This window comes from Pipistrellus kuhlii, unplaced genomic scaffold (genome assembly GCF_014108245.1).
Source record: "Pipistrellus kuhlii isolate mPipKuh1 unplaced genomic scaffold, mPipKuh1.p scaffold_m20_p_10, whole genome shotgun sequence".
NCBI lineage: Eukaryota > Metazoa > Chordata > Mammalia > Chiroptera > Vespertilionidae > Pipistrellus > Pipistrellus kuhlii.
Window position 1 is genome coordinate 35,918,273 of NW_023425405.1, and position 144,179 is coordinate 36,062,451.

General features: G+C 37.9%; 1 protein-coding gene, 2 long non-coding RNA genes and 1 pseudogene across 6 annotated transcripts; 2 read left to right on the forward strand and 2 right to left on the reverse strand.

The window, feature by feature from the left end:
• Positions 1 to 16,094: 16,094 nt before the first annotated feature.
• LOC118714269 lies at positions 16,095 to 73,789 on the reverse strand. Its single transcript, XR_004986525.1, has 3 exons — positions 73,653 to 73,789; positions 70,719 to 70,808; positions 16,095 to 16,183 (listed from the first exon to the last, which is right to left on the reverse strand). It is a non-coding gene; the product is annotated as an uncharacterized LOC118714269 (long non-coding RNA).
• LOC118714265 lies at positions 27,129 to 28,360 on the reverse strand (annotated as a pseudogene).
• Positions 57,720 to 58,750, forward strand: LOC118714270. Its single transcript, XR_004986526.1, has 2 exons — positions 57,720 to 57,871; positions 58,558 to 58,750. It is a non-coding gene; the product is annotated as an uncharacterized LOC118714270 (long non-coding RNA).
• Positions 73,790 to 73,815: 26 nt separating the features above from the next.
• Positions 73,816 to 88,786, forward strand: SEM1 (SEM1 26S proteasome subunit). Of its 4 annotated transcripts, none has more exons than XR_006740970.1 (4): positions 73,817 to 74,009; positions 84,183 to 84,276; positions 86,671 to 86,767; positions 88,588 to 88,786. XR_006740970.1 is itself a non-coding variant. In XM_045578416.1 (4 exons), the coding sequence occupies exons 1-3, from the start codon at positions 73,934 to 73,936 to the stop codon at positions 86,705 to 86,707; spliced, it is 207 nt and encodes a 68-aa protein (XP_045434372.1). In that variant the 5' UTR covers positions 73,817 to 73,933; the 3' UTR covers positions 86,708 to 86,741; positions 88,588 to 88,786. The 4 variants fall into 4 exon arrangements, 3 of the variants coding, with proteins under 3 accessions (XP_045434371.1, XP_045434372.1, XP_036285249.1); XM_045578416.1 differs by having other exon boundaries at positions 86,671 to 86,741; XM_045578415.1 differs by lacking the exons at positions 86,671 to 86,767; positions 88,588 to 88,786 and adding an exon at positions 85,287 to 85,667 and having other exon boundaries at positions 73,816 to 74,009.
• Positions 88,787 to 144,179: the final 55,393 nt, after the last annotated feature.

Below are 144,179 nucleotides of genomic sequence, written 5' to 3' on the forward strand. Positions count from 1 at the left end.
TACCTTTGTTTGCATGGGTAACAGAAGGGTGAAGAGTTTCAACAGAGCAGGAGAAGGAGCTGTCAGTTTATTTCTAGAACACAAGAGGGTGAGAGAGAGGGAGAGAGAGAAACATTGATGTGAGAGAGACACATCGATCAGTTGTCTACCCCATGCTTCCATACAGGGGATTGAACCTGAAACCTGGGCATATGCCCTGACCAGGAATCAAAACCACCACCTTTTGGTGTATGGGACAATACTCCGGCCAGGGCACTTAGGTTTCTTATTAATTAATTAAGAGCTTTTCACATGTTAACATGCTTTGTAAATGAGGATATGATTTGCTACAGTTCCCAAACTCATTTGACCACAGAACGCTTCATGGGTAGTACACAGAATAACATCTTGTGCTTTTTTTCTGAACATGGTTTGAGAAATGTTTTCCTAGTGGGATCTCTGGATATGTCTCTCTGTCCCCTGGGCCAAATTGTCTGGAAGCATGATCATCCCTCTGGATCCTGGGAATGGCCCATGTAGGACAGTTTATTCTGAGCAAGCACTAAGAGGGAAAATACATGTTTTCCCTCTGCTTCAAGTAAGAAAATGGAGTCAGCAGTGAGGCAAAGGCTTAAGTCTTTTTGTCTCATCTAGGATGTTTAGGTATAGGCCTCAGGTGTGGGAAACCCTGAGGAATTACTCTAATGAAAATACTATAAGAAATAAATTACCAGGAAGAAGGAAAACTGAAGACATTATGTGGTGGGCTGGGCATAGTCAAAGCATGCTGTCCCCTTTCATGAAATTAAATATTGCTGTTTATATGATGGAAAATCTGTGTTGATTCATTCTAATTAAGGCTCCAGCAAGTTCATCAGAAAAACTTTATAGAGACCTTGGGGAAAACTCAACAGGGGGAATTTCCTGTTGGGGGCTGGAAGTGGGGATAGAGTATTTTCCCTTTATTGAGGTTTGCTTTGTTAATTGGTGTTTGAAGAAACCCCATTTATTTCATAGTTGAAGCTAAGCAGAATTAATGTTAATTAAAAAATCATGTTAGTGTTCCCAGAGCACATTCAAGCTGTTATTTGGGAAAAGCTTTGTCCAAAATACTCTCCTCATACCTTTGTTTGCATGGGGAACAGAAGGGTGAGCAGTTTCAACAGGGCAGGAGAAGGAGCTGCCAGTTTATTAATAGAACACAGCAGGGTGTGTTTCAAATGACACACAAAATAAAGAACACGCTAAAAAGTACCAAAAATGATGTTTTTTTTTTCTTTCTTTTTTTTTTTTTCTCTCCACTAGGGATAGAGTCTACTTTGAGACTTGTAAAACAGAATGGTGTAGTAGAGTTTGTGTTGCAATTGGTGGCAATGGGTGGGGAAAGGTGTACTGGTATTCTTGATGTGTGATGTACAGCCTTATTTGTTAGTTGAAACAGACTGTATTTTCTTTTGCTTGCATAAATCTGTACAGGGGTCTTTCCACTGAATATTCTTTAAAGGACTATATTGCTTCACCCACAGAGGACTTCAATAAATAGGTACATTGCCATCAAATCTCTGAGGTCTGTAAACTTCCTTTGGGTATAATTAAGTTGGATGGCTCACTAGATCTAAACAATTACCTCAGATAGTACAAGGGGGGAAAGTGAAATACTGTATATATTTTTCGCAAATTCTGGAACCCTCTGATTATTTTTTTAAGGTATGAGTTACATACTACAGAATAAGAATGTAAAAAATTGAGTTACATTTGGGTACAAGTAAACTATCACTAACAGAAATTCTGAAACATGAAATGACTTTCAAATTCAATGAAAATAATTATCAGGCTGTTTATTTATGTATTTCTCATTTCTTTCTTAAAACAAATGAAGTGATTTATAACAAAGATCACATATAAGTTTGATAAAATAAACCCAAGAATTAGAAATGAGATCCACGAAAAGGGGCACAAGCTAAATATGCTAACCTCACAGGCTCATAGAGCTCTTTTGACTGAGAATCAGTCAGCTTCTGAGTTTCCTAAAAGGCAGAATTCAAAGGGAAGCATCAAGAATTATTATCATTAGGTCGAAACCGGTTTGGCTCAGTGGGTAGGGGTGTCGAACTCAATCAGAGAAGGAGCCAAAATCTAAAATCCAGCCTAAATCGCGGGCCGAATGGTTTACTGAATAGTCATAAACTGTCATTGTGATGGAAACACAGCGGAGTGCAGTGATGACAGCGCAGTGCGGGCCACATTGCAAGGCCTGGCGGGACGGATTTGTCCCGCGGGCCTTGTGTTTGACACATGTGGGATAGAGCATCAGCCTGCAGACTGAAAGGTCCCGGGTTCGATTCTGGTCAAGGGCATGTACCTTGGTTGTGGCACATCCCCAGTAGGGGGTGTGCAAGAGGCAGCTGATCAATGATTCTCTCTCATCGATGTTTCTAACTCTCTATCCCTCTCTCTTCCTCTGTGTAAAAAAATCATTAAAATAAAAAACAAAAACAAAAAAACAGAAAAATATTTAAAGAATTATTATCATTAGAAATGAAGAAGCATATAAACAAATTCCTTTTTGAAGGCAAAGGTTTCTGGCACTAAATTTTAAAGGAATTACTCTTCATGTGCTTTTCTTTCAGCACATAATTTCTTTTTTCAAAATTATTTTTTAGGCAGACAAATGAATCACGAGTATATTTAAATAATACAGAAGCATGCATATTAAAAAGTTCAAGTTTTCCTTTACTCTTTCAAACTCACTTTCCCACTTGAAGGAGACTTCTACTAAAAGTCTGGTGTGTACCATTCCTGACCTTTGTGTAAGACTTTGTTTCTCCCTCCCCTCCTCTATGTATAATGTATAAGAGGAGATCATATATATATATTTATATATTTATATTGATATATACACACATATATAATTCTTTGCTTTTTTATCTTTATATCAGGAAGATCATTCATATCAATATATCGGTAAATAGTTCTCTTTTGTTTTGTAAAAATACTGTATAGATGTTCTAAAATTTTATCAAAACCTTCTCCTATGTTTGAGTTGCTTCCAGTTTTTTAATATTACAAATAACAGTATGATAAATACCATATGCACATGTTTAAATATTTTTGTGCAGTGGATATGACCTATACTTAGAAGTAAAAAAATTAGGGGCACATGTGTAACAAAATCCGTAATTCTGAACCTTTGGTGTGGGTGGTGTTATTGTAGGTATTGGTTCTCTTTGGGGAACCTTCTTACATATTGTTGAAGATAACTCTATCATATGAACATTTTTCCTATCATATGATATGACAACATTCTATGTAGATCATCTGATAACACACTAGGATCTCACATATCAAAAAGTCAAGTGGCATTCAAGGACCAGCTGTTTATGAGGATTTTTATTTCTAATGTTTTGCAACTTGTTCATTTATTTCTTTCCCCCCACTTTTATTAAGATACTAGAGGCCTAGTACATGAAAATTCATGCACTGGAGGGTGGGTCCCTCAGCCTGGCCTGCTCCCTCTCACAGTCTGGGAGCCTTCAGGGGCAGGAGGTGACCCAGCGATCAGGGGAAGGCAACACCCCCATCATACCTTTGCTGCTGCCACTGCCAGCAGTGCAAGCCTCAACCGGTTCTGGTTACCTGGGCCTTGGGTGGTCCTGGGGGGCTGGACAGCTGCCATCGGAGGCTTGCCTGCACCCTGGGCCAGCCCCATGTGGCTGTGGGACTGAGGGAACTGGGGGACTCTGGAGGCAGGCACGTGGAGCAGCCAGACCCACCTGTGTGCCTGCCGCCCTGGCGGGGCTGAGGGGACTGGGTGATGCCATTTTGTGGCTGTGGGCACCACCTTCTTTGAGGGCATGACAGTCAATCAGCATATTCTCTCTTTATTAGATAGGACTAGAGGCCTGGTGCACGAAATTGCAGCCACTTGCAGTCTGGGAGCCCTCAGAGAATGTCCTACTGTTGCGGAGGCAGGAGAGGCTCCCGCCACCACTGCTGCATTTGCCAGCCTTGACCCCGGCTTCTGGCTAAGTGGTGCTCCCCCTGTGGTAGTGCACTGACCACTAGCAGGGCAGCTCCTGCATTGAGTGTCTGTTCCCTGGTGGTCAGTGTGTATCATAGTGACCAGTCATTCAGCTGTTGGGTCAATTTGCATATTAGCCTTATATTATATAGAATAATTGATATATAGCATTGTGTATGTTTAAGGTACCCAAAGCAATGATTTAATACACATATTTGTTGTGAAGTAGTTATGACAATAAGGTTGGTTAATACATCCATTATCTCACATGTTATGTCTGTGTGTGTGTGGGTATGTATGTTAAGAACACTTAAAAATTACTACAGCAACTTTCAAGTATACAATACAGTATTGTTAACTACAGTCACCATGGTGTACATTAGCTCCCCAGAACTTATTCATCCAATTGAAAGTTTGTATCTTTTGATCAATATCTTCCTATTTCTCTCACTCCCTCCTCAACTAACCCCAGAAACTGGCCCTTCTTGCTCAGTCCCAGTCGGCTGGATCCCAGCAGCAAGCTAACCTACCAGTCAGAGCGTCTCCCCCTGGGTGGTCAGTGCATGTCATAGTGACTGGTTGACTGTCTGCCCCCTGGTGATCAGTGCATGTCAACACAAGCAGTTGAGCAGCTTTAGAATATCATTAACATATTACACTTTGATTGGTTGAACAGACTAGCAGACGACCGGACACTTAGCATATTAGGCTTTTATTATATAGTATGTTAGATGACTCCCAGACTGATAATATTGTAGATATTTTCTAAGTTGTTTATATAGTACCTAAAAACAGCAAAACATGCAACAAGGGTTAACCAGAAGAAGAAAAAATTTAGATTCAAAGCATCTGCTGAAGTTCTCTGAGGCAGATTTACAGTGCTGGCTCATTTCTTATTCTCTCTTCCATCCTTGGCTTCTGATTCTTCTTATGTAAGACTACTGAATCTCAACCCCATCACAATCTAATTAATTGTCTACACCAAATTACCTCTGGGGGGAACACAAACTAGTTTGAATCCATAGAGTGAAAGTGAAGCCAACTTTGGACTAGGTATAATCGTTATGAGTAGAAAGCCGTTAGGAATGATACAGTAGACTGGCCTCCCTCCAACAGTTTTTATAAAAGGTCCCTTTCATATCACCTTGATATACTCATAGGACTTGGCCCAGTACATCATTCATGTCTGAATGGTTTGGACCAGCCTCCAGCAGTACAACTTACAAGGTAGACTAGGGAAGTGTCCTCTTGGTCAGACAAAAGTCCAGTTTCTGAGATACAACCTCAGCCTGCTAGGTATCCAGTTTAATCGCATAAAATCCTTATCCTCCTCAGTTAAAAGGTCTAACGTGCTCCAGCAAGTTCTGGATTTCATTGACTAATGTGAATAATTCCTATCTCACTTCTTCATGATTACATTCCTCAGGATAAGAATTATGCTTTTTCTGGGCAGTCCATGCCTGGTTGCATCTGAAGACCTAAAGAATCTGTGCCTCAAACTCATTTATTTTCTATGACCATCTGCAATACTTCTTGGTAAAAGTCTATAGTTCTAACTTTGTACCATGAGGAGTATATATAACTCACTTTCAATCTTCTTATGAATTATTTTTCTATCACTTTATTCTTAAAAAAATGTGACCTTATTTGAAAATAAGGTTATTGCAAATGTAATCAAGTTAAGATTTAGGGAGGGCCCTAAACTTACCTCTAGGCCATCTGGAATACTAACATTCCTTCTCCAGAAAATCTTCCTGACACCTATTCCCACTTGCTTTTCTGTTGTATCACCTCTATGCTTTATTCTTGTTTTCACTTCCGACCTCAGCATACTACAGATACCTGTCTTAATGTCTGCCCCATTTAGCCACTGCTTTTTTCACTTTGTTACCATTTCCCCGAAAATAAGACAGTGTCTTATATTAATTTTTTCTCCCAAAGTTGTGCTAGGTTTTATTTTCGGAGGATGTCTTATTTTCGGGAAAACACAGTACTTCCCATTCCTCCTTCATATCCCAATTAGCCTCTGGCTTAACCTCTGCTTTTCCCACAATCAATCAAAGCAGAAAGTCCCAAAGATCAAAATTAAACCAGGTCCCCTTCCTATTTGGTGACCCTTTATGCTATCAGCTTATTTTCCAGCATAGACATAGAAAAGAACCTCAAAGATATGTCCCCATTTCATAGTTTGTATTATCCATTGCCTTGAACCTAGACAGGCTCTCTCTGAGCCAAACACACTTATCTTTGACCTGAGGCACTATACTCTGATTGCTGCTTGGAATATGATTAGAGAAGTTGGGACTAACTACATGAAAGGCAGTCTTCTATTTTCATGTTTGTTCTTTTGCATTACAAATCCTAAGGGATGGTCTGTTCATGCCTCACTGGGCCCATAATTGAAATACCACTGGGAGATTTCCCCATATTTACTGACAGTTAGATTAACTGCTGTCTATTTATGGCTCTGAAATGACTTGTTCTTTCTGTGAACTTGAACAAATAAGTGTTATAACTCTTTTCCTTTCCTTATAAAATGATATGCTTATTGCCTATGGATGCTGTTAGGCTTAACAAGGTTGTTACCATTATATATTAATCTAAATTCTAACGCATTTCATGCTATTTTTATTAGGTGTGCCGCAATACACTTCAACTCAGAAGGCATTTATTTATTTATTTATTTATTTATTTATTTATTGGACACCTGCTATTTATTAGCATAGTGCTAATGCTATTAGTAATCTATAACTCCTTAATCAAATAGTAAATGTCCAATATATATTAGATTGATTAAAGTATAAGATAGGGCTCCTGTTTTTTAAGGAATCTAGAGTTTCTGTGGTCAGGAATACGTTGCTTAATTTGGGCAAAAAGCAATTTACATAAAAATGTTTTCAGGCAAGTATAGGGATTAGTGAGGATAGGAGCAAAGGGAAGGACAAGGAACTAATATTTATTAAGTACTTAATATATACTGAACACTTTTCTAACATTATTTTTTTGTTTTATTATGGTAAGTATTTAACATAAGCACTAGCCTCTTAAATTTTTAAGTAATTTTTAAGTTTGCAGTACTGTTGACTAGAGATACAATGTTGTAAAGCAGATCTCTAGAAGATAATTTTTCTTAATTGAAATTTTAGGCCTAGGAAACCCAAGCCTCCCTCCTGCTCTCTGTGGCTGCAGCCTTCTTGGTTGGGTTTATTTGCATATTCACTCCTGATTGGCTGGTGGGTGTGACTTGTGGAGGTAGCAAAGGTATGGTCAATTTGCATATTACTCTTTTATTTAGATAGGATATACTAGAGATATGGTGCATGAAATTCATGCATGGGTAGGGTACCCAGGCCTATATATATACCCACTTAGTTGCCTAACAGCTAGTAAATCCTTTTAACGTCTCTGTTAAGATGTATCCTGGTTTCAAAAATGTTAAAATTTAGAGAAAGGAGTATGCCTACAAATGGAGGAAATATAGTACTTTGAGTACAATTGAGGACTACTGCAGAAGTGTTTGTAACAGGCAATTTTGGAAAAACAGAACAAAACTCAAATACATCCTCTGTCTCATCCCACCCATCATTTAAGCAGGTAGATTGCTCCACAGCGACCAGGTCCAGTGTATCTGGGATCCCCAAATCAGTCCTAGCTCCCTGGAAAGGAAGCTGACCCAACTTTTTGAAGTTTTTGGGGAAGGGTATGTGGTTAATGGGCACCTCTTTTTTTCAGCTGTGACTAGTGCAGAGCAAGGGGCTACATACTAGCGATTGGAGCATATGGGAAATATCCTGCTTCTGAATATGTTAAAAAGTCCATGTCTTGTTACCAAAGTGGAGAAATTTATGATACGTTTAATGACAGAGAAGCTTCTTTTAGAAGATGCCCCTTCTCACTGCTCCCAGACATGCCTCCCTCGGACTGATGACAGGCAGGGTGGCCTCCTACTCACCGGATCCGCCTCGGATGCCGGTAGGACCAGAGTTGGGGGCATGAGAGTGCTCGCTCTTTAGACTTCCAGCTCCAGAGGGTGTCTGTTTGGAGGAGAACTGGTAACAGATTTTGTTCTTTCTCAGACTTCTACAGACAAACCTTATTCCCAAGCAAAACAACCATTCTTCAAAAGATGTCCAACATTCACTTCGGCCTCCGGACTGGAAGTGGATCTTCTCCAAATTCCCAAGGAGGAGCGGCCTAGGGCGGGTCTGCAGCTTCTGATCAATTAACGTGGCCTTTCCCCACCACACCTTCTTGAGCCGGGATCTGGACACTGCAGAGGAAGAGGTTCCCTGAACCTGCTTCCCACACACCTAGGCGAGGATACATCTCCTAGGAGGTGGCTTCAGTTCTGGGGCTGCGGTGGCCAGGTTCTCTGGCACCCTGCCTCCTGGATTGCAGTCCGACGTCTCCCAGCACCCCAGCCTTGGACGTACCCCCACAGTTGCCCACGCCACTGCTAGCCTCAGCGCAAGTCCCAGCAGCCTGGGTACAGCTCATCCAAGCTGGCTGCCTGGAAGCCTACTGCTGCTGGTAGCTCTCCATTGCTCGCTCGCTGCTGTGCCCTGTGCGCTGTGGTGGGGGTGTGCTCCCATTGCCCAGAGGCCCTCTCTCACTCCCTCCGTGGCTGGTTGCAGGGCTATGGGCACCACCATCTTTGTGGAGGAATGACAGTTAATTTGTATATTACCCTTTTATTAGATTAGATGGTCTTTTGTATGCTAAGATATCTTCCTTCTTTTCCTAGTTTGTTGAGAGATTTTAATTATGAAAGAATGTTGAATTTTGTAAAATGCTTTTTCTGTATCTATTGAAATGGTAATGTGATTTTTATGTTTTATTCTGTTAGTGTAGTGCATCATGTAAATTGATTTTCATTTGTTGAACTATCTTTGTATTCCAGGAATAAATCCCACTTGGTCATAGTGTATAATCCTTTCACTGTTGGGTCTTTTTTGTTAGTATATTACTTTGTTGAGAATTTTTTGCATCTGTATTCATCAGGGATATTGGTCTGTAGTTTTCTTATAGTGTCTCTGGCTTTGTTATCAGGATAATGTTGGTCTCACAAAATGAGTTTAGAAGTATTCCCTTCTCTTCAATGTTTTGGAAGAATATGAAAATGCCAGGCATTAATTTTTTAAGTGTGTGGTAGAATTCACCAGTAAAGCCATCTGGTCCTCAGCTTTTCTTTGTTGTTGTTCAAAAGCTTTTGATTATGGATTCAGTCACTATACTAGTTATAGGTCTGTTCATACTTACTATTCCTTCATGATTTAGTCTTGGTAAGTTCTATGCTGCTATGAATTATCCATTTCTTCTAGGTTGCCCAGTTTGTTGGTGAATAATTGTTCATAGCAGTTTTTATTATCCTTTTTTATTTTTATGGCATCAGTTAAAATGTATTCTCTTCCATTTCTGATTTTACTGAGTCTTCTATCTTTTTTCTTAGTCTAGGCAAGGGTTTGTTATTTCCTTCCTTCTGCTAACTTTGGGCTTAGTTTTTTCTTTTCTAGCTTTATTTATAGTGTTTATTTGAGATATTTTTCTTGTAAAAAACTTTGTTGTAAAAAACTTTTCCTTAGTACTGCTTTTACAGCATCTCATAAATGTTGTTTTTATTTGTCTTATGTATTTTCTAATTCTCTTTGTGATTTCTTCTTTGATCCAACAGTTGTTGAAAAGTGTGTTGTTTAATTTCCACATATTGTGAATTTCCAGTTTTCATTTCTGCTATTGATTTACAGTTTCATTCCTCCATAGTAAAAATAATGTGGAAAAGATACTTGGTATAATTTCAATCCCCTTAAATTTGTTAAGACATTTTGTGACCAACATGTGATCTATCCTAGATAAAATTCTGAGTGCACTTCACTCATGCAACCAGTCACCTATAGAGTCTCTCTGTGTCATCCCCTAACAATTCTCTCTTATGTCTTCACTGCTATTGCCTCAGTCTAGGTTCTCACTACCCATCACTTGAATAATAAGAGCTTCCTAATGGGAATCTCTGGTTCAAGTTCCTTCCTGTTCTATTTCACCACCCCCCAATTCCACCTCCCAACATTGCTATCCTGGCTTTGATTATAGAACCTTGTCTAAGTTTATTTCAATCAGTTGTACCATTTTAAAAACTCATTTCTACCCTGAGAGTTCTAGGCTATAATAAAGCCAATTTTTCTTGTAATTCATTAAAGGTACCAAACTTTTTTGCACCTTAATCTTTATACAAACCTATCAGCTTCAAATAAATATCCTTTTTTATTTTTCTCCTAAATAAATGTCTACATACTTTTAGAGAATGAACTCAAATTCAGTCGCCTAGTAAGATCTTCCTTAACTCCTTGAGATAAAATTATTTACACCTTCTTCTGTGTTCACCTTCCTACCTCATATTATTACTTTTAATGCACTGTGAAATTTTTGTTGTTCATACTAATAATACTCTTTTAATTTGAGGGCTTCTTTTAAAAATGTTTTAACTGATTTATTTTGAGAGAGAGAAAGAGAGAAAGAAAGAGAAACATTGATTGGTTGCCTCCTACATGCCCCCTACTGGGGATCAAGCCCAGGACCTCTTGGTGCATAGGACGATGTTCTACTAACAGAGCCACACTGGCCATGCTTGAGTGCTTCTTAACAGCAAGGCCATTTCTTAGCATCTGTTTTATTCTAAAATATTTTAAATATTCACAAAAGCATAGTTAATAATATAATAAACACTTATCGATTCACCTTTTGGCTTTGTCATGTTTGCTTCAGATCTTTTTTAATAATTAGGATATTACAGATATATTGAAGACCTCTGTGTACCTTCTCTCATCCCATTCCCTGTCTTGATATAAGTATCCACCACTATGAATGTGCTATCTCTCACGCCCATACGTTTTTATGTTTGCTACATATGTATGTATTCATAAACAATAAATTTGCAAGCTTTTAAAAAAAAAGCTTTTTTTAAAAAAAAGCTAGCATCCTATGTGTATCCTTCCACAATTGAATTTTTCTTTATACTCATTATTGTGTTTGGAAGATTTAGCCATATAGGTAGATGTGGTATTCCTTCATTAATTTTAACTAGTACATAGTACTGTTTTATGAGCATAGCCTGACTTATCTGTTTTTCATTGATGGTTAGGCCTTTGTAATTTTTAATATCTGTCTCCTTGAGGACATACAATGGTTTCTCTATAAGTGTTGGGTCACAGAATATAAACATCTTTCACCTCAGGACATATGGCTACATTACTGGTCACAGTAATTACACTTATTTAGGCTCCTCAGTGTAGAGAATTCCTCTTGCTCCATTTTTCCCCATTGCCTAACAAGAGTCTGGCACACAGGAGAGGCACTTCATCTGCTAATAGTCACTGAACAAAAAGTAAATGATGCTTGAATTTATAGAAAGTGAGCTAGAAGCAACAGAAATACAAGTATAATACTTGTAAGTGAACCACCAGGAATAGAAGGTCTAGATGTGTGCTATTTAAATGTAAATTAATTATAATAAAATAAAATTAAAATTCAGTTCCTCGGTTATACTAGCCACATTGAAATGCATGATTGCCACATGTGGCTGTTGGCTATTGGCTACCACACCTGGCAGCATATATAGAGAAACTTTCCACCAGGACAGAAAGTACTATTGGACAGTGCTAATAGAACATTGGGTCTTTTCCCTTTCCTCTCTTTCCCTATCTCCCACTCTCCACCTTCCTCAAGCACCTATGACTTGCACAGTACTTTCTCACCAAGCATGCCTTCTTGGGTTGCAATCCTGTAAGTCATAATTTGTCATCTGTTTTTTTTTCATTTTGAAAAATTATGATAAATATACAGAAATCAAATTTACCACTTAAACTATTTTCAAGTGTTCAGTTCAATAGTATTAAGTATTGTACATTCACACTGTTGTACAACTATTACCACCGTCGATCTCCAGAACTTTTTCATCTTCCTCACTGAAAGTCTATAATCATTAAACAATAATGACCCATGTCTCCTTTCCCCCAGCCCCTGACAACTACCATTCTACTTTCCATCTCTATGAATTTGACTACTCTAGATACCTCATATAAGTGGAATCACACAATATTTTTTCTTTTGTATCTGACTTATCCCAGTTAGCAAAATTTCTTTAAGGTTCATCCATGTTATATGATATGTCAGAATTTCATTCATTTTAAAGGTAGAATAATATTCTATTTATGTATATACAACTTAACATAATCAAAGCCATGATTTGTGACTTGTGGTACCAACATTATATGGATCCTGCTGGGTAACTAGTATGCACCATTAGATCTGCAGTCCTGGCCCCTTTCTCAACTTGAAAAGCATACTTGACAACACTGTCACGACTCTGGAAAAACCAACCTTCACTCCCCCTATTAGTTAGCAGTGTGTTTTTCTTTTTCATGTTTTGGGTAGCCATTTCATTTCTAAGACAAGGGAGAGAAAAGAATTCTGAGACTCAGTTTGCAGTTGGGGGAAATGCTATACAAACAGAGTAAGGGTGGGAAAGAACTTTTCTGGAAAACAATGATTCTATTTGGCTTTTTCAAAAGTACATATTACCATAATAAGAATGACTCAGCTGCTAACAAAAATACAGTCACAGAGAAGAACCTGATTGAAGCATAATTGATTATATTGGACAATTACAAATGCCCTTATTAAATAATTGCATTTAAACCACATGATAGTTTTATAACTGATTTATAAAAACAAAATTGTGAAAGTTTAAGTGACATAATTGTTCTCAGTATCACTACAATTTTCAAATGAAGCAATTTAGCCTTAGGAGCAATTTCACTTTTCATTGTGATGTTATTTTGGTGTCAGGCTGCAAGCTTTTGTTCTGCTTGAATTCTAGGAATGAGGATTAACCCTTCCCTCTCCTCGGCTGAGGCAAGATTGTATTTTTCTAATGTATTAGTCCTTCACATTTTGCTATAGACCCAGTAGATTAAAAGAATGATTTGCAGGCCTCCAACCATTTATGTGATTTTCATTTAATGAGAATGTGGTTTCTTCTATATGGATGTAGGAAATAGAATTCTTTCTTAGATTAGGGGTATCTGTGAACTCAGAACAAAAATGGCAAAAACAAAGTATCTTCTATTTTAAGGTATCAAATAATAATAAGACTACAAAGTTTTCTCTAAAAATTACATCCCCACTGGAAATAGTAGGGGAAATGGTCCAGTATCTCTGGTACATTTCCTAGAATGTTAATCAAAAGTCTATATTTTCAGATGCATGAATAAAGGGCCTTAGAACATTCAACAGATAAAAGTCAATACCATTAACATTCCTTTATTTAATTTCTGTGAATTAAATGGCTTTATATAGTTACTGTCTCCATATCACACACAACTCCCAAGGCATGTTCTACACAGGTAATAAGAGCTAAACCTGCTGTATTTCATTTCAGTCTTGTTGATAGCATTTATCAGCAAAATCTGGCTAAAAACAGAATATGCAACTTAAGCCTGATCATAACTGGGCTGTAGAGGAGGAGAGTGGGGGATTATCCAGAGACTGGAGCACAAATATAAGATTGTATTGTCATTGTGTGCTATAGGCCTTTGGCAAACAGTAGTGTAAGCCCCAGCTGACAGGCCTTTTCACAACTGACAGGGGAAAATATGAAATTTAAATTCTTCATGACAGATAAATCTGCTGAATGAAAGGAAGACCAATAGGATAACAGTGGAACAAAAAACATATTGCTTTTGGGTAACTCCCTTAAATCTACCTCTTTTGTAAACATACAAAATAGGCATTCAATGAATATTTTCTAAACTCCTACCTATCAGCTTTGCTAAGCAAGCCGCTAAGTTGGAATGATAAAATAAGCATCTTTTCTTCAGCAGATGAATACAAAGTCTTATAAAACAGGGGTGGCAGATTAAATTTAATATGTGGGCATGAAAGACATTTCCTGAATGACTATCAATTGGAGTGGGTTTCTTGAACCAAAGTTGACATGTTACTATTGTAGAAGGCTTATTAATTGAGATATTAAATTTACCTAATCTACCATGATTGGGATCTTTGTCAAATTAAAAAAAAATATGACTATAAGTAATTGCTCTTTTCTGTCAGTGGGTTGGTCCCAAGTCCATGAAATGTAACCAGAGACCATAGCTTAGGATTAATATCATTGGTCTTTCTATTGGTGATACATACCTTCTACCCTTGTCAAGGGCCCTGGGGCCTCCAGGAGTCTAGTGTTCTTTGCCTTTCCCATGCTCATTTAGTATTGGCATTTTTCCTTAGTATTGGCAAATTCATTCTGGTTGGCTATACTAGTTCTATCCAAGTCCTGTGGCAGCCTCAAATCATGAGATACCATATGAAACTAAGGAAGGTTTCTTGAATAGCTTTTCTAAAATTCTTGCAGCTATTTGGCTATTTATTATATAACCTCACTGCTCTTTTGTATCTCCTGGAGGAAGCCTTCTGAGCAGCACTACTTCTAGGGGGAGGAGAGGGATTAATACAGGCTCCTTTATTAATGAATGGCTGGTCTGCTTTGGCAAATCCCAGGGAAAGTTGATAAATAATGTCTGGTTAAGATAGCCCAAAGCAAGTTTCAGGACCTAAGAGCAGATCCGCCTTGAACTGTCAGTTTCCTTGGTTGCCATGTAATTCATAGCTAATCTCTAGCACAAAAATCAAGGTGAGAATGAGAGACAGTGAGGGGGTGGAGTGGGGGGAAGAACAAGAAGGAAGAGATGGAGGAGGATGAGGTGGTGGTGGAGGAGAAGAAAGAGGAAAAAGAGGAGAAGGAGGAAGAGGAGGAGGAGGAGGAGGAAGAGGAGGAAAGGACAGGGGTAAGGGAGGGAGGGAAAATGGGAAGGAGGAACACAGAAAGAATGAAAGGACGAAAGGAAAAATGAAACAGATAAGGCTGCTGAGGGTCCTTTTTCTCTGAGACTTCAAGCTCTAACCAGTGTGGGTTCTTCCTCCAGCCAGACATTCTCAGAATGACTGGCAGCAGGACTAGGGCACACAGTCTCAGGCCATGGGAGTCTCAGCAGTCACAGAAAGAAGACAATGAGACCCAGAGTTAGAGACTATGAAAAGGAGGGAAAGGAGGAGGTGGGGTGTGTGTGTGTGTGTGTGTGTGTGTGTGTGTGTGTGTGTTTAGGGGGGGTGGAGGGTAAAGGGGAGGAGGAGGGGAGCCAGCCTGGAGTCTGAGAGAAGAATCCAGGCGCCACAATGTGTGTAACAGCTGCCTCAGGTATGCTAGCCAGTCTCAGCTCGTTCCCAGCTCTTTCTGGCAAGCCCGAGGCTCAGGCATGCACACACACACACACACACATACACACACACACACACTCACCGCACACCACACACACAAACACAGAACTGTGTCAGTTGTAAGAAAGTTTTTGGCCTGTCTGCAACAGTGCCTTTCAGATTCTCACAGAAAGACCTAGGCTTGCTGGGCACTGCTTTGCATAATTGTGGTAAAATTGTAAGACCTTGGTAAATAACAAAATCTACTCAAATACAAAGAGATTTAACTTACTCTAAAGATTATTATGTTTTGTCTGCTGGATTAAAATTGCTTCCAAAGTTATTAGAGAAACTCAACATTAGCACTTACCTTTCTCTAAAGAAATAAACCACACACACACACACAAAGGTCCAGCATTATACGGTAATTATCCAAAATGCTACCCCTTGGAATAATAAGGATGCTGTGTGTTTACACTGCATCTTTCTTTTCCAAAGAATTCAAAGAGCTTCACCACCCATATCCCATTATTCCTATCAGCAATCTTCAATGAGCTATGCGGGTGGCAAGGATAATTATCTACATTGCATGGGAGTAACTGAGGCACAGAGGGACTTTCAGGATCACACAGTAAAGATATAGCAATTTTGGAGTTAGCATATAAAATATTAATTATCAAGGATTTTGCTATTTAAATATATGCTCCTCTTTTCCATCATGATTTTCTAAAAAAAACAATTTGCAGGGTTTCCTTTTCTAGGGACTTGTTTCTGACCTCGATTTGGTGTAATCTCTACCTTAGCATTTTTCAGTGTGTTGTAATACTTCATTTCTTTACCTGCCTCTTTCCTGAAGTTATATTCTTCTTGAGGTCTGGGACTTGCTCATCTGTGTATTTTCCAGTGCTTGGAACATGACTGATGCTGCTTAAATGTCTGTTGGTTGAACGAATGGAAAAAAAAAAGAATAAATGAATGAATGGACAATCTTCTAAGAAGAATTCTTGACAAGGGAACAATAAATGAGAATTTGAACTTAAACTAAGTATCTCCCATCTGATTTTATCTTTGCTGTGACAAATATGTCCACCTCACAGGCCTTCCTTTCAAAATCCATTGAATACATTTAGAGCTAATTCCTTCCCTGCCTGGGCTGTTTGGTTTATTGTTTGGAACAATAAACTAAGACTCGTGGAAATACTAGGGCTCCAGATGGTCTATTGTAATTATTTCCCCCATAGCCTTCTTTTTTGATGTCTAAAGGAAAGCATTTAGGTGTAAAGGTTTGGGGAAGTATTAATATATAGTTATTATGCTGTCCCCAAACCCTTTCCTCTGGGTATTGAATTTTAAAGCCAGGTTGTTATTTGGAGTGAGGAGGGGGTGTGGACAATGGAAACAATGATTACTCTTCAAGGAGACTACAAATTTAACTCTCTTTTATACATTTTTTTCAGTGATCAATACAAAAAAAGGCAGGGTAATGTATGTTAATCTTTACCAGATGTACTTTATGTATCCCCTTACATTGGAAGCCTAGCAGGAGTAGAATGTCACAACAGACATTTACTGAAATACCTGGGGAAATGTAACAAAAAGTGTTAGAGGAAAATGGTCTTTCAGCTAAATTACCTAATATATTTGCTAATGGTATCTGATTTAAAAGCCATAAAAATAACAAGTTAAAAGCACATTAGAAGATGTGTTATATTTATAAGTGTTTGTCACCTTGGCAACAAAAGCTATATTCCAAATCTAACACTAGCTATGATGGGCCAAGACCTTTTAAAATTGATAAATACTTTATGGCAATGATCTGCATTCAGCTACTAAATGTGAGAGCTAGAAAAGGGAAGTTCTTCATGGCATAGTAAGTTGTTTGCTAGCTTTCTACTATGGATAAGCTTTTTCTTTCTATTAGCAACTGGTTTATTCTTAACAAGAAAAACAATGTATTTTCAAATAAAGCATAAATCTTAATTATTCATTTTTTGCAATAGCTTGTAGATTCCTAAAGTTAGAGTTTATTTATCAACCTTACACTTCAATTTATCAACCATAGCCTGATTTTTGTTCATGGATGAAATACCAAACGTGCATAATTGACCTTATGGTAAAAAAATTCATTCTCCTAAGTATCTAGATGTCGTTAAATATGGATCGTGCACTAAATAAGTTTTCACATACATTTATCTCCCAAGTGAGATGCATAGGACTGAAAAATTATCTTTTACTACGTCTCACTAAAATTCTGCTTCCTCTTGTTGCATTTAGTGAACATGATGATTAGGTGATGAAACCCATGATATAAAAGGTGGACTGTGGATACACTTGAAATAGCTTTAGAGTTGGACTCTTACTATTTCCCCTAATTTTTAAAGCTCCAATCTGATTTCCAAATCCTATAAAAATAGTTTGAGTTATGTGCCAGTCAAAGATTATAATTCTAAGAGTCTAACTAGATTCCCATGCGGTTGAACCAATTTTTAGAAGTAAACCATGGAAAAGGTCTGGGTAAACACATATTCTCTGTGGGCAGTCGCTGTTCACTTGGAGCTCAGACAAGTTGTCTCTGCAGCCCAGCCAGCTTGGGAAAACTCAAGCCCACACTTGTGATCTGTGATCATGCTCAGCAGGTTCTCAGATAGATCAGCCAGTGGAAGGACCTAAGACCATCACCCACAAGCCACTTTCTCTAACACAAGGTGAGTATTAGAAGAAATTAATAAAAATTCCCTACCACATCTGTCCACACTAAGTATTTCCAGGAAGTATGTTATTCTAAAAAAAATAAAATAGTGCACTAGGAGAATGTTCTGTTAGAGGACAGAATTAGCTTCCAGCTTAGAATTAATAAACAAAAGTACTAGCTTTGAGTTCAGTTATAAACCATGTGAACAGAATTGGCAAATACATTTAAACCTACGTTAACCAGATTTACCTTCCATTGACTGAAGGTCAAGAATTACATGGATTGACATGTATTCCAGTACTTAAACATAATTTTCATCTGATTGATAAATGTAACTAATATTTTGAGATTGTGTTCCAGTTAAATCCCCTTATCAGTAAGCCCCTTGCTTAACTCCTAATGAATCAAACTATCAAGCCATAATTTGTTGACAAACAAAAAACAATTTTTGCCTTAAAATGAATTTTAAATAAGCCTAGATAAAAATTATTGCATCTGGTTTAAAATTCATCACATACCATATTATTTAAAGCAGTGAAAATACAAACACAAGACTATCTATAATCTGAATTTCACCCAATATAGAGAAGTAGGACACTTCATAATAACTATCTTAGCTGACTATCACTCAAATTTCTTCCTTAGGGAATAATAGGCCCATTAGGGAAAAGATTGATTTTTCTCAACTTTATATTTCTCAACTTTATTTCTCAACAGGATATAAAGTAAACACTAAATATTTGTAGAATTGAAAATAAATGTTACATAGATGAACTTCAGTAGGACTATTTTATGCATTAGCCATGATACCTACAAGTTAAGAATGACTATCTACATAAATACATAGCCAAGAGGAGATGTAAGAAGTAGGAGTAAAACAAAATAACATGATCTATTTCCATTTTGTTGATGCTTATGTGTAGACATATTTCCCTTTTATTTTTAAACATATTTTATTGATTTTTAGAGAGGAAGGGAGAGGGAGAAAGAGATAGAAACATCAATGATGGAGAGAATCATTGATCAGCTGCCTCATGCACACCCCATACTGAGGATTGAGCCTGCAACCCAGGCACATGTCCTGACCAGGACTCAAATTGTGACCTCCTGGTTCATAGGTCTACATTAAAAGGGAAATATGTTGCTACGACAGCTGGGTGATATATTTACCTATTAGACTTAGAAAATGAGTAAAAATTAGGAAAGGTGCATGGGGCCACTGGAGTGTAAGTTATAGGTAGAAGTGAGTAGGATACATAGTTAAGTTGGTAGGGTGGGGCTAATTGTAGACAAAGGAAACTAACATTTGAGGAGTACCAGGCCTTGCATTCTGTTTCTCTCCAGTTATTACTCATGACAAGACTGGTCATACCAGGAAGTGGGCATGGACATGATCATCTTTATTTACAAAAGAGAAAGAGTCTCAGGAAATTCAGAAGCCTGACTCAGTGGCTCTTAGCAAGTGCACAGCAAAGATGAGATACAATCCAACATTCTTTCCCCTCCACTATATTGTATTGAGAACCAGGCAGGAGGATATAGAAATTAACTCACATAGTAGCAATGGCATACAAACCAAGTATAGAAAATTCAAATCTAAATAAACAATTTTAAAATACAAATGGCTCAACAGGACCCTTAACTTCCCAGGGATTTTTCTATGTGTGAAATGAGCTACACTATCACATAATCATGCTCTTAGCCTCAACAGGGCGACCTGATTAATTTTCAGTTACAAATTTCAAAGTGGTGCTGATTAAGATTTTGTTGCTTCGGGTGTTACTGTTCATCATTCCAAAAAACCCCAGGTCTGATTTCGAAAGCATAAAATATTCCAAAGGCTGATCTCATTATGGGAATTTAGACATTGTCTTTTATTGGCCATCTGACAAATATGCTGCTACCCGCCTCCCTTTGTGGTTTACATGCTGCTTCCGTGTACACAGTACTGGCATCCCATTCGGAAGTCGATTGTTGTGCTTTGGTTTATGTTTCATACAACAACTGCCTTGAGCCACTTCTGAGAGAGGATAATAATGACAAATTCGAAATTTTCTCTCCAGGAAAGGAGGCTGTGGTGAAAATGTGAGATGACATTTAAGCAACTACCATTAAAGGCCTTTTAATTTCCTGTTGACAAACACGATTTTCCAAATGATTTAGAGTGAAGTTTCTGGGCTGACAGCCATGCAGCCTATCTGGGACTGTGTTTTCTGGTTCTATGAAAATGCTAAGGAAATCTCTCTTCTTCTGTTGCTTATGTTTCAGAGAGAAGCTTACCACCTTGAAAACCACAGTGCTATTTGGCTGGGTTCTGAGTCCTCAGTTTCTATTCTCACCTTCCTCTAGAGTTCCTTGCCCACATCTCCAAGCCCAGGCTCTCCTAATCCCAAGCACCACTTTTGGACTAGAGACAGGAGTGCTATAAGGAGCACTGACTCCTCACTCAGCAGCCTATGTATCATTTCAGGGAAAGGAGCCTAGTTCTTAGGCCCCTGCTCAGTAACCTGGAGTTTTACCTTGCTCAGGTGACTCAGTGTCCACCTCGGTCTCCACTAACTTTAGTAAATGTTTTTCCTGTCTTGGATGCTGCCTATCTTTTCAGCTTGCTCAAAATCCAGCCTCTCTTCAGAGTGGATCTCTGTCGAGGTCTTGTTAACATTTCCTCTCTGACCCCCTATTATACTCAGAGTCTGGGACTTTCCTGGTGCTCAACGCCTGCTTTTCTGCTTGTCTGGATTTTTAGTTTTGTTTTCAATATAATTTAGTACAATGCCCTCATTTTCCAGACAAGACAATAAAAATGTAAGGAAGTTTGGAGATTTGTCCAAGTCTCAACACTAATCACTGGAACTGTTGTCTAATGTTTTTAGATGCCTCCTTTCAAGAGATTTTTATTTAATATGTCAAGAAATCTTATAGAACGTTCTCTCTCTAGCTGAGAACTTGACCATTTATTTCTCAATTTCTATGTTTCACCTCCTTGCCAATTTTAACAGTCCTTTAATTCCTGGGAAAGAATTGTTCACCATTTCCCCCCTAGGCCTTTACCATATTAATAGCCTTTTGAAACATCTATTACATTTGAAAACAACTTATATTAAAATACAAACTCTCAGTGATTTTTAAAAAATCAATACTGTCTTGTGTTTTAAATGCATATATGGGGACTAGAGATATTATATCTTCTACAAATGTTTTCATTTAATAGAATTTATAGTAAGTAAAGCAATAAAGCCCTATCACTATGGATAATCTAATAGAAAACGGAAATAACAAGACATTACAATGAGATTGGATGTGCTGAGAATCTGCATTGAATTTTATCCTCCCAACCCTCCTGCTTTCTTCTGGAATGCTAAAAGATCTTCCTTATGTGCCACTCACCTGGTCACTCTCACACCTGCTCTACAAGACACCTTTTAGTTCAGAACTCTGTGTTCCTTTTACGTCCCAATCATTTGGATGTGACTCTGTGGCCATATGCACAGTATCAGGACGGACCAATCTCAGAGGCATCTGACTTTTATCTGACTGTACTTTGTCTTTCAGGAACTAACTGCAGTCAAAGACAAGGCCAATCTTTAGTTGTTGTTTTGTTTTTTCTTGTTTAAGAATGTCTTCCCTATGCAACCCTACCCAAAAGCTTTAAAGCTATATTTTCTTTGCAAAGTCTTAAAATTTGGAAGTTTTGCCATTCATAGCTACATCACTAAACCATTTTAAATTGTGTGTGTGTGTGACAATAAAGTACAATAGGCTTTTTTTTTCTTCCCATAACTAGTTTTATCAACATATCAAAGAGACCAACCCACTCTTTCTTCATTGGTCCTCATTGCCAGCCCAATTATACATGAAGTTTCTGTTTCTATATATGTGAGTCTCTACCTGGATATCCCATTCTGTTCTGTTGGTTTCCCCAAAGTAACACTATTACTTTACTTTCTTTATCATTGCCTTAGAATGAATTGATATATTATTCTACTATTACTTCAGGAGTATCTTGACTTTTCTTGTTTTTATCCTTCCAAATATATTTTAAAATCAACTTTTCAATTAAAACAGAACAAAATTATAGGAAAATCTCTTCAATTTCTTGTAAAATTTGAATTCTTATGACAAATTTTATTACTCCTGTATTCTTGATGACATCAATACACTGCTAGAGATACAAATTTAGAGAGGGCTCATTGCCCCAGTTAAGGTGAAATGGCTGCTTCAGCCAACGTGATAGTCATGGGAGGGCATGGTCCCATGATTGACCTTTCCCAGAAACTCCAAAAGTAGAGAAGCAGTAGATGTCCAAAGGACAGAATGCTAGGCAAACAAAATATATCAACTGTTTGTTCCAGTAGACTGGCCTGATCCTAACCTTGCCTTGAAGCCTTATCTTTTGGAATGAATACTTATGCCATAGAGCTTTTGCAAAATCCTAAAAGTAAAACATATTTGGTTTTGTCAAAATTATACATCTTTCATCTATATAGGTAGATTTTGCTACATGTTTTAAATATCTAATTTTACAGGTATAGAAAATGAGGTTCTTTAAGGAACATAAAAAGTTTCCTTTGCATTGTATCACACAAATAAATATAGGACCAAATATGTAGGCCTGTCTTCTAGAAGTGTTTCTTTATATGCTTTAATAATTAGAGTGTTCTTTAACTAGCTTTCTTATATAGGAAGTAATTTTGGATCCTCATCCATCTATAACACTTACGCACAGGACATTTCAGAGATCGGCCTGACTTACACCTACCTGCCTTATCTGATGTTTGCATCTGTAAGGCCCCTGAGCTGTCACAATGACAATGTTATTTAAACTTAATGACAGGCCCCCAGAAAATAAACTTTCTCCCATACTGCTCAGGAAAAACTTCAGGTCAAGACACCGGAAAGAAAGTTGCTGCCAAGGTGAGACTGTGACCCACAACAAATTGTGTTCCCCAAAGTTACTAAGGGCTGAAACCATTACCAATGTGAATTATTCATTTGTTTGGCCAGGATTTGAGGATGATCGAAGGAAATTATTTCTAGGTCTCTCTCTCATTCTCACTTTTCCTTCCCCTTGCACCTTTAGTTATGATGGTGTGACTAATTACAGTTCTTTACTCTCTCCAGGGTCTCCTACTCTCCTGGCCCACCCATACCCAGACCATGTGATCTCCTTTGACCAGCTGGATGCTTACACATGTCATGGACACTTAGGTTTGAAATATGTTGGTGCAGTAGAGCTTGCTCTCTCTTGGGTCTCTGTCTTTGCCAAGAGAAAAGCTAATTGAGGAAAATGGGGACCAGAGCATCCTGGCTGCATCAGAAAGAGAAGCCCAGGTGATCTCAGCTAGGCTGGGGCATCTGACTTGCCTCCTGATTTGCATATGCATGAGTAAGCCTAGAGAAGAGCAGATCTGAGCCACAGATGTGTGATAAGTACGTGCTTATTGTATGCCAGAGACTTTGTGATTGTTTATTATTTGGTACTAGAGGCCCAGTGCACAGATTCGTGCACTTGTGGGGTCCATCAGCCTGGCCTGCACCCTCCTGCAATCCCCTCTCACAATCCATGATCCATCAGGGGATGTAGCAGTGCTGAACTGGCAGGCAGCCAGGGAGGAACCCCAGCTGGGGCTCCCACCGTATCACTCGCGCTCATCTGAGCCCTGCCATGCCTGCCTCCATTGCAGTTTGGTAGTGCTGCCACAGAGGCGGGAGAGGTTCCTGCAGCTGAAGCTGTGCTCGGCAGCCATGAGCCCAACAGTCAGCTGAGCAGTGCTCCCCCTTTGGGAGCACACTGACCAACAGGGGGCAGCTCCTGTATTGAGTGTCTGCTCCCTGGTGCCTGGTGGTCAGTGTGCATCATAGTGACTGATTGATTGGTCATTGGGTCATTGGGTTGCTTAGGCTTTTATATATGTAGATTATTATAGTGGTGGCTAATGAATTCACTTCCAATTACCCACTCCTCTCTCATCCTCTTTCTCTTCCTCTCATTGTTTTTCCCAGTGTGTCTCATCTTTGATCCTGGTCCCTTTGGTATACCAGTTGTCCACTAGATAGTAACATAAATCTCAGGTGATCTACATTTGAGGTTTATCACAACAAAGAAAAGGAGCCCATATAAAAGGATTCGAGTAGGCGATTCTTGTTGGCAATGTCTCTTCTTAGTAGGCATTTCTGAAATATTTTAATGATTCACTTGTATATGTCACTATCATTATGAGTAATTTTTACTACAACACCACATATGACAAATCAAGGTATATAAAAAATGGTATTGAGGGTAACTCTGACTTGTAAGCCATTTATCATCCCAAACATAATATGGGATTTTCCAGGAGATAATCAATAATGAGAGGAATCTCAAAAAACCTAAACCCCTATATATTCAATAGTACTTATATAAGGTATATATAGCATATTTTCTTCTCCTTGGTCTCTTGTTTATTCTTTTCTTTCTTACTCTCTCCCCAGCTTGCAACCTATTTACTAAGGAGCAAATTCCAGATACAATATAATCATAATACTACCACTGTGCTTCTGGATGAATTAATCAGAATGAATGAATTTTTTCTTGATTTTTGTATTCCAAGCCTGGAAGCATAATTCAATTTCATCTTTGACTTCTGTAGCCTGAAGCAACCACTTAAAACTCAGCTGTCATAAAGCTTTTGGAAAGAGATTAAAAAAAAATTAAATAAAAAAAAAAGATCTAATTTGTGCAAAGGCATAAGAGGAAGTAGAAAAATATATCAAACGAAGAGCATGTATATATGTATAAAAGAAGGACACAATAAAATGTTGTTTGTTTTCAAATATGAAAATAAAATGTGATAACATTGCCTTAAAGAAATTTTTTACCTCCCAAACCATCTGGAAATAGTGTTAGACATAGACAAAACACACATTGAAATACTGAATGGGGACATTGAAAGCCTCAGTGAAAAGTAAACTAATTTGAAATATATCAGAAGTTGTTTTCACCTTTAGAACTAGTAAGTCATTATGAAAACGTCCAAGTTTTACCTCTTGAAATCATATAACTATAACATAAACTTTTTGTTCTCTCTGCTTCTAATATTAAGACCTTTCTCCTTGGGGGCCCTCTATGTATGAAATCAAATTGCTTGCAATTTAATTTGTAATATGTAATACTTATTGTTTTCATTCATTGTCAAAATAAAGATAACCATAAAGAAAAATATAAAAATCTTCTGTAATCCCAGCATCTAGAGATATCAGCTAATGTTTGGTGTAAATAATTTCACTAGAGGCCTGGTGCATGGATTCATCCATGGCTGGGGTCCCTCAGCTTGGCCTGTTTCTTCTCGCAATCCAGGACCATGGGGGAGATGCTGGCCTGTGGGGATTGGGGTGAAACTGGCAGTCCAACATCCTCCAAGGGTTGTAGCAGTGCCAAAATGGCAGGCAGCCAGGGAGGAGCCCAAGCTCGGGCTGACGCCGTGCCACTCCTCCCACTCATCCCAGCCCCACTGTGCCTACCGCCACAGCTGGCTCGCCAGCCATGAGCCTGGCTTCTAACTGAGCAGTGCTCCCCCTGTGGGAGCGCCTTGACCACCAGGGGACAGCTTCTGTATTGAGTGTCTGCTTCCTAGTGGTCAGTGTGCATAATAGTGACCGGTCATTCTGGTTGTTCAGTCTTAATGGTTGCTTGAGCTTAGATAGATAGATAGATAGATAGATAGATAGATAGATAGATAGATAGATAGATAATTTGTTCCCTGAGTTGTGTGTATGTGCATGTGACAAAATTGGATCATATAATACATACACATTGTATTTATGTTTAAGAAGTTATCGGGAGAATCCTTCTTTGTCATAGTGTTCAACTTTCTCTAATTAATGGCTACATATTTCAAAGGGCTGAAAACTGAAATATGCTCAGAAAGAAATAGATACTATTGATGGACATCTTGCAGAGAAGAAGGTACTGAAATAGCTTCAGGGATGAGCTCAGTTTGTGCTTGCACTTTGAGAATATACCTTAGATGTCTAATATTCTTTGAATGACAGCTATGAAATCTTCTGTATGTGTGCATTTATGTGTGTGTGTGTGTGTGTTAGATCCATTTTAATATAAGTATACATATCTGCTAAATCCAGAAAGAAAAAGTTTATGCATATATAACTTTTTCACTTAACATTGATCTCAGTTTATAAATTCATCAAGGTGAGAGCAATTGACCAATGTATCTTTACTGCTAGGTTTATTAATAGTAAATTACAGATGAATTAGTATCCTTTCATTTCTCTTCTCTCACTCTTTTTGTCCAGACATTTTGTTGTAAAGTTTCAGTACAGCTCCCCTCCAGCCAAAGGTAATCTTTTTAGATAAGCACATGTTGTTTTGCATTTTGCTTATAGTTATAACCTATTTAATCACAGAAGAACTCCTATAAAGGTGGAGTTCAAGGTTGCATACAATAACAGGAGATCACAGTTTTGAAGCCTAGCACAGATTAAAAACCACTGATGTACCATTTATATAAGACACACACTGTCTCTTAAATTACATATTGCTCCTTTTAAATATTATTTTTTAAATAAAGTAGTGCATCTAGGACAATCAGTCACACAACTTACATAGTCCTGAAAAAAATTTCAGTACTAACTAACAATTGGTCATAAAATGTGAGTGAGTTTGAGACAAGGTCCATTCCTAAGATTCAACCAAGGATTAGCTAAACCACTGGAATACCTCTGCTTAAGAAGACTATGTCCTTCCCTCCTTCACTTCACTATTTAGTTTTGCTTATTTTGCTGGTGTTTGGTAGTACATGCCTAAAATGCTTTTGATCACTTTGAGAACCAAGAAAACCAATTATCTAAAACTATGACAGGAGCCAAAACTGGTTTGGCTCAGTGGACAGAGTGTCGACCTGTGGACTGAAAGGTTCCAGGTTCAATTCCGGTCAAGGGCACATACATTGGTTGCAAGCACATCCATAGTAGGGGATGTGCAGGAGGCAGCTGATCATTGTTTCTCTCTCATTGATGTTTCTAACTCTCTATCCTTCTCCCTTCCTCTCTCTAAAAAAAAAAAAAAATCAATAAAATATATATTTAAAAAAACTATGACAGGATCTTATATTGGTTTATCCATTTCAGGTTCCTGGTCAGTGGGCCCTTCTAAGGACCTTCATTTTTCCTTCTATGTCTCCTGGCCTTCTATGTCTCCTGGAACATTGATCAGAAGATGAGTCTGAGTACCATCTCATCTAACTCTTTTAACCAATACCTGGCTAAAACTGGAATGTCCAGCCCAGTATAATTAAAAATCACCCACAGAAAGAGGTTCTACAGGTCTTCACAAAACCTGGAATTTCCACAAGGATGTCTGATCTTTATAATCCAAGCAGGCAGCATTGAAGTTAAGCTTCTAAGAGGCAGTTTGGTCCTTATAATAGAAGGAATAAGTGTTTGACTTAAAACCTAAGCTTGAAACTCCATATCCCTGCCTTAACTGGTTTGGCTCAGTGGACAGAGCATCGGCCTGCGGACTGAAAGGTCCCTGGTTCGATTCTGGTCAAGGGCATGTACCTTTGTTGCGGGCACATCCCCAGTAGGGGGTGTGTAAGAGGCAGCTGATCGATGATTCTCTCTCATCGATGTTTCTAACTCTCTATCCCTCTCTCTTCCTCTCTGTAAAAAATCAATAAAAAAATATTTTTTAAAAGAAAAAAAAAAAAAGAAAATCCATATCCCTGGGTAGAAAGAGAAGCTTGGAACTGATTGAGATGGCTTGTAATTGCATTGGTACCCATAAGGCTGAGTGTGGCCCTGGTCTGGTGCTACATAGGGGTCAAATAAGATCCATAGTCCATGCCCTCAAGGTAGCAAGTCATCCTTGACTATAACCTGAAGCCCGGGTATAGGTTATGGGATAGGACCTCTGCTTGCAGGAAGAGGAGGTGGACAAGGGATCTGACAGCGGGGAGGCTGGCCTCCAGATAGACACAGGAGCACTGCTGCTGGAAATGGCCAGCACTGCGGTGCTAGAGCGGGGAGTAAATTGGCCACTTGTTCCACTCTCTGAACTCACTCCCCGAGCTAGAGATAGCTTTCGTTTGAGGCCTCACTTTCTTTTGACCTCCATTCTATTGCTGCTGCTGCTGTTGGTGGCACTTAGCTCTTTGGTTCTTAAACCTTTACCTGCACCCTGGAGTCAGGCAAGTTGATTTTCAGTGCCACCTTCTCCCACATTAAGATACCTGGGTACCAGGTCTTAGCAAACAGTGCTTCCAGCATGTCTAGGTGCGCCTGGGTGCACTTTGTCATCTCCCAGCACTGTTTCTGTGGGGTAGCTGTGGGACAAGAAGCTGTGGGTGCAGCAAGTCCATGCCCAAAGTGGTCAGACTCAGTCCATTGACTGGGTAAGGTGGTTGCTTAAGATAAGACATCATGCTAAGGTTGTTAGGAAGCAAAAAGTTAGCCCAAATCAGGGGCGCCCAGCCAGAAGGTCCGGCTTCGACTTGGATGGACAGATTCAGGGTCCTTGATGGGAGGGTTTGGTGTGGTGGAACTTAAAGCCGCATGGGAGGTTAGAAAAAAAAAATTAACCTTCAAAATTCCAAATAGCTAGCTAGCAAAGTAGACATAATGAAGGCTGCTCTAGCAATTTTTATTTTTAATAACAGTGGAGGCTGAGTTGGAGCTGAGGTCAGTTCTGCTCTCAAGGAGCTTTGCTCTGAAATCTTAAACTTTATGCTCATTCACCATGATTATAAGTCCCTGAACACTAGAAAATGGTAAGCCTATTTTTTTTTTCTGGGAAAATGGTTCCACTCTGAGGAGGCTTTTTTTGTATCCTCTGCGGAGGTATTTCTGTATTCATCACCTTCTGCTGACATAAGTTAGACATAGCTTTCAATGTTACTCATAGTATCCACCCAATCATAGGCATCCATTCCATTGGGACATGACAGGAGCCTAGTGATTTAAAAGAACATTTCCATGCTTTTTAGTGGCAAAATCTGGAGAAAGACAGACATAAAGCAGCTGACAATACACACACACACACACACACACAAAAAAAAAAAACAAAAAAAAACAAACAAACAAAAAAACAACAACAACAACAACAACAACAACAAAAAACACACCCACATTGAACAGTCAATACCTTCTATTCACCCATAGAATAATTCCTGGGCGGAATTAGCAGGGAGGAGTCAAGAAGGAGCGGAGCTCATGCAAGTCTAAATCCACAACAAAAGAGATGATGCAAAGAAGCCTGAACAAGAGGGATGGGAATAATTATTTGATCATAACTATGAAAATATAACACAAAAGCCACAGGAATCTATTGAGGTTGAAGGGGAGAAAGTGTAAAAGAACCAAATGTGTTACATTACAGGAACAGGCCTCAATCCAGAGATGAAAGGTGTTTTGGTGGTAACTGAGGACCCCCAGTGAAGCAAATCCACTTAATCTTTGATCACCTCTAGCCACAATAGACTAATTGTGGGTTTAATTTTAGGTTGAGTCTACAACTTCAGGAAAATATTTGTTTTAAATGTTCACCCCAAAGAGACTTTTAATAATTATTTTATAAAATGCTATCAGCATTGCTCAAACCCATTCTCTACTAATGCTAGGTACACAAAGCACTGTATATAGTAGACATTTATTTACTCATACTTCTTTAAAAAAATGAAAAACTAAATATCATACTAGTTACAGTTACATATGTGTCCAATTTTCCAAGAAAAAAAATCCTACTGGTTTGTAAATTGGGAAATAACCATAGTGATGACATTTCCCACCCATCCATCCCAAAGTAGCTGTGAACCAACTCATTGTTCATTTGATGTGGCAATTTTCACAATATACAATCCTGTGGAAATCTGGAACTGATTTCCAGTGATACCCACCTTATGACTCCATGAATCTCTAAACAATTCCCAAAGGACACTGTTAAAAATTAGAAAAGTCTTCCTCTGCCTCAGGATACCATTATTTATTTACAAAGAGGTTTCTATCTATTTCCAGTAGAAAACAGCAGCCAACAGGGCTGTTGAGCAACAGTGTTGTCCTATGCAAGGTCTTTCTGCTCTAACACTTTTGTAAGCATTTCTGAGAGATCACACTCATAACTGAGCAGGAGACCCATGATGAATGTTTGGTAGCAGCTCTAGCTCTGTGTTCCCATAAGACTCAGCAACAATGTCAGGTGACAAGAAATCTAATCTAGTCTTACACATGGTTGCAGGAACCACTTCCCCTTCCCCAGGAATAAACCTACAGAGTAATCTCTTTTTGGACTTTCTAGAGAATTGAACTTCTTTTTTATTATTATATTTATTTTGAAATGGAATTTCACCTGTCTAAGTTCTTCAAGGACAGGTGCCACAGCATAAGTTTTCCAGCTACAATGGTTGGCGTGGGCCAACTGACTTACAATGCACTCATTGTGATTACTCAATGATGATAAGACTTACTGCAATGCCTCCCTTCAGCATCCCTTTCTCTGCCCATCATGGGAAAAGCAATGCTTGTTAGATGCTAGATAAGTTGTTCTTTACTGTTTCTGTCAGGTATCATTCACTGGGGGACAGTAATGTGCCTTATGGAGATATGGTGAATTGCCTGTTTCATGGCACTAATCTGAAAGCATCCTTGAATTCAATTCAACAGCCTGACTGCCAGATGGCTCTTGAAACTATGTAAAAAAAAAAAAAAAAAAGGAAAAGAATGAGGTTCTTATCTGGGAAGTGCCATACTGTAAAACTATAAGGATGGAATGCTGACTGACTGATGGATAAATAATGTTAAAACAGGAAAAGCAAAAATAGATTTGCTGGAAGGGAAAAAAAACCCACTCCCCCACTTAATTTATCAAATTTGCCTACTTGTATGCTTCCTAGATTTTTAAATAGAATTATCCATTTTTGTTAAAAGGATAAATGTCTTACCCAAACATAATTATAAAGCAGTTCAATCTATGCCTCTCACTCATCCCTTTTCTAACCCCTCTCCCACTCACAGAAGTCACTTGACCACACCATGTTGCTTGTGGTCCTCCCATTTTAACTATGCCTCTCCCAGTTAAGTATCATTTGAGAGAAGAATCTGATTTCATTCACATGGAATATAACATCTCCACCAGAATGTGAGCTTTGAAGAGCAGATAGGTTTTTTTTGTTTGTTTGTTTATTTGTTTGTTTGTCTATTTTGTTCATCAGTGGATCCCAAGTACCTAGAGAGGACCTGGCATATAGTAAATACTCAATAAATACTTGTTGTTGAATGGTAAGACTCAATGCTTCTCTAGATCTAAAAGTAAATGCAGTTTTTTTATTATATATTCTCATGTGTGAGCATGCATGTGCATGTATGCAGAGGAGAGAAAGAGATCAAGTGTGCTACAGAAGCTGAAGGTTTCAATATTTTGAATTTCATACCTTTAGAAGTAAGGGCAATATGTACAAGACAAAATTGAGGAAATCCTCTCTTCTATATCCTATTCTCCTGCTACTCTTGAGAGGGTGGGGAGGGGCAGGGAAGGGGGAAGGCTGCCTGAAGGGTACTCCTGTGAGAAGGTGAGGCTATGGTGAGAAGCTACAAGGCAACCAACATTGTTATGGGCTTGTTTACACCCAATAAAGATGATAATGCCTGAGATTATGAGCTCTACGCCAATCACCTGGAGAATAAAAAATAGTTTTCTGGAAAAATTCTTTGGTACCACCTAGAACTTAATTTCTGACATTGTCTAACTCTTCTTGGTTCCTGAGTCAGTTTTCCTCTGAACTTTGGATTTCTAGAACAACAATGGATAGAGCAGACCAATTTTCTGTGACTCCCCTTTCTCTTCTTATGTCTTTGCTTCCCAGATTACAAATGTAACCTGACCCAGGTCATACAGGTGTCATTTTATTATAATTACTAAAGGCCCAATGCACAAAATCATGTGAAACCCAGACCTGCCGTGCCAGTGGGACCCCAGACCCACTGTGAGGAACTGACAGCTGCAAGCCTCTGCGCCACATAAACACCACCTCACTGTGTGAGCTGCAAGCCCCTCCAAGCCCTGCGAGCCGCGAGCCCACCCCACTGCCCCAAAGTGACTGTCAGGCCAGGGAGGGACGGAGAGGTGCTCCATGCACCTCCTGGTGACCGGTCATTTGGTCATTCCTGTGTTCTGGCCACTGGCCTTTTATAATATAGATTTGTAAGATTATTAATGATTTCAATGTAAAAAGGAAAGACAGGTAAAACAAAAATTACTATAATAAAAATTAATGCAATAAAAATTTATGAAAGACTTATAAGAACAATTCATAGTGTGTCCTCTCTTTTGTAGAATCTTTTCCAATTCCCACAACTGAGGATGACTTTGTCTACCCAGCATCGCTTTTCTTGGGTAACTGAATAACCTTTGCCCCTTCTTTTGGGGGTGCTGGCCCTTCTGTACAAAAGACTATGAATAATACATATAGTTATTGCTTAAGTCCCTAATATGACCCCAGAAAACCCCAACACAGCACTTCCCAAAGGGAATCTGTTCGTTTACTCTTTAAATTCCCTGCATAGGAGCTTTTCTACAAGCTGGGAATTTGTTTTATCTTTGTTGCCTTATTGCAAGGGTGGGGAACCTTTTTTATGCCAAGGGCTATTTGGATATTTATAACATCATTTGCAGGCCATACAAAATTATCAACTTAAAAATTAGCCTGCTATATTTGATCAAACATTTTATTAACTCACCCCTAATGCCTTGGCAGGAGCAGACTAAGTGATTTTTTGGGTCTTATACAGCCCACAAGCTGGACGTCCCGCCTCCCCCTTGTCTTAGTGCTTACTACGGTGCCTGGCACATAGTAGGTACTCAATAAACATTTGTTAAATGAATGAATGAATTCAGAGAGAGTCCCATTACTTAAAAAAGATGGTGTAATGTTGTTAAGTTCTAGGGAGAAAGCAGAATTAGTTTATTCTTAATTTTTATCTTCCTTGGCAAGGAGAATGATTTCCAAACAAAGTGGTAGATTTACATTATAGAGTAGTGGTTCTCAAAATGTGATCACTGGACTAGCAGCATCAGCATTACCTGGGAACTTGGTAAAAATGCAAATTCTTGAGCCCCAACTCATTCTACTGAATCAGAAACTTGGGGGAAGAGCCCAGAAAAGTATGCTTTAAAAAGCTCTGCAGATGATTCTTAGGATGCTAATTTGATGACCAGTGGTCTTTAGAAGTAACAGAAGCAGTAAAAGAATATAGCTCTCTCCATTTTGATAAGCAAATATAACTACTCCAAGATACTTTATTTTCCAAGGTAGTGAAAGAATTTGCTGGTATGATCTTCAAGCCAGTAATTTTGGGGGGACATAAAAAATAAGAGAGAGCCCTAAAGGGTATTTTAAAAGGAGGATAGAGGAGATCATTTTCAGAAATTACATACAATCTGAGGTTGATTTCTGGCAAAATTTTGAAGTTGTTTGCTAAACAGATGACGTATCAGCATTTGAAAAATGACACAAGGATCACTAGAACTCAACTTGGATTAACTAGGAAAACTGATGCCTCAGTCATTATTTATCCTGCTTTAAAATATACTTTTATTGATTTCAGAGAGGAAGGGAGGGGGAGAGAGAGATAGAAACATCAATGATAAAAGAAAATGATTGATTGGCTGCCTCCTGCACAACCCACACTGGGGATTGAGCCCGCACCTGGTTATGTGCCCTTGGCTGGAATCAAACCTGGGACCTTGTAGTTCGTAAACCAACGCTTTATCCATTGAGCCAAACTGACTAGGGCTATCCTGTATTAATAGGGTAAAACACATTGTTAGTAGTAGATATGCTAAATAATAAGATGATTATTGTCCCTGTTATCACACTTTATTTTAATCTTTTTTGTTGCACATTCCTCTTCTCTATGACACTCTAGGCTTCTTTGTAGCCCCAATGCTAGCACAATTTCTAGTACATAATTTCACATTCAAAATGTCTATATAAATTGAATCAGGAGATATCATTGGATAGAAGATAAAAAGAACATGGGCTGGATAAAAGTAAATGTAACTGGATTTGAAGCTGATTAAATAATAATAACCAAGAGTATTAATAAATATAAGTTTATATTTGGCACCTAGTTAGTATTTGATAAGTAATTGTTGAATGAAAGCCAGTTGAGTGCCACAACAATTTTTGGTCAGTTATTACTCAGTATTTATACTATAACCTAATTATAGATGATCAACTTTTCCAATCACTTAATGCAAGTTATTTGCAAACTGACAGAATAACAATTCAAATTTATCTCAACATCCTTGAATGCTAGGAGAAAACCAAGCAGGTAAAATTGAATAAGGATATAGGTAAATAGGTTTTTGGGACAACTTGGCTCAGTAACAAATGTAAAATATCAGGTGGCAGTTATAGACATTTGTCATTTTGCCTTCTCTCACCTATGGGAACTATCCCTTTCCACTCTCAATATGGTTAGGGTGGGGTTGAGTCCACCCCTCAAGTTTAGGGAGGGATTGACTAAAACTTGGGCCATCAGAACACTCCAGCCTTCCAGCTTTTATATTTGGATCAGGAATAAGCTCATGACCTAGCCAGGCCAGTGAGAATTTGGCTGGGATTTTTAAAAAATATGTTTTATTGATTTTTTTATAGAGAGGAACAGAGAGTTAGAAACATCAATGAGAGAGAATCATCGATCAGCTGCCTCCTGCGCACCCCCCACTGGGGATGTGCCCACAACCAAGGTACATGCCCTTGTCTGGAATCAAACCCAGGACCCTTCAGTCCGCAGGCCGACGCTCTATCCACTGAGCCAAACCGGTTTCGGCTTGGCTGGGATTTTTAATGAAACTGCATCAACCATCATGGTGCCCTCAGTTGGAAAGGACAAAGGACAAAAGTTCAATTTTTCATAATGATCACCATGTTCTGCTACTAGTTGTACATTCTTTTCGTTTGGCATGATGTGCTCAGGGATGATCATCTAACAAGTGGCAGGGGTTCTTATGCTCATTTGCTAATAAAAGCATCACAGCCCTTTTTAGATACAAATGTATGTGACTCTAAGGGTAAAGGGAAAAAATATTGGGAGGGGTGTGTGTGTGTGTGTGTGTGTGTGTGTGTGTGTGGAGGGAGGGATGGAGGGAGGGAAGGAGGGAAAGAGAGAGAGAGAGAGAAACTGAGAGATCACTTATGCCATCGTATGATCACCTGAAACCAGGCATGTCTGGAATCTTTCCCTGGACATTTCACAAAGCCTCCATAGAATTGCACAGGAGTACTGCACAGCCAGCACAATTTGGTAATCCTACTTATATAAGACAATAAATTATCCTTTTTTTCTTTGACAATATGTAAAGTGGTAGTGTGTCTAAGAAATGAGGATCATTACAATGTCTTGCTAAGCAGCAGCTACCTAAGAACCACCTTACTCTAGGTACACACTGATGTCCATAGACATTGGTAGATGAGTTCCAATCAAGATGTCAGAAAAATAATATTGAATGTCAACTGTAATTTTAAAATTAAAAAGAAACAGACAAGGTAGAAGCCATGAAACTTGAGTTTTGTCTTTTTTTTAGGAGTTTTGTCTTTGCATTGGATTAGGTCAAATTCTGGAGCAAACCTTCTATCTCCTTCCCCTAACCTTCATTCCTCCCCATCTCTCTAAGAGGAGGGGGACAGTAAAATAAATAGATAATTATCTGTCCAGAGCAAATTTCCGGAGAATGAGACAAAGAGTGGTGTGCTATCTTGGTTATCCCCTGAAAGATTCATACTGTGGAAGCTATTCCTATTTATAGGCCTGAAAAAGAAGCTACTGAGAACCAGGGGGGAAAGAAGTGAAAAATCTATTCATCTGACATCTAAGTCAAATCCAGGTTTAATATCTGAAGAATTAAAATAAGTGGCTGCTAAGCTTTAATACAGAACAGCTTACAGATGATTGTGATTTGGTCTGACATTTGAGTGACTTATTTACCTAGGGAAAAACAAAGGAGAGAAAATGCAATACCATCTGCCCGATAAACACTATCCCCTCTCATTCTTAACCTAATTCCCTGAGGACATTACCCTCGCCTCTGAAAATTCCAAAACCCAAATTTCAGTTCTCCTTCTACCAAAATGCCATTCAATTGGACTTTTTAGAGCTCTATTTTAATAAATAGTGAAAGCAAATTTCTGCGGTTACTCACCTTAACTTGAGGGTAAGGAGCTCCCAAAAAGTTTACCTTAGCATCTTTACCCCCACCCCAGTGCCATATCCATGACAGAAACTCAGTAAATGTGTAGCCAATAAGGAAGACATTTTCTATTTGGCTACACAGTCTCTAGTAGTGTCAATTATTTCTTGAAATGTTTTAACTATCATCACCATTCTTCTTATTTTTACAGGCTTAGTACATTTATTTCATCACAATGCCAGCTAACTTTGGGGAGTCTAGGCCCCAATACGTTACAGAACAGGAATGATCTATCCCTGCCAGATATAGAAACCAGAGGTTTGCAGTTACAAATGAATACAAGTCTCTTGGTGTTGAAATGCATTTACACTTGGCAAATCATTGCTTCTTGTTTTTAGAATAAAAGTTTCTTTAAAAGGTTCAAAAAGCTTCCTTGACATCAGTTAACTTGTAAAAAACACCTTTTTGATTATTTAAATTTAAATGAATAAAAAAACATAGGTTAAATTTCCCTTAAAATACAGACGGTTTTTAAAATCAGAAGGAAAAGGTGCTTAACAAAAAGCAGGTTAGATTTTATTGAACCTCAAACTTTAAAAAAATAGTGCAAGTTGCTTGATGAGCCCAAACCATGGTTATTAAAAATATGATTTAAAAAGATAAAAGCCAAAAAAGATATTTAACATACTCAAATTCTCACCTATAAAATATTGTTAACTATTTTGACTTTAAGAAAATCCACTTAATGGATTCTATAGACTTATAAAATTGTTTGAAATTATAACCCAAGCATGTGGCCTAATCCTTTCAGACCTGTTCTTTTTATGAGCTACAGATCATCTTTAGCCTCTTTAAAGCTGGGTGACATGCATTATTATTAGAAATGTTCCCAGATAATTTTGATACTTTGTTAAACAATAATGTTAGCCATTATGTTTTGTTGTCATCTTTTTATTTTCCCCCAAAACACACAATCCAAATTTCTTGGCTGGCACCATCCAGTTTTCATTATCCTTCCCCACCTTTCCCATCCCTTTTTGTACCCCCTAACTGAAGAGTCTCCTAGAATATTTTCTCTAAGAAAATATGCATGGTGTTAATTTCATGACTATATCACAATTCAGGGAAAACAATGCCTCTTTTTTCTATGGCCAGTACCATTATCAGTCATCTATTTGTCCAGGCATAATTAATTAAATATATACCATTTTCAGTATTGGGCTAGGACTATTAGTTGTACACAGATAGGTACAATCATTCAATTTCTCACAGGGTTTACTAAGTGAAATTTGAAAGAACCATGGGCTCTCAAAAATGGCAAGAAGTAATCTGGAAGTAGACTCAGAGATCTGATCTTTTCCACCTACTGACAGCATCCTCTTTCTTACCTTTCCCTGCCTTTTCACTCTCCCAGTTGAAATTACTTTGAGAAGACAAGAACCCAAGCAATGGCTAACAAAAGCCCCATATTGTAGAGGGTATCACTGTGTGCATGTATAATGTATATATACCTGTCTGTATTGGCTTAGCTTAAGTTATGCTGCATTGAAGAGCAACCTTAAAATCTCAGTGACTTAGTTCCCCCAAAAGAAAGGTTTCTTTCTTCCTTAAACTATTCATCTGTCCCTGGCCACATGCGGCTCTGAACTTTATTGTCTGCCTTATGGGACCCCAACTGAAGGAACAATTACTCATTGGGACATTTTATAGTCTGTGGTACAAAACAAAAACAAAAGAAAAAGAAAAAAGGCTCTTAAAAGTTTTTTTTTTCTGTTGTTGTTTTTAGATACGGCACATGTCATTTTTGCCTGTTTCATTGACCAAAGCAAATCACCTGGCCAGGTCTGACATCAAATTCCATAGGGAGGGGGTATTTTAACAGTTATGTACCTACTATACCACATGGAGACCCATGTGTCAGAGTTAAAATTTATCTTTTAAAACTAAATCAAAATCTCCTTTAGGGGTTAAGTGAATGAAATGCTATTGAGCTGTCCTTGGCCAGTGTTGCTCAGTGGTTGGAGTGTTGGCTGGTACAATGCAGGGTCCTTGGTTTGATCCAGTCAAGGGCATGTATCTGGGTTTCATGTTCGCTCCCAGTCCTCAGTCAGGCACATGCTGGAGGCAACTAGTAGATGTGTCTCTCTTCCTCCATGTTCTCTCTCTCTCTCTTTTCCCCTGCCCTCTCCTATAACTCAGTAGGGCATAACAGATTCTATTAATTTGCCTTGAAAAAAAACCCACCAAAAACCCCTCATCTTTTGGCTTAAACCCAGCATGAAAAATTTTAGCCCCAAAGAAATATTTTGGAAGACAGTTTATAAACAAAAGAAAAAAGGACTTGGATTAGAAAGACTTTCTCATTTAACTACAAGGCTTGCTAACGTAGGGCCACAAAATAAATATAGAGAATACTAGTTTGTTCTTAGTAATAATAATAATAATAATAATAATAACAGCAAACAATATATATATAAAACAGGAAAATATGAGTAATGATAAAGTAGCTAACTTTTATTTCACACTTGGTATGTGCCAATCTAGCTATATTACATCATTTAATCTCACATCAATTGTATGATGTAGGTACCATTATTGTCCCTATTTAACAAAAAGGAAAAACAAAGCTTAGAAAGGTCAAGAAATGCAACCAAGATCTCAAGGTTCATATATGACTGAGTAGATTTATTTTTAATATATTTTATTAATTTTTTACAGAGAGGAAAGGAGAAGGATAGAGAGCTAGAAACATTGATGAGAGAGAAACATCGACCAGCCACCTCCTGCACACCCCCCACCGGGGATGTGCCCGCAACCAATATACATGCCCTTGACTGGAATCGAACCCAGACCGACGTTCTATCTACTGAGCCAAACTGGTTTCGGCTGAGTATGTTTAAATAACTCTAGAATCTAAAACTAACCACTATTCCAGTGATCCTCCAGTGTGGTCCCTGGAGCAGCAGCATCTGGGACCTTACTAGAAATTCACATTCTCACGCTCAAAAAAATGACAAATCAGGAATTCTAGGGGTTGGTTCAGCAATCTGTGCTTTAATAAATAATACAAGCCTTCCAGATAATACTGAAAGTTTGATACACAATGCATTGTCCTATGCTTCCCCTAATAATATTCTTAACCAAAACAATTGTCTTTCTTCCTTTTATTATTTTATTGAGTTATAACATACATACAATAAAGAGTGTAGAGTACACTACACTATCTCTTGATTTTGGCATGTCTAAGAGTTTTTGTTTGCTGGTTATTGTGTTTAGCATTGGATATTATTGCCTTTTTTAGGCAAATGTGGTGAAAAATTTATTTATTTTTTATTTTTCATTGAATTTATTGAGGTAGCATCCTATATAATAAAAGGCTAATATGCAAATAGACCAAACGGTGGAAAAACTGAACAGCTGGTCATTATGATGTGCGCTAACCACCAGAGCACATGTGTGGAACATGGCAGACATCAGCTATGGCGGGATGGGGGAACAGGTGAGTGGAGGCACCAGACTAAGGCAGGGCACCAGTTGCTATCATCAGGGTAAGCCTCTGGTGGTTACTGAACATTCTTTGCTCCCACACACCATGGTCCCACCTGGCGCTTGCACCCCCTGTTGGTGCTGGTCCCAAACACTTCACGCCTTCAGCATGTGCGAGTGGGGTCAGTGCCATCAGCATGTGAAAGTGGGGGATGCTAGCAGACAGGTGACAGAAGGCTGCAGCAGTAGGGGCAGGGCAAGGGCACGAAGGGTGGGCCAAGACCCGCCCCTGTGTCCACCCCAGCCTCTCAGCCCACAGTTCCTTTCAAGGTGCATGAATTTGTTCACTGGGCCCCTAATTGGTTAATAAAATTATATAGGTTTCAAGTGTACAATTCTATAATACATTATTTATATAATGTATTGTGTGTCCACTATCCAAATTCAAGTCTCTTTCCATCTCTATTTATCCCTCCTTTAGTCTCTAGTTTCCATCTCCTTTTCCTCTCAGAATCATCATACTTTTTTTTTTAATCCTCACCCAAAGATATATGGGGTTTTTTTTCATTGATTTTCAGAAAGAGGTAAAGTCAGAAAGAAACACTGATGTGAGAGAAACACATCGATTGGTTGTTTTCTGCATGAGCCCTGACTAGGACCTGCGGCCAGGGAGGAGCCTGCAACCTAGATCCATGTACTTAGCTGGAATCAAACCCGGGTCGCTTCTGTCTGTAAGTGGACGCTCTATCCACTGAGCCAAATTGGCTAGACCATAATCATCATACTTTTATTAATGTCTATGAGTTGTTGTTTTTTGCTGAATCCCTTTACCTTTTTCACACAGTTCCAAACCCCCTCTCCTCTGACAGTTGTCAATCTGTTTTCTGTATCTATGCATCTGTTTCTATTTTGCTTGTTTATTTAGATTCCACATATAAGTGAAATCATATGGTATCTGTCTTTCTTCGACTGTCTTATTTTACTTAGCGTAATACTCTTTAGGTCCATCCATGTTCCCATAAAAGGTTAGATTTCCTTCTTTCTTATGGCTGAGTAAATTCCATTGTATATATGTACCATGGCTTTTTTATCCACTCATCTGCTGATGGGTACTTGGGCTGCTGCCAAATCTTGGCTATTGTAAATAATGCTGCAATAAACAAAGGGGTGCAACATAGGGGTGCAAATATTCTTTAGAATTAGTGTTTTGGGTTTCTTCAGATATACTAATATTCCCAGAAGTGGAATCACTGGGTCATAAGGCAGTTCCATTTTTATTTTTTGAGGTAACTTTATATTGTTTTTCACAGTGACTGCACTGATCTGCATTCCCACCAACAGTGCACTAGTGTTTCTTTTTTTCCATGTCCCTCACTAGCACTTGCTGAATAACCATTCTGACAGGTATGAGGTGATATCATTGTGATTTTGATTGATGCTTTTCTTTAAAGATAGTTGGATTAGTTATGATAGACTACTAAGTTACTTTAGTTTGATTGTTTTAAAGAATTTGTAGAGTGGTTCTAGAGTAGCTATTATGGTAGGGATAATTTAGTCCCCACTACAAAAAGAATGTGACCTTCTGGGATGTCTATTGAATGATCTGATTAACCAATGAGGAATCTCCAATTTGGCTGGTGGGAATTCAAACAATTCCAAGCCCTGTGTAAATAATGAGCAGTTAGCTCATGGTTCTAGTACTCTGCCTGAACTCAGAGAGTTTTGCTCTATGTGTGCAGGTCTTAGTATTCATCAAAAACCCAAGGGGAACTCCACATAGTTTTCTGAAGTTCTTTTTCTATTTAACTGCCTCCCTTCTGGAACTTCTAGCCACCTCAGATTCTTTAAACTCTCATCTCTATCTCTTCAACTCAGCAAAGTTGTTGTGTTCTTTTGACAATCTTCTTCCTGTTCCACAAGTCAGAAAGTGCCTCAAAGCAATAAGCTGAGGTAATCATATGGCTCAGTTTATTCCCCTTCTCTTGGGGGAAATAAAAGGCCTGTTATGTCTGTTGTCCAGTATCTGAAAAAATGTGTATGTATATTGTAAACTTTTCTATCTGCTATAGATGAAAAAGTAAATCTAGTCCCTATTACTCTATCGTGGCCAGAGGTGAAATTTCACCACGCATTTTTTGGAAGAAATTGATAAGCTAATTACAAAATTTATTGTAAAAGCAAAAGATATAGGACAACCAATATAATTTGAAGGACTTATACTACCATATTTCAAGATGGGCTGCTAATCTGCAATGTGGTATAGTACACAAGTAAATCATGCATTTTCAATGGGAGTAATATCACCCCCAAGGGGGTGGAAATTGGTTTTGGGAGGAACTTCTAAAAATTATTTTAATATAAAAAGCACATTTGTACATATACAATAGTACATGAACAGGTGTATAATATACCTTTGATATTAAAAGTTCATGGGGTAAAGGGGCAATTAGAAATAAAAATATCTAGAAAGGCTCTTCAGGGGTGTGATAATGAAAGATGTGGAAAAACACTGGAATAGACAATCAGATAAATAAAAGACAATTAGATAAGTAAATAAACAGAAGAGAAAGTCCAGTAATAAACTCACAAATCCATCAATTGAATTTTAGTCAAGCCAACAATGAGGAGAGTCTTAACAAATAGTGATGCAACAACTAAATACTCAGAAATAAACATGAGAAAGAAAATGAACCTCAACTTCTCTCTTACTCCACTCACAAAAATATACTCACGATAGTTCATGGTTCAAAATACAAAACCTAGGAATCCAGACTTTCTCTAAAAAAAAACACACTGGAGAATAACTACACAAACTTGGGAAAATAAAAACAAAGGCATTTTTTAGAACACTAACCATAAAGGAAATACTTATAAATTAAATACTTAATGTCCTCAAAAGACACCATTAAGAGAGTGAATAAATAGGCAGTACCATGTCATCAGCAAGAACCAGCACTTCACACAAGGTGATAAAATGGGAGCCAGTAAGAAAGTGGTTAGTCTATTTCCTAAGATCGGAGGGATGTGATAGCACCAGCTATGTTCAGCATAAGAACAATTGGAAAAACAGTGGTCACAAGTACTCAAGAAACCAAAATTGCATCTGATGTTCTCAAGAGTCATGTTTTTGAAGTGAGCCTAACTGATCTGCAGAATAATGGAATTGAGTTTAGAAAATTACTGAGGATGTTCCATGGCATGATCTTGCACATGACAAAATGTGCTCCAGGGTCAAAAAATGACAGACCATGAATGAAGCTCATGTTGATGTCAAAACCACCAATGGTTATTTGTTTCATTTATCCTATGTTGGTTTTAAAAAAAAAACAAACCCAAAAAAACAAAAAACAAACAAACAAAAAACAACAATCAGTTTCAGAAGATCTCTGTGGTCAGCATCAACAGGTCCATCGAGTCCAAAAGAAGATGATGCAAATCATGACCAGAAAGATACAGATAGATGACTTGAAAGACATTGTCAATAAATTGACTCCAGATAGCATTGGAAAAGTCATAGAAAAACTTGTCAACCTACTTATCCACTCCATGATGTCTTTGTTGGAAAAGTCAAAATGCGGAAGAAGCCCAAGTATGAACTGGGAAAATTCATGGTGAAGGTTGGCAGTTCTGGAAAAGCTACCGGGGGGATCAGACAGCTGCTGAAGTTGAGTGAGCTGATGATATAAAGCCCCAGATTCTGTTTAAAATTAGACTTTTAATGGTAACAATTTTTTTTAAATTTCATTTGTTAAAAAAAAAAAGAGAGAGTGAATAAACGTGCCACAGATTGAGAAAAAAGTCTGCAACACATATATCTGATGAGTAAGTCATATACAGACTATATAAAGTGCTCCTAGAAAAACAATAATTAAAAGAATGATGATTTTAAAAAAACAATCATACTGAACAGTCACCTTAAAAAAAGGCAAATATATAGTATGGAACCAAGATGGCAGCATAGGTAAAAGCCCATACTCGTTGCCTCCCATAACCCCATCAAAATTACAACTGAGATATAACCATCATTAAGAACTGTCAGAAAGCTGGCTGAGTGGAAGTCCTCCACTAGGGAAGTAAAGAAAAAAGCACACCTAGACTAGTAGGAGGTGTAGAGGCTGATCCAGCACCCACATGTGCTGCTTTTTTAATCTGAAGGGAAATCGTCTCTACAGAGGCCATCCATGAGGAGCAAGGCGGTCCAGCCCCACACCAGAAGCTAGGAAAAGAAGTCCCTTAACTACAGGCTGTAAAAACCAGTTAGGATTTGGGCTCAATGAAACAGAAGCTGCTGGAGACCTAGCTGTTCCTCTTAAAAGCCTGGCTCCATAAAGTGAACTAACAAGGTCCTGCTTGCTCTGAGTTCCAGCACTAGGGTAAGGTTTTGGGGGACATGGACACGTGAGAAGGAACTGGATTGTCTGGCATTGGGGCAGGAACTCGGGGACAACTTTCTTCCAGATGGAGGTGCTCTTAGGGATCATTGTTCCTGTGCTGGGACCTCCCTGGTTGCACGGCTGACTGGCAGCCATTTCCGTTTGCTCTGCCCTTGTGATTCCCTAAGACCCCCTACTAATCCAATTTACAACCTCACCCAAACTGTGAGCAGAGGCTTTTGCATATGAATGGCCTGTCCTTGCTCAGACTAAAATCTCTCCAACAAGCTGCAGCTGGGTCCAGGAGCCCCAAACTTATAAATAAAAGGCCTAAGACCCACACCAGCACCAGCCTGCCTTGCTTCATAGCTAGGCTTCATCTGGGAACTTCCAAACCCGATACAAAGAGTAGGAATCTGCAGATCTGGTGATTGCACCTCCCTGGAGACCCAAGAGCCAGTGGACCCAGTGGTCAGTGTCAGACCATACCAGATTACAACTCTACACTTTCATAAGTGACACACTCAAGGGGCAGACTCAGTGAGCACCAAAGCCCCACTGAAGCAAGTCCTGCTCCATAGGGGTGTCTCCTGCATAGTAGCTCTCCCACTATAGTCACAGCTGGTCCTCACAGCAAATTGGCCTGGAGGTCCAGTCCTCCCAGTGACACCACGACAATTTGTGTGACAGCCAGGGAGGCTCCCTACTTACATATCTCCCTTCAAGAAGCAGCTTCCCATTTCCCATTCATCTTCAGGGAATGCAGTTAGTTAATAGATTGCAGGTAGGGGTTCCTGTGAGAGATTCTGCCTTTTTTATTTCCAGAGGGGAGCTCAGAAGGGTCCTTAGGCATAGATTATGAATCTTATCTAATGGGTCTGTCTTGTACATGAATCTTCAGCTCTCTTCCCAAAGACTACATTTTATTTTACCTGTGAGTCAATTTACAGCTGCATAGCTCCTAAATTAGTATCTCTGCCCATTATGCTGCAAAACCACTCTCATTGGCTGGGAACACTGTTGAGTTTTCAGTTTCTCTCCATAGGAAAGCTTTTCTTTTTTGAAAGAAGAAAGGAAGGAAGGGAGGGAAGAAAGGAGGGAGGGAGGGAGGGAGGGGGAAAGGAGGGAAGAAAAGTATTGCCAATCCTTTGTGTTTGGTTTGAGTTGTAAGGCTGAGATTGAGAAAGGAAAAAAAATAGTTTTTTGTCTCTTCAAAGTTTTTTTTTGTTTGTTTTTTTCTTCTTCAATGGAATATATTGTTTGAAGGCTTTTGTCCAAATATCGATCTATAGAAGTAAAGGATTTCTGGATTTCTGATCTCTCACTGATTTTCTGAAAATGCCCCAAATATATAGCTTCTTATTTAGACTCTAATTTAGACTCTAACAACATTGCCATGTTCTCCCTCCATTCCTGTGTGGTCTTTTCAGGAAAGGGTAATTGCCCTGCGGCTTCTCCACTACCATTCATTCATTCAACAAATATTTATTCAATATGTACCATGTGCCAGGCATTTTAATGCATGTTTCATTTTATTAGACAAAATAAAACTAAAGAGTAAAGTTAAAGCAAAGCAGAATTGTCGTGTGAATTTTAAAACTTGGAATAAAAAAGGTTTTTTGTTCTGTTTTCTAGCAATAGGTCAATGGAAGGTTGTGTAAAGTGTGTGCTAAAAAAGAGGGAAAGAATTAGATAATCTGTGCTCTTAACGCTCTGTAGTACAGTGGAAGCATCTATGCCAAGTTTCATCTCAAACCACCTATATGTGCATCCTTAGCCTCTTTCTCTCACACAATCCCTCATTTTAGTAAATGTCAACCCCATTCTTTCAGTTGCTTAGGTAAAACTCCTTAAAGTCCTTCTTGACTCTTCTCTTTTACATCCCATATCCAGTCTATTAGGAAATCCTACTGACTTAACTTACAAAAAATATCCAGACTCTAACCACTTACCAATGTCCCATGACACTGTAGTCCACTATCATTTCCCCCTGGGTTATTGCCAGACCCTTCTGATTTTTCTGCATCTGCCCCTGGCATCTACTTATAGGGGTACTCTGAGTGCTTAAACCCAGGGTTACCTCTCTACTTAAACTGAAGATAAAGCCTTCCAATGATGTTCATGATCTGCCCTCATTTTCAATCTCATCTTTCCCCCTATTATCTTCTATTCATTCATTCTGCTCTCCCCTACCCACCCTCTCAGTCGCTGAGCATGTACCTGTCTCCGGGGCCTTTGCACTTGCTAGTCCCTCTGCCTGAACCAGTCTTCCCACAGAGATTCACATGGCTTTCTTCCTCAACTTTCAAAGCTTACTCACATTTCACTTTTTCAATTAGGCCTCCTCTAGTCACTCTGACTAAACTTGAATACACCCTCTTCCCTCCCTCCAGTCATATATATTTGATCTCCGTTTCTCTTTATTTTTTTCCTTAGCATTGATATCTATCTAAAAACCTGTATATTTTACTACTTTATCTCACTTACTAATGAATAAGATTGTAAGCTTCATGTTGCATGAGATTTTATCTCTTTTGTTCAGTCTTGTATCCCCAGCACCTACTACATTTTTTAGTACATAGTTGGCACTCAAAATATATTTGTTGAATGAACAAATCTAAGATAATATTAACAAAATTCCAGAATGAAACATATTTTGTTTCTGTACTGCAAATTCAAAATCGTATTTTTTTTGTGTGTATCTACACTAATAAAAGAGAAAAATGCTAATTGACCATATCTTCGTTATGCCCACAGCCAATCAGAGCAAGCATGCAAATTAACCCAACAAAAATGGTGGTTAATTTGCATATGCAAAGGGAAGGAGAAGTGAAGACTGAAGACAGTTTAGAAGGAAGAGGAAGAAAAGGCGGAAAGCAAGGTGCTGCCACAGGGAAAGCGTGGGTGGGGCAGGGCAGGGTAGAGCGGGGTGGCAGCCTCTGCTTGCAGGACTCTTCCTGCAACAAGCTCCTAGTAAAAAAATTAAGATAAATGGTGTATAAAGCTTATATGCCTAGCACTTTAGTTGATATATGTATTTTTTTAAAATATACTTCATTGATTTCAGAGAGGGAAAGGGAGAGAAAGATAGAAACATCAATGATGAGAGAGAATCATAGATTGGCTGCCTCCTACAAGAACCACACTGGGGATTGAGTCCACAACCCAAGCATGTGTCCTGACTGGGAATCAAACCATGACCTCCTGGTTCATATCCCCATACCGGCAGGGATATATTTTTATCTTTTAAAGGACCACACTTCAACCACATGCAAAAAGTTCTACTTTTAAAGGTCTCTATAGAAAGGAGATTTCACAATTTGCTTAGTAAGTCTAATATTTAATTCTCATCATCAAAACCTTTTTATTCCAACCCATTTGCTATAGTCTAAATGTTTGTGTCCCTCGAAATTCATATGATAGAATCCTAATGCTCAGTGTGATGGTATTAGGAGGTAGGGCCTTTAGGAAGTGCTTGGGTTTATAACAGTGTATGGTATTTTGTTATAGCAGGTCTGTATAAACTAAAACACTAAGACCTTTAAGCCTTTGTTTAGACTTATTTCTTTGTGTCTGTTTTCAGTGAAAATGGATGGAATTGGCACTTTGTGAATTGTTTTCTTCTCCAAATCAAATTCCTCCTCCAAAGTTGGATTCACCAATTCTTTAGTTGGTTCTTCTATTAATCATATTCAAGATTGGTATTCTTTTTTTTTAATTTATTTAATTTTTTAATTAAGTTGTTATATGTGTACATATCTTACTATTGCCCCCCCACCCCGCTCCCGCCTTGGTATCCTTTTTAGTGAGGAATTCTCTTAGCCACTTTAGTGAGACAAATGGAAAAAACTAACACTCTTTATTTGCCATTGCAATCTAGCCTCATAATTAATAGAATAATTGGGGATTTGCTTTATATCAATTAGGAACACAAGTTTAAATTTATGCCAAAAGCACATACATAAATATTATAAAACAGCTCCATCGGTACCATCACTGTCCTTACTCAGTCCCCCAGACTCCCCTGAGCTGACTTCTACAGCACCCCACCCCCTCAATAGTCTTATCTCGCCACAATCCCTTCAAATTCCCCTCCACACTGACCACAGTCAGAAGAAAATCTAGATACTTCAGGGTGGCAGAGAAGTCCTTTCTTGATCTGGCCTCTGTGTTCCTGTCCAGCCTAACTCGTCACCTAAAACACCTAGGCCTGTACTTTAAATTCTGCTTACTGAATTAACTAGAGTGTCCTGTGTATCCACAGCCTCATAATCCCTTGTTTCTGTTTCTGATGTTTCCTTTGCCTAGACCAGTGGTCAACAAACTCATTAGTCAACAGAGCCAAATATCAACAGTACAACAATTGGAAATTCTTTTGAGAGCCAAATTTTTTAAACTTAAACTATATAGGTAGGTACATTGTTATTAACTTAATTAGGGTACTCCTAAGCTGGCCTTTGCTAAAAACTCAAGGGACCAAAGAGCCGAATGTGGCTTGAGAGCCGCAGTGTGCCAACCATTGGCCTAGACTGTCCTCTCCCAATTATCTGCCTAATTCCCAATCATCTCTTGGCAGAGGGATCTTTGAAGGGACACAATTCAGAATATCTCTCTTCCCCATCTCAGTTCTGAATAAATTGAAAATTGAAGTAAACGATGAGGGGTTTGATAGCACTTGGATTATTCTTGGAGCCCAGACTGCAAGTCGTGGCATTAAGTCTGTGAACACAGTGGGCATACTGGTAAAGAACCCCAGAGTTGGGCAGCCCACCAGCCCACTGCAGCAGCAGTGGGAGGAACTAAGTCTTGCATAGTGGCTGAGGGGGAGCCAATCATTTCCTTTCACAGAGGGACAGAGTGGGTAAGAGGCAATGAGAGGCCAGTTGTTTGTTGCATTCTAATCCTATACCTCTTAGTTTTCAAATGTTGTTTGGCCAGAACTCCTAGTATTACATCAAATATTATGATATAGCAGCCAACCTTTAATGTTTCTCTATAAGGTAAACTATAGGCTGTAAATTATTGGTACATAGGCTTTATCTAGGAAAAAATTTCTAACTTTTAGTAAGTTTATAAAAATAGTCTTTTATAAATTTTTTTCCATAGCTTTTTGAATAACAAATTTTTTTTCTTTTAGAACTTACTGTGTAAATTTTCTTATGTTAAACAACCTATGTGTTTTCAAGAGAAAAAACTTCTAGGTCATATTGCTGTTTTGTAAAATACATTGATTGATTCCATTAGCTAATAATTTTATTCAGAATTTTCTCATTTATATTTATGAGTCATGTAGATCTACATATTTTTTTCTTTCTTATATTGTTTTCATCTGGATTTAAAATTAAGGGTTGACTGGTTTTATAAAGTTACTTAGGCAGCATTCCCTTTTTTCTGTTTTCTTTTTTTGGGGGGATAACTCGTATAAAGTTCAACAGTTATTTAATAACTTAGTAAAATTCAGCTATAAAATTGCAGAAATGCTTTGATTACTATGAAAATTTAAATGTACTGCTCTATTAAACTTTTCTATTTCTTCTTGGGCCAATTATACATTTTATATATTTTTTCTCAAAATTCACATTTTACCTTGGTTTTCTTGTGGTTATTCTCTTTTTTCATTGTTTTATTTTAACTTTAATATCCTCCCTCCCCCTTTTTCCTTTGAGACTACTCTGTTGTCCTTTTTTTATAATTTTCTTGGTTGAAAACTTGGCTCATTTATTCTCAGATGTTCTTGTTTTTTGATAAAAATATGTAAATCTTTTGAATTCCTTTACATTCCAATTATCTGTGTTTTGATTGACTTGAAGTCACCTTCAGTGGTGATGTGGCTGAATACAGGATATCTGACATGGGTCAGATGAGACTGAAGCAGTGTGTTAGTCACATATAATCATACTCCAGAAGAGGAGAGTATCATACACCATGGAGGACCAATAGAGTTATTCTTGGTAATAGAATGAATGAGCAGAGTCAGCCAAAGGCTGGCTTTATAGCAAGCAAGGGGTTCTGGAAAGAGGATATGTGATTGGCTTCCTTGAATAATTTCAGGAGAGTGAAATGCATCTGACTGAGGACAAGGTGAGGAGCGGCTATTACAGCTGATAGGGACACAGGCCAAGTGGGGAACCTTTCTCTTTGCATCTTATCTGGTGAGAGTAGGGAAACTCATGGTTAGACCTTTTGAGGTCCTCTCCCTCAAATGTCAAGTTAGCACATAATAGTGAATATTAATTTCAGATCTCACACCATAAGCTAAATCCCAGAAATTCTGATATATAATGCTATTTATTGTATATAATTTCCTATAATTACCTCTTTAACCTAAAGGTTATTTAGTAATCTATATCTATACTATCTATCTATTTAGTTTCCACACATACAGCTTTCATTATTTAAATAAATAAATAAAAATGTCCATACTACCTAAAGCAATTTAATGATTCAATGCAATTCCTATCTCCTTTCCCATGGGATAGGCGGTTGCAATTCAGAGAGACAGCAGTTGACAAAGAGTAGTGACATAGGCCAAGATATAGGAGAAGGGGGAGGGGGATGCTTAAGGGCTAGTGTACTGAATGTGGCTTTTATAACTTTCCACCCAAGCTAGATTGATGATCCAGGGCACAAAATGGCCCTCTTGCCTGGGCTGCCATGCCCCTCACACCTGGACCTAACCTCCTTTGTCCTCCAGGAGCTTCTCAGAGTTTCAATGGCAGATTCTAGGATCCCTTGACCTTTTTCTTTTTCTTTTGCCTCAACAGGAATGAGTTAGAAGAAATCCAGCACCTAGAGATAGTTCACTCTCTTGATAGAACCAGCCAAGCACTTCCTAGGTACAATAGAAAAATAAATCACTCCCTCCAAAAAAAAGAATATACCTGAGGAACTACTTCTTAAGAATAATAATGTTAAAAAAAAAAAAAAAAAAGAATAATGATGTTGCTGAAACCGGTTTGGCTCAGTGGATGAGCATGGGCCTGTGGACTGAGGGGTCCCAGGTTCGATTCTGGTCAAGGCCATGTGCCTTGGTTGTGGGCATAACCCCAGTGGGAGGTGTGCAGGAGGCAGCTGATAGATGTTTCTCTCTCATCAATGTTTCTAACTCTCCATCCCTCTCAATTCCTCTCTGTAAAAAAATCAATAAAATATATATTTTTAAAAAGAATAATTATGTTATTCATTTACTTCAGATTTTCTTGTTCAGATATTCTCAATTTATTGAATTAAAAATCATTTTTAAAGCTATTCTTTTGCATTTTTTTTTTGTTGTTGTTGTTAATTATCCCCAGAGAACGAGATGGAGGAAGAGGAGAGAAAGAGAGAAACATTTATGTGTGAGAGAGACATATTGATTGGTTGCCTCCTGCACATGCTCCAACAGGAGTCAGGGATTGAACCTGCAACCCAAATAAGTGACCTTGACAGGGAATCAAATCAGTGACCATTCAGTGCATGGAATGATGTTCTAACTACTGAGAAACACCAGCCAGGACTATTCTTTTTCATTTTTAACATCTAAATTTCATTATGACCAGCACTTATTTCAGCTTGTGAATTTTTTCTTCAAAGTATGTTCCAGTAATTCCTTCCTCTCTATACCACTATCACATCCTTATCTTCTGTATCAGTTACTATTACTACCAGAAATACCCTAAAATGCAATGGCTTAAAGCAATTATTTTGCATTTATCATCTATCCGTTGGCTGGCTTCTCTCCTCTTTCTCTCTCTCTCTCTCTCTCTCTCTCTCTCTCTCTCTCTCTCTCTCTCTCTCTCTCCTCTCCTCCCCACCCCCCCATACTAAGACATGTTCTTCTCTTGCAGAAGCAAGTCCAATCACACAAGTGCTTCTTAACTCCCCAGTGACATTCTATCCAGAGCCAAAGGATGGGAGATAAAGAATGGGAGAGAAAGGGAGTAAGTATTTAAAACAGTTATTTAAGTTACCACATCTCCTTATTCATATATTATGGCATACCAACCTCTTAGTCGCTTTTGATACATGCAGAATTCCTGTATACATTTCTCACATTAGTCTTCCTTAAAATCAGGAATGGGTCATAATTTTCAGCTGTACCATGACTTAAGTCTTCCTATCTTTCATAATTTGGCCATTCTTCATTTTCTGAACATACATCCACCACTCCAATGACTCCAGACTCTTAAATATTTCACAGACTTCCTATGCCTATTCTCATCTAGGTACCTTTGTTCATACAGCTCCTCTCACCCTAAATGCCACCTTCTCCTCTACAAAGTTCCTAGGTAATTATATCTCCTCTACAAAGTTCCTAGGTAATTTTCCCTAACTAGTCTCCCTTTTATGCTATTGAATCAATGTGCTACTTTTCTCATGGGAATATTTGCTATTCCTGTATTGATTCAACAATGTTTCACATTGTATTTACTAGGTGCCAAGCATTGTAGAAGGTGTTGAAGATAACAGTGAAAAAGACCTAATCCCTGTCCATCATGCTGGTTGTTAATCTCTTAAGGAATATTAGAGTGTGACAGAGCTGTAGAGAAGTGAACATACTCAGAAGGGGTATTTAATCCTGTTTTGGGACACTATAAAATATTTGGAGAACAAGTTGTCTATTGTTAAATCTGTATGATGAGAGTTATTCAGGTGAAACAGGGATATTAGAAAGTATTAAGGACAGAAGGAACTAAGACAAGGAAGAAAGAGCCAGTGTATTTGGAGAGCTGCACATAATCCAGTATGGCTGGGATGCTGAATATGAGACAGAGAGAGGAGGGAGCTAAGGCTGGAGAAGGCTCTGTATAAGGAATCTGAAAGTCATATGAAGGCAGCAGGAAAGTAGGTGATGCATTTAAATAGGGTCATGACATAATCAGACTAGTGTCTGGATTTTTCAAAATTGAGATATAATTGAAATACAACATATTTGTTTTGGGTATACAACATGATTCAATATTTGTGTACCAGAGGCTCCATGTATGAAATTCGTGCAAGAGTAAGCCTTCCTTCCTCTGGCTGCTGGCATTGGCTTCCCTCTGGCACCCAGGTCCCAGGCTTCCTTCACATCCCTGGCTTTTTTTTAGAAGGTCATGTGGTCTAATTAGCATATTACACTTTTATTATTATAGATGCTCTGAAATGAGCAACACAGTCTAGTTAACACATCAGCATACTCACAATTTTTTTTCTTGTGATGAAAATGTTTAAGCTCTAATTTCTTAGTAACTTTCAAATATACAATAAAGCTTTATGAACTATAGTCACTATGTTGTAAATTACATTCCCAGGATTTTTTTATTTTATTTTATAACTGAAAGTTTTTATCCTTCACCAATTTTGCCCACCTCCCCATCCTGCCTCTGGCAATCACTTATCTGTTCTCTGTATCTATGAGTTTGTTTTATTGTTGTTGATTTTTAAATTAGGTTCCACATAAAGGTGAGATTATATGGGATTTGGCTTTCTCTGTCTGACTTATTTCATTTAGCATAATGACCTCAAGGTCCATCCATGTTGTCACAAATGGCAACATTTCCTTCTTTTTTTTTAAAAATATATTTTATTGATTTTTTACAGAGAGGAAGGGAGAGGGATAGAGAGATAGAAACATCGATGAGAGAGAATCACCGACCAGCTGCCTCTTCCACACACCCCACTGGGGATGTGCCCGCAACCAAGGCACATGCCCCCGACCGGAATCGAACCCGGGACCTTTCAGTCCGCAAGCCAATGCTCTATCCACCAAGCCAAACCGGTTTCGGCTCCTTTTTTTTACTGCTGAATAATATCCCAGTCTCTCTTTCTTTCACACACATCATTTTCTTTATCCATTCATCAATTGATGGACACACAGGTTGTTTGCATAGTCTTGACTATTGTTATAATGCTACAATAAATATAGAGGTGCAGATATCTTTTCAAGTTCATGTTTTTGTTTCCTTCAAATGAATATCCAGAAGCAGATTGCTGAATTGTATGGTAGTTCTATTTTTAATTTTTTGAGGAACCTTCATAGTGCTTTCCATAGTGGCTGCACCAATTTACATTCTCACCAACAGTGCACAAGGATTCCCTTTTCTTCACATCCTCTCCTTTTTAAATCTTTTAGAACAGATTAGTGCTTGAAGAGATTACCTTAGCTGCTCTGTGTACCATGGATTAAAGAGAGGTAAGAAGAGAAACAAATCAGTTCAGGAGACAGTTATAATAATCTGGGAGATAGATGAGTATAGATTAAACCAAGGTAGTGAGAAAAGTAAATTATTTCAGAGATATTTGGAGGTGGATTTGGCTATTAAATGAAATAAGGTTGCAAAGCAAATAATGGAAACTAAAACTACTATTTATTCTTTATATCTTGAGAAACAAAATTTTCCTTTTTGGAAAAATAATATATATATTATGTGTATGTTATACTAGTATATATGTGTGTACATGTATGTAAAATGAAGGCGGAGTTACAGTTTTTATTTTATTTTTTTAAAATATATTTTATTGATTTTGTACAGAGAAGAAGGGAGAGAGATAGAGAGTTAGAAACATCAATGAGAGAGAGTCATCGATCAGCTGCCTCTTGCACACCCCCTACTGGGGATATGCCCGCAACCAAGGTACATGCCCTTGACTGGAATCGAACCCGGGACCCTCAGTCCCCAAGCCGACGCTCTATCCATTGAGCCAAACCGGTCTCTACAGTTTTTATATTAATATAAGTGATATTGGAAAGTTGCCCCAAAAGAAATATTGTCCATAGAAATGACAGCTACACATTCAAGGGAAGGAACTGTGTACTTGATGGTTTGCAACATATTCAATTATGGGCAGATTAGTGACTCGAGACCCTTAGCAGTGAAAAAAGCTCTTAGATCACCCCATCACATCCCATTCCACACGCGACAGGATTCTTTTCTCTACAATATTCACAGGACTCTGTTCAGTCTCATTTAAAAAGTTTTAAGCTTGGAGTTTTTAATCACCTCCTTCAGAAGACTCTTCCCTTCTATCCTAGGAAGTATGTCCTTAAGGGAAATTCACTGATACTTAACCCATATTTTACTTGTTATAATTTCCTATTACCCTAATTAATACCTTTCTGGGCCTTTCCTTGTGACTCATCCACAAAACATCACCTCTCCCTCTGTGGTGTTTTTGCCAGTCAGATCCCTTGCATGTGGACAGTTATCCTGAGTCTCTACTCAGTCTTAATAGTTAGGAAATGTTTAAGCCTGTAGTACTAATAAATCAGCTCAAGGTATAATTAGAGGCTTAACTCTGTGAAGAGAAGATGTAACCCATTTGTTAATAACATCACTTAGGTCTTTTGAAACAGTCTTGTCTAAAATAACTGAGTCAAAATAAGAACTATCCTAAAACAAAAAAAATCAAAATAGTGGCCTTCTAGGTTATTATAAGCCCAATTCTTTCACCGAACGTATAGCTGAGAATGCTCTCTAGCTTTCTGCTAATTGTCCCAGAGCCATGTTGACCCCTAACTTCTCCAAAGTTGGTTAAAATTCAGATGTAATTAGCATTCACTGATGTATTAGATGCTTTTATTTAATCCCCACATTATATTCATTTTATAGTCAACTACAACAAGGCTAATGAGTCTTAAGTAAGTGCCCAAGGCCACAGAGTAGAAAGTGACAGACTCAGGATAGACCCAGGTCTTTTGATTCCAAATCCTGAGCTCTTCAAATTTTATTCAGCTGATTGCAAGATGGTGAAATGATTACATAATGGGCTTGAGTCTCCACTACACCAAGAGGCCTTAGCAAAATATTCGCTTTGTGTTTTCCGTTGTGCCATAAAGCATATGGGCATTAAGAACAAATATGTTTATGGATATATAAGAGCCATGAAATTCATATTCTCTACCTTGTACTAATACACACCTCCTTACCCAACCTACTTCACACTGTTCCTGTTCTGTCCTTTTACATTTTGGCCACTGCCCTTTGTTACTGATGAGTGCTCCAAAAAGTTTTGTAAAATGGCACAGTATAAAGTGGCTAAGCTCAAAATCAAACATAGTCTCTGGCTCCAAAGTTTTTCCTTTGTTGAAAGAGAACCAAGGAAGCTCTACTTTGCTTCCTCGTAGAGATGTTGGGGGGAAAATAACCGAGTGGTTGCAACATGTTTTGAAGAGTAAAATGTGCTAGTGAAGAAGTGATAGTATCAGCCTACTCCATAGGAATTGTACTTATGATGAGTCTTAAGACTCACAAAACCAGTTTTTCTGTCGTGTAACTCCTCCTTTTAACACTCTCCAAAATATGCAATGTCATTTCTTATGTATTGTAATCTGTTCAGTGATAGCACTGCTAATTCTACTGCTGTCTGGAAAACTTTAAAATTAAAGTTAACCTTTTTAATGAAGAGATCATTCTGTATAATTATATAAAATTTCAAAAGAGCATATTACCTGACAAACTCTACCTGAGTTAGGTGATTAAAGTCAACATCAACAGTGGTAAGTTATGTTGATAGCACCCTTGGTATCATGGGATGCAAATGGCATTTTTATCTCTGTAGTCTTACTCCCAAAAATTGTAACTCCAGCCTAATCTTGAGAAAAACATTAGAAAAATGTCAATATAGGAACATTCTACAAAATACCTAATAGAGATGGAGGAAGATAGAGATAGAGATAGAGATAGAGATAGAGATAGAGATAGAGATAGAGATATAGAGATATAGAGATATAGAGATAGAGGAAGAGACAGAAATAGAGATAGAGATAGAGAGATATAGCTAAGACCAAAATACAGTACTCATCAAAAACCAAGAAAATCTAAGAAATTATCACTGTCAAAAGAAGCCTAAGGAGATATGATGACTAAATGTAATATGATATCCTGGATGGGATTCTGGAACAGAAAAAGGACATTAGGTAAAAACTATGGAAATCTGAATAAAGTATAAATTTTAACAATAATGTATTCATATTGGTTCATTAATTTTGACAAACAGACCATACATTCTAACATGGTAATAATAGTGGAAATGAGGTGTAGGGTATATAGGGCTCTTCATGCTAGCTTCATAATTTTTCTACAAACATAAAACTTCTAAAAAGATAAAATAAAGTTTATTAATAGAAACAAAAGAGCATATACAATAATTTTTGCTTTGAATAAGTTCCTTAAGATGTATATTTTTCCTTCTGCTCCCACATTTCTCTAAAAATTGCAAGGATGCATAAAGAACAGCATTTTAAAAGAAATTCACAGAAAACGTGTTTATCATGGAAGTGTAATAAATCACTTTGTCACCCTACCATCACAAATAGAGATTAAAATATTAGGGTTATTTTTTTTTCTTTCTTATTAATTATGATCTTAAAAAGTAATTTTTCCATTTGTAAAATAGATGAAATCCTACCTTCAAGGAGATTTATAAAGCTAATGAAATGACATAGGTAAGTAGTACCTAAAAAATTACTTTAGAGCTAACATCCTAATATCAGAACTTTTTAGAATGATTCATTGTTATCCATTTTCACAGCTGACTAGAAGATTTGACTCTCCTGTCAACGAAGAGTCCGAGGCCTATAATAATTTTATTCCTTTGTTAGATTTTCTTCGTACAAGTGAAGACGACATGGACTCTGCTTAAATACCAGGACATGCTGTCACAAGCCTGGGGAAGAATTGCATAGATGGTCCACACCCTGGCTCCGGCGCAGATTTTAGAATCCAGGACATAGTGTAACCAAGCAAGTCACTGTTTTATGAATCAGCCCCTCCACATGAGGGGAAGATTCCTTAGCAACCTGGCAGTGCTGCTCTAAGGGAAGAGAAGTGATTGCCTAGGGAGAAGACATCAAGACTACCACACGTATAGGCTTGCTCTACCTAGGACGTGGGGAATTTTGTTTCGCTTGGAATCAGCCCCAGAATTCAGAAGTAAGCTAATTTCAGCTTGCTTTTTAATATCCTAAAAAATGCAATCTTTTCATAAGATCCTAGGTACTGGCTTTCTTATTTGTGCCGGCTTTGTCTCTGCTTGCTATCCCAGAGCCCTTGGGGTTAACACACCATTGCTTGATCTCATCAGGTAATGGGAGACAGAGTGAGGCAGTCAGCTGTTCAATGCAGTCACAAGTGTGTATGTAGCAACAACCCCACATGTAATCAGAAGTCATGAGACATTAAGGGTGACTGCAGGTTCTGAAAGAAGACCTGATTAGATCAATACCAGAAACTAAGCAGCCTGGGTGGGGTACGGTCATCACTTCTGTGGCGTCTGTGGTTCTCATGGTTTCTGCTATCATTGCCTGATTCAAGAGAAGTTCATCTGGTGGGACCACCAGGAAATTGGCAAGCTTTTCTCCCATGGAACTGCTGGGTCCAGTCTTTGGCCCAAGGTAATTTTCAAGTGTTTCTTTCTTTCTCTCATCTAGGCTCATGGGACTCAAGATAATAAAGTCTTATGACTCATGGTAGCTACTGACAAGAGTTTTATGGAACATAAATTCACCAGGCTCTGTAGCTTGACTTTTAATACTATATGACTTGAAAATTGTATGGCTGAATCCCATAACCTGTATTCCTTTTCTCTTTAATTCTGTTCCTATTGCATCTCTCCCTAGAGATTCCTCTCTTCTCATCTCCAAGACTGCTGTGACTCATATACTCCTTAGGTCTTTACTGTTAACTGCATAGACATGCACTCCATTTCTGCTTAAGAAGTTTAGACTGAATATGATAGGAATGCTGACACCAAAAACGAATGTAATAAGTATGGGGAAAGTTGTTAAAGCTAATAAGTTGTTTAAAAATCTTCAAGTCATAGTCCCTAATTTGAAGTTGTATGATGATACCCTTTGGCTTTTAGTTCTTACTCAGAAGAAATTTTTAAAAAATGTTGATCAGGTTCCTATGTGTGGCTAATATTTATTTTTCAGGAGCTTTCAGATGCATGTAATTAAATTCAGTGGGCATTTTCACAACACAGGAACCATTCCCATGAACATTGGGATATGTATATATCTATCCAGAATTCTCTGAGTGCTAAGGAGCTAGTCAGTTAATACACACACACACACACACACACACACACAAAAAGATGGTGGGGGGGATTTGGCTTCAAATTTTATTTCTGTCATTTGACTCATGAAAGTAACTATTTGGACAATGTGTTTGACATTCCATTTATCTGACTCCGTATGGAAAAAAAAATACCTATGTATATTAATTGCTGTCAGTCCCACAGTAGAACCTGCATTTTAAAAATATCTTTTTGTTTATTTTCTAGCGTTCATCTTATTTTGCTCTGTTTTCAATTACTATAATAGCATATGGGAATAACCCACCACATTTCAAATTTGTATTTCTATCATCAATGTAATGAGTATCATGAGCATAAATAAGAGCAAACTGGTATTACAAGATCACAAAGGAGCCTCATACAGGCTAAACACTGCTTTGTTCCTCATCCTGTATGTGTAATGGGAGAATTAATATATGATAAAATGGTGGGAATCTTGGTACTTTAACATATAACTATAAATGAGGGAGTTTGATTGAATAAACCTATCTTATTATGGTCAGTCATTACTGATTTGAGGTTTTAACTCAGAGGATATTTGCTTTGTTCTAAATATAGTGCTGACAAAGCTTTGATAGAATAGCAGGGAAGCACTTCAGGAGGGAAAAGTATTGTAGAAAATAAACATATTGCAATTAATGCAGCCTTGAAGTATTTTTACCTAAATTTTGAAAGATCTTATGATCAACAAATGGTATGGGGATAACTGGAAATCCACATGAAAATGAAGTTGTACCTTTATTTCACACAACATATAAAAATTACTAGAAACGCTGAAACCAGTTTGGCTCAGTGGATAGAGCATCGGCCTGGAGACTAAAGGGTCCCAGGTTCGATTCCTGTCAAGGGCATGTACCTTGGTTGCAGGCACATGTAGGAGGCAGCTGATCGATGTTTCTCTCTCATTGATGTTTCTAACTCTCTATCCCTCTCTCTTCCTCTCTGTAAAAAAATAATAAAATGTATTTTTAAAAAATTACTAGAAAAGGATCATATACTTAAATGGTCATGACCTTGGGTTAAGCAATGGTTTCTAGATGTGACCCAATAGCATAAATGATAAAGGAAAAACAGATATGGATTTCATCAAGATTAAAAGCTTTTCAATGTTAATTATGTGAGGAGATATGTTAATTACTTTAACTGTAGTAATCAATTCACAATGCATATGTATATCAAATTGTACACTTAAACATACACAATTTTTTATTTAAAAGATATATAAATAAAGATTTAAAACTTTTGCTTCAGTGGACACCAAAGTGAAAAGACAACTCACAGAATAGGAGAAATTGCCAATCACATGTATCTGATAAGGGATTTGTACCGTACCAAGAACATGCAAATAACTCATTCTCAACAATAAATAAAACAAATAACTCAATTTAATAGGCAAAGGATTTGAATAGACATTTCTTTAAAAAAGATAAGCAGCCCAGCCAGCATGACTCAGTGGCTAAACATAGTCCTATGAACCAGAAGGTTACTGTTCAATTCTGATCAGGGCACATGCCCAGGTTGTGGGCTTATTCCTGGTAGGGGGGTGTGCAGGAGGCAGCTAATAAATGATTTACTCTCATCATTGATGTTTCTAGCTCTCTATCCCTCTCCCTTCCTCTCTGAAATCAATATATATGTGTGTGTGTGTGTGTGTGTGTGTGTGTGTGTGTGTATGGGCATATATATATATATATATATATATGTGTGTGTGTGTGTGTGTGTGTGTGTGTGTGTGTGTGTATATATATAATATACAAATAGCCAATAAGCATTGATAAGATGAACATCATCATTAGTCACTAGGCACGTACAAATCAAAACCACAATAAAATATTCTGGGGGGGAAAAAGTCTAACAAAATATACCTAAGCCATAAAAAAAAACACAAATGAGATACCACTTCATACCCACTGAGCTGGCTATAATAAAAATAACCAGACAATGGCAAGTGTTGGTAATGTTGTAGAGAAACTGGAACCTTCATATATTGCTAATGTGAATGTAAAATGGTATAGTGCCTTGGAAACAGTTTGATAGTTCTTCAAAAGATTAAACATTGAGTTAGCATATGAGCCAGCAATTGCACTCCTATTGGATCTACTCCTAGTTACATTCAAAAAAAAAAAAAATGAAAACATACATCCACACAAATTCATAAACAACTGAAATATGCATCAACTGATGAATAAATAAACAAAATGTGGATTGCCCACACAATTTTACTTATTTGACTATAAAATGGAATGAAGTATTGTCACGTTATAACATAGATAAACCTTGAAACCATTATGCTAAGAAATCAGATACAAAGGACCACATGTTATGACTTTTTTGTATGAAATGTCCAAAATAGGCAAATCTACTAAGTAGATTCATGGTTGCCAGGTTCTGGGGAAAGGAAAAATGGAGAGTGACTGCTAATGGGTATTGGATTTCTTTCTGGAGTGGTGGGAATGTTCCATAATTAGATAGTGATCATAGTTGCAAAACGGTGAGTATACTAAAAAAAACATGTGAAATGTTAAATGTAATGGTATGTGAGTTAGGTTTATGAAATATTCACACTTTAAGGTAAAGAAAGTATGGTTCAAAAAGACTGCGGACTTTATTAAGGTTGGAGGTAGGTGGTATTAGACCAATAGTTTTCAAATTGGTGTGCAAGTCAGCAGGCATCAACGTCACCTGGAAACTTGGTAGAGATGCACATTCTCAGGTTACACCCCAGATCAAATGAGTCAGAACCTCCGGAGGTGGAGCTCAGTATTCTGTGTTTTAACAAGCCTTGCAGGTGATAGAACACAGGTTTGAGAGCCTTGGGATTAGTTAGTTTTAAAGCCTCATTGCTCTTCCATTCACTAGATTTGTAGCCTTTGGCAAGTTTCTTGACCTTTCTGTGCCTCAAATTATTCATCTGGAGAAATGGCTCCTTAACAGGGTTATTATGAGGATTAGATGTTTAAACACAAGTAACGCGGTTGGAAGAGAAATTTCCATTAATGAGTTGAACACTCAATAAGAGTCAGCCATTATTTATGCAATAGCACTGAGCTGACCTGGGAATCAAATACACATCCCTAAATGGGCAGATTTGGGGCCACATGTATAAGTTAAATTTCCTAGTAGATGCGTAAAAAAGTAAAAAGAAACAAGATGAATTAACATTAGCATTTCAACATGAAATCATTCTCTGCTTCATACTGAGTCATCAAAATCCAGTACATTTTATACTTAAAGTGTATCTCAATTCGGACCAACTGCATTTGATAGTCACCTGTAACTAGCAGCTGTAGTACCGGACAATGAAGCTATATTTCAAATGCTGTGCTCTTTTCCTTCTCTAAAGTTCCTGAGCATTCAGCTTGCAGTCTGGGTCTGAGGATTTTCAGAGTGGATGACAAGATGGGGACAGGTCATCAAGCATCTTTTCCTGACCAGTCCCATCTTAACAGGTGATGATGAGTTTCAGATGGAGCTTCCAACTCACATTCTTAACTACATATTATTACAGATGGATGACCTGATAAAATGCCTGAGGTGAATCTTAATAAAGTAACATATTAGACTAGAGGCTCCAGGCATGAAATTTGTGCCCAGGAAGGGTTCCTTAGTGGCTGCTGGCTGCAGGCCTGGGCCTTCCTTCATTCCGTGCTGCCCCCTGGTGGTCAGTGAACATCATAGCGAGTTATTGAACTCCCGGTAGGTCAAACTCTCAAAGGGACCCTTTGCATATTAGGCTTTTATATATATAAATTGCAGGCTCTCATATGGTGTTCACTGTTCTAGCTATAGTGTCTAGAAAACATACCTGGCACATAACAGGAGCTCAACAACTTCTTTCCCTGCCCCCAAGTAATTAATAAACATTAACAGTACTTTTCTAACTTAACTTCTAATTTTATAATGCTTTCTTTTCAAATCATTTAATATTGCCTTTACTTCTCACAAGCAGATCCATTTTTGTCTTCAAATTTGATTTTCAAGCTCCTCATTAACTTTAAATATTTATCAAGCCCCGAGTAAAGATTAGGTTTCATAGAGCTGGCCAGGTCAAGGGACCCCACTGGTGCCTGAATTCATGCACCAGGCCTCTCTTATAAGAATAAATACTAGAACATATCCATATTTCTAAAATAGATGGTTCTTCCTCATTCTCAGTAGCAATAACTGTAGGACACATGAACACAGTAAGGGACACACTGACCAGTTCAAAGGAGCACACAGAAACACTGCCGACATGTGGGTGGAATTGTTTCCCAGGAAGGTTGATATCTACTGTGAATTAGTTTCTTCACTGAGTTCCTAGGATTCTTGATTTGAGATGTTGTGGGTAGTTTACTCAGATGGAGTAAAAGATGAGGTCCTAGTGGCCCACAAGGCCTTTCTGACCATACTCATAGTAGTCTTCCCCATGCAACAAGAACCTCCTTCCTGTTCCTCAGACACACCAGGTTTGTTCCAACCTTGTAGCTGCACTCTGTGGTTCCCTCAGCTTGGAATGCTCCTCCTCCAATATCTACTTGGTTACTTCCTTTCACTTCCTTCAAGTCCTGTTTAGATGTATCGCCTCCATGAGTTCTACCCTGATTGCACTACTAGATACAATCAGCTGTCCAGATTCCAACTCCCCTTCACCTCCTTTTTAAAAAAATATATATATTTTATTGATTTTAGAGATGAAGGGAGAAGGAGAGAGAGAGAAACATCAATGATGAGAGAGAATCAGTGATTGGCTGCCTCCTGCATACCTCCTACTGGGGATCGAGCCCAAAACCCAGGCATGTGCCCTTGGCTGGAATCAAACCTGGGACCCTTCAGTCCACAGGCTGATGCTCTATCCATTGAGCCAAACCAGTTAGGGCTTCTTCTCCTCTTCCTCTTCCTTCTCCTTCTCCTCATCCTCCTTCTTCTTCTTTCAAATATATTTTATTATTGATTTTTCACAGAGAGGAAGGGAGAGGGATAGAAAGCTAGAAACATCGATGAGAGAGAAACATTGACCAGCTGCCTCCTGCACATCCCAGTGGGGATGTGCCTGCATCTAATGTACATGCCCTTAACCGGAATTGAACCTGGGACCCTTCAGTCCACAGGCCGATGCTCTATCCACTGAGCCACACCAGTTTCGGCGCTTCACCTTCTTTTTACCTTGCTTTTTTTTGTTTTGTTTTGTTTCGTTTTTTAGCACTTACCACTCCTTAACTTATGATATATTATCCTGTCATGTTATGATACACTAAAACGTAAGTGCCACAAGAGCAGATATCTTGTCTGACTTGTTTACCCATTTACCTTACCCTAGAGCACTGCTGGCCTATAGTGGGTGCTCCATAAATCTGTGGAGAATGAATAAATGAATTAGTTCACTCATAGGCCAGGCTCCTTCATAGATTTCTGTTCACTTTCACTCTTAAGCCCAGTATTAATATCAACTGCTCCCAGTTGTAAGCTTATCTCAGAAGTTGAAATCTCTCAACCTGTTGTTGCACTTGCTCACTGAGGAATTTATTCCTCTGGGCTGGTTGCCAGAGCCTGAATTTGATTTCTGTGGGGTGTGATGCAAGATTTTGGATATATTTTTTTTTTCTTTTAGAGGGACGTATTTTCAATTTTGGCTGACGTTGTTTCGTCTGGGGTTTTAGTCTTGTGTTGAGTTTTGTCTAGATTGATCAAGCAATTTAGCCACTATTCTTCACAGAGCTATGGAATAGTATAAATCAGAGCTGGAAAGACTTCATGGTTCAGCCAGTCCATCCCCCTTGCCATTGAAGTGTTGTTGCCCTCCACAATATAATGGCCACAGCTTTGTTCAAGGAGGTTTTAAATGTCTTCATTGGGCACCTATGTGTCCAATTAAATTAGTATCCAGTGGTCAGCAAACTCATTAGTCAACAGAGCTAAATATCAACAGTACAACGATTGAAATTTCTTTTGAGAGTCAAAAATTTTAAACTTAAACTTCTTCCAACTCCACTTCTTCAAAATAGACTCGCCCAGGCTGTGGTACTTTGTGGAAGAGCCACACTCCAGGGGCCAAAGAGCCACATGTGGCTCATAAGCCGCAGTTTGCCGACCACGGAGCTAAACTAATGCTTTTGACAATTAACAAAAATTCCCAATGTTTGTCTAAACTTTCCTTTTATTTCTCCTATTTGTAGTCCAAGGTAGCAATCCTTTTCTCTTTTGGTATTTTATGCCTTTTATGCTCTATTGGTTTTTTTAGTTAAACTATATATGCATTCCTACTTTAATCTTTCTTCCTTCTGTTTAATTTTGGTTTTGGCTTATTAATGTCCTTCCAATTCTTCCCCTTGATTTTTTTTTAGCACACGTAGTTTCACTAGTGGTCCACTGAACAACTGTAACACGGTGTTTGCCCTTCTGAAACTTTAAGACAAAGCACTGCCATTCTAAATAGCAAATATAGCCAATTCATTGGCATAATCAGCCTAGGGTTGTTTTTTTTACCTTGTTTATCAGAATATTAAAGATCTAGGTAATGCTCTTCATGTAACTGGACTTTATAATTGTAATATCAGATATCTCACTCAAGAACAGTTGTTTTATATTTGCAAAGGAGAGACTATCCGCTTCAGCCTCTTTTGCCGTAACCTTATGAAAATAAGAATGTTTTTCTAAGGCTAGAATGAGATCTTTCAGAGACAAAAATCCTTCACTTCCCAGCTTTCAGATAGAATCACATGGAATAAATTATTTTCAATACTGCAAACTACAAATGGCTTCCCTCCCCCTCCCTCCCCCCAGCTTTTAGTAGTTTATATTAGATCAATGCACCTCAAACTAATTGTAGCAAAGGACAAACTTTTATAATTCCCAAATGCCGTGGACTGATTTTTGTAAAATATAAAATCACACAGTTAGATGATGTGACAATGTCAAATTAAAGTTTCTAAATGCTATGTTCACGCTTTGTATTTATCTTGTCTCAGATGGGCACTGGTCCATACATTCTACTTTGAGTAGCCCTGATAGTCCTCACCTTCAGATTCAGATACTTTGCAAGATAAATTTTCTATTCTGATTAATATACTTGATTTTATTTTTGAGCTTCACTTCAAAATCAACTTTTATACAGCATAGTAAATACTAGTGCTAGTATAGTTAATAATATTGAAGTAACACTGTATGGTGCCAGGTGTGTACTTGAAATGTCAGGGGAACACTTTGTAAAGTACATGATTGTCTAACCACTATACTGTACACCTGAAATTAATACAAAATAATATTGAATGTAAACTATAATTAAAACTAAAATTTAAAAATTTTAATTAAAAAACAAAATGAACTTTTAAAAGTAGAAGAGCCAATCAATCATTTCCCCAATATATTTGGTTACATGTTTCCCAAAAGTATTGATCTTTCTATTTTTCAAAATATAATAATCACTAATTTGTTTCATAAAATCAAAACTGAATAAAAAATACTTTTAAGAAAGAAAAGAAAGTTTCCTTGAACTCAGTGAGTCACAAGATGGTCTCTTGGTCACACAATGCCAGCAGCTCTACTTCTCAAACTGCCATCATTAGTTTCTAGCAAACCTGACCTCAGCCAGGACCACACTGATCCTGGGCAGAAATCCACCAACCCAAGAAAGGTAAAAATAAATAAATAAATAAATAAATAAATAAATAAATAAAAATTTACTTTCCCCACCCTGGTTGGCAGTCTGCCATCAACCTGTACATTTTGGATTTAAGACACAGACTATATGCAATAACTGGAGTAGCTATTATATAAGCTGGTTATGCCATATGCTTTCTACTGGCATCTCTTACAGTTTGAGTATAAGAAAATTTTAGTTTTAGCACTTTTTTCTGAAATAGGCTTCTCTTATTTTTAGTGGGTTTTAATTACTTTGAGAAGAAGTTAAATAAAAAAAATACCAAAATATATTTTCTCCAGGGAATTAAAAAAATTAAGTTTATGAGAAAACATGAAATGTGGGGAAATATTAAATATAGTAAACTACACAAATGTAAGATATGTTACACGCTGGGCTTTTTATGATCTAAAAATGTATTCCAAGAAAAAGAAAAATTGAAATACGAAGACTTATGAGCTTGTTTCAAAAATAGTAAAAATAAGTTCCAGCTGGTGAGAACATGGTAAAGGTACAACACAATACCAGGTAAATAATAGCACAGGATGGGTGAGGGTTACTTTAAATGCAGAACATTTTACACTGCTTTTAAAAGGGATTTCTACAAAAATAAGAAAACATAAATATATGTGTGTGTGTGCAAATGTTTGTTTGTGTGCATATATATACACCGTATTTTTCGGACCATAAGACGCTCCGGACCATAAGACGCACCAGTTTTTAGAGAAGGGAAATGAAGAAAAAAAGATTCTGAAACAAATAGTGTCCTAAAATATTTTATGTGCATTAAAACCCAACATCACAGTCATAAACACATGTAATCAACCCTGTAAAGTAAACAGCAGCATTTAGAACCATTTTCGAGCCAGGCAAGCACACAGAGACCACACAGAGCCGGGCAAGTAAAAAAACTTTTTTTTAAAAGTATATGTGTAGGCTATATTTGGACCATAAGACGCAGGGACTTTTTCCCCCCACTTCTGGGGGGGAAAAAGTGCGTCTTATGGTCCGAAAAATACGGGGTGTGTGTGTGTGTGTGTGTGTGTGTGTGTGTATATGCAGAAAATGTATGGAAACAATATATCAGATGAAGTTTTCTTTACACAATTTTCCAAGCAAAGCACATGGCCAATGGATTAATCACTAATGAATTTAAGCACATGAATTAATCACTAATGAATTTTTAAAAAGTGAACAGATTACTAGCTCCTAAAGCTGGTTATTTTGTTTTCAAATGTTTCAATGAGCCAGGTGTTTCATAAAAATAGCTTTTATTATTTCAAATGACTTATGTAGCTAGAATGCCCAACTTTTATTTCCGTATTAAAATTTAAGAGTTAAAAACCGTTAACAAACGAATATGCAGTTCAGTTAGCAGTCACTGAATGTGAAAAGAGTTCTTAAAATGCTCTTCTTCAGAGCCATTCTCGTTCCCATAGAAACCAATGTGAGATTCTGGAAAACAAGGTAAGTTCTAAAATAATCACCATTATAAATACCCATTATATAAATGTAAATACAGGCAATTGAAATGATTTAGATGATTTTGAAATTGCATATCATTTCCCAAACCATAATGATTCCTTCTGAGTGGTTCTTGTCTGTCATATAAATATAGCATTTACAAAATTTTTAAAATTCTTATGATTTACTTGTGAGACCATAATCGCCTTTTCAAACAAGTCTTGGGCATGCAAATATAGATTTCTGAACATGAATTCTGGTGCAAGATGGCTAGGCTTTTACTTTGTGGTAGATTAAGTACTTATCATTAGCATTTGGATTTTATATAACTGTTTCTTTATTCATTATAAATTGCTCTGCATGAGACTAGATATTTTAAAGTATTATTTTACAATTATGATTTTTCACATTTCTATTTGCCCAAGGATTTTGTCATGATAAAAGAGCCAAGAAATCTTCTCTTACTGGGTTTGTAATTCCTTTCAAAGTCTAGAATTGATCACTGAGTATAGACTACTCGTAATACTAAATGAAGCTGTGAGTTGTTCACAGAGCTATATTTCTCTAAGAAGAGCTAAGCCCCTAATGTTTAAGAAGCAAGAATATATCAGAGGAAAAATTCCAATTGTGAGAAGCAAACATTTGAATTTGATATAGATGTTGAAGGAGTTCTGGGCATGCCATCCCAAAATATGCTGCTTTAGTATATTGATTACTTTGAGCTGAAGGTTCTTCTTCTTCTTTTTTTTAAATATATTTTATTGATTTTTTACGGAGAGGAAGGGAGAGAGATAGAGAGCTAGAAACGTTGATGAGAGAGAAACATCGACCAGCTGCCTCCTGCACACCCCCTACCGGGGATGTGCCCACAACCAATGTACATGCCCTTGACCGGAATCGAACCTGGGACCTTTCAGTCCACAGACCACTGAGCCAAACCGGTTTCAGTGAGCTGAAGGTTCTTGAAAAATAACAAACACAGGGAGAGGTCTATTCACCCTATTTGCCTAAAGACAGATCCTCCAAAAGAACCTCAATTGTCATTAAACTCCTCCCCAGGACTGACTCATCACTGGGAAGGAGACTAGAAGTCGACTCCACATCCAGACACGTTTTTTCCACAAACTCGGATTGTTACCCTCATAACCAGCTAGCTAATATTAATAATAGGAAAGGAGCAGAAAAGAGGTCATAGCATGGTCATCTGCGCAGCTTCACCAGGAAGCCGCCACTTTACACTCCCTGGAGTCACCAGTCCACCCTCATAGATCACTGGAGAGGGGGTCCAACAAAAGGGAAGAGGCAGCATGTGCAGTCAAGTCCGAGTGACGTACTTGGGAACAAAGATCATTGGCTAGAGGGGTGGAGCTATTGCAAGCCTGCAAAAGTTGGGGAATACATAATCCCAGACAAAGGAATTATCTCCTTCTGGTTCCTCTTGCTTTGCTCCTGCTTCATGGCACTTGCCTGTTATGTGGCCCTAGAAACTGCATGGCCAATGACCATGCAGACCCCCACATGCAATGGACTGCTGCTGGGAACACAAGCTAAAGTAGCCAGATGCTGGACTGGACTATGCATCTATGGAACAAAACTCTGGGCAATGGCTTTGATCTTAGCTCTGTTCAGGTACCGTGTGCAAACAAGGTTCCTCCCCTCTCAGAGTTTATACCCCAGTATATTTCTTGGGTATGATACCAAAACTATAAACAACAAAAGCAAAAGAAAGGCAAATGGAACTACATCAAACTAAAGAATTCTGTACAGCAAAATAAACAAACATCAGAGTGGAAAGGCAACATATAGAATGGGAGAAGAATAAACTATACATAACTGATAAGGGGCTAATCTCCAAAATATATAAGGAAATTCTATAACTCAATAGCAAAAAACTAACAGCCCAGTTAGAAAATGGGCAAAGAACTTGAATAGACATTTCTCACAAGAAGACATACAAGTGTCTAACAAGTGTGCAAAAGATGCTCAGTATCATGAATCACCAAGTAAATGTGAATCAAAACCACAATGAGATAATACCTCATATCTATCAGAACGGGTATTAGAAAACAAACAACCAAAAACAAAATGTAACAAATCCCTAAAAGGTAACATGTACTGGTAAGGATGTGGAGAATCTGTCAACTCTAATATATTGTTGGTGACAATGTAAAATAGTGTAGCCACTAGGGAAAATAGCATGAAAGTGTCTCAAAAAATACGACCAGCAATCCCTTATCATTTATCCAAAGGAACTGAAATCAGGATCTTAAAAAGATATCTGCGCTCCCATGCTCACTGCATCATTATTTACAATAACCAAGGTATGAAAACAACCTAAATGTCCATTGACAGGTGACGGACAAAGAAAATGTGATCTATACATTCAATGGATTACTCAGCCTTTTAAAAGAAGGCAATTCTGTGCTAGTCAACAACATGGATGAACTGGGAGAACATTGTGCTAAATGAAATAACCTGATCACAGAAGGACATAAGTAGCACAACCAAAGTCACTCAAGTAGATGATTCTACTCTGAGTGACTATGGAGCCTAAGCTTTTCATTGTCACTGAAAGGACATCATAGTATTGCATTCTCAGTTTTTCATGGCTGGCTAATTACCTGTGTCCTTCCGAAGTCAAAACGAAGATGCCTTTGAAATTGGTCCTTTCTCCAGATATTGGCCATTAAGCAGCCCCTCACCATTTCTTCCTGGACAGAGATGGATACAGAAAGGTCAGCCTCATGCGATCCATCCTGCCTACTTATGTAATGGTTACTCCACAGCAAACAAAGATTCGGGTATGTATTTGTGATGTAACTAATACCATGTGGATCTCAAATGCAACTTCTAGAAAGGAAAAGATTTGCCTGAAACAAATGGAATCATCTACTATAAAATCTGCTACTTATTTGATTTGCTTTGATGTTTAATATAATCAACCAATGACTGACATGATCTGATATGAAGGTAAAGGCATAGTTTTTACTCCAATGCTTCTCACTAGAATTGTGGATGGTTCCTAGCCATAGAGAACTATGTCAACCCCAAGGTTTGAATTTCTCCTTTATTCTACCTGTTTGACCTTTGCACTTCTGTCTACATTTATGTTTTGCCATTTTCCCAGGTGTATACCTTTAGTAGTGTTAGAAAGAAATGATTCTGAAGATTTGTGTGTGAACTGTTCGCCTTTCCACACAATGAGATGGTTTCCTATCTTTAACAAAGGCCTTAGGATATAATAGCTCCACCACTTACTTTCCTCAAATATAAAACAAATTTAAATTTTAAGTACTCACTAAATAGGACTGTTGTGAGGAAGATTCAATAAGTAAATATTCAGAAAGGGTGCAGCATAGTGCCTGATACAAAGTAAGCACTAAATACATGTTGGCTACTGTTATTTATATTATTAACTTGTGGAGGGACTGGCTTCCTCACAAAGTATCACCAAGATGTCATCTAAGAAACAAAATCCACATTTAGAAATTTTTAGGACTGGTATGAAAGATCTGAGACAGTTAATAATAACTAACATATATTGATCACATTACACTATGTACATTATATAATCTCATTTAATTTTCTCTATAACTCTGCAAGTAACTAAAATATACTTTAGAGAAATGAAGTAATTTGCCTAAAATCCCTCTTTGGTAGAAATTCAGCATGGACTTATAGCCTGGTCCATCAAATATGTATTCTTATATGCTCAATGTAATGAAGCAATAATGCCTTCAATGCCTCACACATTAATAGCTATCATTTCTCAAAGTTTTTCCCTATGCCATAACCATGAAAATGAGAAGTCACTCATTTTAACCATGTGCCACGATGGCTAAAATGAGAGGTTATCCAGTCAATGGTTCCAGCATTTTGTATTTAATGAAATAATAAAATAAAATAAATGGGGACTAAACATGAGGTTGTTTCTCAATTAAAAGGAATACATTCAGTTTCAGGAAAGAAAATCACTCTATTGCTATTGGTTTTTTCTTTTCCTAAGAATTAATAAATCAAATAATAGGCCCAGGAAGTAGAATTTGGGATTCTTGACTCCTTGGACTAATTTTTAATAGCATTTTAAATATTAAAATATACTTCACTATGTTATATACATAACATAAAATTCACCATTTTGAAGTGTACATTTCAGTGGTGTTCAATATATTCCTTCTGTTTTGCAACATCATCACTATCTGCCATTACTATCCTCAATCATCATCATATTAGAAATTAGTTCCATCTCCTTACAGTCATTAATATTTCTGTCTCTGGGCAAATCTTTTGTCTCTGCATAAGATGACTGCTCAGATATGTGATTTAATTTTTATTCTTTGATGTCAAAATCCTACTGCCTGCCCCAAGCTTCAACTTGGTGTGTGGTTCTAGTGGTATATGTAATATGTATGATAGAAGGCGTGATAGAGTGTATAAATCTCTTAAGAGAGCTCTTCAAGGTTAGCAAATGTTGCCAGTAGATGGACTTTAATATGAAGAATATACTACATACTTTCTGCATTTCTATTGTCTACATTCATTACCAACTCCAGATTTTCCCCATAGTCTTTCTTCTTTCATTAATTTGGTACTTATGTAGCATACCAAATTACATATACTTAGAACTTAATTTGAAGACTGTCAATGTTTTTAATAATCAAAACAAGTTAGTATTATGAAGAGTCATCTTATTTTCTTAAAAGTTACATCTAATTTTAGGTTTCCAAATTCTGATCCAAATATGTGCTCCACTTAGTTGCTCCATTCTCCATACACTCATGCTCTTTGTTCACTTCTTAGGCAATTTTAGTTGAAAATAGAGATCCAAATGTATTATTGTGTCATTGTGGCCCATATGTTTCCAGGTCTCTGAGCGGACTATGAGCTACTTGAGGGCTACTTGTCTACACGTTGGACTTTCCAGAACAGTCTCTGGAACATGGACTAAACAAATGCTGTTGAAGAAATGGAATTTCAACACAAACACACACATGTAACAAAACTTACAATTATTAATGTACATTTCATTATATTATGCAATATTCAACTATATTACATATAATGAGATAGTTTTATGTAGATCACTGCATTCCAAATATTAGATATCTTAAAAAATTCAAAATGACATATTCTGAACGCCATAGGATATATGTATTTCGCTTTGATGTAGCATTATTTTGGAATGACCTGTAAGGTAGTTATTACACTTGCTATTAATCGGGTATTCACCACAGTGTAACTACAAGATGGAGGAAACGCTGAATGGGAAAACTTGGAGATTACAGTCAGGTGAACCAATCTGCATTTGGGCTGTCTAACACTATCTGAAAGAATGCCTTTGGCCATTTCCAAACCTGAATATTCTGGGATGTGCATGTATTTAGTACCGTGCCTAGCGAATTGGTTTAAGGAGGGAGCTAACCTATGCTAAGGGCCTGGCATTTTAAGCAGGCCGTTCATGAATCTTGGTGGTGGCCTCACCCCTCAGATTTGAATATTTTATTTTTTATTTTTTTTTTACACATTATGAGTCTTTTCTTGTCACGGAAACCTACCCTGACATCCAGTTTGTCATTTCAGAGACTCGCGTTAAGGCCGCAGAGGTACAACACAGACAAGAACACGAGCAGCCTTTCCAACTGAAGGGCTGCTAACCCCACAGGAGGCGCGCGGCGGACCTCCAGTATCCCAGCATTCCTCGCGCCGCCCCTGCCGCTCTGCTCCCACGTTTCTATGGTAGAGCGCGCTCGGAGGCGGCCGCGGCGGCCAGGGGTGAGGGCGTGTGGGTCCAACTTTCCCGCTGGCCTGAGAGGGTCGGGGGCGCGGAGGGGCCGCGATGTCCGAGAAGAAGCAGCCGGTAGACTTGGGCCTCCTGGAGGAGGACGACGAGTTCGAGGAGTTCCCTGCGGAAGGTGAGCGGCGGGGCCCCGGCCTCGTGGACGGTGACTCAGGCTTCGGGTTGGAGAATGCGGGGCCGCGAGGGCCGGGCCCAGCGGCGTCCGCGGGAAGTTTGGACCCGGCGGCCGGCGCTGGAGGCTCTGCGAGCGCGACCCTCCGCGCACCCGGCTTCGGGCGCTTCGGGCTCGCCGGGGAGGCTGAATGCCTTCTGCTTCCTCGTTGGGAGGAGCCGTGGTGAACCTACCCCCCCCCCCCCCTCCCCGACGCCGACTCCGGTGTCGGGGATGGTCGGTCCTTTTCCTCTTCTGCCGGCTACCTCGTTCTTGACTCCGTCTCTTTTCCCCTTTATGTCCTTTGGTTCGGCCGCCCTCCTTTGCCTTCACCCCTTCCAGAGTGGTCGTTTCTGCTCAGGCCAGTGCTGCTGACTTATGTAGGACATTACCGATGATGAAGTGTAATTGAATGTTCAGTGGGATGGGAGGGGTCAGGTGTTGGTACTTAAGCTACCACACGTGTTATTGTGTTACTCTTGTTCCTCACTCATTTTTGATTACTTAACTTTGAACTAATCTAAGTGTAAGGATTTTTTTTTTTTTAGGACCCTAAAATTCTATATTTTGATTAGTTTCATGGTTCCCTAGAGGAACGAATCCGTTGTCACAAATCTAGCCAGAAGGTACTGATATTTACAATTTTTCAGATAGACACTGAAGCTTGGAACAGTTTGAGAAACTTCCCAGGGTCACATAACTGGCAAGAATTGATGGGCAGCTGGCCCATTTGACCCCAGAGTTCTTAAACTCCTTCGCTGTTTATTTAGTAGATTTGGTTAGATTTGGTTCTGTTTGTTTGTTAGATCGTTGTGGTTACTTAGATTTCCCCCCCCAAAATTATTTACTTTATTGGCTGTTATAGTTAGGATAGATATTTGTCTCATAAGAAAAGGGAGGTTACTATTGGGTAGTCTTTCTGAAGGTGTTAGAAAGAATTGTGGTTAATGGTGTACACATTTGTTACATTAAGCAATTTTTTGCATCACTAAAATTGTCCTAAGTTATATCCATCGTGATTCTATTAAATCATAAAACCACACAGCTGGGACATTTGTTCTTTGTGTATATACAGTACTCTCAGTTGTTTTTTTAATGGAAGAAGGAAGACATTAGTGTGCAGACTACACAAATTCATAAACTAGCCCAGGCACGTTTCTTTTCAATTCTGGGGTTCATTATACATTGTGGAGATTGTTTGCCTTCTGTTTTGTTAGTAGCTTTATCGTCAGACATGTTTTCTTTACCTCACTTTCAAGTTGGTTCATAGTCCTCCAGCTTTGAACTAACTATGCAGTAGAAAACTGACTTATTTAGAGCAGGATCCATTTCTTATTTAAATTTAATATTTCAAAACAGCATTTATTCATTGTTTATCATATACAAGGTGCAATATTAGGCACTTTATTTAAATTAGTCTAATTATCACCACAATCCCGAAGCTTAAAAGATTTGAAAAGCTTGCCATTAAGTTAGTCCCAACCAAGCTATATTTATCAAAGTGCCTAGTACTTTTTAGATGGTCAATAAATGCTTGTTGAATGAGTGAATCTGTATTTAAAATAAGTAGCTGAAAATTGACTGCTTAAAAAGGATCTCGAGATAATTATGTACCTGATGATACATATACATTATTTTTCTCAGCAACTTTCATCTTACCAGCTTTTGCAGAATATGTGGTTTGTTTCTGTTTTATGTTTATGTTGTGAGCAGCAATTTGTTTAAAATGTTTGTAGTTACACAGTAAAAAAATCTCATTAAAGGTAAAAGGAAAAGCAAAGAATATTTTTTTGTGAAGAAAAAGGCCTTCACAATAGACTCGTTTATTAGTATTAAGTAATTCACCATTTATTGTTCAACTTACAAAATATTTGTGGTCTTCAGGTTTGAATGTGTAGAACCTACTTTCATTCAGGAAACTTTCCATTTAGAATGACAAAAACATTTGAAATTACTTTGTTTTGTTCAGGTTTCTGGCTGTTTCTTTGGTTTATAATTCAGTTTTTCTTACATGTTAATTTGAGTTAGTAAGATTTTTCTGGATACAAAATTGGCTTAGGTGAAATCAAATATTTACTAATAAAAACTTCAATAAGTAGCAAAACTGAGTATCTGTCCGAAGTTATATATACATATGCATATAATTTTGTGTGTGTTTATATTTTTTAAATGCACACAGAGAACTATATTTAACATTTCTTCTACTTGTTTTACATTAATGTGTAAACACGTGCCTAAGACATGTAATGCTACTCCTCCATAGGAATGCTACCTCTCCAAGCTCTGCTTGGGCTCTGACACCTCATCAGGACCAGGTACATTTTGAAATTTGATGTATATTTTCAAATTGCCTTTGAGAATGATTATAGTAATTAACAGTCCCATCTACAGTTCACCTTTTTCCTCATTAGGTTGCCTATTTATAACAATAAAAGCATAATATGCTAATTAGACCAGAGAGCTGAATGACTTTCCTGACATCCTTCTGGACAAAGCTTTGGCTGCAAAGGCTGAAACCTTGCACAAATTTTCTGCATCAAGCCTCTAGTATTCCATATTAAACATTTTAGGCATTGTAGACCTGATGGATGAAAAATAGTGCATCATTTTGATTTGGATTGATTTCTTTGTATGAGAGTGACCATTATGTTTTTCATTGAACTGTACCTTCTTAATTGCCAGTTTCTTTATAACTAGAGGCCCATTCATGCACTGGTGGGGTCCCTCTGCCAGGCCTGCAGAGATCGGGCCAAAACCGGCTCTCTGACATCCCCCAAGAGGTCCCAGATTGCAAGAGGGTGGTTCTCAGGTGATGCACCCCAGAATTGGGCTCCCTCCTCTCTGATTCCAGGTGCGTTACCCAAGAACTGCTGCTGCCAAGTGACCACAGTTCAGCAGCTGCTGCATTAAGCATTTGCCCACTGGTGGTCAGTGTACGACATAGCTACTGGCTCGTCATCCGGTCAGCTGTTTGCATGCATATATATTTGAGTAATAATTAGAATCATATAAGGATTGCATGGTTGTGTTAGTCTGCTCAAGCTGCCGTAACAAAATTCCATATTCTGAGTGGCTTAAACAACAGCAATGTATTTTGTCACTTTTCTAGAACCTGCAAAGTCTAAGATCAAGATTTTAGCTGATTCATTTCCTCTTTCTGGCTTTCAGATTGTTGTCTTCTCACTATGCCCTTTCACGGTGAAGACAGCAAGCTTTCTGGTAAATTTTTTTTTATAATGGCATTAATAGTTTCATCATGAGGACTCCACTCATGACTTCATAGGATCCTGATTACCTTCAAAAGGCCTCATCTTCAAGTACTATCAAATTAGGGATTGGGGCTTCAACATAGGAATCTTGGGGCTTGGGGGACACAGACATTCAGTCCATAACAATAATATGCATGCATAAAGTTTGGCATAAAGTTGGTGTTTAGTGAATGCTAGAGCCCTTTCTCTTCTCTCCCCAATCTGTTTAGGGCTTTGGATTTTGGATGATGTTTGATATTTAATTTATTTAGAATTTGAACTATTTTTGACAAATATTTTATTTGTAATTTTAGGTATATACGCAATTAAGTTTGAATTTATGGGTTATTTGATAATTAATTTATTTTCTAGTATTAAAATTTTAAAGTTAAAAATATTGTTAATTTTTTCCAAAAGTACTTTTTAAAATAGTGTGATTATTTACATAAAATATTATAATACATAGAACAGTAGCATACATTGTTTAAGGATGTATACAGATGGACAGAGGTATATAAAAATACAGGAGAATGAAAATCTCCCAAATCAAGATATTGGTGTTTGAGAGGGGATAGTGAGAGGTGTGACCAGGATATATTATGCAGTAAAAACTGCTTAGAAAAATTATTTAATTAGCTCTTTCACTGATTCTGTGGAATGAACAAGCAATAAGCAATCCTGATTTATACGACTCATTGAAAGATGTGGACTGTGAAGCCATTTGGGGGGAAATGAAAGTCTTAAAAGTTATATTTTTCTTCTGAGTTACTAAAAATTCATCAAATAAATTACCTCCCCAGTTTTGTGTTTTGTTATATGTGTAATGCTTGGTAAAAATTGTGTTGTCTTTGTCCTGGGACTTGTTTCTTTTATCTCTTATCACCTTTCAAGTTCCCTGGCAATGATTAGCATATAATAAATTACTAAATCATTGGATAAAAATATATTTGTTGAGTGCTTCCTGTAAATCTGGCACTGAGTAGTGCAGTGAGAGAATGCTACTAACTGACAATTTTTCAATATTAAGTGCTTTAGATACACAGCAGTCTTATGGTTTTATATTTGCGGCTCAGGGAAAAACCAAGGTTACAGTTAACTAGAGGCTGCACTTAGCAAATTTGATTCCTTAGGTAGATATTTGTCTTTGGACTTAATGATATAAATGTCAGTGGAGATGATGGATCAATAGTTTTCATACCAAGCTTGAGCCTTTCAGTATTTTGCAGTTGCTTATCTGGAATGTGGGCCTCCAAATCCTTTTCTCCATACCTTACCCTACCTTCAGTTAAACCATAGTAGCTTTGCATTTGACTGTCTTTATCTGTTATGCTTCTGGTTAGGAGGTTCTTTGGTTTCCTTTCAATTGCTGCTGCTGGGGAAGTGGGAGGGTGATTAATCAATTGATAAAGTGCAACAGCAGTTGAAAAAAAGGGGGAAATATTTCTAAATGTGTACTTCCTGAGATAGCAGCATTTGAACAGTTTTCAAAATACATAAATGTAGGAAAGGGGTTTCCAAAAGAAGGGCAAAGTAGATGCTTGGAGGTGGAAAAAATCAGTGTGTAAATTGTGGCTATGAAATAGTGGTTGCAAAGCAGATAGTTTGGGGCCTGACATGGAAGGCTTTAGCCAAATGACCAGTTTGGACTTTATCCTTAGATAGGTGGGACATGGGTTTTTTTGTTTGATATGTGTGTGTTTTCCTTCAGATAAGCAGTTTGGGGGAAATTAACCCAGAAAAATCAATTTGAAAAGATGGAAAGAGATAGAGTCAAGGAAGCTAATAGCTTAGGTGAAGAGTAAGGGCCTGAAATAGATTATTATTAGAAAAGAAGTGAGGAGAGTGATGGAAGAACAACAAGGGAGCTTTGGCAACTATTTTGATAATGGAGTGTTGGTAGTAAGAAGAAATCAAGTTTGTGATTTTGCACTTGGCATGTCTAATGTATGACAGATGGTGGAGTTCACATTGGATACCCTTGTTTCAGTAGTATGGAGGATTAGAATGAGGAAAACGATGAGTATAGGATATGAGGGTTTGGGAAAGATGAGTGAGAGTAATGGCTTTGGAGAATGTTTTAAAAAAAGGGAATTAAAAATCATTGATTAACAAAGGTAACTGAAGTCAACATAACTTTGTAGTGGAATCATTCTGCCAGATACATATTTTAAAAACAATATTTATGAAAAGAATTGTTTGAATTTCCTTTTGTTAAAATATAAGAACAATTATAAATGTTTATGTAAGTTATTTTGAGCTTCTTTTCAGACTCCTGGCAACAAATAACTAAAAGGTCACCAGTAGTCTGGTACCAACATCATTTATTACTTGCTTTAGGTTGCTGCTCTGAAGTTCCTCTTCGACATTTTTGGTTCTAGTTAGAGAAAATATAGTAGTGCAGTGGTGCTATGCTAGCTATTGTTTACTTAGCCACTGAATATAGACATTAGATCTCTAGGGTATAAATATTTTTGTATCACAATAACCTACAAAAGTTACATTTAAGGAAAAAGTTTTATTTTACTTGAAGAATCTTTTTTGGAGATTAGTTTGTTTATATTCAGAGTAGCTTTGCTATTAAAGAATGAATGATAATTTGATGCTCCTGAAAACTGGTATAGATTATAACATTTGCAACCCCATTTGGTATAAATTGAATTTCCTCTTTACTTTTCTCCAAAATGGTATCCTTCATACTTTTAAGGTATTTTGTATGTTGGAGGGTAGGGAGAATAAGTAATCTTAAGAACAGAGAGAGAAAAATCTTTTCCCTTTTTAATGTCAAGGTGATACTTAGATAAAGTATATGGGATCTTTGATAGCTTAGATTTTTGAAATTTAAAGCTAGTCACAGATATAATTCTCACTGACAAATGTGAACAAAGCCATATTTGGAGATAAAGTCCTAAATAATTTAGAGTTGTTAGAAACTTATGTTTTTAGGCATATGTTATTGGTTATTTCTAACTCTGACTTTTTAAAATATGATAATTTTTTTTACCAGTACACATCTGGAGTCCTGCACACTGAAGTCAATACAGATGTCGTTATTTAAACGATTAATCACAATCCTGGCAATGCATTTAATGTTGAAGACAACATGTATACTTTATAACTCATCCACATGTTGAAGGAAGGCATTAGCTATGAACCTGGTATCCTTGTTTGATTTTATTGTTTTGACCTTTTAAAAAAGGTATTTCTGGGTTTAAGGCTTTAAAATGAAGTGATTAAATAAAATTGCATGATTATCAGTGTTATGCTGTAATTGAAAATTAAAACACAATTCAGTCAGAGATATATTGCAAGAGATGTCAGCCAAATCCTAGAGATTACAATAGTCACAGCTTGTTTATGTTACGTGTTCACTTAGTAGAGTTTACATATAACTTACATATTTTTTAACATATATGTATATGGAGAATTTGTAAGTGTTGAAAATAACATTTAGCGTTCTTATACCCTGTCACTTAAACTTTTTACTTAACATTCCTAGTTAATAAAGAAAACCTTAAAAGTTTCTACCTTAAATAGATTATAGATTCTGGTTTGTCACTGTGAACACTAAGTTTCTTAATGGTACTCTTGTTAAATAATTTAAAATACTTAAGTGGTAGTTCAAACAGTTAATTATTGTCCTGAATTCTTCATCTATGGTGGTTGGAAGGATAACATGGCATGAGGCTTCTGTGCATCTTACTCCTAGGATAAGACATTAAGGTTAAAAGTATATTCAAACTTATGTGATGATTAATGAATTAAACTAGCTTTTCCATTTTTTGTATCCTTGTATACTCAAGAGTGTCATAATTATGAAATACTGTATAATAATACAAAAAAAAATAGAACTAGTGTCAGGTTTTTTTGTTGTTGTTTTTGTTTTTGTTTTTTTATCCATTTGTCCTCTACCTAGAATTTTCCCCCTCTTTCATAAGGCATTTTCTTTTTTGGGAGGACTTTATTTCTATCTTCTTTCTTTTCCTTTCTTGCCATTAAAGTAGCATTAGATGGTTGTTAAAGGAGGAAAGAGATACTTTATCCTTATGCATTAAATGACCATCAGAATTCAGCTAAATAAATTAAAAATTATGCTTCTCTTGAAATTAAAGAAAAAAAACACAACTGTTCAAAGTAGTATCTCTGTATTATGTTAAGAATTTTTACTTTTTTTAACCTTTTTAGAATTAAGGATTGGGGCTTCTACAAAAAAGTTATGAAATACATATGTTTCTGCCACTCTGAAGCAGTTGGGTACAACTTAAGTTTTTTTTTTGTTTTGTTTTTTGTTTTTTTAGTCTCTCAAAGTTAAAAGAAATAAAGCTAACTTGAAGACATGTGAATTTGTCAACTAATAACAATGTTGAAATCAATGTTTTGAATCAAGTCATAATTAGATTAAAAATTCCTGCAGGACCTGTGTCTTTATTGTTTTAGAAAGGGTAGCAGAGATATATGGAAAAAAAATATTCTTTTTTTTTTTTTTTTTTTCTAAATATATTTTATTGATTTTGTACAGAGAGGAAGGGAGAGAGATAGAGAGTTAGAAACATCGATGAGAGAGAGTCATCGATCAGCTGCCTCTTGCACACCCCCTACTGGGGATATGCCCGCAACCAAGGTACATGCCCTTGACCGGAATCGAACCCGGGACCCTTCAGTCCCCAAGCCGACGCTCTATCCATTGAGCCAAACCGGTCCCGGTAGGAAAAAAAATATTCTTATTATTTTATATTTCTAGCTTGAATCTTTTGACACATTACCATTTCATCATTGAATGATCATATTTCTCAGAAGCAGTCTTAAGTATAATTGAGAATTTTACATAATTCATTTATAATACATAATATTGTTGATATCTTCTATCTTGAATTATGTACTTCTGGCTTTACTGAAGCCATCACTAACTTCTGTTTTCTTCATTTTGACAACTCACGAAGGGAACTTAAGAATAGTTTCTAAATGGAACTATAGCATTTTATTAAATTTCTACTATGTGCCCAACACCCAAATGTAGGCATTAGAATTACAAATTTAATAAAATGCCATTCCTACCGGAAGGTGTTGAACACTATCCACAGGAATGGTGGAGGTTGTTTCAGGCATCTGTGGTGGGTAGGTATATATTGTATAAGATTGGAGAGGAGGGAATAGAAAGAGGGCCATGGTAATAGTCCATGAAGGGAAAAATTACCCTTCAATTAACATAGTGGCAGTAAGAATAGGGAGGGGGAGACTAAACTCTGGAGATAGTTGAGAGTTGGAAAGGATGATGACTATGATAGTTGAAGGAGAAAGAGTAGCTAAGATGCCTCTCATGATACTGCTTTGGGGGACCAGGTAAATTGGAGGTACTTCTTAATTCATAACAAAGACATATCACATTTAAAAATTTTTACTGATACATAATGTAACAAAATATTTACAGTATGTGTAATTTCTGAATAGTTTGAATCTAAATATAAGCATTATAAGAAAAGCCTAACTCCTCATATGTTTTGTTATTTAATTATTTTTCTTTTTAGGTTTAAATATTCTTAGCCATGTTTCTGATAGGTATCTACTAAGATGAAGCTAATGGCTAGGACCTATTTAAGAGAGAATGTAATTCATAATTACTGATTTTGAAGGGAAGGGGTTCAAACAAAAATTTACAAGATCTGATACAGAGTTCTGTGTGTGTCACAACTATTTGTTGTACATATGCTAGGTACTGTTTGAGTTTAAGATCAAAAATAAAATACAGTTGTTGAGCTCAGACTCATAATATGATTGTTTAGTATGTAAGTGCTGTGATAGAGATATACACAAAAGAAGGGATCTAATCTCTAAAGGTAAGGAGAAGGAGAAGGAAACATGGAAGGCTTCTGGAGGTAATTTCCAAACCGATTTTTAAAAAACTATTTTTCTGACATTTTAATTTTAAAACTTTCAACCCTGAAAAAAAGTTTAAAATAGGGGGCGAGTGGGGCATAGTGGTGGTGAATTGAGTGAAAGTGTCAGAAAGTATAGACTTCCAGTTATAAAATAAGTCATGAGAATATCATATATAGCAATGATGACTCTAGTCAATAAGCTGTACTGCATATTTGAAAGGTGCTAAGAGAGCAGATCTTAAGTCTTCATTACAAGAAAAAAAGTAACTGTATAGTGATGATTTTAACTAGTCTTGTGATCGTTTTGCAGTATACATAAATATCAAATCATTGTGTTGTACATCTAAAACTAATATAACATTATATGTTAATTATACCTCATTTTTAAAAAGAGGTATAATGTTTACTTTATTTCTATCATGTTTAGCATATATGATATATAAAATATATATTGAGAACCATTTGTAAGTAAATTGTCAACAAAATAACACTTAACTCTTAAATATTTCAGTGTGCATGTCTTAAGAAATACATTCTCTAAAATAATTTACAATCAAATTTAAGAAAATATTTAGTCTACTTTTTATTATCTGTGTTTGAGTTACCTTTTTCATGTTTAGCAGTTTTGAATTTCAGGCTGATACCTTTCTGTTACTCAGCTTACCTTAGCATTGTTAGTGCTATGTTTTGAAAGATTGTGAAATAGACTTTATACAAGTTATCCCAAGGAGAAATCAGGAAAAGTAAATATCCTCCCGAAATTAAAATAAATCTTCATGGCAAATATAATTTGTGTATTAACTTCTGTTTTAGATTATCTGCAAATTCAAAAATTGAGAGAACATGTGACAACATAAGTTGAGATTTAAAGAGGAAGACTACCATTTCTTATTTTAGTATATATGTTATTAGATGTTTTGAATCGTTAGAGTTTTGGGGGCAAAGTTTCCGAAGTTCTTGTATTTATGGAAATAATATATGAGAGCTATTTAGACAGCATCTGTTTCTGTTTTCAGACTGGACTGGTTTAGATGAAGATGAAGATGCACATGTCTGGGAGGATAATTGGGATGATGACAATGTAGAGGATGACTTCTCCAATCAGTTAAGGTAAACTTTAAGCCAGATTTTTATATAACAGTATGAATTGTAAGCATAGAATGTGTCATCTACTTATGATAATTGAGTTCTTAAAGGATAATTAATCTTTGAAATATGTTTTTGGATTCTGAAAAGTAAGACATAGTGCCTTAATTTTTTGTGTTTCTAAATATGTGTACTTTGTGTAAGTGCCTAGAACTTTTGTTCTTTCTAGGCTCTTGGCAAAAGTGATTAAATAGAAGCATATTTGCAATTTTTTATCCTTGTGGGTTTAATTCTGTTGAAGTTAATTTTCTGCCAATATTGAATAACTCGGTAGAAATTAGAATCGTAGTATCCCAATGTGTAAATGTCCCATAGTTGTTTTATCCTCTCATCTGTTGATGGGTACTTTGGCTGTTTCCAGATCTTGGTTGTTGTAAATAATGCTGCAAGGAGTATAGAGGTGAATTTATTCTTTTGAATTAGAGTTTTGGGTTTCTTTGGATATATTCCCTGATGTGGGATCACTGGGTCAAAAGGTTCCATTTTTAATTTTGTGAGGAAACTCCACTCTGTTTTTCACAGTGGCTGCACTAGTCTACATTCCCACCAACACATGCCTGAGTGTTCCCTTTTCTCCACATCCTGGCTAGTAATTGTTGTTTGTTGATTTATTGATGATAGCCATTTTGATAGGCATGAGGTGATATCTCATTGTGGTTTTAATTTGCATTTCTGTGATGATTAGTGACCTGGAGAACATCTTTAAGTCAGATTTCTCCCATGTCTCTTGTGTCTTTTATTAGTCAGAAAGTGGCACTTTTCTTTTAAAAATTAAATCAGGACATTATTGCATGCTATGAAATTATTGGAAACTTTTAGTAAATGTATTTCCTAATTAAATTTCTTGTCACTACTACATCTTGCCTTTTTACTGGTTGGAAATAGAGTATTATCCATATGTTCTTTGTGGCTTGTTGTTTTCATAATATACCTCCACGGTGCTCTTATGTTCTCTGTTGTGTTTCTGCCTTTAGGTTTGTGGATTTTATTGTGTATAAACCTTGGTATCTCCATTAGTGAATAATATATTTCTCTTTATTTTCCTGTTTGAGTCATGAGTATTGTTCCCCACAAGGTTATTCATATGTCATCAGCTCTGTCAAATAGAACATATTGTAGTGATGGAAGTCTTCTGTAACCCATTAATGTGATTATTGAGCACATGAAATGTAGCTAGCGCAGCTAATGAACTACATTTAATAAATTAATTTTACTAAATTGCCACGCGTGAATACTATATTGGACAGCATAGGCTCAGATGATATTTATATTTCTGCTTTAAGTCTCCAGCAAAGATACTCTTCCTAGTCTTTGTAAAATGCATTGATGCCTTAGTGTGGTATTGTAAACCATGGCAGAAAACATGCTTTCCTATCTCCTGATGTTACTCGGTCCTAATCCCATCTGTTTTGGAGAGGCAGTTTGTATTTTAGAGTCAGTCATATTCCCTGAGTGTTAACTCCAAATCTGTCTTCGCTATGGCCTAGCATAAACTCTCCATGTTTCTTTCTCTTTTAGTGTAATTACTGTTAGCAAGTAGAAGTAGAAAGAAAAAGTAACTAAAAGAGTCGCCAAGTAACTAAAAGTCCTGTTTTGGCTGTTTCTGATATATTTGTTTCTCTGTATATCAGAAGTAGGTAGGATTATCAGATTTTTCTGACCCTGCATCACATTTTGCATAAAAACTATGTTCTTGACTTACTAGTACTGTGTCAACTATAGCTACTGGCATATAACAGTAGTTTTTTTGGATAGTAAGAGATGTTCCCAAACCTACTGGTGGCTATTAGTTTTCTTCTGTTGTAAAAAGAATGATTTTTTTGTGTGTGTTTGTTTCAAATAGTATATATTCACTATGTGTGTCTCATTTCTTCTCTTTGCTGGATTTTTCCATTTAACAGGCTCTTTATATTGTTTTATGTTTTGTGATTAATGGCCTTGATTTCTTTTCCTTTTGATTTCTTATATATCCTAAATATTAGCAAAGAAATTTTCATGTTCTTTAAGAATTTAGCTAATAGGGAAGTATATCATTATTTTGTATTTGTAAACAATTTAGAAATGTTATTGGTTACTACTTTATGTCAGGAAGTCAGATGTGTGTTTTGCTTTGTTTTTATCATTGTTGTTAAAATAAGAGAAAGTAAATAATGTACACTAATTGTGTATAAGGCATCAGAAAACTATTATTTAATAAACTTTTAAAATTATTATAATTTATTTTTAAATAGGAAACATGAAGGATAGGCATAATTTTAAACTTCCTGGGTAGGAGGGCAAAAGAAGCATTTTAATTAAATTTAGCGAAGGAAGAGATAGAATCAGAAACTTGTGCTGATCTTTATACCCTTGCTCTAGCATTTTACCACTAGGCCATACTGTCCTCCACACCTGAGCAGAAGAAAGATGATTCATATGAATAATCTCTGGCCTTAATATTAGTCATGGACTTTAGGTTAGTATTTATATTATAAGTAACTAAAAGTTTTAAGAAATTGAAGGAGTTTGAGGAAATGAATAATAAATATTATACATCATTCCCGCCACATGCTTTTTTTTTTTTTTTTAATATATTTTATTGATTTTTTTACAGAGAGGAAGGGAGAGGGATAGAGAGTCAGAAACATCCATGAGAGAGGAACATCGAACAGCTGCCTCTTGCACACCCCCTACTGGGGACGTGCCCGCAACCAATGTACATGCCCCCGGCCGGAATTGAACCCGGGATCCTTCAATACGAAGGCTGACGCTCTATCCACTGAGCCAATCCATGCTTTTTTCATTGTTTTTACACTGGATAGTATGATAGTAGCTAAGCTAAATTACACTTGAGGACAAATGTCTTTGTCTTATTGGATGTAATGATGTAGGGCACATTAATAATACTTTACATTTGTATTATGTTTTATCATGGATTGGCCCTCAAATAATTTTGTGATCAACTGTTATAAAATCAGAATTATGGCAGGTAAGTTGCTAGTGATATTTGGAATGGTAGTTTAGCCGAAATTTGTTATAGAACTAAACTTTATTGTGCAAATGCTCTATGTAAGGCTGATCAACTTTTGCAGTTGACATTTTCAGAAACTTCAGGTTGAATAAATTATTTAAAATTATAAAAAATGTCTTTTTAAACTGTGTATTCCAATATAACTTTTGAGATTTTTTTCATTCACATTAAAAATTAGGAAAGTAAAGTCTCATTTAATAGTTTATAACTTACCCTAAAATATAAAAAGCCAGGGGCCATCACGACCAAAACAGCCAGATGAATGACTGAACAGCAGGTTGAATGGGATAACCAGGCAAGGGGGCCAGTTGGGGGTGACCAAGCCAGCGGGGAGCGGGGCAGTTTGGGGCAACCAGGCTGGCAGGGGGGGGCAATTAGGAGCGACCAAGCTGACAGGGGGGCAGTTGGTGGCTACCAGGCTGATCGGGGGAATTGGGGCGACCAGGCCAGGAGGGTTAGGGGGTAGGGAGGCAATTAGGGGTGACCAGGTTGGCAGAGGGGGGCAGTTGGGGGTGACCAGGCTGGCAGGGGGTGCAGTTGGGAGTGACCAAGCCGGCAGGGGTGGGGCAGTTAGGGGCAACCAGGCTGGCAGAGTGGGGGGGGGGGGGGCATTAGAGGCCCTGTGCATGAATTTGTGCATGGGTGGGGTCTGGCCAGCCTGGCCAGGGGAAGGAGACATGTGCCGTTGGCCGGCCTGCCTGCTGGTCGAACTCCTGGTAATTTGCATATTAGCCTTTTATTATATAGGATATACACTGAGTGTACAGATTATTATGTGTTCAGAGATCATGATAATCTGGCCATTCAGTGTATGTAAATATGGAAAGCAATCTGCTCATCTTTTATGTGTAAGTAACAGTAATACCTATTGTGATGATTATGAAATCCCTAAAGATTGATATCAATGTCTTGTGTTAACTATATGGTTGATGATTCTTAAATTTTATTTAAATATTTATTATTAACATTTTATGGTATTTGGAAGGTATTTGGAAGATAATTTTTATATTTCTTTTGTAGTTTATCAGAAAATTAAGGAATATGAAATACTGAGAAATTAAAATTTTATTAGCATTGTGTTGATTCATATCCAATTTCTTATATAGATTTATTTCTAGGGACTAAAATAATTTGATAGTATTTTTAATTGGTGCCTAGATTTAGTTCATTTTTAATTTATTGCATTATTTCTAAAAAATACACCTGTTTCTTCATTCTATCATAAAGAATGTCTAGTGAAATTATATTTTTGTGTTTTATTTTAGAGCTGAACTAGAGAAACATGGTTATAAGATGGAGACCTCATAGTATCCAGAAGAAGTGTTGAAGCAACCTAAAGTTGAACTATTGACTAAATTCTAGGGCACAGAATCCAGGATAAATAAAATTAAAAAATGTTTATTTCAATACTTGCTTGGCTTTATTTTTGCTTTTGTAACACAAAAAGTAAATGTTTTGATCTAATTTTGGTGTGGTTTAGAAGTCTTGTTTTTGGCCTCTACTAATTAACTTTTTCATAGTATTCATGATTTTCCAGGACGTGGTTATATAGTGAGAATAAAATTTTCTATTATGATTTTTTGTTTTAATGTTAATTGAGGCTCTGAGAGGTTAAAATGAAATGAGGCTAGAATCTATATCCCCAATTCAGTAGTTAAACCATATCAATTAAACATTAGTCATAAGGTATTCTTCTAAGTTACTTTTAAACTTAATCTCATCTGTATTTTTAAAGCTTAGACATTTATTCACATTTTTAAGATGATTCTTCAAAACCTGTGTTTTAAGATATTAATCATTTTAAATTGTTTAATATACTTTTCTGAGTGGGAGATTTGATTTGGTTGGTAAATGATTCTGATAAGACTTAGAATGGGACTGTTAACACTTTTATTAGGAGTATTTTCAGACATGAATGTGTTACTCTTTAGAAGTAGAATCACTGGTGCAGTTGAATAATTTAAAATGTAAAATTTGCCAAGACTGGTTTTGCTCAATGGATAGAGCGTTGGCTTGGGGACTGAAAGGTCCCGGGTTCGATTGTGGTCAAAGGCATGTACCTTGGTTGCGGGCATATCCCCAGTGGGGGTGTGCAAGAGGCAGCTGATCGATGACTCTCATCGATGTTTCTAACTCTCTATCCCTCTCCCTTCCTCTCTGTACAAAATCAATAAAATATATATTTTTTTAAATAAAATAAAATAAAATGAAAAATTTATTTAACATGATGTAGTGTAAACACTAAAAGAAATTGGGCACTGGAAATATAATTTAAGTTATGCCTCGAAATGATTTTGAACATAAGTAAGTTTTTTCCTCCTAAGACAAGCATAAATCTGCCTTACCTACCTGACAAAACTAGTAGATGATCAGATGGAATAAAAGTAATAAATTTGGAAAGTGTAAAAATACTTTGTTTTTGTAACCACATAGTTACAAAATGTAGCATGTAAAGAAATATTTTGATGGGTATTTTCTCAATATTCTGGTCAGTGGTTATAAGGTCATCTTTAGACTCAATTAATTGGTTGATACCTTGAGAGTCTCAGACAAGTACCCAGGCGAATGGTCACTTTATATGACTTAAATTGATGAGGTACAATTTTGAAACCTTGTAGGAATTGAACAGGGACTTTAATGGGTTATCTCTACTTAAAGTAAGTATTTTGTCCTTAAAGAAATTTCAAATTTCAGTTTAGGGGGTTTTCTCTGTTAAGAAGTAAATACCTAAAAATTGGTATTTGGTATCAAGATGATGAAGCACATCAATGGTGGAAAGTGAGACTAGTCTAGCTTAAGAAAATTATGGGATTTTACAGTTAATAGATTTCTTTAACTTTGACCCTGTGAAGCAGACAGGAAAGACATGTCTATTATAAATATTCCATCAAATAGAAAACTGAATCTCAGAGAAAATAAATTAGAAAGTGAAAGCATCCAAGGTTGCATAGCTAACAGGTGTCAGATACAGATTTGAATCCAGGTTTTTTCCCCTTGTAATTTTCCATAATACCATTTGAAATTGTTTTAAATTCAAATTGTAGATGTAATAATGGTCAACATTTTTCATCAGGCCTTGGACTGGAATTGTTGCCATTGGATGCCATGTCTTTTCATCCTGTTCCCACTAAATATTTAATTTAGAGGACTGTGAAAATAAGCCAGCTCTCCTTTGAAAGATTGTGTGGTGTATTAATGCCTTTTTATGGCATATCATGATCTACCCTGTATTTTTTTTAAAGATACTCATATCCTTTCTGTCTCACACAAGTTGAAAGCAAACATCTTCCACCCTTTTGGCTGAAGAGTCAACAATTTTACTACTAAGAGTACCCCCACACATATGATGCTGGGGAATTGCACTCAAGTTTTCTAGCTATCTTAATAGCTCCTGCTGTATTCCACCATGAGCCAAGCCGGCATGGGTCAGTAGTTGAGTGTCAATTTATGAACCAGGAGGACAGGGTTCGACTCCCAGTCAGTGCATATGCCCAGATTGCAGCCTCAGTCCCCAGTGGGGGGTGTGCAGAAGGCAGCCCATCATTCATCATTGATGTTTCTCACTCTCCCTTCCTCTGAAGTTAATAAAATATATATTTTTTTAACTTTTGGCATGAATCTACACTCTGCTTTGGGTTCAATTCTTGCTTTATTCATAATTCTACTCTTAGTTGCTTTGTATTAAATAAAAACTTATATATCAATGTATATTACTTCATTTTCTATTCTCAGTCTTGGACTCTCCTTGAAACCTCATACTCCTATACCGAAAAACTCTTATCACCTGCACCCTGAATACTTACTCTGCTCATCCTCAAAAGGCTTTCCCTGGCCACTCAGTCTAAGGTATCCTCAGTCACTCCATACTTGTTGCTTTTCTAAAAAATGCTCTGAAATAATACCTGATTTTTTAAAAATTAATGTTGCATTGCAAATTATCAACTCCCTGCATATCAGAAACCAATTGCGAATGATGGCTAGAATATTGATTTGGTTTTGCTGTCTATATAGTTGCTGTGGGGACTCATGGATTGTCAAAAGGTTAATATAAGGATAAAATTCATTTTATAGGAGCTATAGTTTGAATTGTCAAGTGAAATCATTATTTTGTTATTTCAGTCTTCTCTCTTATTCCATAGCTGTCAAGGATTTAGTCAAGTTTACACTCCTACCTTCTTTGTTATCCTTTGGCTACAGTCTATTGTCCAGGTAGTAGTAGAACAATATCAGTGTTGGCTACAAGGTAGAATTAGAGTAAGGAGACTGATATTGCATATTTTTATTTTTGGTATTGATTTTGTCTTTTTTATTGGTCTCCTGTTCCAGATTGTGAATTCTTGGAAGATAAAATCCCTATTGTATTCATCATTATACCTCCTCCTCTTAGTCTGGTTCCCTTTCCAGACCTAGAGATAAGAATTTAAGTGTGAGTAGTTTATTATATGTGATAGGGGAGTGGGGAAGTGAGGCAAATAATACAGAGAAAATAGTAAAGAGTATATCAACCAAATAACCACTGGAGAGTTAGATCTTTATCTAGGAACTCTGGGCGGCCATATACAACATACCTCAGAATTACCTGAACCAAGGTGATGGAGGCTAGAATATCCAGTCCAGGGCTAGGACATTCAGCCCTAGTCCCCAGTAACTTGGTCTGGCCATGTGCATGCAGAGTAAGTTTTGGCTGCCAGAGAAAGCCTTCAAGCTGCTGGGAGCGGGGAGTGAGGCTGTCCTGTCTGGAAATGGTAAGTAATGAAGTGATAGTCAGGGCACCAACAGTGTCTGCACATCCCTACACTATACTTAGTATTTCTTAAATATGACAATGTGAATTTTGAAACCATTGATCAGGAGATCAGAAGGATTGGAATAATCAGCATAGATTAGGAAGTAGAGACATTTTAAAAATATATATATTTTATTGATTTTGTACAGAGAGGAAGGGAGAGAGATAGTCAGAAACATCGATGAGAGAGTCATCGATTAGCTGCCTCTTGTACACCCCCTACCGGGGATGTGCCCGCAACCAAGGTACATGCCCTTGACCGGAATCGAACCCGGGACCTTTCAGTCGCCAGGCCGATGCTCTATCCATTGAGCCAAACTGGCCTTGGCAGGAAGTAGAGACATTTTTAAACAATGAAAGATGATTTGATTTTCTTGGTTATAAGACACAAACAAATCCATCTATTATAATAAAGCCATGCCATGTAATTGTTGTACCTGGACACCTCAAACCTTATATTCTGCCAAGAGAGGTCAGCAGGGTAACCAGTGACTAAAATATACCTTTAATTGTTGCCTGCAGTGAAAATGTGTTACAGAAAAATCTTTTATAACTTTGCTTTGATCAGAACATGGCTTCATTGTAGTTCAGTAACTTCAATAAATTGACCACATAATCCTGTTTATATTTTCTAGACTAGTCCATTATTTAAACTAACATAATGACTGTTATCTACATGGGTGTTAGTAAATAAAGATCACTTTAATAAGGATGTTTGAATTTAGCAAACCTCATACTCTATGATTTATGGTTGGCATTTTATGGGTAGAAACCTGTGGTCCAAGATAAGGTGTATCTTAAATGATTTTTTTATATTTCCAAGAAAAGAAATGGACTAATTTTATGAGAAGAACAATTGCTTCTCTTTGCTAAGGCTAAGAAGTTTAACATGGTTAACCATAAAGTTGACAGTTTTTATGTCATTTAACTAGAGTCCCAGTGCACAGAATTCATGCACTCGGGGGGGGGGGGGCATCAGCCCTGCCTGCACCCTCTTACCAGCTGGGAACTCTCAGGGCCTAAGCCATCAGTCAGACATCCTTAGTACTGCACTCACCAGCCATGAGCCTGGCTCAGTGCTTCTGGCTGAGTGGCACTCTCCCTTTGGGAGTGCACTGACCACCAGGGACAGCTCCTGGGTTGAGTGCCCCCTGGTAGTCAGTGCCACGTCATAGTGACCGGTGGTTTCCCCTGTCTGGTCAATTTGCATATTATCCTTTTATTATACAGGATATATTTTCAATAATCTCACTTTTGGTGATTAAAGAAAAGGGCCTTTGCTAAATTACTTTGGCTTTGACGACATGTATTTTTCCTCTGAAATGGAATGTAAGAAAAAATTGTATAGGAAATATTTTCTAAAATTAGAATTACAATCAAAGTTTTAAATGGTATTGATTTATATATTGGAGAGTCTTCATATTTTACAAATTAGCTGTTAAATAAGTAGAAACGTTTTGGGAAGCTAAATTTTCAGTTTGATTCAATAGGCCTAGACTATATATTATTAGTTGTTATAGTATAGGGGATTAATTAGTGGCTGTTAGATTTTTTTCAAGTTAAAATTGTTAATGGACTAACAAATTAAGTCTTTTTAATGTCATTGAAAGAGAATATATACTTGCCTGTGAAAAATATTTTTTTCCTACTTGAATAAAATTGCTAATCTCATTTTACTATCACAAGGTACAGAAAAGTCTAGGGATATTCTATCAGGAATTAGATGAGCAATGTCAAATGGTGTTTCTCGGAGTCTGTGGGAGACAGTATAAGGATAGGGATCCATAAATCACTCTTGTTTCAGTCAGAGTTTTTTTTACTTTTAGACATTGGGATTCAATGTAAGATTTCATTTGAAAAGTTGATTCTGTTGCCTTTTAAAGTTTGATAACAGTAATCTAGATATTTTACAACATTGGCAATTCTCTTAAATGCTACCAGGTAAGTTAGGTTTTACTTTCTGTCCAGATTCAGGGTAGAGCCACCTCATACTGTGAAAATTACAAGCATTTTTTCTGAGTTAGCTGAGTCTCTATCATCTATGTATTTGTGACCATGATGTTAGACTGACAAAATCGGGCAGGTTCTTAAAGAGCACCTGCCTCTACCACTTCATTTCACAGGGGAAGAAAGAAACCCAAAGCAGTCGGGACCTGTGACCAAGGTCACATTGGGCAGCAGTAAGAAAAGATTCTATTCCACTACTCTTTACTGCATTTAATTTTCTCTTTTACAGGAATATTTGTTAAATGTTAGGACATATAAAAGACAAAAAAGAAAGGATGAGAACAAATAACAATGTAGAAAAGTTCACCCGTTAAAGAAAAAATTGAGCAGCTACTATACATCAGGCACCAGGTTATTTATTGAAACTAGCCTGCAACAAGCAGACTGTCAAATTGCAGCGGGGAGGGTAGGGGGAGATCTAGGGGAGATAATAGATCAACCGAAGGACTTATATACATGCATATAAGTACAACCAATGGACACAAAACTCTGGGGAGGGAGGACATGTATGGGAGGGGGTGGGCAATGGTATATGTACAAAGATAATTTAATTTAAAAAATAAAAAAATTAATAAAATAAAAACTAGCCTGTTAGCTTTCATTCCGAAAATATACATGTGCTCTATGTAGTGTTAATGTAAGTTGAGTAGATGGCTCCTGGCCTTTAGGGTTAAAGCTATTGCTGGACATTAGCTACATCTCGGCTATCCAGGATACATAGCTTCTGAAATTGAAAATAACACTCAGATTTCCTTATGGGTAATTAACACCAGCACCTCCCCATCTCCACCTCACATTCCTTTCTTTGCAGTCTTCATAGAGCCAAAATCAAGGTTCCCGGTCCAGCCCTACCTAAAGGAGTGACAAAATATGGCAAATTATACTTTTTCCTGGGACTTGAGAAGGACAAAGATGGGGAAACTGTCAGAATTCATTTAGTCCTGACCACTGAATAGTTCCTGCTTCAGAGATCCCACCTAAGCCTACCTTTTTAAGGCCTGACACTTCAGCTTTATCTTTGGTTCTTATAATTCTCAGCTTTTCCCACTAAATTCCCTTTTGCTTAAAAAGTGGTGTGGGTTTTTTTGTTTGTTTTTGTTTTCTGTTTTGTCAGAACTAGTAATCCCAATTGATATCTATGTCTATGAAAATTTTGCAAGTCTTCATTGAACATAACAGCACAAACTGCTAGAGAAGGCCAGGACCTATGAAAGGTTAGGCTCTTTGTCTCTGAGGTTTAAAACCTCAGTCCTTGTACCATGAAATGTTGACCCTAACCCCCAGTGAACCCTTTGGCTCGATGTTACATTAACAAACATTGGTATCAGGAGAGCTGATATGCAATAAAAATAATTCCCTTCACTCACTCATCTTTCTCTTCCCTGCTAGAGGTGACTGCCTAAGAAGCCGTGCTGGGCCTCTCGGGGGCGTGAAGCACTGTCACCCTTTTCCAATCTTCATTTTGATCTGCTCAAGTACCATTGCACTGGCCCTCAGCAGAGTGCTGTTGACCTTGTTCGCTGATTGCTTTTAGTGATTCCCTTTAGTGATTGATGGGACACATGGACAGTAATAAAAACAGCTGTTTCACTTTGTTGTAGCAGAAGTAAAGCCTGAGAACAAATCTAATTTTCTTTTATGGGGAGGGGAGGTAAGAACAAAAGATTCTGATCGGCCTCCTGAAGTAACATTAAAGGAGGACTGGGGGACTTAATATGGTAAAAGGAAACTTTGTAAAGGAAAGGAGGCATAACTGCTCAGACTCCTAATGGAAGGAGTGGCGATGCTCTAATTTTCTTTAACAATAAATGCCATTCACATGGTAGGAATGGCATATACACTGGCCCTCAGACCCTTCAAATAAATGTACAGTCTAAATTGGGAGAAAAAGACATGTGGAAATGTAAAACAATCATGGGAAAATCAGATTAGAATAGAGCTTTGGCTACCAGACAGACCTTACCCTTTTCATATGTCTATCAAATTCAGAAAATCTAGCTTGTAGGAAACTAAAGATACTTGGAAAGTTCTTAAGTTGTTTTTCTGCCAGTAATGATGAATATAAAGGGTTAAGTATTAAAAGCCATAGTATAGTACAGAATGTTAGATATTTGTAAATACCCTTTAAATTAAAATTCCAATCCTTTTAATACTTGTAGGCAAATTACAGCTACCTGGGTGGCAAAATGTTTCTTCTCCTTTCACATTTTCCCTGAAGGAATAAGTAGATGGTTCAATCTATAGGTAGAAAGGCAACAGAATAGCCCAATGCAATGTCATTGCAATATTTTAATCAATTTAGATGTCAGTAACTAGGCCTCTATTTAAACGGAAAGATGGTATGTTCCACCTATAAGTGGAAGTGCATAGTGAAATACTAAAAAGTAATGTGAATTCATTATTCCTCTTGGTTCTTTGTAACGTGCCCCACACAGAGTGCAGAAGCCGGTTTTCTCCAGAGAAAGAAAGAAAGGCCTAATTTTTATTTTCCTTTCTCTTACAGCTAGAAATTATGTGTTTTTTGTCTTTTCCCCTTCCTCCCTTTCTCCTTTCCTCCTTCTTTCCCTCCCTTTATTTTAGAATGGTCATACAATAAATAGCAAGGAAATGGCCCTTAAAATCAATGTGATTGCTAGGGGTGTGGTGAGGCACTGTGTCACATGCTCCTATAAGACCCAGAATCCTCCACAACCTTCTGTGAAGGACCACTGGTGTCTGTAGACAGGATTACCAGAATGGGAGAAAAGTGGAACCGATTCTGATTTTTGGTTCTTGCTTAAGACTTTCTGTTGATTTTCCTCATAGAAAATCATGCCCCTGAGTTGCTTCTGTGTACAAAACTGTTTTGTTATCAAGTTTTTGTATAAATTTCTGGCCCAGCAAGTAGTCTAGTGGAATTTGTCTTTCTCCTAATGCCATTCTCTATTTTATGAAACAGCAAACATCCTGCTACTTTGTACAGTATATGCTTCTCTTGGTGGATTAGTGTTCATTAATTTAAAAAAAACTAATACTGTTCTAAAACCTAGTGATGTTCTAAGTCCTAGTTTATTTTTATTGGTAAATATAACCTACATCTTATAGATTCCTTGTATAGTTACAGTCTAGTGGTGGAGGCAAGGAAAAAACAAGTGGACACGTGTAAATATGTAATTACAAATTATGAGGGAAGTAATTTTAAAGCCAAAGGGCACAATATAATAGAGAATAGCAAGGGTGGGACCTCTTAAGAAGGGGTTCTCTGAGGATCAGAACCTGCCACCTCCTATAGCTGTGTAGCAGTTGCACATGAAGAGTGACACCATTTTGCCGAAACTGGTTTGGCTCAGTGGATAGAGCGTCGGTCTGCAGACTGAAAGGTCCCAGGTTCGATTCTGGTCAAGGGCATGTACATTGGTTGCGGGCCCATCCCCAGTAGGGGTTGTGCAGGAGGCAGCTGGTCGATGTTTCTCTCATCATCGATGTTTCTAGCTCTCTATCCCTCTCTTTTCCCCTCTGTAAAAAAATCAATAATAATATATATATATTTTTAAAAGTGACACCATTTATTGTTCCACTTGCCAGGGTTCAGTGGAAAGTCCTGTCTTTTTAAATTAAAAATTAAAACCAACTTATTCAGTTTTAATTTTTCAGTTACCATGTCCTTTATATTAAAACATTTATTCAGTTACCATGTCCTTTATATTAAAACATTTTATTGAATTTATTGGGGTGACATCCTATCTAATAAAAAAGTAATATGCAAATTGACTGTACCTCTGCTACACTCACAAGCCATACCCATCAGCCACTCAGGAGTGAGTATGCAAATTAACCCAACCAAGATGGCTGTAGCCATGGAGTGAGGGTTTCCCTGGTAATGGAGGAAGCCAAGCTTCCTGCACACCCTGGCCAGCCCTGGACTCCACTCAAGGCTACAAAGTTTCAATAAATTCCAACAAAAATGGCTGCAACCATAGAGATGGAGAGAGCAGGAGGCTTGGGTTTCCCCAGTGATGGAGGAAGCCAAGCTTTCCGCATACCCTGGCCTCTGCTACAGGCTACAAAGTTTCAATTATAGAAGATAAATAAACCCCAGATACCAGGACTTCTACTTGGGTCACTGGGGGGCATGGCTGGCCTACAAATCACCATAGGCCCCTTGCCCAGGCCACCCCATGTCCCAAGGGACTCCCCACCCTGATCTGGGACACCCTTGAAGGCAAATCAGCCGGCCCCCACCTGTGCACCAGGCCTCTAATAAAAGAATAATATGCAAATTGACCATCACTCCAATACACAAGATGGCTGCCCCCATGTGGTCACAAGATGGCCACCACAAGATGGCCAGCAGAGGAGGGCAGTTGGGAGGGACCACGTCTGCAAGGGAGGGCAGTTGTGGGTGACTAGGCCTGCAGGGAGGGAAGTTTTGGGGGGGACCCAGGCCTGCAGGGGAGCGGAGTTGCGGGGGACCAGGCCTGTAGGGGAGGGCAGTTAGGAGCAATCAGGCTGAAACAGGAGCAGGTAGGCATCAATCAGACTGGCAGTAGAGTGGTTAGGGGGTGATCAAGCTGGCAGGCAGAAGTGGTAGGGGCCATCAGGAAGGCAGGCAGGCAAGCAGGAGCCAGCAGTCCTAAATTGTGAGAGGGATGTCCAAAAGCCCATTTAGGCCTGACCTCGGTAAGATTGGGCCTAAACGGGCAGTCGGATATCCCTCGAGGGGTCCCAGATGGGAGAGGGTGCAGGCTGGGCTGAGGAATACACCCCCCGTGCATGAATTTTGTACACCTGGCCTCTAGTTGGTTAAGAAAATTATATAGGCTTCAGGTTTACAGTTCTATAATAGATCATCTGTATATTGTATTGTGTGTTCACCACCCAAAGTCAAATCTCCTTTTGTCACATTTATTACCGCTTTACCCTTTTACCTGCCCCACCCCACTTTTTCCTCTGGTAATCACATTGTCTGTGTCTATGAGTTTTGGTTTTTTGCTAATCCCTTCACCTGTTTCACACACACCAACCTCTATCCCCTATGAGTCTGTTTCTAAAGTCAGGTCTTCCATTAAAAAAAAAAAAAAAAAAAAAAAAAAAAAAAATGGTTTCCAAACTTTAGAGTCCTAGATGGAAACAGATAACTACAAATAATTATTAATCATATATTATATGTGCTAAATATAGCATATGCATTGTCTTATTTAGTTTTAACAACTATTATTATTCCCACTCTACAGTTGAGGAAACAGATTCAAAGAGACTAAATTATTTATTAGTGTTGCACAACTAGTAATAGAGCTGGTATACAAATGCAGGCCATCTGACTGAGGGCTTATTTAACCACTAAAACTTTAATGCAGATAAAAAATGTTTTCTTGGGCCTGGCCAGTGTGGTTCAATGGTTGAGCATTGACCTGTGAACCAGGAGGTCATGGTTCAATTCTTGGTCAGAGCGGCTCTATCCCAGTAGGGGATGTGCAGGAGGCAGCTGATCAATGATTCTCTCTCATCATTGATGTTTCTATCTCTCTTCCTCTCCCTTCCTTTCTGAAATTAAATTTATTAATTTATTTTTTTAAGTGTTTTCTTGGTCTTGGCCAGGAAGGGCATTGTCTGATTCTGTAGAAGGGAGTGTTACTGCATCTCACAGGGCAGGACAGCGAACGGAAGAAAGGAATGAGTGTAAGATACTAATGAAGTTGCACTGCCTTTTCAAGTCAGTGTTTATCCTAAGAATCCAATTTTGGATGGTGAGAAGCCAGTACTTTGTTAGTTTAATTAGAGATTGTCTTTCCAGTATTCCTTTTAAAAAAAATATATATATATTATTGATTTTTTTACAGAGAGGGAAGGAGAGGGATACAGAGTTAGAAACATCAATCAGCTTCCTCCTGCACACCCCCTCTTGGGGATGTGCCAGCTACCAAGGTACCTGCCCTTGACCGAAATCGAACCTGGGACCCTTCACTCGGCAGGCTGACACTCTCTCAACTGAGCCCAACCAGTCAGGGCTTTTCAGGATTCTTATTCTTTCATTGTGTATTTGGAAACTTAAGCATTATGCAGTCGGAGAACCCAAGGTACCCTGTACTGCCCTAGTGGCCCAAGTCATAGAGGCACCATGGGGTGGAGGGGAAGAGAGAGGAGGGGGTGTGAGGAAGCACAAAAACTCAATGGGGATGAAGTTGGAGGTTTTTGGACAACTGCCTTAACCCACCCAGAGTGTCTTTCTTCAAGGCTGAAACTTAGGTGTGTCTGAATTTATTTTAATAATGGAGGTTGTTCTTTCCAAACTTTTGGGTGGCTGCCTGCCAAATTCCACAGTTTGGCATCCAATAGTGACCTTGGGTCAGAGAGGGCTCCACTCTTGGTTTCCTTCCCACTGTTGTTCTTTCCTTTTACCAAGCAACTCTGGGGTAGAAATGCAAAGTACTACCTAAGGAGCCCTGAAAAGAAATGATGTGTGTGCAGGATGTTCAGTAAATAATTTTCAGGGAATTGTACTTGAGAGGCTATTGAGTTTTTATTTGTTTTACCTGGAGTCACAGCAAGTTTCACCCAATCATTGCACTGTCCAGGAAATAGGCATGAGCCATGTCACCAACCACAAGACCAAGGGGGGTATTGTGATTTTCTAAAATTAAATCCATGTTTATAAAAGATAGTTCTAGGACCAAATTCTCCATCCTGATCCAGGCATCCTATTGTAACAAAAGATGCCTCCGTTACAGTTTACACTGAATTTAAAGCTATTAGAAATATTGTTCAGACACTTAATTTTTTCCATTTTGGAAGACCATGAATTGAGGATTTTCGGTTAGTAGTTATGCTTTCTGGCATATTCTGTGATCTCTCCTGCCTCTTGGTTTTGCTCATAAAGTTTCTCCAAGCCAAGGCCCCCTTTCCTCCTTTCTTCAATTAGATAAAGCCCCATTACCCTTCAGGACTCATTTTAGGCACAATTCCCTCCTGGCATCCCTCTTTGGACTCCCAGGTTGACTCAGTACCCTCTTTCAGCTTCCCATTGCATCCAATATTCTTATCTTAGTCTTTAGCTTCATTTAATTGAAATGATCTGCTTTGAGAGTTTTTTTTCTGCTGTCATTAGAATTTCAAGTCCTCATGGATGGGTTCTGTCTTTATTTAGCCTTTTCACCTCTAAATGTATAATAGGAAGGTCCTTAATAAATGTCTTTTGAGGTAAATTAAATGGGGAAAAGCTGGTTGGTTTTCAATAAGAGGTAGTTAGAGTTCTATAAGACTTTTGGAAGGAGAGCTGATTCTGTATAGCCTTCATTGAGATGATGAAACTAAAATGCAGCTCCATAATCCAGCCATCTCAGAGAAGGTACCAGTAACTAGAAGGTCCTGAAGCTGTACTTGAATCTTATTGCTGGCTTCTAATACTAACTTGTTTTGAATCTAATTGTTTGCTCTGTCTTAATTTGCACAACTGCAAAATAGCAGTGAATATTGCGTTCATAGAAACCTGTGGGGCCTCTATTTATTGAGCCACTGGAAGTCAACCCACCAGGAATGCAGTGCCTTATTCCAAAAACAAAGCATGTGCAGCCTGATCGATGCAGAAGTGAAGACCAACAGTCACGGAGCAGTTGTGTTGACCTGACATTTTCCTGGAATCGACAAGGAGAATGTATTTCCATGAGGGAAGCTACTGGGTTCCCCCTCCCCTGCCCATATTTCAAGTTATAAACACTCCTCGTTGACATTTATTAGAAAGTAATGCAGAGCAGATTGCTAGATTTGTACTCTGCAGACATTTTATATTGGACGTATCATATGCTTTCTGTGTGCCAGGCATGATGGCATCCTTGGAGGCTAAGCCTTCAAATCCTGTTCTACCATTTTAATAATTTCATTGACTTAACCTTTATATAGATGAAGTGTACACTTTTCTCTAAGGAACTTTGCTACTCTATGCTTGCAGAGGAATGCTTCAGGTTAGAAATTCAGACTATGGCCTGTCAGATGATGATGCAAAAGGTTTAACTTAAACACAAACACTAGGTCACAGAAGGACCGGATCTAGATAGGTTTGTATTCCTCCATCCTCATGTCCCTGGCATCTCTACCCTTTTCTATCTCTGTCAATACACTTGAATGAGAAACATAAATACAAATGCTGTCAATAGTAAGTGTGTTGGGTTTTTCTTCCACCTTCCCTTTCATTGGGTGGTAAGAAAACAGTCTATATAGTAAAAGCCCGGTGACATTTACAGAGGAACCACCAGAACAACCGGCTGCTATGATGTGCTCTGACCTCCAGGGGGCAGATGCTCAATGCAGCACTCAATGCTGGAGTGCTGCTCAGCCAGAAGCAGGGCTCACAGTTGTCGAGCACAGTGGCAAGCCAAGTATTAAAGAGCGAGCAGGCAGACAATTAGAAGTGAGGGGTCCTAGATTGTGAGAGGGCGCAGGCCAGGCCGAGAGAACCCTCCCTCTGCCCCTGCATGAATTTTATGCACCAGGCCTCTACTTTCCACATTCTGAGGTACTAAGAGTTAGGATATCAACATACCTTTTTAATTTTGAAGGAAGGAGGGAGATAAAATTCAACCATAACTATCAGGAAACTAGATCCCAAAAACATGAAGGAATTCACCCAGAGTCACAAAGAGAGTTAGTGGCAGAACCAAAACAAGATATCAATTTCTAATTGATGACTAATTGTACAAGATATCAATTTCTAATTGATGACTAATCTAATTGATGACTAATCTTTCTACTAGTAAGTTACAATAGTAATATGGGTTTAAAGTGAATTTCTCTCCCCTATATAAATGTATATGCAATACAGAACTTTTTGGAATTCTTGTTAGTGTGTGTGTGTGTGTGTGTATACTCACATATATACACATATACATACACACATGTCTATATATACCTATACACATATATATACATATTAGCATTAATAATGGAACACTATTTAAAGTTGTGGACTCTAATTAGCTAAAATATCCAGTATTATAATTTTTATTTATTTACAGCAGGAGAAAAAGAGTATGAAGAGTTGTTTTTTCTCTCTATTTCGGGGTTAGCTAACCATTCTAGAAAACAGGATAGAATGTATTCATAGTCTACAATATGTGGTGACACTTTAATATTCTGCTAAATTATCAAAGTTTACATTCTTATTCAGAAGTGACATTCACACAAAACAATACTGAAGAGGAAAAAATCAGTAATATAAATAATACTTTGTTTAAGTTCTTTTGAAAATAACCTATTTGCTAACTGTATAATTTTCTTCTTTTTTCCAATGGCCATCACTTTTATCAACTATAAGAGCTCAAGCTTAAAGTTATTTTGAAAGCCAGAGAAAAATAAGTATCACGTGATTTCACTCATATGGGGAATCTAATGAACAAAATAATCTGATGAACAAAATAGACCCAGAGACATAGAAGCATGAAACAGACTGTCAAACCTCAGCGGGAAGGCAGGGGAGAGTGGGTGGATGGGAAGAAATCAAACAAAGAACTTTTATATATACTAGTAGTTGCATAACCCATGGACACAGACAATAGGGTAGTGAAGGCCTAGCCGGGGGACGGGGAGGGGTGGGCTAGAGGATGTTAATGGGGGGGGGGGGAAGGGGACATATGTAATACTTTTAACAATAAAGATTACACACACACACACACACACACACACACACACACACACACATATATTATGCAGAATTAAGTCTTTCTGCCCAATTACTCTTTCTATAGTATTAAAATATTTCAAAGTGGAAAAAAAAGTGATTTCTTTCATAAAGCTACTCTGAAAGTAGTATTTGTAAGTGGGTCTCACCTCCACAAGTCTGTTAATGGTTGTATGCAATGAGCTAATAGAATCTATCAGTGTTAAAATATCATTAAAATAGTATGGTAAAGAGGATCCCTTTAGAACTAAAAACAATAATTACATGGCAAATAATGAAATATATTGGTGTCACACAAGGACAGGAAGCAGAGATGGTAATCTTCACCAGGCCTTAATTACCTATATTCTCCAGAATATTTTTCAAATGGTGTCAGATGCTTCTATTATGGAGAAGCCTGAGCAGTTGGGACTAAAGAAAGCCACCAATGTGGTTTAGCAATGCTGTTCTCGAGCTGAACACAGGCTTTTTGGTTTGATGTTTTGGAAGATGCTGCTGCCTTCATCGCCAGAACTAAGGCAATTGGGTATGTGGCTCAGTAACCCTAGAGAAAAATACCCCTGAATGGACCTCCTGCTACAACATTCAGACATCCAAACCCTAAAGTATCCGAAGATTAAATGATTATACTTTGAAGGGAAAAAGCTGACAATAGCTTTGTTACTACGTGCAAAGTTCCAGGTTTACTGTGGCCGTGGGGTAATTGTCATGACACACGCCTTTGAAGTAGCTGGGAAAAAAAGGAAACATTACCCCATTTGACTGATAGAAAAACTGAGACAAGGGCAGCTTGCTTGCTTGTGGTTACCCAGAGAATAGTTGGCTGAGACTCCAGGATTCTTGACTCCAAATTCATTGCCGTAACCACCAGACTGAAACCAGCTGCCAAAGGCTGTAATTTGGTCTTGAGGCCGTGGCCATAGTTTAGAACCACAATAGTGAGGGAAACACATTATAAGGAGGACCTTGAAAATCTTTCAAGGGACTTATGCTTCTTTATCTATGTTGATTATGCAACGACTGGCCCCCACATGTTTGTGGCTTTGGGTTAGGGGAAGGTTGGCCTCAACCTGGAGCCCAAAGTTTGAAGCCAATTGTGTTGAGTTTATGTGAACAAATCAATGTATTAACATTATGATATTTATTTGGCAGAAGTCATTGTATGGTTTGCCATGGATATAGCAAGATGGGCCGGGGAGGAGAGGGTTGGAAAATTGGAGACCAAGAAAGCATATTTCTTGGGGGCCATACAGTGATCTGGAAAGACCCCGAGGTGAGTGATCTGCAGGGATCTGAAGAGGTGGGTATAGGCTTTGCATTGAGAAAAGGCTCAGTGTCTTTAGGAGGCAGAGCATAGTATAGGACTTGTCTCTGGACACTAGTCTGAAGTTCCGGAAGCAAACTCAGGCATCACGGGGATTGGGCTGTACTTCTTTGGGGTTAAGGCTCAAAGAATGGGTTTCAGTAGAAACATCCAAACTATTTTTAGAGAGAAAAGCAATACTATTCCACTGAAACCATTGGTACCAGGTAATTAGAATCATCGTGTTAATATAAATAACAACTAGAGTGCATCTACTCTTTATTTAGTACCTACTATGGGCTGCAAGTTACGTAAGCTTTTTATATTTACCTTGTTCATTCTTTACCACAGCCCTGAAATATAGGTTTTACATTTTACATTTGATAGATGTGGAAATTGAGTATGAAATCTGGCACTGGAAGGCCAGGGTTTGAATCCTGCCATTTATACACTTGTGTAAACTAATGTAACCTCTCTGTGCCTCAGTTTCTTCATCTTTAAAATGGGGATAATAATTATGCTCACTTCGAAGGGCTATTGTTAATAGTAAATAAATTAATATGTAAAGCAAATAGGAATATGTCTGGGAAATGATAAAAAAAATAGTATTTGCTGCTAGTATTATTTATTTTTAGGTGCCTTAGATGAAATAGAATAACTCTTTTTGGTAATTTTTCTATGTGTATAGACATGCAATTGACTTTTTACTTTTATATATTGGCTTTAAACTTAATTCTGTGGTGGTCAGATATCATTTGTTAGAAAGTTCTTGATAATTATTCTATGGCCTATATTTGATCAGTTTTAATAAATATTTCATGAGCTTTTTGGAAAAATATATTTTTAAGTTATTAGATTCAGATTTCTCTATGTGTTCAGTAAATCAAATTTATGAATTATATTATCCAAATCATCTCTGTTAATAAATGTATTGGTTTCACTAGATCAATGGATGAAATTGAGTTAGTGATATAGTAGATCTCTAAATAGTTTAAAAAATTTTAAATGACTACTATAAATTATACAACCACTATGAGGCTTCTCAGCTAGATAAAACATAAGTTCCTTTCCTTTTTACTGGGATTAGATCAAGTCCTTATGTTCAGAGTGGCAGTAATTCATATTTCTGATTTTAAAATAATTATTGCACAACAAAGTATAACTATATCTCTACTACTTCTTTTCTTCTTTTCATCTTAGTCCTATCAAAAATTGAGAGAGGTGTGTCTAAATTTCCCACTCAGAGAAAGGATTTGTCCATTTCTCTCTATGGTTCTATCAACTTTAGATTTATATCATTTCAAGCTATTTTATTAGTTAATAGAGGCCTGGAGCATGGACTTGTGTACTGATGCAGTCCCTCAGCCTGGCCTGCACCCTCTCGCAATCCGGGACCCTTCATGTGATGTAGTAGTGTACGAAGCGGCAGGCAGCCTGGGAGGAGCTCATCCTGGCCCTGCTGCTCCTGCTGCCACTACAGTGTGGTAGCACACTGCCATGGAAGCAGAAGAGGCTCGTGCCACCGCAGCAGTGCTCGCTAGCCATGAACCTGGCATCTAGCACCCATTAGTCAGCTGAGCGGCGCTCCCATTGTGCGAGTGCACTGACCACCAGGGGGGCAGTTCCTGCGTTGAGCGCATGCCCCTTGGTGATCAGTGCACACATGATTGCAACTGGTCAAATGGTCATTCAGTGGCTTAGGCTTTTAGATAGATAGATAGATAGATAGATAGATAGATAGATAGATAGATAGATAGATATGCAATTTTAGAACTGTTATATCTTCCATGGGAATTGAAACTTTTGTCATTATGTTGGGATGCTCTCTAGGCATAATAATGTGTTGATGTTTTTTAGTCTCAAACTCTGTCTCATTCTCTATTATTATGACTTTTCCAAATCTTTTAATTAGTGTTTGCATGGTGAAACATAATTTTCTTTTTCTTATACTCTCATTTTACATTGTTTCATGTCATTAGGTATGTTTTTATTGTACTGCTTTTAAATAACATAGAGTTGGATCTTATTTGTTTATTTTTAAATACTTGTATTAATTTCAGAGAAGAAAGTGGGAGAGAAAGAGAGAAACATTGATGATGAGAGAGAATCATTGATTAGCTTCCTCCTGCTCACCCCCTACAAGGGATCAAACCTGCTACCTGGGCATGTGCCCTGACTAGGAATTCAACCTGAAACCTTTCAGTGCAGGAGACAATGTCCAACCAACTCAGGAGACGATGGCCAACCAACTGAGCCACACTGGTGAGGGCCTACCAACCATTTTTTTTTTCTTTATTGATTAAGGTAGTACATATGTGTCCTTATCCACCCATTGCCTCCCACACTCATGCTTTCACCCCCCTGGTGTCTGTATCCACTACCAACCATTTTTAATGAAATTGCTGTATTGTTAGAAGTGGGTCAGAGACAGCTATACTGATGCAAGTAGGCACAGCTACCAGGCCTCTGCTAGATGGAGTGGTACCTTTGTGCAAATTAGAAAAGAGCAACCCCTTCAGGAGGATATGGGGTGTTTGATTTAGTGAGCAGAGAACATGGCCCGGAGAGTGGGGCTCAGGGTGGGTTTTAGTCACTTTGTTGCACCCTTAGCTGGGTGTTTTCCACCAATCATAGCACCCCTGAAATGGTAAGACCTGTGGTGGCAGGACCTGAGGCAGGGGAGGGAGTCCAAAAGAGGCTTTAAGACAACAGAAACTCTTCATGTTGTGCATTAGGGAAAGCCCATGGTGCTTTAGGAAACACCAGCTTGTTGATAAGCTGGTCTCTTCAACCACACTTGTACACAGAGACTCTGCCCCATATTTGGATCGCTGTCTAATATAGAGGCAACGTATGGGTCCTGTCTCCTAGGAATTGCATATGAACTTAACCTTTGTTTCTTTTTACATGCTCTCTTTCTCAGAGGGCATGTGTTCACATAAGAGCAAATTTTTACTGTTGAAAAATACCCGTGTGGTTTAACCATTTGAATTAATAAAGAAATGAAAGGACTGTACATTACAGATATTCAGCATTTTTTATTATGTAAAATATGTACATCATGCATTCCTGGCCACCCACATGGAAGCTTAGATACTAACCAAACCCAGAGAAAAGATGGGCATTGAGATTTATACTGAGCCTTTTTTTTTTAAGTGGGTGTCCAATATGTGCCCAGGACTGGGCTGGCACCAATCATTGTATTTACGAAGATACAAAGGGAGTATGAACAACATGCTAACATAGCAGTCCCTGGGCCCTGAAGCCGGGAGAGTTGCACTCCATTGAATCACATGTAGCATCCTCTGATTTCACTTGGGATCTGTCAGCCTAAATAACCTAATTGAGTGTCGTAATTGATTTGGGAGACTCATTTCCTTCCCTGGAAATCATTAAAGGTGGCCAGGGCTTGCTTGAAGCAGCACTTTCTCTAATGGAATCCCCTGGACTAGTTGATGGGGAAGAAAGGCCCTGTCAGCAGGTGGCTGCTGAGCCCTGCTGGCCGGAGGCTTGCCCAGACCTGCCCTCTCCACAAAGGCGGCCAGTAGCTCCTCAGGCCTCCCCATGGGGCGCCTTTCAGAGTGCACAGAAAGGGCATATTGCCATTCTTAGGAGAAGCAGCCATCCCGGGCAAAGGGCTGGCCATTGACAGTCCTCTTGGCCATCACCCCAATTAGTGAGACACATTGCTTGCCACGAAGGAATGTTCAGCAGGAAACTCTTTTGTGAGTGGCTCGACTTCTCCCTCGCTTGAAATGCCTAGATATTGTGACTTCTTTTTCGAAGCCAACATTAAATTCTTAATTAAATCCTTACCTTTTGAGGTTTTCCAACCAGCTGAGAAAACCCACGAGAGGTGTGGCCCTAAAGAATTTGCAGTTCCTTGTTTGACTTCAGCAGTGAGAGGGGAGGCTGGGAACTGGAACTCACAAGAGATGGTTCCCCTTTCCTAGATTTTGATCCCTCGTGTACTTAGTTTAGGGTAGAGATAGCCTGAGCCAAACTATGAAAGAGTGGCATCAGATCCTGATAAAAATGCTAACATATTGGGTCACAAATGGAAAGATGTCTGAGATTTGGTTTTGTGACATTCATTCAGCTCAGTAAAAACCTTTTTCCTAAGATTCATCTCTGTCTGCGGTGGAAATTTCCATTTGAAATAGAGCCCCTACAAGTAGAAGCCAACCCCAATTTAGAATCATCTCCATGGCCCTGAGATAGCTTCAAGTCTATAAGTGAGATTTCTAAAGTCATCTAAGAAAAAATGTCCCTGTCATTGGTGAGATGGAAAGGTTGCCCTAGCCTGCTCTCTGGTTTAACCATTCTCGCTATCGTTTCATGCATCCAATTTAAATTTTCTTTCTGCCATTTAAATTTCTTGTCTCTGTGGAGATGAATAACAGATGTTTCATATTTTTCAGGGTTTAAAGACAATATTTCTTTAAGGTATATAATCACAACTTTATACTGTGGACTGCATATTTTTGTAGTCACAGCTACAGCCCAATTTATAAATTCACCCAACTTATAAATAAGCCCAACTTATATATTTTATATTTTTTAAAATTTATTTTTATATGTAATGTATTTATAACATATGCATTCTTCATCTGGGCTACATCAGTCCCGATAGTTGAAGAATCTGCATGTTAAAAGTGCTAAAGTATGGCATTCTGTTCATCCCATTCTCACAGATTTTATGGGATTCAGGGGTTATTTTTGCCAATTCATCTAGCATCACTAACTAAATAAATATAGATGACTTTTGATGTGCAAAGATAGATTTCTAAACACTAATCCTGCACTTAGATGAAAGAATCCTGCTTTTATTTTACTAAGTCTAAACTGACTCTTGAAAACTAAAGGGGGAAAAAGCGTAATTTTTCATGGAAGCTGCTTAAATGCAAAATTAATTAGGCCAGGGGAGGATGGACATGGGGATTAAACTGTCATGCTAGGATTTGGATGGTTGGTGACAGACCAGGTGGGCTTGAGAAGTCAGGATGGGGTGGGGGTTGATGTGTTCTGTATATCAGAAGCAGCAAGAGGGAATTCGGTGGAAGCAGTGATGGTCAGGCAAGGGAGTGAGGTTTGGGGGGAGAAGCGAAGTTGGGGTAGAAGAATGCTTAGGCAGTAGGGATAGGGTACTTTGGTTAAGAGAGTGGGGACGAGGAGGTTTGGGCAACCAAAGGCCAGGAGCTGAGACTCTTGACCCATCTTTTTGCATCGTAAAACCCTTTTGGCATCTTGTTCTTTATCAGCCCTGTATACATGTTGAAGCTTCTTTTTTAGTCTTGTTGATCATGAGAGTTATTATCCATGAGCAGAGACTCTGGCTTCCACTATGACCAGGTTCTTGACTATGTCTTTTTTTTTTTCTCTCAAGTCCACATAACATGAATTACATTTGATATTACAGGAAGACCTCCTCAGTTATTATCTTATACTTATTTTAAGTGACTATAGCTTATCTTTGAAAAAATATCATCTGCCATTTTAATAAGGTATGGAACATTGCATATATAATAGTTTTTAAAATAGGATTCTTAAAGGAAGAGCCTAACACCTTTTCCAGTGTGGAATTTTACATTCTCTTGATTCCTAGTTTATTACCACTGTGGCCACAGAGGTGACATTTCCTTCGAGGTTTGGGAAATTTATGGCACTACTAATAAAAACCAATTCTTGACTTGCCACCCACGTGCTGCTTGAAGCCGTTCTTCTGGAGGACCTGGAGACTGTGGCATCTTAGATTCCTGACTTTGCTGTTATTCATCCCACCCACCTTTCATTTTTCTCCATGAGTAACTGCTTTCCTCTCAGTCCTAGTAACCCAGAGGCATTGAGGTCCAAAGGCAACACTCAAATGGAAACATAAATCCTAGAATCTCACACCTGAACACACCAGAGGCAAACTTACTGCCAGACTAACTCTGGGAAGCAATTGCTATCAAATTGCATGGATGAGACTAACTTTATACCAAAAAATTAAAAACAGGTCGCTCCCTAAAAAATAGAGAAAACAAACAAAACCAGAAATGTAGTATTTTGAAATGATGATAGCTGTCAGGCCAGTTTTTTTACATGGTGAGAATGTTACATCTTATTTGTAGTTTTGAGTGTGTGTGTAGTTCTGAGTGTATGAGTTCTTCCATTTGTTTTGTGTAGTGTTTTGTTTTGTTTTGTTTTGTTTTTTGGGTTTTATTTTTCCATTTAAAAAACAGTGGTTCTCACTCAAATTCTAAGTAATGCCTTTCAGAACAACCTTACAATGTTGTTATTGTTACTTACAATGGTTGTTGATGATTTTCTTTAGTATTTGAAATCTTTCTATCCTTTCATGGGAAAACTGTCAGAAAAGTCCTGAACTTAGTCCTCCCAAATGGCTGTGCCTCCTGGCAATGGATTGGTACAACCAAGTCAGATGAAGGACCCGCTGGCAAGGTGTCTTCCCCACTGCCTGCAGAGCTTGCCTAGGAGGTTGGAATCTTTTCATCAGCTTGGCAGTCATGTAACATGCCAGGCCAGTGAGGACCTTCTGACAGCTGGTGAATGAGGTCTGTACGGAGTCTTGTGTAGCAGAGTTTCCCACCGTTTGTTTTGTGGATCCTTAGTTTTGCAAGATGACCATAGGAAAAACATTTTTGTGGTCAAGTCAGTTATGGAAACCTCTGCCTTTGAGCTTTTTATAGATTCACAATGTACTTTAGCATGAACATGTTCTAGACTTCCTGTGCTTATAAAAAAACTCTAGCTTTGTTAGTTTAGTGATTTCCAAATTTGTTTGACCACAGAATATTTTTTTTGGAAATATTATTAATATTTCATGGACCTGTCAGGCTACAGAAATCACACAAGATGGACAGTGTTAGGAAGATGGATCAGATGCATAATGCAAAGAAGGATGAATTTGGAGTCATAGATCTATGTTCAAATTAATATGCTGTTTATGAAAACAAACAAACCCTCTCCCCAAAAAAACAAAACAAACACACATACACACACACACAAACCCAAACCAAACCAAACAAAAAACCAACACTTTCAAATTTAGATCTCTGGACATTTTTCATCCTTGGTCTCCTCATCTGAAAATTGGAAATAGGAATATTATTTACTATACACAGTGCTGGTGGCATCAAAGCAGGCAGTGTGTGAGAGGACTCGGGATTAGGACTTGGTGCAATTTTAGTTGAATCTATCTCTTCTTAAGGAATGAACACTGGGGCCAAATGATACAATGGAATATATGGCACAGAATGATCTGCAGAGGCTCCACTTACATGTGTGCCTTTGGTGATGTCTTCATGCAGGGTAGAAATGGATGTGTTAAAAAGGATATGGGTAGTTTTGGCTGGGTGGCTCAGTTGGTTAGAGTAGTATCCCATGCAACAAAAGGTTGCAGGTTTGATTCCAAGTCAGGGCATATACCTAGGATGCGGGTTCTGTCCCTGGCCAGGGACCCTATGGGAGGCAACCAATTGATGTTTCTCTCTCACAGTGGTGACTCCCCCCCCCCCCTCTCTCTCTGCCCTGTTCCCCATTTCCTTCTCTAAAAACATTATTTTTTGGTGAAGATTTAAAAAAAGAAAAAGGATATGGGCATTTCTATGGCACCAAGTTGGCCATCTTCAGAGTTGGTCGAGATTGGCCATCTTACATTACAAAAGATCCAGCTAACTGCTCTCACAATACTGGACCAACTGTATGTTTCTCTAAAGGCCAGCAAAAATGATTAAGTGTGCAGATTTGGTAGCCTCATTCCTCAGGAGAAAATTCACAGCTTTGTGTATGGTATTTTTATTGTACAAGAAGCCAACATTGACCAGGAAACTTTTTTTTAAAATGATTTTATGACTTTTTCATAGTTTAGAGAATATTTTTATCCAAATATTTTATTGTACTTCCAAAAATTATCTTAGTTTTCTAACCTCTAATTAAAAAAAAAAAATGTTAGTTAACAAGCTATCTCTACATTACAACATATGTATACATGAGTCCATTGTTAGATCTCTCTGCTAAAAATCCATTCACCTTCATGGATGCTTTAATTAGAAATCCTCAAAGAGAATCACAAATGAATTACAGTAAACATGAAGCTTCACTGCCTAGGGCATCCCTTGAGGATGTGCTGCTCTCCAACATTGAGGATGGCCACCAGCAGAGTTTTCAGTTCTCAGCTCCTGAAGAGTCCACCTCAGCTGCTAAGACACATCTTTATGGAGATTAGACCCCTTTAAGATTTTTCCATATCCAATGACTGATCCAGGCAGGGCTAATGAAACTCACCATTTTGGTGCCTAATTTAGAACCACTCTGAGGGCCAATATGAGTTTTAGTGGCCCCTGTTGGGTAGGCCAAGGCTTTGATCAGGCCTGAATTATAGTTCTACCCACAGTGTTCTGCAACAAATTTGACAGGCAAAAATAATTGCAGTTGACCTCTGCTCAATCCTACTTCCTTCACCTTCTTTCCACAGGCAGAGATTATCAAGATTATCTCAGCACCTGCTTTTGGAGAAGCCAATCTGTACCAGAAGTTGGCACTTCTCTGTATCTCCTAAATATCTGTTTGGTGTTTCATGAATACAGCATTCACTCACTAACTTGATTATTATCTCTTTGTGGGTTAAAAATATATAGAAACCTCTACATATATGCCACAGTTTTTATTGCTGTACCAAAGGCATGGAAGATAGCTGTTAAGTATATTATGAATGAAATGATATGCATTTTATACAGATGGATAGCATACTTCCATTGTAGAGAGACTTCTGTACTGATCAAGCGGTCACAAATTAAGAGAGCCATGTTAGAACTCTGGAAATTCTGTCAGTCCTATTCAGTCTTTTTAGTGGCTCATTCAGTGTCCACCTACTCTGTGGAAATTTCCAGTCTGAGATTCTCTCTTTCTTCCCTCTTCCTTTCCTTTCTGTGTCCAGAGTTAACACTGATGTCCAGAATTCTTCCACCTGTATCCTTTCACATTCTTCTATGATAGCTGAAATTATATTTTTCTTTATGAATTGTTATTCACAGCAACCTTCTTGACTAATGCATTCAAAAATTGTGAATGCCATTTCCCCTATAAATAGGCCCATTTAGACAAATAACTGCTAAGCATTTTTTTCCTGTGAATATGTAAATAGGTTAAAAATGAAGATGCAGGCAGTGTTGTGTGAATATTATTCCAACATTACACTTAAGATCCTTTCAGCACCATTTGCTAACATTTTGTACTCCTAGCCAAAGTGCCAAAAATTGCTCTCTCCTCATGCAATTTTCAAAAATTTCGCTGGCACAAAATGAAGTAAAATCTCTATCTGCAGGAGAGAGCAAACTTCATTTAGCATGTTTTACAAAGTGCTAAATAGGTTTTCTATTTTGGGAGCAGAGTGGCAGAATGTGTGCTTCCTGCTATCCTGATCAAACATTGGCAATGCCTTTCCCCACGAAGAGCACATTCCAGGTTGTCTTTGGGTATATTAACATAATACTTGTTATTTTATTCAAAAGAAAAGGAAAAAATTACAGTGTGTTCAAGGAATGTGATGTCAGTATTGGAAGGTATTTTTCCTTGTCTTTAATTTTTTTTATGATTTAAAATAAAATAATGATTATGGTCCCAGTGAGAGGCTTTTGTGTTTAATTGGTTCCAAAGTTGGAGCTCTCATTTTCTATTTTCTAGGGCATCAACCAAAAAAGAAAAAGTGTCATGGTCTCACTGCTGAGAAATGTATGACCCTGGATTACTAGCATTATTTCAAGTAGTCCATCATATCTGCCTGAATGAAAGCATACTTGACTAAATAGTCACTGAGTATATTTTCTAGGAAAAAAGTACTTGTCTCACAACATAATAATAACAACAATGGTAACTAGTACTGATTGATTGTTCATAATTTTCCAGGTATTATTCTAACCTATATTATCTCATGAAGTCTGGACATCCAGCCTCTGAAGGCAGACCTGTTAGTATCCCCATTTTATAGATGAAAAACTAAGACCAGAAAGTTAAGGAACCTGGGCAGGCTAGTGAAACATGAGCTGTGATTTAGAACTTAGTTTGACTCCAGACACTGCATTTTTTTACTACTGTGCGTGAATAAAAAGAGTGTGCGATGAAAGGACCTTACACCCCTAGTGGAATTTGCCATTCAGTCCATAAGCAAACTTGGCTGAGGAGCATGGAAACAAAGAATGAGGGGAGGAAGCTGGAGAGCACACAAGACATAGAAATATGTGACTTTTTGGTAAACATCTCCATCTTTACACCATAAAACACATATGCTGAGGATAGTTGACACTTCCAGTTTTTCCCAATCCTTGTATGTGGCTTCTGTCAATACCAAGCTATTGTTTGAAAGGCAAGTTCCTTCAATGCCAATGAAGGTTGAAGAATTGACCTCAGCAATTAGTTTTTTGAGGATTAATGATGCTACTGAGCATGAGTCCTTTCTTTACAAATGTCTACTAATTTATTCACCTTTTCAGAACCAGTGAATAGAAAGAAGAGGTGAATCATGAGACAGAGGACCAGATTACTCCTGATAGACATTGTAGAGGCACAGCTCCACAACACAGTTGCTGCTTCTGGAAGCTTCCTGAGCATTGCCCAAGCTGACCATGGCTTGTTACAATTAAGGAGGTGGAGTCATCACATGGTGGTGGTGGATAAGGAAGGAGACTGTAATTCCAGAGTCCTGGAATTGGACTGAGGACAGTGAACATTCTCACCCAGGATTCCAACTGGAGATATAGATACTTGCAGCTAACTAGGAAAAAGAGGTGAGCAAAAGGCAATCTCTTATAGTTAAATACAAGCTTTTTATTGTTATTACCTTATTTAAGGATAACTATAAAAATATAGAGCCCATGGGAAAAATAGTGGGGGAAAAAGGTGTCATGCTGCAGACTTGAAAGAACAGAGACTGCTTATCACTGAAAATGAGCCATTGTAGGATCCTGGAACAAAAAGTCCTGACCATTGTTTGGAATTCCCAGTTAAAAATCAAGAAAACATAGTCTCTATGAAGCAGGAAGTAAAAGTAATAAAGAGAAAACAAATGAAGAAAAACAGATAGCACAATGAGATTAAGAAGTAGAGAAGTAGATGAATCTGATGAGAAGGAATTATAAGAACGAATAAAACAATGGTGGGATATATATTTCATATAATCTATGTATACAGGAAATAAACTCAGTGATGTGAAGGATTAACTTGAGAATTGTTCCTGAAAAGGTAAAATAAGAAACAAAGGTGAAAATGATCTGAGAAAAAAAGGACAGGAAACAGAAACCTAAACTGAAGAAGCAGCTAGAATTATGGGAGGAAAGAAAACAATTTCTAAGGGTGTAATTGAAGAAAGTTTTCCTGAACTGAGATCACTTTGCATGTGCAAATTGATATTCTAAACTGAAATATACCGGTACATAGTTACAAAGTGACATTTAAAATTTCTATAAACTGTAGGTAGAAAATATTTATTCTATAAAGGAGTCAGGTAACCAGGGCTGGCTGAGGCTTACACTGCTGGCAGTGGCAGCAGCAGAGGTGTGATGGGGTGTCCCCTTCTCCTGATCACTGAGTCACCTCCCACCCCTAAGGGCTCCCAGACTATGAGAGGGGACAGGCTGGGCTAAGGGACTGCCCTCCAGTGCATGAATTTTCATGCACTGGGCCTCTAGTTATTAAAGAATAAATAAATAAACAAACAAACAAATAAATAATAAGTTAGGGAATGTACAACAAAGGAACTTTTTTTAAAAATCAGAAGACAGAAATACTAAATTATTAAAGCAATAATTAATATACCAGAAAATAGAGAATGGGATGAAAATAAACCTGAGTTGATTATTTGGGGAAAAATAACTAATAAATCTCTAGCTAAGTTAATGAAAGAAAAAAAAGAATCCAAACAGCCAAAATTATGAAATGAAATATGATGGTGGGGATAAAATAGATTTATATTTAAGGAAAGAGATAGTAATACATTAAAACATTAAGAGTTATAACACAAAGGTAAAGCTAGACAAACACCTAAGAGAAGTCAAGAAAAAAGTGTATTACTCCTGGTTACTGATCATCTAGTAAAACTCTGAAAATTAAAGGGTTTGACAAAGTGGAAGATCATGGTGATTGGATCATTACCAGCAGTATCATTGTGGTAGGAAGGCAGAATTTGTACCTCATTGAGCAACTACAGGAGAAATCCACAGGACATGGTAACTGACCAGTGGTTACCCTGAGAGCTTATCAGGGGCCTTTGGATTAGGGAAGAAATCCAAAAGGATTCCTTCTTTTCCCCTCAAGAATGTTTACTCATCAAATGAATAGAGGATAAGAAGTAGCATGTACTAGCATACAACCCAGGACCTCTAAGGTGTGTGCACGAGTATGTGTGGATCCCTGGGAACTCTTAATCAGTTATTTACATGAAGTCCTGGGTTCTTTCTGTATCTGTTTCCAGTGCCCAAGAAGCCTATCCGGGTCTGATTAGAGAAGGGTTAGCCCTGATTACATTTGAAGAAATGTGGCTGGAGAAAGAGGCCACAAGATGAAGACTTCTGAACTGGAGTTGGGTGGAGACACCACTCTTCTCTGTTTGACATGGAGGCTGTGTCTGCTGTGGGTTGTGGAGAGTCATGGGATTAGTCCATTGCTTATGTTCAAGTCCACCTAGAACTGCATGTTACAAAGGTGAGAAGGAGCTGGATTTCTGCATCGGACTCAGCCGAGAATGGAGGTTCCTTCTTGTGTTTAAGACAAGTACTCTCAGGGCGAGAAGGAGGAGTAAAAAGAAAAAAGAAAAAAAAAGAATAAGCAAGTAAGAGATGATTCAAAATTCTACGTATTTGTGACTCAAGCAATGAATCTAAGGCTATTGTTAGCTACTGTCCCTGACTCTACACATTCCTAGGTGAGTGCAAGGGAGGAATGGATCTGATGTGGAGAGGGTATGACTGCCCGCTGCTATCAGGAAACCCAGCAGGTCACCAGCGTGTACTTAGGCACAGAAAAAGAACAGTTTTAAATGTCACTGGTGTTACTCACATGTCTTTTCTGGATGCCTCAATGCATTCTTCATCTTCACACATTTCCCTTGTCTCTGATAAAAAAAAAATAGAAGGCACTTCTCATTCTGTCTCTCAAAGCATCAAACGGTGAGCCCCAAACTTTTGTAATCTTCAATTTACAGCCTGAAGCCAGCACAGCAAGGTGTTGTCTGGGTGCTTTTAACATGTTAGAACTTTCACTATTTAACTTTTCCCCCTTGAGATGCACCTCATTGGTGGCAAACCCCTTTCCCCCCTGCTTATTTTGATGCCAGTGGTATCTGCTCGCTTGTATTTGCTGTTTCATTTCAGGATGTTGGGCTCTTAGCAAAGTAGAATGATGATCCCAGCTTACCATCAGTTCAAGTACTGGATCATGTGCTTCCACATAAGATGAAAGCGATGCCTCTCCTATGGTTGTCCTCAGTCTACTTAATCTGCAGTGAACCAGCTGGACCTGGGCAAACGGCCCTTGTTTGAACCACACACTCCTTTCCTTTCTCTGGCTATCATCCCTTCCTCTTATCAACCTGGGTAATTCTTACTCTGATTCCTGAATGTTACTTTGGGTTGTCTGTGTTTGCTGGATTTATTCAGATTGTTTTCTCCAATTCAACAGCCTGCCTTTTCTCTACCTCTCTTAGCTCCTAAGGGGAACGGCAAGCTCTTCTATGTATTTCTCTTCTAGCAGCTGGTCACAGCGATCACCGCTAACAGCTACAAATGAGCAGCACAATAGCAGACACTGTCTGCACTTGATGTTTGGGCTGGCTGCCTCATCATTTGCTAATTTTAAATATCCTCATGTGGCATTGTTTCCAAACTCAGTGTTTAATGAGTTCTACTTAGCCACATTCCTCCAATCTACCTGTTCCCAGATAACTTGTGATCATGACTTTTCTTAGTAACTTGCAGAGAAGACCAAAGACAACAATTCCTATTTAATTGGTACTTACCTTTATTCCTTGAACATCCCTTTTGCTCTGTCATTTTCATGTGGTGCCACAAATTCCCTTCTTTTTTAGGGCACAAAATAACCTTTTCTTATTGGAGAAACACAAAAGATGCTCTATAAATTCTTTTTTTTTTAATATTTTTTTATTGATTTTTTTTACAGAAAGGAAGGGAGAGGGATAGAGAGCCAGAAACATCGATGAGAGAGAAACATTGATCAGCTGCCTCTTGCACACCCCCCACTGGGGATGTACCCACAACCAAGGTGCATGCCCTTGACCGGAATCAAACCCAGAACTTTTCAGTCCGCAGGCAGACGCTCTAGCCACTGAGCCAAACTGTTTTCGGCTGCTCTATAAATCCTTACACTTCCTCATTCTTACTTTACCTTTGACCTACCATATGTTTCTTCTTATTTAGGCAAGCTTTGCTTTTTTAAGCGATAAGTGTTTTTCTAATTACAAAATAAATACATATAAGCTCAGAAAATATAGAGAATCTCAAGTGAAGAGATGTGAACTCACCTATAACCTCCCCAATTATTATTTACTATTCAGTTTATATCTTCCTAACCCCTTCTCTATGTATTAACACAATTAGGATCATATTGTACATACTCTTTGTATTTCATTTTCACTCAACAATTCATCATTAGTATTTCCCCATAGTAAAAAATATTATACCACATTATGATTGTTAATGATTACATAAGATACAATACTCCCTAATTTAATAAACCAGATCCCAAATAAGTATGTTAATTAACTTGATTATGGTAATGATTTCATAATACATATCAAATCATCATGTTGTATACTTTAAATATATATAATTTTACTTGTCAATTATATCTTAATATGATTGAGGTTAAAAGGAAATCAAACAACAAAAATAAATGGAATTTCCTATTATTGAACATCTATATTTCCAATTTATTAATATTATAGACAATGCTTGAATGAGCATCTCTAACCATACCTTTTGTATTCATCCTTAATTCCATTGAGCCACTATATCCTCACAGAGTCAAGCTTCATGTTGTCCTCTCTAGTGTCCTCATTTACTTTGCCAGTTCAGTGGATAGTATTTTGGTACTCATGTTTATACTCAATGTAGGCATCTTTATTTGGGGTACACACACTAAGATTGTTTTTAAATAGTAATTCACTTGCCCACAATTGGATAACTACATGATGACTGTTTTAAGCTTTTTCCTCATTAGAGTTTTGTACTTATGGCTTTAATTATATAATGATCATGATTATAAACTGTTTACATAGAAATCCTTCCTATGCCAATTTCTGCCTACACCATTCTTTAGAGCCAAGTCTAGGATATGTCTTTATACAGGTATTCAAAGAGCACTTAAGCCAGAGGCTGTAGTGTTTCCCATTCAAACCTCATATTCACAGTTCATCCGCATGATGGGCTCTGTCAATTTGGATGTGAGTACTGATGAGATCCCAATTTTGAAGCCTCCAATGTCACCAATATTTCCAATCTGTCTTGTGATTTTCCCTCCTACCTTTAATAGTATAATATATCGTCATTACTTCCATACTTTATTGTTTCAGAATGGAGTTTGCCCAAGGAATATTGCCTTTACTGATAGGCCATTAATTATTGATCTTATATCCACTACAAGTGTAAAATACTGTGCTGTTTCTAAACTCTTCAAATAACCAGATTAAAGACAGGGGTGAGGATAAAGTTTAAATATGGATATACTAATTCAAATGCATGCATAATCCCACCATCATCTACCCCAAAGTAAGAATTATTATTACAAAATACCGAAGCAAGTAGTTATTATACTATATATGTATATTCATAAACATCATATTTTCTCCACTAAGCTATGTCTACTCCTTCTAAGAAGATATTCCTAAGTCCTTCTTGCAATATCTATAATAGTGATTCCTAACCTGGGTGCATATAGGAATCAACTGAGATTTGAAATATTCCAATGTCTGGGCCCTCCAGTTAAATCTGGATGTCCATGAGTATGCCCCAAGCAGTGTTATTTATTACTTAAAAGCTATTCATAAAATTCTAACATTCATCCAGTACAATCACTTGGTATTGAACCAAACACTTTGAATCTGGCCCCCCCATGCCTCAAAAAAATCAACTACCTCTAAACCACTGGTTCTCAAACTTCGCTAAAAATTAGAAAACATTGATGAATTTTTTTAAAAAGTCTGATACCTAGGTCATACTCAAGAACAAATAAGAATCTCTGGGATATCAGTCTTATTTTATACTCTCCTGGTAAGTCCAAAGCATAGCCAAATTTGAGAACTGGCTTTGTACCCACATTACCTGGGAGCTTATTAGTAATAGTAGGTCTCAGTTCTACTGTTACTGAACTCAAGGGGCCCACCATTTGGGGTGCTCTATTCAAAAACAAGATGTGGATATCACAACGTAGTTTTATTTACTTGCAGCAAGTAAAGGAGAACAGAGGATTCATATCCAAAGCCCTGCCTCCTGGATAAGAGGGTTAGGCATTGCTTGCATACACTATTTTGGTCAGTTACACTTTGATTTCTTCTTTGCAGTTGACTACTGTTATTCAGTTGAGGTCCTGTCAACTCATCCTGTTGATCTCTAAAATATTGTGCTATGTTTTAACATTTAGCAAGAAGTAACATTTACTGCCCAGACATTGAAACCCTTGTTCTAGCTTGCTAACACTACCATGTCTGTGGATGATTTGGTGACATTGTTTATACAATGTAGTACCTCAACTTTGAGATGTGTTCTATCGTTTGTCATTTTAATTCATTTAGTGGGAAGTAGAAAGTGTCAACACAAGGGAGTGGTTGCAAAGATTTGTTTCAAGAAAGCTTCCAGACCTTTTTAGGGAGCTGTATGTCTTCATTCCTTTTTGCCTTTGCTGGTTTCATCTTTAAGATTTTGTTGCAGTTCTTTCATTTCTTTCTTTTTTTTTCATGGTCTCTCAATGTTCAGTGACTGCGAGCGGTTGAGAGAAAGTATGATGCTAAGTGAGAAGTGAAGGAAGCAAAAGCCTTCATGCTCTCGATCTAAAAAAGAAACAACACTCTAAATGTGAAGTGTGAGTTGCCTGGGAAGGAACATTGACACCTGACGTGTGGGAGGAGGAGGCAGCAGCCACAGTGCTCCACCTGAGGTGGGCTGGGTCCACATCCTGCTGGAACAGGGGCGTTCCCTAACTGCAGAGTCACTCCTGAACCTCCTCCTACACTCCACGAGCAGCAACCCTCTCATGAGGCAGAGAGAGTTGCTTTAAATAAATGTCTTGGCATGAAGAGAATCCTGAGAAATAACTCTTTCAGTTAGGTTGAGTCAGAGTCACTTAGCATTGCAGCAGTTTCCTAGATATAAGTACTTTGGGAATTTGCATTAACTCCTTCAGCATCGTAGTTCATAACTGGGCTCTGAACAATGGCTGGCAGGAACTTCCTAAAAATTGACAGGAGTTGCCCTTGCTTTTTTAAACCCCTTGTCTCCGTGGCCATTGCCTCACTCTTTCCCTCAGGAAACTGCCTTACTCCCTGCATCCCTTCCTGCTCACCACACCCTAACGCACAGGCACATACACTCCTGTAGACACTGTGTCTCCTTTCTAATAGTGTTTCTCTTAACTATGAGAGTCTTTTAAACCTGCTAGGAATCTTATTTTTTTTTTCAGTAGATACTAGGATAAAACGTAAACATCTCTCCCTGTACCCCAAAGAGAGGTAATTGTACCTTAACAAAGTCAAATCTTTAAAAGTAGAAATCCCATAAAAGTCAACATAAGAATGAATATAGCCAGACCCTTCTATTTGCCAGGCAGCTCATGAACAGTGTTTCATTTAATCTCACAACTGTCCAAAGTTAATATTATTTTCATTTTATAGATAAAAACTAAGTAACTGGTTTAAGACCCCACAGCTAGTAAATGCCAAGGCTGGCAGAATGCAAACCCAGGCATTCTGACCCCAGGGCCCATGCTCCTCTCTCCTATACTGAAATAACTCCCTAAGTGAGGTTCTTTTGACAAAATGAAGACTTTAAATTTGGTTTATTATAAAAATTTTAAGGATACAAAAATTAGAAAAAATAGTGTAATGAACTTCCATATACCTACCACTTGGATATATCAGTAATTAACCTTATGTCTTATTTCATCCACATTTATTTTTATTGAATCATTTCAAAGTACATTTCAGGTGATGATACCTCATCCCTGTAATGGGTTGAATGGTGGCCCCCAAAAAGGTATTGTACATTCTAATCCCCAGAACTTAAAACTATTACCTCATATGGTAAAAGGTTGAATGTTACCTTGGTTGGTAAAGGGTCTTGGAAGATGTACCTCAATAATTAACTTAAAGGGGATCTTAAGAGGAGATCATTCTGGATTATCTTATGGGGCCCTATATTCATAGAAATGCGGGTTTATAGAGAAAAACAGAGGATGACTTGACAGAGACAGTAGAGAAGAAGGCAAATAGATGAGGCAAAGGCCATATGAAGATGGGAGGCAGAGATGGGCGTCACAAAGCCACCAGCCAAGGAATGCCTACAGCTGCCAGAAGCTAGAATAAGCAAGGAAGAATCCTCCCCTAGAGCCATCAAAGGGAGAGCAGCCCAGCCAACACCTGGATTTCTGTTGTTTTACACTGTCAAGTTTGTGGTGAGTTACTATGGCAGCCCTAGGGAGCTAGTATAACCCCTGAATACTTTATATGTATCATCAAAAATATAAGGATAGCCCAGCCAACGTGACTCAGAGATTGAGCATCAGTCTATGAACCAGGAGGTCATGGTTCAATTCCTGGTCAGGGCACATGCCCAGGTTGTGGGCTAGATCACTAGTAGCAAGTGTGCAGGAGGCAGCCGATCAATTATTCTACTCATCACTTGTATTTCTATCTCTCTCTTCCTCTCCCTTCCACTCTGAAATCAATATATTTTTAAAAAATGAATTTAAAAAAAAAAGAATATGCTCCTACATGGCCATAATACAATGATCACTCCTAACAAAATTAACACTAACTCATTAATAACTTCTAATGTATAGTTTAGTTTATTCAAATTTTACTATTCTTCCAGAAGTCTTTTATGGTTGGTTTGTTCAGATAGGGTGCAACAAGGGGCCATAGGTTACATTTGGTTTTTGTTCTTTGTAAGTCCATTTTGACTTAGGAAAGTGTTCTCTTCACTCCTCCTGCCCACCCCTCTCCAGGTATTGTATGGAAGAGCCTGTAGATTGACTTACATTCTGGACTTGTCTAATTGCTAGAGTGGGGAGCTTTTACAGGTTAGGATTATGCCTGGCAAAGATTTTTCTCAAAGTCCTCTGGGACCCTAGTCTGCTCATAGCACCTGCTCGTGGGCAGAGCTGACGGGAGGCAGTGACAGAGTGGGGTGATGTGCTCCACCAGCTGCATGTTCCTGGGCCCCTCAGTGTGCTCACATCTCTCCTTTTTTACATAGAAGGATGTCAGAGTTGGATGCTCCTCCTGGAGAAAAGGTGGACCAGGGTTCTTTCCCCTGGATCTGGATTGATTTGTGGCAGCCTGGAGGTGTAGGTAGTTTCATTTTCTGGGACATCACTGCCACTATATTCCATGCAGGGCACAGTGAAGCTGGAAGCCCACCTTTTGAAATGCATCTATTTATGTAAATAGTGCCTGCTCCCTTTGAAAACGGACAGTAGAGGTCCTACAGGAAAATGCATTAGATTGCTAACACCGTGGTAGGAGTTGGGATTATATTGGCTTCCCCACCCATCAGGTAGCCAAGGGGGATTTGAGACTGATGGACATTTGACAAAGAAAACCTTCACCTCCTTTCTAATTCTGCCTGTGGCTGGATACTCTGCCCTGGAAGACTGGGTGGGAGAATTGCCAATTCCCAGGAGGCAGGCTTCACTTTGGTCATGCGGCTAATGAGTAGGAAGCCAGAGGTACCTTGCCACGTGCTATATGATTGCTTCCACCAACTCTGGTAGAACACTGAAAGGAAGATGACATCCCCTGTTTAAAAGCTGTCTCTTGATGGTCAGGCTACTTCATAATCGACTGCTGTTTTCTCCAGCAATTCAAAACCAAGGAAATGTTCTCTTTTCATGGTGTGTCTCTAAGTTCTGACATAAGGCATCCTTTCCTGTCTTTTATTTGATTTAAGGTCTGCTTCAGGCATTTACTGATTAGCACATTAGTTTTATTAGCCTCTTCCATGTCCTTTTATGTTCTGGTGAGTTTATTAGGTGAGGTTGGTTTCCTTCTGAGAGCTTAATCCAAAAGACTTTACTAGAAAAAGGCTAGCATATTTCCTTTTCTCATAAAGATAAGAGAACATCAGCAGGCACAACAAAGATAGCAGATGTCTGAGCCTGAGTTATGGAAAAGGTTTCATGTCAAGCTTCCCATGAGATTGACTTCAGCACTCACTGACGGACTTTTCCTGGTACATGGTTCACAACCATGACAGTTTATTCCATGAAGGGAGGACTGGTCATGTTGCATTGCTTGCTCATCAATTCTGTGGTTTTTTGTTTGTTTGTTTGTTTTTGTTTGTTTGTTTTTTTAGGTTTTGGAAAGAAAAGACATGGAAAGTGAGGAAAAGAAAGAAGTCAAGAATGTCCTTAAATTTTTTGACTTCACCTTAAAATGTTTGACTTGAGCAAGGTGAAGGGACAGGATTTGCATTTGCTGGCATGGAGTAGAATACTGGAAGAAAGTCATATAGGGGAAGAAGGGTGCAGGAGAAATGTCAGGGATTTGACATTCAATGTTAAATGTTAATTTGAGAAGCCTAACAGGTATACAGCTAAGTAACCAAGATGGAAGTTCATGGAATTGCCATGATTTAAATAGTATTTAATGCCATGTGAGGAAGAGTAGATAAATAAGAGGCTCTCTTTTGTTCACAGTAGGAGGCCAGCAATCTTTTTCTGTAAGAGATCAGACCAAAAATATTTAGGTTTTGCAGGCTGCATGGTCTCTGTTGCAATTATCTACTTGTACCTTTGCAGTGAAAGCAGCCATATGCAATGGATGTGATTGTGTTCCAATAAAGCTTTACTTAAAGAAATAGTTATCAGCCCAGATTTGGTCCAAGAGCTGTAATTTGCTGACCTTTGGTTTAGAGGTCAGACTCACGAGCTCATAAGAAGGAACAATCCAAATTCTGAGCTTATACTTTAAAACTGTTTTCAAGCAAAGCAATTGTGTGTGTGTGTGTGTGTGTGTGTGTGTGTGTGTGTGTGTGTGATATTTGTGTAAAAGGCAAAATGAATATCTCTGTGGACCAGAAATGACCAGAAACCTAAAGCTCTAAGTTAGGCTGAAGCACATGAACTGGATCTCATGTGCAGAGGAGATAAAGGCAGCCACATTTCTGTAATCATAAGATTGTAGAGAACCCAAAGTTTCCCATGCATGTGAGAAAAACAGAAGCTGAGCAGGGTTGCCCTGCCCGAGAAAGGAAGGCTGAAAAAGAAGTGATACTACTGTCTTTGAATATGGCTTGCATAAAGTTTAAGTTATAGCAAGAAGAAGCAAAATATGTCATTCAGAAATAAGGGTTTGGACCAGTGGTTCTCAACCTTTCTAATGCAGTTAGAAATAAAAAGACCCTTTAATACAGTTCCCCAACCATAAAATTATTTTCATTGCTACTTCATAACTGTAATTTTGCTACGGTTATGAATTGTAATGTAAATATCTGTGTTTTCCGATGGTCTTAGGCTCTATAGCAGCAGTTCTCAACCTGTAGGTTGAGAACCACTAGCAGGGTGATTTTAATAGTTTTGTCTTAAATGTACCAAGCAAAGAAAAAGTTTATGCCAACTTTTTTGCCCATACAGAATATATATACCAAATGGAACATATTTAGAAAATGCTTGAGACTCACAAAGTAAGCCTTATCCATTTCTAAGATCAAATATAATGTAAATCACATTTCCTAACAATAATACAATTATATTACAATTCATTAAAGTAGTAGCAAAAACCAACCCATATACAGGGTGTCCCCAAAAAATGTATACATACTTTAAGGCTGGTAGCTCAATTTTGAAAAATGAAATGTATTTTATTAAACACTGCCTTTATAATTACTCAAAGTGTGTGCATACATTTTTTGGGAAACCCTATACTTGGAAAATAAAATATACTCTTAAAGAATTCATTGTGTTAAGCAGAAATCAAAAACAATTGCAAAATATCAGAATTGAACAACAAAGTAGTACATTTCAAAACATGAGGGCATAGTTATTATACAGTGTGTAAACAAGGAAAGCAAGTAGAAGGAAGGAAATAATTAAGATAATAACAGAAGTTAATAACATTACAAAACAAGACTACAAACACAGTAATAATAAAAGCAATTAACACAATCAAGCATTTATTTCTAGGGAAAGAAAGAAAAAGAAGACAGGTGAAGAAAACAGAGAAGACAAAAGTAAACAATTTAAGTTATTAAAAAAGTGGCCATACCTAATATATAGTAAAGGGGGGAAAATCAGTATAGAAAACTGAAAAACTTGAGGCCAGAACATAGGGATGCAAATAGAATAGACATTTTTTAGAAGAATCAATTACCAAATTAGTCTCAAAAAGAAATAGGGCCTAGCCAGCTGGCTCAGTGGTTGAGCATTGACTCAGTGGTTGATCAATTCTTAATCAGGGCACGTGCCCAGGTTGTGGGCTGGATCCCCAGTGTGGGGCATGCAGGATGCAGCTGATCAACAATTCTCTCTTATCATTGATGTTTCTATCTCTCTCTCCCTCTCCCTTGTTCTCTAAAATTAATAAAAAATTATTTTAAAAAAGAAAAGAAATAGAAAAACAAAGTGCACCACTGGCCATTAAAGATACTACTGATTACAAATATCAGCATGAAGAGGTCTCACATATTTATTAAGTTAAAAATAAATGACAGATTGTCACATGGAGTATTGTACTAGTTAAATCTGTTTTTAAGATTAATATGTTATTTTGAGTATGTACGTAGTTAAGAAAAATATAAAGGCATAACTTGGATCCACACCAAACTCGTGACAGAGGTTGCCTCTGAGGAGAGAAGGAGGAAAGGAGCAAAATGAGGCCAAAAGGAGAAATCTGGTATAAATTAAAATTTTTCTGTAAGGATTATTAAAAAAAAAAAAAAAAAAAAAAAGATCCGAGAAAACTGTTAAAAGATAATTTTCAAAACACTATGAAATCCTGACTCTCATATAGGTATTATATGAACTCATGTTATTTTGAACCTAATCCATGAGTGAGCTGGGCAGGTGTTATATTGGGTTCAAAAGAGAATCCATGAACTGACTCATTTTAGATCAGGAATTGACATGTGTGTACTAGTAAGATTGTTTTCCAGGATAAAAGGAGGAGACAGGATTGGTCTGGCTATGACAAGAATAGATTTGCATTGCAATCAGTTATCTATAAAATAAGGCTCGTAAAATAGCTCCCATAGAATCGCAATCTGATTACCCTGATGGGCATCCTCCAGAGTATAGACAATATAGGTCCATCTATGCACAGCTTTTTCTTTACACAACCAAGACCAAATGTTAATATTGCTCATTTTTAGTTTCCAGGTACATGTGTTTTTGTTTACAGCAGCCCATCCTGTACCCAGACAGGCAGGATGCATATATCAGGAGCCAAGCATTTTTTATAGAGGAATTTGCCACTTTCATGGAACAGAATTAGAACAACAGTCATGTAGAACAATGTCTGGGCAGGTCTATTAATTGCTCTGAACTTCTCCCATTTTAAGAAAGGATCATAATCTGTGTCCTGCCTACCACGAAGAGCTACTAGGAGAAGGTATTTGGAGTTGCTTTATGAATTATAAAGAGATATGCAACTGAAAATATTAGTGATGCTTATTCAGAGTGGTCATAAGGGAGAGAGAAAGAGACTGAAACATCACTGATAAGAGAGAATCATTGATTGGCTGCCTCCTGCACGCCCCCTTCTGGAGATTGAGCCCACAACCCCGGCATGTGTCCTTGACTAGAATCGAACCAGAGACCCTTCAGTTTGCAGGCTGATGCTCTATCCATTGAGAAAAACCAGCTAGGGCCATAGTGGTCATAACTTTGACAAACCAGTTACAAATATCAGAGTAGAGATTGTATCTAATACTATATATTTTTTGAGGCAGAAAGGTTAAAGGGAAAAAAAGAGGCTCTTTCCATCAGCACAGAAATGTATTTGAAAAAAACTAGCAAAACCCCATGAGTCATGAAGTGACCTGTGATAGTAGATCTGATGAACTTAGGGACCCAATGATGCAAACAAGACAGTAATTTCTGTTGAAATAGAGTGAGGGTCAGTGAGCCCCTGATGGAAAAGCTCTCACTTGATAGGAATTGCTCAAGAGTAGAATGGAATCAAATTGTTTAAACAGAGGATTCTGTGATTGCTTTGCAGGTTAGGCTGACCCAAAAGTTCTTATGAGAAGAAACAAGTAAAATCCTAAAAAAAATAAAATAAATTAAAAAAAAAACAGACGGTACTCACTGAACTCATCTCTCTGACCTCTCATTTTCTTTCTCTGTGTTTATCTGAATCCTACTTCATTCCTCTGTGGATCTTTGCCCACTGTAATTCACAACTGCTTCTCACTCTTCTGAACTCCAAGCACCTCTGGTCTCCATATGGTTTTTGGTTCATATTTTATGATATCACTGTTGTGGATGACCTGCCAGTTCTTTTACCTATTTTGCCGCTTTCCCCTGAGATGATATGCACCCTAAGGCCAATAACAGTTCTGATTACATCTTAGGGTTTTCCATATCCTCAGCCCAGTATTTTTATACAAAGGATTGTATACTCTGGCAACCTCTCTAAATTATATGAACCATTGACTGAGACTCCAGAAACGCTGAATCCTGTATTGGAAGAGGATCAGAGACGTACAGTTTTTGTAAGGTTTAGGGCAAAGATTAATTTTAGGAATTCACTTGATCTTTTATATTAAAAAAAAAATCTTGTCACTGATATCAAGAACAACTAAATTCAGAGATATGAGCACAGCCAGGACTTGGCCTCTCTATCTCTCCTCTTATCTAGTGTATTTTTGGTATTCATATTCTTCATCTTCATAACAGACAATTCTCTTTCACATGATCAGAAACCTGATTATCAGAAGTAACTGGAATTTATAACTTATAACTTCCATCAAACGGAAGGAATTGACATCTTTTTTACTTTCTCAAGTTCACAGTTTCTGGGAAGAGTCTTTAATTGGTCCAGTTTGGATCAGGTGATTGTGTCTACATCAATCTACCTCCTTTGGAATGAAGGTATAGTCACATTAAAACATGATTTCTCTCATCTGAACTTAGTGATTAGAAAGGGAGGAGGAACAATTTCCAAGAAGAGGGTGGAGGGTATTGTTTTTTCAAAAGATAAACAACAGTGTCAATCACACTTTCAAATTTCATATCCAGCCCCCTTATTGTTAGCTTACATGTCTTTCTGTTTTCTGCCTGTGTCCCTTTCACCTAGTGAATTCCTATTTGTCCTCTAAGAATCATCCCAGCTCTCCAATCTCTGTGAATTCTTTCCTACAACCTCTCTTCCAGACAATGGCAACAGCTTCCTCCCGGGCCATCGCCATAACCTCCCACACATACCACTCTTAGGGTGTTGATCTGTTCCTCTACAGGCACATCTCCATATCAGGTTCTGAGCTCCTCAATGGCAGAAGCAACATCTTTGTTATTTTTAATATTCCCAGCACCTGACATGAAGACTGATTCAAGTAGATGCTCAATAAATGTTTGATAAGTGGACCAAAAAAAGGGCAGGTGTCCCAGAAGTAGCTGAAACACTAGATCAAGATTTAGATCCAGAACTCAGAAACAAAGGTAAAAGCCAAAACCCCACTGAGAAAGCTGTGCGCGAAACTGACTGTCAACACAGTGGCTGGGTAGGGAGTGGGCAAGGGTGACTCAGAGAACGAGGAGGAACTCCAGTGACCAGCACTGCAGGAAGTTCGATGGGCTCAGTCGTGGGCAGCTGCAGATGGCATAAAATACGTGAGGTGGGCACTGTTGGCTTCTACTATTACCTGGTAGTTTATTGCTTTATTCAATTAAACTATAAAGTTGTTAAGGGCAGGACTATAATTTCTTTTACGTGTTTCACAATACTCCATAAATGTTTGTTAAATGAACAAATTTTACCCTAAACATCTTCTCCTAAAACAGAGTAAAATATTATTTTTTTCTTTTTGCTGAATCATTATCTAATTCTTTCAAAAATAAAACAACCCAGCCTGTGTGGTTCAGTGGTTGAGCATTAACCTATGAACCAGGAGGACATGGTCAGATGGTCAAATTCCCAGTCAGGGCACATGCCTGGATTGTGGCCTAAATCCCTAGTGTGGGGTGTGCAAGAGGCAGCCCATCAATAAGTCTCTTACATCATTGATGTTTCTATCTCTCTCTCCCTCTCCCTTCCTCTCTGAAATCAATAAAAATGTATTAAATAAATAAATAAATAAATAACATAACATAACATAACATAACATGACAGAAAGTGATTCTCTTCCAATTTGAGATAGATACTGCTGTTTTGGGGGAAATATATATTGTTGATGAACTAACTCAAATTGTGATAGTAAGTGAAGGGGAAAACAGTACCTCTATGGTAGCAACAAGACATATCATACATTAATTTATTATGGCTTATCTTTCCACATTGACATGTAAGTTCTGTGAGAGCCAAGATTGTTATCTGTTTGGCTTGCTGCGGTATCCTGAGCATTTGAACAGTTTCTGGCACATAACAGGAACTTCATAAATAAATATTTGCTGATAGAGGGAGACAGGTAAAGAGGAAGGGAAGGACTGAGGGAAAGACTTTTATGAATGGAAATGTGTAAACACCAGGAATTAGTGCTGGATTCATCTTAGTTGTCCGAAAAAAAATGCCTTCCAGGATAAGATTTTCTGCAAAGCTCTCTGTATAATGACATACTGAGGCAATAAGAATAAATTGAAAAAGGAAATAACTTAGCCATATGAGTGGGCAGAAAAATGGCAAATAGGCTCCATGTAGACTGATGTAAGATGATAACACATTATGGGAAAATGGTACAAATGTGCCTATAAGATAATGGTTTCTCACTCTCAGATCTGAACCAGGAGAGACTCCGAACAGTCATTGAATGCAACCTACTTTATGTGCAGGGGTTGCTCTTCAACTTCAGTGCAGTGAAAGAAATAAGTTCCACATTATTTTAATTATGCATCTCAGGATTTGGGTGAAAAATGTCTGTAGAAAGTAAATACATTTTTTGTAATGGTTGTGTCAGAATTTTCTCCCTACTCTCTCTATGTCCTCCATTCTAGCCTGTTGTCTATGGATGTTGGCCTATTTTTTCTTGCCAAAAAGGCAGGTATAACCTTAGTTCAGGTGACACAGTACCTGCTCTGCTGGAAGGGCTTCCCCAGCTCTTGCTAAGGTAGGCTCAGCTGCCTCCTGGCTATTAACTAGAGTCTGAGCAGCATTTACTACCCACATTTTTTGGCCCTTATTCCCTGTATAAACCTAATATACTCAAAGTTGGCTTGAGTAGGTTTCCAGTCAAAGAAACCCCAGATGTCAATAGGAAGTGTATTTCTGGAGGGGAAAAATATATTCCCTACCCCATCCTGCATAAAACCCAATGCAAATCAATTCAACTGGTACAGAGGCTTGGAAGCAGGTGCTGGAAAGGACTGAATAGTTTACCCAGGTTGGAAGCAGTCCTAACTCAGTACCTTGGCCTATATCTGGTAAGCCTTTGTTTATTATTCAATTGGGACATGGTGAGGTCTCTCTCAGGAGTACTCTTAGCCAGTTCCCTATGCATTGCTATCTAATTTCCAATATGAAAAATAAAGTTGCTTTTGGAACAATAGGCTTTCATCTCCAAATCTAGGCCTTTTTATAATTTTACTGTTGTTTTCCATTCTCCAGAAAAACAGAACAAATTGGATCTATCTATCTATCTATCTATCTATCTATCTATCTATTTATCTATCTATTTATCTACCTATCTATCTATCATCTAGAGAAATTTATTAAACAGTATCATCTCATGTGATTATGGAGGCTGAGAAATTCCATGATCTGCCGTCTAAAAGCTAGAGATCCAGCAAAGCCAATAATGTCATTCAAAGCCCCAGGAGCCAGAGAACTGATGATGTAGGTTCCATCACTGACTGATGGCATGAGAACCAGGAGCTCAGAGGGCTCATAGAAGATCTATGTTCTAGGCAGAGAGTGAATTCAGCCTTCCTCCACCTTTTTATTCCGTTCAAACCCTCATGGATGGGAGATGCCCATCCATCCTGGGGATGACCATCTGCATTTCTCAGTCCACCAATTCAAATGCTGATTTCTTCTGAGAACACCTTCTGAGACACACCTGTAAATAATGTTTAACTAGTTAACTGGGTATCCCTTGTCTCAGTCAAGTTGATACATAAAATTAACCATAATAGTTTTCCTGGTAAATATTTATTTTGGGGGGGGGAAATTGAAACACCACAATTCATTTTAATTTAGTTCCAGTTTTTTTATCTCATGAATAACTATATAGAACTGGAGAAATTGATGGTCTCCCACACTGGGGTAGTTTTATTTTTTTTATTTTTTGGGGGGTAGTTTTATTTTAAAGTGGAATTGTAACATGCAGAGGCAAATATTAAAAGGGTTTATTATTAAAACCAATAAGTTAATAAATTAATATGTATTTTATATTGTTTAACTTACTTAATTCTCCTACCAATACCCTGATAAAAATACTATTATTATCCCCTTTCAAAGATGAAAGGTAAAGTAATTTGCCTAAGATCTCATAGTGGCAAAGCTGGGATTTGATTCTAGCCAATCTGGCACCATTTTATAGTCTTAACCACCACACTAGATGGTCTCTGATTATATTAAAATTACACTCAACTCTTGGAATACTTATAATACATATAGAACTCTTTATACCAAGATGTGGCAATGGCTGATTGCCATTGAGTGCTAATTTATGAATGCTAAATGCATACTGTAACATGAAAGGACACTGGGAAAACTGTAGGTGTCAATGAACTGGGGGCAACCATAAAATCTTCCCAAACTCTGACTAAGAAACTCAGCTTCAGACAAACCAGAGGGGCATGTGGAAGCCAATTCTAATCCAGTACAAAAAGTCTAATGCTCCTACTGTGTCATAATAGCTACAGAAAGAATGTGTTAAAAGTCTTAAGGGTCCTTCTGCAGGTGGCCACTCCCATTGCTGCTGATGGAAAGTGTGGCACAGTTAGTAGGAAAGCCCTGGTGGCTTCTCATGTTTGTATTCACGCAGGACATCCTCCTCCTGCTTTACCTCTTTGCTGAGTGAAATGATAACATGTTCCTGTCTTAGTTTTTAAATCCCATTTGTCATCTACTGAATACATCATAACCAAAATTAAAATGGAAAAATCTACTTAAATATTTTTCTTTAATAACATTTTTATTTATTATCAAGTATGATGATCTTACAATCCTCATGCAGCCACAAATACTAAACTAATGGTACCTAGGTGGCCCTGAGACCTCTCTGTGTTGAAAAAGCTGTCCTATAAATTTGAATGTCCATTAAATATGTTTAGTGAATGAATTTGAAAATCTCTCTACTTACACAAACATTTTGATGTAAAAGATTGAAAAGATTTTTTAAAAAAATACCACTGTGGTAAGGTTGGAGGGAGGAAGAAAACCTGTTGGGAGAGATTTCACTTGGTAACTGTTGCTATGGGAACCATTTTCAGTTGCTCAAGATATCAGTTCCCAAAGAAGACAGACATAGCAAACAAAATAAAACCAACAAATGAAGAAAACAAAAGGATCTGGTACCAGAAAATACTGAACAGCTTTTTAAGTGCATGCATTTGAAAAGCTGATATTTTCTCGGAGAGTGAGGCCAGGGTGGGGAGATGCCCAAAATGTGGCAGCCATTTCTTTTTCAAAGACCAGGTAGTAAAGTGTTAGGAAGAAGGCCCTGACTGGCTGCCTCATTTTCCTCCAAAGCTCACGCCCACTCCATGAGTCAGAAATCTCAGCCACAATTCCTGTGGTTTTTGTTTTTTAACCAACCTGCAGAACTACATAGTAGGCATTTAGTATGTTTGTTGACTGGCCAACCATTCTTCTACTTAGAAGTTTCTTATGACTGCTTTTAAGGCCAACGAAGACAGACTCTCAGCTCAGGGCCGAGATTTGAAATCTCAAAGGAGAAAAGAATTTTTTGTTGTGAGCCTGACAGCAAAGCACATTACTTTGAAGTTATGGCTCATTTGCAATTTCCTATTCACTCAACACATAGAGCTACATTCCAAGTGAATTGGCAGGTTAAAAACTAAACTTGATTTTTTTATTTTCCAATTAATACACATTTTTATGCTGCTCTGAAAGCAAAGTCATCATGCTTGATGCCTAGGGCCCGAACCTTTCAGTGTTACCTGGACATTTCATCTGATTATTCATCAATCTATCTTTCTTTCCTTGATGGCTTTGCCTCCTCACTACCTGTGCATGACTTTCCATTTTATCATTTCTAAGATTTTTTTTGCTGCCATTTCACAGCTGACCAAGACTGAGTTAGTACTTTGAGTTCCTAAATGGGAGAAACATTTGAAATACTCACCAGTTTGTTCTTTGTATATCATTACTGGTACCATCTTTTCCCTAATTTCTCTAGGTAAGAATGTCAGACTTGGATTTACCAATAGGCCAGATATCTTCTCATGGAGGTGCTGGCTGGATTTCCCAAATACAAGTAGGGAAAAAGCTAGATTGGTTCAAAGTAGAGGGGTTATTACTCTTAGGTGAGAGGTAGAAAAATTAGTACTATCTGTTTATAGGTCTACACCAGAATTGGCAAACTCAAAAGACCCAGAGTCTAGGCAGGTGATAGAATGAGTAAGCCCAGCCTGGTGAAGATGATGGTGAGCTGGAGAGCACATACCCTGTCCAAATGGACCAGGTTAGAGGAGGGTAGAGAGGATGCTCAGCAATTATTCAGCTCCAGTTGATTTACAACATGCAGAAATGTGGGTTCAGAGTTGCCACATCATCCAATTTTCAAGAGAAGATGGAAATCTGGATATTTTTTAAACATTTCTCTATTTTCCAAATTTACTAACAGAGTTTTTTGGTCCTTTTTCCTCTTCACTTATTCTTTTGCAACATTATTCAGGCTCATGTCTTTGAACCATCTCTTGTCAATGGCTCCCAAATGTATGTCTTCAGCTTAGACCACGTTCTTGAACTCTGACTTGCATACCCACCTGTCTCTTTGACATCTCCATTGGGATGTCTGATAGACATCACTGACATAACAGACAGAACTGAACTCTTGATCTTCCCTACAAAGCCTGCTCTGCCCATAGTTTTCGCATCTCATTAATGATAGTGTCATTCTCAGGCCAGAAACCTCAAAGTCAGTTTTTTTGTATGTGTGTGTGTGTTTTAATTGAAATACATTTTTAATTCCTAAATGTAATTCATTATTACAATATATTTGAATATCTTATGCTTTTCTGTAATTATAACCCCTACTATTTTCAAATCTAGTTGCTTTTTAATTTTTTAAAATTGTGGTAAAGTACATTTAATATAAAGTTTTCCATCTTAACTATTTTTAAGTATAGAGTTCAGTAATAGTAAGTACATTCACATTTTTGTGCAATCTTTAGAACTCTTTTCATCTAAACAAATTCTGTATTCATTAAATAACAACTTTCTATTCTTCTTTCCCCCAAGCCCATGAAAACCACCATTCTACCTTTTGTAATTTCAACTACTCTGAGTACCTCATCTAAGCGGAATCACACAGTATTTGTCTTTGTATGACTGGCTTATTTCACTTAGCATCATATCCTTAAAGTTCATTCATGTAGTATATGTGTCAGAATTCCTTCATTTTTAAGTCTAAATAATATTCCATTGTATGTATTTACCACACTTTGTTTATCCATTATTCATGAATGGATATTTAGTTTGCCTATTGTGAATAATGCTGTTGTGAACATGGTTATATAAATATCTCTTAAAGACCCTATTTTAGTTATTTTAGGCCTATACCCAGAAACGGAACTCTGAATTATATGGTAATTCTACTTGTAATTTTTTGAGGAGTTTCCATACCGTTTTTGATAGAGGCTATACCATTTTACCTTCCCAACAACAATGCAAGAGGATTCTAATTTCTCCCCATCCTCGCCAACATGTTACCTTGCAGTCATGTTTTGCCTTTCTCCATTTCCAGTCTAATAGGATATCTTATTGCTTTAACTTTCAGAACATTTTCACAGTCTGTTTTTTCATAACTTCCCCTGGTAACTCCCTAGCCAACATTTTTCTCATCGGGAGTACTTCAAAAGCATCCTAACTGCTCTTCCTGAGATTATCCTTACCTCCTCTCTATGGGCTATTCTCAACACAGAAATCAAAATAATGATTTTCAAATATAAGTTAAAGTATGTCACTCCTCTGCTCTAACCCTTGCATGGCTTCTCATTTTAATGGAGTAAAATTCAGTCCTTGCAAAAGCTTATAAGCCCCACATCATGCAAGCCTTCATCAGTTCTTGATCTTATTTCTTATTACCTATTCATGGGCTCACACCCAACCAAGCCTCCTTGCCTCCTTGTTAGTCCTCAGATAAGCATGCCTGCTTCCATCCCAAGCACGCTGGCTGACTTATTCCCTAAGCCTGGACCATTCCTCGCACCCTCATGTTCACATGGTTAACTCTGTGTCTCCCTGCAAGTGTGTGTTCCAATGGCACTTACTCAATGAGGCCAACAACCCACCCACCTTTCTTCTAAACTCCCATTGCCCTAAGTTACTTTTCTTAACTCTTCTTTCTTTTTTTCTTTTTTTTTAAATATATTTTATTGATTTTGTACAGAGAGGAAGGAAGAGAGATAGCAAGTTAGAAACATCGATGAGAGAGAGTCATCGATCAGCTGCCTCTTGCACACCCCCTACTGGGGATGTGCCCACAACCAAGGTACATGCCCTTGACCGGAATCGAACCCAGGACCCTTCAGCCCCCTAGCCGACGCTCTATCCACTGAGCCAAACCGGTTTCGGCTTAAACTCTTATTTCTTGAGATACTCTGTCAGTGGTCGGCAAACTGTGGCTCGAGAGCCACATGCAGCTCACGAGCCACAGTCTGCCGCTCTGTTGACTAATGAGTTTGCTGACCACTGCTCTATGTTAATCACTTATTGTGTTCATTATTCATTGTTTATCTCTTCCAGCAAGAATGTAAGTTCCAAGAGGGCATCTTTGTCTGTTTGCTTCCCTGATGAATCCTAAGTTCTCAAACAGTGCCAAGCCCAGTAGATATTTGTGGAAATGAATTTTTAAATGTTGGCAACTATTGAAACAAATATCGGGTGGACTAAATAAAACAACATACAGGTCAAGCTTGTGTGCAGCCTGGGAGGGGCTTCTGGTTATAAGAAGCAATGTAGCTCATACATTCTCTTCCCCAGTGCCCCATGGTCTGTCAGTCAGTACAAGCACCTCTTCTACCCCAAACTGTCAAAAGCAGATAGTAAACAAAACTTAGTATATGGAGGGGGTTCTAGACACTTCTCTGGCTTTATCTCTACCTCCTGTCTCTTCCATTGCTCTCTCCAAACTTGTTCTATTCAAAGTATAGCATTGCAAACTCCAGCCTGCCAACAAAGGACCTATGGAGAAATTCAGGAAGAATGCTACATACCCACTGTGATACCTGCCTACCCGCCTCCTCAACTAGTCAAGGCCAGAACTGAGCATTAGGAGCCATGCACTCACACAACAAAATGACATTGCTTGTTGCTTTAAGTCATGTTTTATAATAACTTCACGAAAACAGACATGACATGGCCTGGTGAGCTCCCGAGCAGATGGAATTGAAATTATGAGTTAAACTCCTGGCTCTGCCCCTAACGCTGGCCACTTTACTAAACCTCAATGAGTTGTAGATTCCCTGTCTGTTAAATGGGAGTCATCACATTTGTTTGAGGATTAAATGGGATAATAAATGCCAAATGCTTGGCATAGAGTGGGTGTTCCACTGATGATTGCTTCCTTTCCTTCCTCCAAGATGAATGTTTGCTAAAACCATCCTAGGGAATTTGGTTCTTCCCCTTCTCTTAAATTACTTTCAGCATTACCTTACTCTTTTTGAACATATTATTTTCAAAATGTCATAATTTTCCTTCAACCTACTGTCCATACCATAAGTATTTCTTAGATTTTGAATTTTCTCCAACACATTTTAAAAAATTCTGTGTTTCTCTCTCACTTAAAAAAAAAAAAAGTTGCCCTCTGAATGCAGTGGGCATAAAAAACAACAACACTATTGCTGTTGCTGCATGAGAATTAATCGTTCGGTCTTTATTTTCAAAGACTTTCATGGTTTCTGTATATTTGCTACCTAACACATCAGCAGAAAAGCCAATAATATAAATTGATTAAAATAAAACAAAAGCAGGAATGACATTTGAAAGTATGTCAATTCATACTTTTTTTTAGTTCCTTAAATATGGACTAATTTTTCAACATTCTCTGCCTCACCTCAGAATGTTTGGTCCCTGGTTTTTGTCTAAATGCATCCAGTAGCGACAGACTTGCGTGTTCCTGTGTGACCTGGAAATTCCCAAGTAATCGCTTTTGAGTAGCAGATGTTTAGATAAGCTAACAAGTTCTTAGGGAAATAAATCCTTTTATGACCATTTCAGGAGGGATCTGTATGTTTGCTTCAGTACTTAGAGTGGAACTGCATTCTCAACAGGTGAAAATAAACACATGCAGAGCCAGCGCTTAAGCTGAGAGAAGGGGATCTGGCACCTATTTTCTAGTGACTATATAAAGGCAGGCCAGGGGGCTGACCCCAGGATGGGTGTGGGTCAGAAGGGCAGGAAGGGAATCTGCTAGTCCTCTTTAAGAGCCTTGGAAGGGCAAAATACAAGCAATCTTTAAAGGGGGGCAGGGGAAGGAAGCATTGTAAGAAACGTAATATCTATGATACCTACAAAGATGACATTTTCATGTCATGAGTGGAACCAAGTGGAGAAATCGTATCACCGGTTATTAGTAACACCAGCAGATATTTATCTCATATCCTTTTGGGTGAGGCGAGTAGGAGGAGCTAGGCATGTGGACACATAAGGGCATGTTGGAGTGGCCGACATATATTTAGGTAAATATGTGAGCAGGGAACTGTTTATTACTCTGAATACTCTGGATTTTGGGGTTGCCTTTTTTTTTTTTTTTTTTTTTTTTTTTTTTTTTTTTTTTACTACTTCTCTTTTCTTTCAGTTTCTATAGTAAAAAGGCTTTGAGCCACCAATACACTTAAAAAGAGAAAGAGAGAGAGAGAGAGAGAGAGAGAGAGAGAACATTACTTATTAGTTTTTCCTTCAGGCAAAACCAAGTGCTTATGCTTTAGCACCTACCCATGGTAAAGTCCCTCTAATAGAGGCAACCTGAGTTCCAAGGCCTTCCTTCCTTCCTTCTTTCTTTCCTACTTTCCTTCCTTCCTTTTTTCTTTCTTTCTTTCCTTCCTTCCCTCCTCCCTTCCTTCCTTCCCTCCCTCCCTTTCTCCTCCCTCTCTTCTTCCTTTCCTCCTTTCTTCCCTCCTTCCCCCCTCTTTCCTCCTCCCTCCCTTCCACCATCCCTACCTCTCTACCACCCTTCTTCCTTTCCTTCCGTCCTTCTTTCCTTCCTTCCTCTTTCTTTTCTGTTTTTCTTGCTCTCTGGTGGCACAGTTTTACTCTTGTTTATATTTCTCTGTTTGAACTTTTTCTAATACTCCAGGGCTATCCATAAATTATGCAGTTCCTTCAAAGAGGGACAAGTTATATTAATCTCAATAAGAGACTGCACATGCCTACACAATATTATCCACATCAGAATGGAGGTTTAACAAGAAAACAAAACAAAAAACCCTTACTTTTAATAGGCAAACAACTACAGCCAAGATCATAGACCCTACATTTTTCATGCAGTGAACATATAAACTCAGTGGTCTGGGGCCCATGGTCAAAAAGACATCATAGTTCTACACTCTTCAGATCTTTCCAATTAGAACTTGAAAGCCCATTTTCCTCCCAGAGAAATGCCAGATGCATTCTTCTTTAATGAGCTTAGGACCAAAACTGCAATATGATCTCCTACTTCAGGTGGAACATGGATAACAACTTAGAAAGAAAGGAGAATGGAGTCTGGAAGAGGATGTAGATTGAAGGATTACCTTAATTAAATGTAAAAGTAGGATCAGAGAGGTAGAAAGGCCTTAAAGAAACACTAGTTCTGTGGTCTGATAGACAAAGCCTTGAAGGGCAGCTGTTCCCATGTTTGGAAAAAATCAAAGTAATTCTGGATGTTTATACAATATTCAAAGAAAACAAGGTGGGCATGACAAACACCCCATAGAATATAGGCGACCCAGACAAAAGCCTACTGAGAAGTAATATCTTAAATGTTTTTGGTTGAGTCTATATTCTAATTCCATGCATTTTATCTAACTCAAATTCATAAATTGTGTTATTCTTTCAAATCATCCCTGACTCCATAGGTCCACTATATTTTTCCAGCATATTGAAAATTCAGGCTACAGGCAAGTAAAAATTTAATTTGAAGTTCAATATAAATGAAAATTCATGGAGCTTGTCACATCATATTTTTTATGTTGTTTCTAAGGGTGACCAGGACTTTAAAATGCTGCACTTTGGATTAAATACATTATAATCCATTCAAACAATGAGATATTATGCAGTTATAAGGATAAATGAGGAAATCATGGACTAAAATTTTTAAAAATCTCCAAGTTATAGTATTAAGTGAAAAAGTAAGATACAGATCAGTGTTCAGAGTATACTGATTTTGCCGAAAAATAGATGAGAAGAATATTTATGTGTGTATTTGGATATAAAGAAAAGAAATAGGAAGAATACACGAGAAACTAATAACTAGGTTATTTAGGGCAGAGAGTATAGAGGGCAACTGGATTGACATGGGAGTAGGGGTCAGGAGACAATGTACTGCATACCGTTTTTATACTGTTAGATCCTTGAACCATGTGACTATATTAGCTATATGTAATTTTAAAGTTTTTTTAATCATACCATAAATATAATAAAATGCAGCTACAGTCCAAGAGAAAAAATTCAGCCAAGTGTCTATATTACTGACCTGTGTTTGATTTGCAGGCTGTTAACATGTGCCTTGCTAATATCTCAAGGATAAGCTCCCAAATGCCTAGGGTCTGACCCCTGGGTAAAGGAGAGCTCAGGAGACAGCAGAAAGCACCACCACCCGATAATCTTCTTAGAAGCATTGGAAACTACTCAGTGAGGCATGAATGTCAGTCAAGGTAACACTCTGTCTGGCATGGCTCTTCCAGGTTTCCTATAAATCTCTATCTAAGGTAAAAACTGTGGGTCAGTAAGAAATACCTGTGGCCCTAACTGGTTTGGCTCAGTGGATAGAGCGTTAGCCTGTGGACTGAAGGGTCCCTAGTTCAATTCCCATCAAGGGTACATACCTGGGTTGCTGGTTCCATCCCCAGTAGGGGGTGTGCATGAGGTAGCCGATCAATGATTCTCTCCCATCATTGATATTTCTACCTTTCCCTTCCCCTTTTTCTCTGAAATCAATGAAAATATATTAAAAAAATACTTGTGATCTTTGTTTTACGTGTGTGTTTTAGAGGCATTATATCACGTGTTTTCCTAATAGTTCGAGAAATATACAGTGTTTCTATATATTTTCATAAGCAGAGGTGTTGAGGCACTGAACAGTCATCCCTGACCCTGGCAGTGTGTTCTGTGGTAAAGGCCAGCACATGTTTGTTTTGATTCCTAGCCATACAATTACAAAGATTCACAGGCTCCTCTATTACCCCCCAAAACCCTCCTGCAAAAAATAAATCTCATTCTGCCATCACTATGCCAACTTCAGTGTCATTTTAAGCTCATTTCTATGTACCTAGGTTCCTTTCTTTTCTTCAGGTGGCATTTTTGCCTCTATCTGATGCTATCTGGAGAATGCTTATCATTGGAATTATTAAACGTACAAGCTGACACAACAAACCAGCAACTTGTTATTTTGATGAAAATATTTTTGTATTTTCAGCAGATGGCTAAAACCGTTGCCTTTGTTATACCTTCTTTGTTTTGACAAAGACCAACATAAGAGAAAAAGGAAGCTCCGGGTTATTTTTCCTATGAAACTTAACCTCAAACCAAACAATTTGGCGCATGACTTCTGAGCGCGTTCCACGTTTCACTTCTAGAGCCCATTTCCCTGGCAACGTCCACCCTCTCCCAGCTGTACAGGTCAACACAATAGACTTGTCACAGGCTTTAAGTCGGGTAACCACTTTTAATTTGGAGACGTTATTACCCGGGGAGAAAATAGGCTGGTCCTGTACTTCAAAGAAAAAAATTAGAAATCAAGATGCACACAGCCTTCCAAATTGGACTGACTCTTAGCATTTGCTGTGTGCCTCCTAAGCAGCTGTTCAAATAAGTAGCTGCCTGAGGAAATGTATATTCAAATGCTCCTTGTCATTTGCCTCTCCTGGCTTCACACCTAAAAGCCAGATGCAAGCTCTTCCAGGGCTAACAAATAGATGCCTTCTGGTGGCTCATTATGGTAATTACTGGCCATATATTGCTGCCATGTGAAAAGGGTTGTGAGGCAGGCCAGCCCAGGGGTATTTACAAGTGGTTTATTTGTGTTGAGCTATTAAGAAGCCTGGAGTTATCAGATCAACCACCGCTCTTTGGGTTTTACAAGCGAGTTGTTCCTTAACAATCTGATCCTTCATCTGCTACCTTTGGGATATGTTTAAGCAGCACTCAGGGAGCTAACATACTGCTTAGGAAAGTTCCTTTACCTGTTTACATAGTGGCCCAAGTCCACTGCATCCAGGGCACGCTTTCTGCCTGGATCCTTCCCAACATCCAGGACCCTTCCCCTCCTCCCCCATCTCTCCAAAGGCTGAAATGCTTTCTTCATTCTTTGATCTTCGAGAGAGCTACACACCTCTTTGATGGCCACAAACACCT

Bases quoted from the DNA above. Each gene is read 5' to 3' on its own strand.
- SEM1 (XM_045578415.1), top strand. From the start codon at position 73,934: ATGTCCGAGAAGAAGCAGCCGGTAGACTTGGGCCTCCTGGAGGAGGAC. The intron at 74,010-84,182 runs GTGAGCGGCGGG...TTCTGTTTTCAG, and splicing joins CGAGGAGTTCCCTGCGGAAG to ACTGGACTGGTTTAGATGAA. The intron at 84,277-85,286 runs GTAAACTTTAAG...TTCTGCCTTTAG, and splicing joins GACTTCTCCAATCAGTTAAG to GTTTGTGGATTTTATTGTGT.